The 144,179-nt window shown below is 42.5% G+C and overlaps 3 protein-coding genes across 3 annotated transcripts in view; 2 read left to right on the forward strand and 1 right to left on the reverse strand.

Moving 5' to 3' along the window:
• Nucleotides 1-26,892: 26,892 nt before the first annotated feature.
• Nucleotides 26,893-41,123, reverse strand: bcap31 (B cell receptor associated protein 31). Its single transcript, NM_203651.1, is given in 8 exon segments — nucleotides 26,893-27,427; nucleotides 29,132-29,232; nucleotides 30,249-30,369; nucleotides 30,668-30,803; nucleotides 35,123-35,267; nucleotides 37,039-37,139; nucleotides 38,462-38,573; nucleotides 41,047-41,123. Coding segments are annotated over 7 exon segments (735 nt in total). The 5' UTR covers nucleotides 38,554-38,573; nucleotides 41,047-41,123; the 3' UTR covers nucleotides 26,893-27,388.
• Nucleotides 41,124-46,994: 5,871 nt separating this feature from the next.
• On the forward strand, nucleotides 46,995-81,852 carry abcd1 (ATP binding cassette subfamily D member 1). The gene is made up of 10 exons (XM_002935513.4): nucleotides 46,995-48,514; nucleotides 61,335-61,515; nucleotides 62,466-62,608; nucleotides 62,706-62,874; nucleotides 64,845-64,939; nucleotides 66,455-66,600; nucleotides 67,985-68,130; nucleotides 70,187-70,271; nucleotides 71,568-71,693; nucleotides 76,355-81,852. Exons 1-10 carry the CDS (start codon nucleotides 47,600-47,602, stop codon nucleotides 76,581-76,583), a joined length of 2,235 nt encoding a protein of 744 aa, XP_002935559.1. The 5' UTR covers nucleotides 46,995-47,599; the 3' UTR covers nucleotides 76,584-81,852.
• A 9,484-nt stretch (nucleotides 81,853-91,336) lies between these two features.
• plxnb3 (plexin B3) overlaps nucleotides 91,337-144,179 on the forward strand; it is a 58,609-nt gene continuing 5,766 nt past the window's right edge. The window contains exons 1-28 of the mRNA XM_002935494.3: nucleotides 91,337-91,513; nucleotides 121,348-122,397; nucleotides 122,898-123,077; nucleotides 125,949-126,074; nucleotides 127,017-127,117; nucleotides 127,341-127,473; nucleotides 127,842-127,998; nucleotides 128,870-128,978; nucleotides 130,344-130,458; nucleotides 130,544-130,657; nucleotides 131,418-131,540; nucleotides 131,766-131,859; nucleotides 132,842-133,011; nucleotides 133,159-133,304; nucleotides 134,811-134,916; nucleotides 135,021-135,151; nucleotides 135,524-135,703; nucleotides 135,786-135,960; nucleotides 136,326-136,559; nucleotides 137,042-137,203; nucleotides 137,287-137,435; nucleotides 137,553-137,653; nucleotides 137,757-137,974; nucleotides 139,839-140,017; nucleotides 141,139-141,205; nucleotides 141,525-141,831; nucleotides 143,913-144,016; nucleotides 144,098-144,179. The exon at nucleotides 144,098-144,179 is cut by the window's right edge and continues 6 nt beyond it. Coding sequence (XP_002935540.2) covers nucleotides 91,352-91,513; nucleotides 121,348-122,397; nucleotides 122,898-123,077; nucleotides 125,949-126,074; nucleotides 127,017-127,117; nucleotides 127,341-127,473; nucleotides 127,842-127,998; nucleotides 128,870-128,978; nucleotides 130,344-130,458; nucleotides 130,544-130,657; nucleotides 131,418-131,540; nucleotides 131,766-131,859; nucleotides 132,842-133,011; nucleotides 133,159-133,304; nucleotides 134,811-134,916; nucleotides 135,021-135,151; nucleotides 135,524-135,703; nucleotides 135,786-135,960; nucleotides 136,326-136,559; nucleotides 137,042-137,203; nucleotides 137,287-137,435; nucleotides 137,553-137,653; nucleotides 137,757-137,974; nucleotides 139,839-140,017; nucleotides 141,139-141,205; nucleotides 141,525-141,831; nucleotides 143,913-144,016; nucleotides 144,098-144,179 — 4,975 coding nt within the window. The 5' untranslated portion in view covers nucleotides 91,337-91,351. The remainder of the gene's footprint in view (nucleotides 91,514-121,347; nucleotides 122,398-122,897; nucleotides 123,078-125,948; nucleotides 126,075-127,016; nucleotides 127,118-127,340; nucleotides 127,474-127,841; nucleotides 127,999-128,869; nucleotides 128,979-130,343; nucleotides 130,459-130,543; nucleotides 130,658-131,417; nucleotides 131,541-131,765; nucleotides 131,860-132,841; nucleotides 133,012-133,158; nucleotides 133,305-134,810; nucleotides 134,917-135,020; nucleotides 135,152-135,523; nucleotides 135,704-135,785; nucleotides 135,961-136,325; nucleotides 136,560-137,041; nucleotides 137,204-137,286; nucleotides 137,436-137,552; nucleotides 137,654-137,756; nucleotides 137,975-139,838; nucleotides 140,018-141,138; nucleotides 141,206-141,524; nucleotides 141,832-143,912; nucleotides 144,017-144,097) is intronic.

The raw sequence follows: 144,179 nt of genomic DNA on the forward strand, positions 1-144,179 counted from the left end.
CTGAAGTCACTTTTGGCCGAATCCCAAACTGAAGTTGGGATTTTGGTTAATCTCTACTGGTTCTTGCTTTATGCTATTTGCCTGTGACATGGCACTGCAATCATCAATGACTGCGGTAGGACCAGTGGCCCAGAAGTGGATTACCTCTATACAAACTATGTACAAATGGGTCACAGGCTTCCACACTCCCATGCAAACAAACAGAAAGGCCTTCCAGCAGTTCTACTGATAAGGCCTATGGCACACGGAACATATTCTCCTAAGCCTAACATTACTCAGGACAAATTAGGACATGTACTCAATTTGCCCAAAGCTCTGCCCATTTCACTTGAAGCACTTTTCCCTTTTGGGTCCCAGGATAACACCTGACTGCAGAAAGGTGCAAACAACTCCACAGGCTAGACTGTGTTGCTCACTGCATAATTGTACTATTTTGTCACTGGTGTGAATAAAGTCCCACATTTGATGACTCTGGCCCTCATACAGCTAAAGCAAGTCAAAATGGCAGTCTGAATAAAAGATTGGCAGGTCTGAATAGAGAGAAATTAATTGGGCAGGATTGGGAAATAGGACAACAACCTAATCAACCTTACCCCTCATTCCTGGTTGATATGCAGAAGTTACCAAGTTACCATAACCTGACCAGTGGGGAGTACAGGTATGGGATCCCTTATCCAGAAACCCATTATCCAGAAAGCTCTGAATTACGGAAAGGCCATCTCCCATAGACTCCATTTTAATCAAATAATTTAGAATTTTCAAACGGATTTCCTTTTTCTCTTTAATAATAAAACAGTACCTTGTAATTGATCATAAACTAAGATATAATTAATCCTTATTGGATACAAAACAATCCTATTGGGTTTTATTGATTTTATAGTAGACTTAAGGTATGGAGATCCAAATAACAGAAAGACCTCTTATCCAGAATACCCTTGGTCCCGAGCATTCTGGATAAGGGATCCTATACCTGTAACAGTGTTTAGGTTGCCGCACATACCATATGCTGTAGAGATGTTCTGTGCTGTGATTGGCTCTCTATGGCCTTTTCACAAATATGGGCTTAAAAGGCACAATATTTATATCATGCATTAGCATGATATAAATAGTGCCTATTAGGCCCATATTTTTTCCTGCTCCCTCTGTGGCTCGGCCATCAAAACAGTTGCATGTAATGGAAAAGAAAGGTATGTGTGTACTTTTAGTGGCTGGCATTTAGGGAAACCGTCCACAGCACTTACTGCAACACAGTCTCCCTTGTAATGCTCCATAACCAATCTGTGCGGTGGAATCGTTAGGGGACCCATTTTATCCTCCAAAATATCCAATGTCTCTAGAGCAATAATAAATAATTCCCACCTCAAATGTTTGTCTAGAATCCCCTGCACACCTGGGTTTCTGAGAGTTGTAGTTCAGCCACATGTGGGGGCCATATACCTTTTATTTAACCTTTTGGTTGGTTGTTTTTTTCTCTAGTTTTCATATTTCTAGAACTGCCTGTTTGTATTATACCATCCCCTGAGACCCATAGATGGATCAGTAAATGAAGCTATCATGAAATTCTGCATTGATGGGACTCCCGGAAGCAGACTCTAATCGTGTATGGACAATAATCCCCGTTGGGGTACATGGATATTAAGACACAAGGGACATACATATCTTATCTGCCCCTGTAATATCTGTTATTTACTGTTTCATAATTGAATTAACTTGTATTCCTTCCCCCCATGTCTATACAGGCATGGGCAGTATTTTGCTAAATAACTCTGTAGTCACAAGACTACAGCATCTGCCCAGGGAGGGGGTGCTGAGCAGGGACAAAAATAGGCAAGTGAGTCACGTAATAACCTGTGAGCATGTGTGACCCCACTGTAATGTATATTCCAAGCTGGGGGAGTAATATTCTCATAATCACATGAAGGCCTTCCTCTTATTATGTTACATAGTTACATAGGGCTGAAAAAAGACCAGGGTCCATCAAGTTCAACCCATCCAAGTAAACCCAGCACTCACAACCTATACTTACCTATGTATACACGCACATACATAAATCATATATACCAACCTCAATACTAACTGTAGATATTAGTATCACAATAGCGTAGGATACTATGCTTGTTCAAGAAATCACCCAGGCCCCTCTTATAGGCATTAACAGAATCTGCCATTACCACATCACTAGGAAGGGCATTCCCCAACCTCACTGCCCTCACCGTGAAAAACCACCTACGCTGCTTCAATTGGAAGCTCCGTTCCTCTAATCTAAAGGGGTGACCTCTGGTGCGTTGATCGTTTTTATGGGAAAAAAGAACATCCCCCATCTGCCTATAATCCCCTCTAATGTACTTGTACAGAGTAATCATGTCCCCTCGCAAGCGCCTTTTTTTCCAGAGAAAACAACCCCAACCTCGACAGTCTCACCTCATAGTTTAAATCTTCCATCCCCTTTACCAGTTTAGTTGCAGTCTCTGCACTTTCTCCAGCTCATTGATATCCTTCTTAAGGACTGGAGCCCAAAACTGCACCGCATACTCAAGGTGAGGCCTTACCAGGGACCTATAAAGGGGCAAAATTATGTTCTCATCCCTTGAGTCAATGCCCTTTTTTTATACAAGACAGCACTTTATTTGCTTTAGTAGCCACAGAATGACACTGCCTGGAATTAGACAACTTGTTATCTACAAAAATCCCCAGATCCTTCTCCATTAAGGAAACCCCCAACACACTACCATTTAGTGTATAACTTGCATTAAACTCAGCTCTAGCTGGCTGCTTCAATTTTCTCCCAACCAACTCTCCTGAGCTCAGTTCAAACAAAGCAGAACTTTTATCAAAGACAGTTGTGCCTGTGTGAGCCTGTATTCTTGATGAAATGTATGCTGAATAAGGGTCTGTGTATGGTAGGTTGTTTGCAGATTTAAATGTATCCAATTATGTATCAGAGGAGGAAAACAGGTGAAAGCTGCTATTTTCTTGATGGAAATGTGATGGTGCTGGCAAACGGAGGGGATATATGCAGTACAAATAATGCCATTTGGGTGGGGGAGGCATGCCCAACTGATATACATTGTAGGCAAATGTAAAGGAGAAGGAATATCATTTTGGCATTTTACTGCCAATAGCTTTGCCACATTAGTGCCACCTAGAACAATATATTTATTCTGCAGAAACCATTATCATACCTGAGTAAACAGCTTTAGAAGCTTTCTCCCTTTGCTTAAGATAGCAGCTGCCATTTTAGCTTGGCCTCAGTAGTTTCCTGCCTTACAGCTCTAGCTCAGATAGCTCAGATCACACATTCCTAAGGGAGGGGGGGAGGGAGTACTTAGCATTCTGGTGGGAGGGGGGGCAGGAGAGGGGAGAGAGGAGAGAACTGCACAGACTCTGGGCCCGGGAATTAAGGATATTTCTGAGAGAGGAAGTCAGACACTGGAACATCGTGTTTACAAAAAAGAGACAAGAAATCTAGAAAATATAGTAGTTTTCTTCTAGATTGAGGAAAGTATGTACATGATGTGCTGTAATCCAATGCAGTGTTGGACTGGCCCACGAGGATACCAGGAAAACTCTCGTGGGCCCAGGTGTCAGTGGGCCCCCCTGCTCCTGACCATTTGGCCTGGTCATTCTCTATTTCTGAATGGGAACAAAGAGGAGAAATAGATGGAATAATAGTTGTTAGCATGTAAATAAAAGATACTAGGAGAATAAAGAGGTTGGTTGAGGAACGGAGGAAAAATAGTTTGGAGAATGGGCCCCTGGGGTCCCAGTCCAACACTGATCCAATGTGTATAATAGGGCAGCACTAGTTTATATGTACCCATATCCATGATGCACCTGTGTCTCTGTGTCTTATGGGAATCCCCCTTAGCACTCTATAGAGGTTGAAGAAAAAAATTATAGATGAAAGAGAATTGACTAATGAGAATGCTGATTCCCAGCACTGTGTCAGGCATCTTGCTGGTACCTTACATATAGAGATAATTCTGTCATTTTCCCTTCATTATATGGCACAGGAATCAGACATGGGGATAAAGGGACAGACTTGTTCAGTGCTGGGAAACTGTGCTTATTTCTCCCAACTCCAATTGCAGGAACAGAGAACAGGGAGCCAGATTTACTCACATCAGCTGGGATTCTCATTGGAGGATTATTTTGCATATTAATGCAGCCACTGGCTTTGGAAATCTGGGAAATGTTTCATTAAACAATGCAAAAACACTAAAACCCACATTATATTACATGGCAACACAGGAACCAGTGCAGTCTGCATATTATGATTCTTATTATTAATCAGCTTCTATGGCAGATATTACCTGACTTGCTGTTTTGATAATTTACTATGTTCCCTAAGCTCAGCCTCCCAACAGCAGCCCAGAGTGAACTGAGCATGTGCAGGAGCCAAATCTAATAAAGGATTGTCTAACAAAGTAACAAGATGGCAGCCCCCTCTGGATAACTTTAAAAAAATAAATCATTACTTTAATTAGCAAATAAAGCATGCAAAAAAGCTATCAGGCAAGCTAAACTAGAGATGGAAAGGGATATTGCAGCTAGGAGTAAAAAGAATCCTAAATTATTTTTTAATTATGTGAATAGTAAAAAAATGAAGCAAGAAGGGGTGGGAACTTTATTATCACGGGGGGGGTAAGTTGGTTGATGAGAATGGGGAAAAAGCTGAAATTTTGAACTCTTATTTTTCATCTGTCTATACATCTGAGGAGCCAGATAATGAAGGCTTCCCTTGTAATATGCCCAGTTCTAGTAATTTAGCTACTGACGCATGGGTCACTCGGGAGGAAATTCAAAAGAGACTTGAACATGTAAAGGTAAACAAAGGTCCAGGACCGGATGGGATTCATCCCAGGGTATTAAATGAGCTGAGCGCTGTGATTGCCAAGCCTCTTCACATAATTTTTCAGGATTCGTTGAGGTCTGGCATGGTGCCGAGAGACTGGCGGATTGCTAATGTGGTGCCGCTATTTAAAGGAGAAGGAAAGGCTAAGTCACTTGGGGGTGCCAAAATGTTAGGGACCCCCAAGTGACTTAGATCGCTTACCTTTTACCCCGGGCTGGTGCCCCTGAACGGCAAGAACAGCACCAGCCCGGGGTAGCAGCGAGCGCTTCCTACTTCCTTTTCGCTTGCGCGCGCATGCGCAGAAGAGTGAAAAGCCAAACTTAAACAAGAAAGTCGGCTTTTCACTCTTCTGCGCATGCGCCGGCCGACGGATTTTGCCGGCAGAAGAAAAAGGAAGGAGGAAGCGCTTCCTACAGGTGCCCTGGGCTGGTGCTTTTTTCTCCTAACAGGGGCACCAGCCCAGGGTACAAGGTAAGCGATCTAAGTCACTTGGGGGTGCCTAACATTTTGGCACCCCCAAGTGACTTAGCCTTTCCTTCCCCTTTAAAAAGGGATCCCGTTCTCAGCCTGAAAACTATAGGCCTGTTAGTCTGACATCAGTAGTAGGAAAACTTTTGGAAGGGGTAATAAGGGATAGGGTACTTGAATACATTGCAGTTCACAATACTATTAGTTTGTGCCAGCATGGTTTTATGCGTAACAGATCTTGCCAGACTAATTTAGTCGCCTTTTATGAGGAGGTGAGCAGGAACCTTGATGCCGGAATGGCAGTTGATGTCATCTACTTGGACTTTGCTAAAGCGTTTGATACAGTACCTCACAGAAGGTTAATGATCAAATTGAGGAATATTGGCCTAGAACATAATATTTGTAATTGGATAGAGAATTGGCTGAAGGATAGAGTACAAAGAGTGGTGGTAAATGGAACATTTTCTAATTGGGCCAGTGTGGTTAGTGGAGTACCGCAGGGGTCAGTCCTTGGGCCTTTGCTTTTTAACTTGTTTATTAATGACCTGGAGGTGGGCATAGACAGTACTGTTTCTATTTTTGCTGATGACACTAAATTGTGCAAAACTATAAGTTCCATGCAGGATGCTGCCGCTTTGCAGAGCGATTTGACAAAATTAGAAAACTGGGCAGCAAACTGGAAAATAAGGTTCAATGTTGATAAGTGCAAAGTTATGCACTTTGGTAGAAATAATATAAACGCAAACTATCTACTGAATGGTAGTGTGTTGGGGGTATCCTTAATGGAGAAGGATCTAGGGGTTTTTGTTGATAACAAGTTGTCTGATTTCAGGCAGTGTCATTCTGTGGCTACTAAAGCAAATAAAGTGCTGTCTTGTATAAAAAAGGGCATTGACTCAAGGGATGAGAACATAATTTTGCCCCTTTATAGGTCCCTGGTAAGGCCTCACCTTGAGTATGCGGTGCAGTTTTGGGCTCCAGTCCTTAAGAAGGATATTAATGAGCTGGAGAGAGTGCAGAGACGTGCAACTAAACTGGTAAAGGGGATGGAAGATTTAAACTATGAGGTTAGACTGTCGAGGTTGGGGTTGTTTTCTCGGGAAAAGAGGCGCTTGCGAGGGGACATGATTACTCTGTACAAGTACATTAGAGGGGATTATAGGCAGTTGGGGGATGTTCTTTTTTCCCATAAAAACAATCAACGCACCAGAGGTCACCCCTTTAGATTAGAGGAACGGAGCTTCCATTTGAAGCAGCATAGGGGTTTTTTCACGGTGAGGGCAGTGAGGTTGGGGAATGCCCTTCCTAGTGATGTGGTAATGGCAGATTCTGTAAATGCCTTTAAGAGGGGCCTGGATGAGTTCTTGAACAATCAGAATATCCAAGGCTATTGTGATACTAATATCTACAGTTAGTACTAGTGGTTGTATTTAGACACGCAGAAACTTAGCGTGTCCTTTCCCCATTGTTCCACATGAGTTAAATGCGCTGGGGCGGGGGGGGGGGGGGTTGGTCGGTTGAGGTGGGCAGGGGGTGAACAATGCAGGGACTAAAACATGTGAACAGCACTGGGAATTACATGTTTAAACAATACAGGGGGATTACAGCCTGAATCTAAGGTGTGAACAATGCAGGGGGCCAGTTAATCTCAGTACTGATAACATTTAAAGTTTAGGGCTCTGGCACACGGGGAGTTTAGTTGCCCGCGACAAATCTCCCTGTTCACGGGCGACTAATCTCCCCGAAATGCCATCCCACCGGCGAAAATGTAAGTCACCGGTGGGATGGCATACGCAGCGGCACGTAAGTCGCCGCTGGGATGGCATTTCGGGGAGATTTGTCGCAGGCGACTAATCTCCCCGTGTGCCAGAGCCCTTACACAAAGGTAAGACATCAAAGCAGCTAGACAGGTGGGGGACCACACAGAGGGGGGTTGTGGGCCGCCAGTTGGACAGCACTGCCCTACTATAAGGGCAGTGCCTTGAGAGGAAACTTCTGCGATTTTGGGGAGATCACGGTGCTTTACATTCTCGCCGGTGGGATGGCATTTCGAGGAGATTAGTCACCCACGACAAGGGAGATTTGTCGTGGCGACTAGTCTCCCCATGTGCCAGAGCCCTAAAGCTACACAAGGGCACTGGTCAGCAACAGAAGCTTTACACAAAGGTATGACGACTGACTCACACCAAGATTTAAAAGCCCCATCAGTTCAGCAGTCGCATGGTAAAGGCTAAAACTGGAATCTAATGTCATCTTCCCAAAGACATGTTCCAAAAAATAACATTGGTGAATCACTTTCTATATTTTCCTGTTTTACCTTAAAATGTTTTGTTTTCATCCTTCTCATGTTTCCCAGGAGCAGCTGACTTTTTGGTACATGGCTGGACATCTCCTTTATCATGGCAGTTTAGGACTCGTGTATAATTATTGGCTTTGATGTAGCACTTGAAAGTTTATATTTTGGCCAAAGTTTGGTACTAACACCTCATTTTTGTAACAATTATTTTTAAAGACAAAAACTGTGTGCTGGCAGTCAGTTTACATCCCCTTAAATATGTTTATTAATGACTGGAAAGCAAGGTACTTGTGATTGCTGCCGAATCCAAGTCGGATAGATTTTATTGGGCAAGCTGGCAATAAGGGAGTTAAACAGACATCTTTTCATTTTGCTGATTGATCATATGACTGTGGTGTGAGGAGCCAGCTTGGAAATTGCCCGCCTGGAGAATCTTATTATAAACATGTTTGGAGGCTATGCATATGTATAAAAAATATGTATAAAATATTTCAGATATTGGGTCACTGTTATATCAGCAGCGTGAATCCTGCTCATGTCTCTGTTGATGTTCTTGTCCCATGAATGGGATTGACTGACCTTCGTTTGCTGTTTTCTGTGTCCAAGAGCTGAACTGAACGTACAGTGTTGTTTTACTACTCATGGAACATAACAGCACACTGTCTGGCTTGGTTACTCACTGCCCCCTGACTGACCGCTGGACGGGAAGCCATGGGCGCTGCTGGATTCCACTGTGTGATGAAACCCATCATTGCTCAGTAAACAAGGAGGATACTACTGCATTATAGAGATGCTTTCTTTAAAGGACAAGTAAATACAGTGCTGCACTCTGCAAAGTGCCAGGTTTAATTTTCCAAACCAGCCAAAGTCAGTTTCAAAACCATCCCAAAACTAACCAAAAGCCACTAGCCAGTAGCCCAATATGCAAAAACAAAATTCTGAAATAAAAGAATGTATTGGAAAACATGCCTTTTTAAAGCATAAAATCACTACCTAATGCCCTGTGCCCCCTCTCCAGTTACTGGGATGTTTCCCTGCTATCTGTGACCAGTCCATGAAGGTTATTGTAGTTTTGCTGCCAGATCCAGTTTACAGTAAAACAATAAAAGACATCTATATATATATATGCAGCAACATTCCTGCCTACCTCCCAACACTTATAAAAGGGTGTATTACTAACTGCCATGCATATTGTAGTGGCAAAAATTCTGGACATGCAACTTTGTGGCCACACCCTCGAAATACTACATGACACATCGTATCCCCCAATCATTTCACATTAAAGGGTCAACCATGATGAACCAAGGGCTGGGTGACAAAAATCAGGGCTATGTCATGTAAAGGGGGACAGGTGGGAAGTATAATACTACAGAAATGGATTCAGAATGTTGCATTAACCCCAGACATGATATACATATGGGTGTGATGAACTGCAACTCTCAGCAGTCCCAAGAGATCCTGAGAGTTATAGCTTAAGGATCAACTGGAGAAAGTAACAAATGGCAGCCCCCCACATCACTGTGCAAAGTAATAGTACAACCACAAACCATACAGAGCAGAAAGCAGGCTGTAGGGAAGACAGGTTGAGCCTGAAAGAGCAAAGAGGTATAGAAAAGGAAGTTTTTTTTCTATACTGTCCCATTGCATGCTGGATATTGTAGCTAATTCTTATATACAAACTACATTACCCAACATATACTGGGACAGGCACGCTAGGGGAAAAAAGGCTTTGGCTAGAGTCCAGACAAACCTGCCAAGACTCCAAAATCTGTACCTTGGCGGGTTTGTATTTTGGGAACCTGTCTGGGTTTTAAATTAGTAGCCCAGTTTGGCAGAAAACCCGCCAACCCTTCTTAGCATTAGGACAGCAGGACCTTTGGGTGCATGCACAGAAATTCTGCTGTTCTGCTTATTCTCCAATCACAGCAGAGATATTCCTCCCCCAGCTGCCTGATATAGCTGCAAGTATGTGCTGGGTATTTGTGCAACCATTGCATTAGCTGTGTTGTTTGCAGGTCATTGGGAAAGGGCATTAGGTCTTACTTTGGACTGGGATGGTAACAGTCAAAGCCTTTTATAGTCACTATCATGCACATCCCAAATTGCTTCAGATGCCAGTGCTCTAATCAGAGAGAGCCGTGCCAGGTAACATAGTCATGTGTACTCCCAGCCTTAGTATTACTGTTTATTTATAAAGAGAGAAATCGACTCTATGGCCAAGAAATTCTGGCAGCAGCTTCCGTTCCAAGATGTGTCCCAATACTGTTTCAGATTGCCCTCTTTAATTTTAAGGATTACAAAGATTGTAAGAAACGGGGTTAGATTGGTTGCCAAGGGGTCAGACAACCATGTCTGCTCTTGCTTCACAAGCAGTGTACAGATTAAATACTTACGGTAGATTTTAAGTTATTGGTAAATGTAATGGTGTGTATCTGCCTATCTGCCCCTTTCTGCACTAGTGGTTCTGAATGTTGCAGTGTTGCAGAAGTCAGCTCTCCAGCCAAGACTAACTTTTCAAAAGCCAGAACCATCCATGCAGGGCAGAGGTGTAAATTATCTTTTAGGCCCCCACCTGCCCACTGGGAAAAATCACGATGCAAAAAAGTTGCAGGTGACCCATGATTTCACATGCGCCACAAGTCACCAAAAGGCCCCCTACAAAGGACACAAACCCGGTCTGCGGTCAAAGGGCCTGCTTCCTCTGCAGTTACCCCACTGGTGCAGGGCACAGACAGATACAGGTTTCAATAGCAATTTAACCATTTACATTTTCAAGCAATGAATACTAGGAACTTACTTAGAATTACATTTTATTTCCCTGGGCAAAAGTATTATTTTTGAGGTTGACTTCCCCTTTAATATGCATGAGCAGCATCACCCTGTCACAAACAAGGGGCCATTTGGCTCTCGTGTAAAATAATATTTCAACATTTATATTTTGTTTCTCTACAGATCTGTGGGCAGGAGAATGATTCCTTCTTCTGCGGTGAAACAGCTCAAGGAAAATATATGCTATTTATAGGTAGGGGAATGTTCCATTTCTGCTTTTATAAACTAACAAGGGAGAATGGATATATAGATTTTCCTTTTATATATATAAATGCATGGAAGCTACCAGTGGTGTAACCATAAAGCAGATGGGGGAAATTGGGGCCCTTACCCTTGTTTCTGCCTTGTTGCAAGTGGGCAAGATAGTGGTGGCCCAAGCTGGCCGTCACAAGGGGGTAGGAGTAAGCAACAGAAAGGGTACTTGTTCACCCCCCTAGGAACAATACTCCTTGCCCCCTAGACACGATACCACCCCCCCGCCTACCCCTAGCTCTGGCAAGATTAGCACATAAGGTTTTCCAGAGACAACTTACATGTACAGTGACATCTAATGGGATGAAGAGTGGGTGGGTTGGAAGATAGTAGTGGTGGGAGGGCAGAAATGGAGGGGTTAAAGGCTGGGCTGAGTAGTGGAACTGTTGAGGGGGATGAGAAAAGGACAGTTATAATCACACAAATTTGCCCACGCTAGGTACAATTAAGGGTGTAGGTCAATTGTGGTGGCCCAAAAAAAGTTTTCACAGGAGGTCCCAGATGATCAGAGAGATTAGCCTTGCAGTCATGTAACTAGAACCAGGGCCTTCTGCAAAACATTGCTTTTATAAAGGAATTCTGAAGCTGTCAGTGCCCCTATACCTTTTGGGCCCTGCCATTAGTCACAGATAGGGTTGCCACTTCAAAGCTTTCATACCGGCTGCATAATAAATCCACATCCTGCTAATCAGCAATTAATTTTGATGCATGGCTGCACATAAATCAGTTCAGTCTGCAGAATGTATCTAAATGAAATGCCCCTGATTCCTTGTAGTGGTATATTTTATGAAAGGGGAGATGAATGGAAAGTACAAAGATAATGCCCAGGACTTTTGACCTGTAAACAACACATCAGCACTATCTTGTTTTTGTCATGTTATTCTGACACAGGCATGTGCCCGATTTGCCTTATTAGGGCAATGACACAAAGGGGCCTTTTCTTCGCCACCATTGAGTCTTGGCAATCATACCTCTTGTCAAAGTAAATAGAATGTCCTTGGGTTAAAGTACAGAGGAACAATTATTGATCATGGCAAGTGGCAATAATGGTAAGTGATTAATTCCCAGTGTTCTATCAGCCGGCCCTATATACTGTCAATAAGAAGTCATTCAGGGTGTAAGAAAGGCTTAGGGTGAAGTCACACGGAGTTACTATTAGCAGCTACTTGTCACAGCTACTAAAATATAAATTAAAGTTAGTGGAAAGACACATGTAGTCTAGGCATACCTGCTTGAGAACATAAAATTTTATTGATCATAAGAAAAGAAGATATTAAAACCGAATAAACCCTATACCTGTTCTAGGAATTTACCGGGTTGTTGCCAGTAGATCGTGAATACTGTTACTATATAACAAGTTGTCTAAGGCAGTGGTCCCCAACCTTTTTTGTGCCAAGGACCAGTGGCAAGCGGGTAAAATTTTCCATGAACTGGAGGGCTTTTATACGCGCATATTCAGCGCAACCAGGAACAGAGGCGGCCCACTACAAAGCAGCCCGCGGCCCGGCGGTTGGGGACCCCTGGTCTAAGGTACCAAAATCTGTTACCATGTAACTTCTTAAGACTAAAGTGTAAACAATCAAAAGGATATAAAGGGCAGTTGTGGGAAATTCGAATATTCAATGGTTTAATCATTCATTCACTTCGCACTCAAAGAAGGAAATAATGTGAGCAGTTTCGGTAAGTATATTTAACGGATGTTGTTTTTCTTTATGTAGCCAATGTGTCAGGTAAGTATTCAATTATTGATCAAAGAAAATTAACTCCATTCTACATGCTTAGCTTAGTGACAACCAAAGATTGCAATGTATGTGAATAAAACACTTTATTGCTCATGGGCTTTGTTTCTTGCAATTTGTTATGTATATTCCAGAACCTCCAGAGCGTTGTATGAAATGTGCAGATAGTGTTCCCTTTAATGTTCTTATTACTCAAGAGGGAAAATGGGCCCTCAAAAGATTATCACTGAAATCATGAAATAATGCTCTCAGCGTTAGAACTTCAGTCGTATCTACACGTATCCTAATTTAAACGCAGTCTCAAAAGGCTAAGTGCATGTGATAACTGTATTTATTTAGCTACCGATAAGAAGAGTTAATATTCTTTAAATAGAAGGCGGAACATCCATATAACCGCTATATAGGTTTAATAGCTAACTGAATTAAACTCGACTATCGGCATTCAGCGCTTTAATCATACGCTGATACTGATATCTTAATTCACGAGTTTACTTATTACCGTGTCGGTTATGTTAAACATCAATTAGGCACTACTAAATTTGGCATGAACATGAATTGGAAAAACCTATCAATTTTGCAAGCCACGTTCTAACTGCCCATCGAAAATTCGACACAAATACGAGTCATTTGGCTACTGTGCCTAAAGGTAGAGGTTAATTGATATTAATTCCAGCTAATTAGCTTTTACATATCATTTTCCAAGGTATTTGTAGGGGACCAGAGAACCCTGTCCCCTGTTTCTCAGTCTGTGACATCATCCAGCCTATCTACAGACTGGGGAAGGACCCAATTGGCTGGATGCCCCAGTGCAGGTCTGGGAGAGGTGTGCTTAAGGTTTGGAGCCAAAAATCTAGTTGAGAGATCCAGAGTGAGCAGCCAGTACAAACTGTTGTGAGTTCAGACTGCAAAGAGAGAAGTCTGCGGGGCTGCTGGTGATTACAAAGTCCTCTGTGGAATCTCTGTGTGTGTCTACTGGTGAGAACAGGTATTGTTCCTTTGCCTGCTACATGGGAGCAGCCACCTTTCCATAGGGGAAGGTACTCTGGGGCAGGTAGCGCTACCTGCAGGGACTTAAGAGCTCTTGGGGAAGGGACTGAACTGACAAAAAGGGTTGTGGTCTATCCAGATCCAAATTGGGACTGGGCACCTATAGAGACTGACTGTGCTAGCAGTGGATAGACTGCACAGGTTCCTCAGAGCAGGATAATCAGTTATCCATAAAGTTGTTTACTTCCATTTTCAACCATTATATAAAGTTTGATATTGCTGCAAAACTGTGTGTGATTATTTCTAGTGGAAGTCCCTTGAGGTGTGCTCCTCAGTGTCCACTAGGTGGAGGCACTGCGCTATTTCCCAGTTTCCAGTATCTTATAATTCCAAGAGGGCAAAATCTCCTGTACTAAGCAAGTAAAACAGCCAAATTAAGTGAGTGTGCCAAGAAAGGGTTACATATCCTTAAAGCAGCACCTACGTCCACATGAACCCTTCACGCCTATTGTTAGCAACCGGTTATTATTACCACTTGCAGACCGTCTGACACGTTGGTTGCTTCAAATAAAGGTAGGTGGCGAAGGATAACACCCGGAGTCTCCCAAATACTTTTATCTGGGCGCTACACCTGCCCCCACATCGACCCTTTTTTTTCACTTATCGGCACTCAGTGCCTTCACATCCAAATTAGTTACAAGCTTCTATGTTCATTATATGTACTTCTCCAATTATTCATGAACTTAAACAGTTTAGAGCTTAGAGAATTGTGCCTACATACCTCTTAGTAGGGTGCAACAACCACAACAGAAACCAGTTATTAGCTCCACTTTCCACAGAGCTTTGTTCCACAACTGCCCACATTATCATTTTCCACCCACAACCCCTTATTAAACTACTAATCAACTTGTTAACAGCCCTTAATGCCTTGTGCCTACTACCATGTCGAGAATACCTTGGCGCAAGATCATCTAGGTATAGGGTTAGAGCTACTAAAATAGACAATGCTGATCATTTACTCTCTACATTAGTAGTAGTTAGTAGGGGCAATTCTCAGTATTTTCTCTAGACATAATACATGAGAAATAGACAGTTGGCCTAATCATGGCCAGTGACCTAGTAATACCTGCTTATGTAGAACACCATGCTACAGTCCCAGATTTTTCCACCAGTACAATAGAATACCATTCACCTTGGGAAACTGGCAAATAGCTGGAATATCTCGGCAATGGTTAACCCTAATTATAGTAAGGTGCAGTAGGGAACTCCCCTGTGGAAAATTACTAACTGCAACGGCCTTCTTGCTATCTGCGCTAGAAGAAGGTCGATCGAGTAACTTCTAAAACTTTATTGCCTACAATCCACATTCTTTAGGTCACACAGGACAAATTCCCAATGGACATAAATTGGCAACCAGCACTTTGCTTCTGTAGGAGCCTCAGATGCTAAAGGTGGGCACTAGGTGCCCTGGGCTTGTGCTGATCTCACTCTGTGAGTACAGTGGGGCTTTCTGAACCTCTCTTTGAATCATAGTGACACTGACAGGACCTTTTCAGTGGTTATTCTGCAATATCAGTTACACATTAGAACATATTCCTGGATTTGGCACTTGTTTTGGTAAAAGAACAAGAAAAAAAGAAAAAGTGGTTACTAAAAGGCTAAATGTTTCTCCCACTTAAGTTGTCAGCCAACTGCTTTCCAGCTGGGGGAAACAATACCAAAACTGGTAGAGGAACAAACAGGCAGGGTTTTGTCTGGAGCTTCTTCATCCATAATGCCCAACAATATGCACAACCATATTTTGATATGAGTAAGCACATATACCAGAAAATATCCTGCTTGGGCCCCAGATTGGCATTTACATACTCAGACCCATAACTGTGCACAGAGGGGCATCATGGTTGGCAAAGGCTCTAAGCCTGTTTGGCCCTTAAAGTGGACCCGTCAGCCAGACAATAAAAGTCCTTTTCAAATTAAACATAAATACCAAATTCATTTTTATTTCCCAGCTGTCAATCATATATTGCGTGCCCCGCCTCTATGCCTTATTTTTCTATTCAGGTCCTCATTCAAACCACTCCCTGGTTGCTAAGGTAATATGGACCCTAGCAACCAGATAGCTGCTGAAACACCATACTCAAGTGCTTCTAAACAAAAATAGAAACAATTAAAAAAGAAGACCAATTGCACACTGTCGCAGAATATAGAATGTTATAGAATGCTCTTTTTTTTTTTTAGAAACTCAGCAGTTTTTTTTGTTATTTATTTTTTCTTATTTTAGAATTACTTGCTGTCCTTTAGGGAGTTTTAAATGGGAGCCACTAACCCAGCAGCAGTCAAGAACAGATTTCTCTGTGAGGCTACAATTTTATTGTTACTTTCTTTTTGCTTATTGTTCTGTGCAGGCCCTCTCCTATTTATATTCCCGCCTGTTGCCAATCCACTCACTGGTTGCTAGGGTAATTTAGACCCTGGCAACCAGTTATCTGCTAAATACCAAACTGGAGAGCTGCTGAACAAAAACCTGAAATACTGAAATACCATAGAAAGCAAAAAATGGGAAGCAGTTGCAATTTGTATCAGAATTTTACTGTCTGCTTTACATCATATTAAAGTTAAAGCCAAACATGTTTAGAAAAAAGACAAGTCTGCCACTTCCATCCACTCCATACTTACTGTGCCATGGAGAGAATGACAGCCACTGTGTCACTGACACAAGTCATCAAGTCATGGAGGTCTCTGCATCTGCCAGTGTGTGCCATAAGCTCAGTAGTGCCGCCATCTCTTCCTATTGTCGTAAGTGATGTTTTGTCTCCAAATCCTCCAAAGACAAAATTGCATGTGAATCTGATACCTGTAACATGGCACACTTGTACATCAGACGCCTTCTATGACCCAAAGCCATAATGGTTTGTATTCCTTGTTTAAACACAGAACAAAACAACTACATTTAACACTTGTGACAGAACCAAATGTACCTGTATATTAGTATTTATAAATGTTGGTTGGGGAAGCTGCCATAATGCTGGCCCCTTTAAGCTAAAATGAAGTTTCATTTACATATTTTTATTAAACAGCGTCCACATCAATGCAATCAGGCAGTGTGGCAGCACGGGGACCACAGATGACTGATGACATTTACTTGCCCTTGCTGCATTATGAAATGCTTGATGTGTTCTGCCAGTGGCTTATAGCTTTCCAAGAATGGCTCCTTGCAGTTAGTGGCAACCCTAGCAGTCAGCAGCACATAAACCATCAGCTGTGCCTTAAAGTGAACTATGCCCAAAATCTGTTTTCCTATGGGGCAGATTGTTTATGAGGTGAAAAAAAGATGACAAAATACATTGCGTAAAATCTGTGTCATTTTTGTTGGAATAAAATCTGCCATTCAGACAGTGAACTTCTCAATTTATTTTACACAGCTTTTTACACTGTTTTTGGGGGAATTTCATTTTACACAGCATAATATATAGGCCCCTAAGTGTTTGCCCTACACAGAGCTAAGCAAATTAGTGATCTGTTACCATTGGTGGCTCAGTAAAAGCATACTGTATCTTCTCTCTAACCACTAGATTTTCTGATCTGTATTTATGTTCCTTACTGGGGCTCATTTACTACAACACAGGTGCTAAATTGCATCACTAGCAACCAATTGGCAATTAACTGTGACCAGTATACTACAGGTTAAGGGCTCTGGCACACGGGGAGATTAGTCGCCCGTGACAAATCTCCCTGTTCGCGGACGGCTAATCTCCCCGAGTTGCCATCAGTTGCCATCCCACCGGACTTACATTGACGCCGGTGGGATGGCAATTCGGGGAGATTAGTCGCCCTTTTCCAGAGCCCTAAGAGTGAAAACACACAGAGCTACTAGTAGCAGCTACTTGTCATGGCTACAGAAATAGACAATGCTGATTATTTACTGATACAGTGGCTTGCAAAAGTATTCGGCCCCCTTGAACTTTTCCACATTTTGTCACATTACAGCCACAAACATGAATCAATTTTATTGGAATTCCACGTGAAAGACCAATACAAAGTGGTGTACACATGAGAAGTGGAAGGAAAATCATACATGATTCCAAACATTTTTTACAAATAAATAACTGCAAAGTGGGGTGTGCGTATTTATTCAGCCCCCTTTGGTCTGAGTGCAGTCAGTTGCCCATAGACATTGCCTGATGAGTGCTAATGACTAAATAGAGTGCACCTGTGTGTAATCTAATGTCAGTACAAATACAGATGCTCTGTGACGGCCTCAGAGGTTGTCTAAGAGAATATTGGGAGCAACAACACCATGAAGTCCAAAGAACACACCAGACAGGTCAGGGATAAAGTTATTGAGAAATTTAAAGCAGGCTTAGGCTACAAAAAGATTTCCAAAGCCTTGAACATCCCACGGAGCACTGTTCAAGCGATCATTCAGAAATGGAAGGAGTATGGCACAACTGTAACCCTACCAAGACAAGGCCGTCCACCTAAACTCACAGGCCGAACAAGGAGAGCGATGATCAGAAATGCAGCCAAGAGGCCCATGGTGGCTCTGGACGAGCTGCAGAGATCTACAGCTCAGGTGGGGGAATCTGTCAATAGGACAACTATTAGTCGTGCACTGCACAAAGTTGGCCTTTATGGAAGAGTGGCAAGAAGAAAGCCATTGTTAACAGAAAACCATAAGAAGTCCCGTTTGCAGTTTGCCACAAGCCATGTGGGGGACACAGCAAACATGTGGAAGAAGGTGCTCTGGTCAGATGAGACCAAAATGGAACTTTTTGGCCAAAATGCAAAACGCTATGTGTGGCGGAAAACTAACACTGCACATCACTCTGAACACACCATCCCCAATGTCAAATATGGTGGTGGCAGCATCATGGTCTGGGGGGGCTTCTCTTCAGCAGGGACAGGGAAGCTGGTCAGAGTTAATGGGAAGATGGATGGAGCCAAATACAGGGCAATCTTGGAAGAAAACCTCTTGGAGTCTGCAAAAGACTTGAGACTGGGGCGGAGGTTCACCTTCCAGCAGGACAACGTCCCTAAACATAAAGCCAGGGCAACAATGGAATGGTTTAAAACAAAACATATCCATGTGTTAGAATGGCCCAGTCAAAGTCCAGATCTAAATCCAATGGAGAATCTGTGGCAAGATCTGAAAACTGCTGTTCACAAACGCTGTCCATCTAATCTGACTGAGCTGGAGCTGTTTTGCAAAGAAGAATGGGCAAGGATTTCAGTCTGTAGATGTGCAAAGCTGGTAGAGACATACCCTTAAAGCCTGGCAGCTGGAATTGCAGCAAAAGGTGGGTTCTACAAAGTATTGACTCAGGGGGCTGAATAATTACGCACACCCCACTTTGCAGTTATTTATTTGTAAAAAATGTTTGGAATCATGTATGATTTTCGTTCCACTTCTCACGTGTACACCACTTTGTATTGGTCTTTCACGTGGAATTCCAATAAAATTGATTCATGTTTGTGGCTGTAATGTGACAAAATGTGGAAAAGTTCAAGGGGGCCGAATACTTTTGCAAGCCACTGTAACTGTGTCTACTTTTAGCAGAGGCAATTCTCAGTATTGTCTATGGCAGGGTATTTTCTGGCATTTAGTAGCCATGACAAGTAGCTTCTACTAAGTAGCTCTGTGTGTCTTCACCCTAAGAATTGAATGCAAAGATCTTATTGGCTGCCTGTGCAATTCGGTACCTCTGTTAAAGCTGTTTTGCCATTTGAATCAATTTTTTCCTCAGCTTTTAACTAATCAGTATCCAAGCAATATCACAAGATTTTCCTTTTCTGACAAAGTACATTTTCAGCCTACAGTAGCTTTTTGGCCGAAATAAAAATCAGGTGGTACTGTTGTTCCTTATTCATTATATATATATATATATTTTTTTTTTTTCTTGACAGCACCCACCATTCCCAGAACACACACGGGGTGCTCACAAAAAATAAATCCATATATGCCCAGTTGAAAGCACTCACAGCTCAATGTAATTCAAAAAAATTAGATTTAATTACCTATAGTTTATCATGTCATTTTATGAATTTATATTTCTTAATCACTATTGATAACCACTTTTTATTCACTTTTTTAATCCCTGTTTAACAAGAAGATATATGAATTTGGTATAAAAATTTGTGATTTTGTTACCCTTTAAATGGGAGGGAACGAGTTGAGGTATATTACCATTTGAGATTTGTTATGTTAAATGATTGGTTGTGCTTAATATTTAAACACTGTAAACACTTCTGTTTATCATCCTGACGACGATCCCTGGTGGATCGAGTGTGGAGCAATAACATTTTTCCAATTTTTCGAGTTGCATTGAGCTGTGAGTGCTTTCAACTGGCCATATATATACAGTATATACTGTGCATATATACATACATATATATATTTTACTTTTTATTTTTTTTAGGTTTGGTTTAAAAAACTGCTAAAATTGGGAATGAATGTAAACTGTAAATGGGTTTAGAGGTGAATGGGTGGTGGCATGCAGAAGGTCACTTAAGTAACCCTTTCAGGTGTCATGTAGTGTTTTCACTGACCTCCACTATTCATGAACAAGGCAATGTTTTACAGCTCTCAGGGGCTTTTTTTATACATTTACTCAATTACTTAGTGCCAGTCAAGGTTGTGGCATCCATTAATGTTTTTATTCACTGAAGGCATTTACAGTGTTACTGCTCTCTGTCATTCTATAGCTTCATTACTCAGGTCCAGGTTGGGAGACCGTGAGGTGATTTGTGTTGAAAATATTGGCATTTGTAAGTGAACAGATGAAGTGTTAATGACACAACCCCTTAAAATATTGGATACAGTTCGGATATGAAATGGTCTAAATTTGAATCTGCCAATATGGCATATGGCTTTGTTTGGCACACTGTAAAATCCATTTTAACTGCTTCTGACACAATCAGTTGACTTTTGCAGACCTTCTGCAGACTCTTCCCAAGCAAGACCTATCGCCTGAGGGCTCGGCTTTCTTTCCAGTGTATCAAAGGTTGTGGTGGATTGTGATAGATTTTGAAGGTGATTTCCTACTTGAACCTCTTCCCCATCTTTATATCCATGATTCAGATGAAATTGTAAATGTAGATTATTCCTACTTGCTGCTATATTTTATAGACTTTGTAAGAATGGGCAAATACACTTTGGTTGTCGTTTTGTATGATAACAACATAGTCATTTCGTACTAAAATATGTGGTATATTGTGGACGCCTCACTCCCTGCAATTCCTGCTCATTAGGTGAGGTCTATGTGCACAAAAGCCCCCAAGGATAAAATAGGCCAACAGAACCTTATATTTTTAGAAAGTATGGATTCTAAAGAATTTCAAACGGGTAAATAGATATTTTTACATTTGCCATTGCTTCAAAATGTATATCTGAAAAATGTATTAATATCTATTCTTTTTAGTGCCCCTAACAGTAAGATATCCCCATAAAAATTGCATTTGAGCTGTTTTTGCAGCTCCCCATTTGCCATTTCCCCTAAGTGGCAAGTTCCACAGAAAGTTATGCAGAAAGGTATTCGGGTTGTAAATGACTTCTGTCTACCAACTTGTGGTGCACAGGAGGGGCCAGCATCAGCCCTAGTCCCTGAATGTTATCTCTATTCCTGGAGGTTTAGCCTAACTCCTACACGTGATTCAGCTAGCTCAGAACCTGTGACATTTAACATGCCAATATGACAGGCTGCACGTACACTGCCAGGTGAATTCTACCCTCCAGCGCCATGTCCTGTAACGTCTTCTGCAGTTCAACATTCCCCCAAATGCATGGGTGTCACTGTGAAGCACTTGAAAATGACAGAAAGATTTTTAAACAGCAATGAGAGGGTGAGATTTACAACAAGTGTGTAATCACTCAGCTATGTATCAGCTACATGCAGCAAAGTACTCTACACACTATAGTCACCAATACAGGACCTCAAGTCCAGACTGGGATTCAAAATAGGCCATGGATTTCCAACTATACAGTGGCCCAAACAGCCCTTCACCAGCCCAATAAGTAGAAACTACAGATTGCCAGTCCAGGCCTACAGGAGCTATATAGGGTTCTGTAGCCACTCAAATATGATGACAGCAACATCTGTAGCACTGACTAGGACAGCATTTAACTGGCTTACACAAATTGTGGCTGCACATACACAGGTATGGGACCTGTTATCTAGAATGCTCAGGTATTTGGGGTATTCCAGATAAGGGATTTTTCCGTAATTTGGATCTCCATGCTTTGCTAAAAAATCATTTAAAGGAGAAGGAAAAGTAAAACCTAATTAAGCTTTATCAGAAAGGTCTATGTAAATACAGCCATAAGCACTCACATAAAAGCTGCACTGAGTCCTCTATCAAAATAAACACAGGATTTTCTTGTCTCCTTTTTTGTAAACATGTTCTATGGTATCAGAAATGCTTCATTCTCTGGGCTGGAGTCTCTCTCCTCTCTCCCTTTTCCTGCTCCTCCCTCCCATAAGAATTAATAAAACTCATTCCCCCCTCCCATAGGAATGTGGGATCTGAATAACCAATGGCTAAAGCTGTGGCAGGAAGCTTCCATGACCAAGTTAAAATGGCAGCTGCTATCTTAAACAAAGAGACAAAGCTTCTAGTACTCTTTACTCAGGTATGGTAAAGCTTTTTGCAGAATAAATATAGCGTTCTAGGTGGCACTAATGTGGCAAATTTATTGGCAGTAAAATGTCAAAATGACTTTCCTTCTCCTTTAAATATTAAAATAAACCCAGTAGGATTGTTTGCCTCTAGGAAGGATTAATAATATCTTAGTTGGGATCAAGTACAAGGTACTGTTTTATTATTACAGAGAAAAGGGAATCATTTAACCATTAAATAAACCCAATAGGGCTGTTCTGCCCCAATAAGGGGTAATTATATCTTAGTTGGGATCAAGTACAGGTACTGTTTTATTATTACAGAGAAAAGGGAATCATTTAACCATTAAATAAACCCAATAGGGCTGTTCTGCCCCAATAAGGGGTAATTATATCTTAGTTGGGATCAAGTACAGGTACTGTTTTATTATTACATAGAAAAGGGAAAAATTTAACCATTAAATAAACCCAATAGGGCTGTTCTGCCCCAATAAGGGGTAATTATATCTTAGTTGGGATCAAGTACAGGTACTGTTTAATGGTTGCAGAGAAAAAGGAAATTATTTTTTAAAATTAGAATTATTTTCTAATAATGGAGTCTATGGGAGATGGCCTTCCCATAATTCGGACCTTTCTGGATGGTTTCCAGATAACAGGTTTCTGGATAACAGATTCCATACTTTACCATGGTTCAGTGGCAGCGAGAAACAATGATGGCAGCATATCAAGAACATGATTAAGGTGACTGTCTCATCCATTCATGTGTAACAAGTCAATGAGACACACAATAGGAAGTCATTGCTACACGTGCTGTACTGATAAAGGAAGGACCGGTGTCACCCAAGCCTAGTACAGCTTTACCCCAAGCCCAGAACAGCTCTCTGTAATCAAAACTCTAAAGTATCTAGTAAAACCGTAAAGTAAGACTGCACTGCTGTATTTTAGCCTGAAGTACACAGGCACCAAGCTCCCAGCCTCCCACCCACACATGGTATTAATTTCACCACAAGCTCTATTTGACTGTAACTAAATAAAAGCACCCAATGCATTTTGTTCCTATCTGCTAATCATAAGTGAGTCAGAAACAGGCTCCTTTAGCTTGTAGCTTCCAACAAACCTCCAGATCTTCCTTTATTGCAGTTTAGGCATTGTGGGTAATGTAATAAAAGGTGCAAAGTCAAGTAACAGAAGCAAAAAGGGAAGGGCGCGCTCTTTAGTGGATTAAAAATGAAATATTTTATTAAAAAGATAAATATTGCACTTATATTGTTTTGTTATAACAGACTCATCAGAACGTGTTACAGAATGCTAAGCCCAATGCGTTTTGTCCAGGTCCGGACTTCCTCAGGGTTGTGAAAGCTTGCATACTTACATTAGAGATTTCCATGTTTAAATAGCTACAAAAAGACACCAATCCACTGTACACGAATGGAAGATATTTTTTGTTTGCCTGCCTTTGAGCGCCCCCCATTTACATATATCACGCAAAGTCTAGTAACCCATGGCTACCAGCCAAATGTTTGGTGACCAGTTAATTCTAGCTACCGATTGGTTACTTAGGGCATAGCTGAATGAAAGGTATCCTTTGACAGCCAAGCTCTTGCAGATAGACAGCCATCATCTGACCCCTCAGCTGGCAGGGGCCTTATTGAGTTGTAGTTACACAACAGCTGTGCCCATGCATTTATAGAACATGGCAGCCCTGCCCCCCAGCTCTTGCATAAATACAAATAACAAAGAGAGATATGGGCCATGCATGTTTGTAGCTTCATTCTTTCTTTAACTGATTCTGGGAAAGAAAAGAAATAAAATAACCGTATAGCTGCAGAGCTGGGTCAGTGGAAAATTACAGTACCCGAGGCTAAGAATGCTCACAGGTGTTGCGTATCTCAGTGAGACTGCTTTTGGATAAGGACAGACTCACTCTTGGACTTGGGTAGGGCTGTGGGGAAGGTTAGAGAATCTGTGACAAGCAAGTAAAAGGTGTAGTTTGCCTCTAAGTGAATTGGTCTTTTTTATTTTTTCTAAAGTTCTTTTAATTTATTGCTTTTTCCCTCTGACTCTTTCCAGCTTTCAAATGGGGTTCACTGAACACAACAGCCAAAAAAACTATTGTTATTGTTACTTTCCATTCTGTATCTCTTCTGATTCAAAGCACTCCCTGGTTTCTGGGGTAATTTAGACCATAGCAACCAGATGAAATGCTAAAATTCTGTTGAACAAGAAGCAAAATAATTTAAACGGCCAAGAATAAAAAATGAAGACCAATTGCAAATTGTCTCAGAATATCACTTTCTACATCATGCTAAAAGTTTTAAGGTGAACAAGCCCTGTAACTAGGTATGAGTCCAATGCAGCATGTGCCTAAATCTAAATTAGTAGCTGAACCAAGTGCTAGTAATGGTCAGGGGTGTTTTGGGGGTCCATTGCCCCCTCAGGTAAATAAACTGCCAGTAAGGGACGGTATTGGGACAGTTTTGGGAGCCAGTTTTGCTATTCTGTGGCCCAATCTGGATGTCCCCCATTCACTCAAGTGAAAATAAGCAAGGGCGTAAATGTTTAACATGCTAGCTACCCATATAAATGCTCACTTAAATAGATGCTTGGGATAGTTGCTTGATCAGGTTTCATATCCTAATTTGGGCTCAGCGAAGAATATGTCTGGATCCAGCTCTGTTCTTCCCCATTAAGAAGCAATGGAGCATGGGAGAGTGTTACAGAGCTGGGGCTGTACAGAGTGGCAGTCAGGTTACTACAAAACAGGGATGTTGGGCAGCCCTGAAGCTCATCTTGCTTGGGTCAGCCACTGAAGGTCATGGAGAACAGACACCATGTTAGTTGTCAATACCTTAGAGTCACGGATCTGTTCCTTAAATGTATGCGCTCTTCCAAACAGTAGCGATGTGGTATAACCCCCAAACAAAAGCATCCTTTCTCAATAACACTGAGAAATGCCTCCCACATCAAATCAGCCACATTCCTTGCAGTTCTGTTGGAACATTATTAGTGGGATTTGCTTTAATTCAGACACAAGGGCAGGGAGATTGGGCACTGAGGTTGGGGTTCTATTTCATCCCACAGAGGTTAAGGGCAGGGCTCAGTGCAGGGCAGTCAAGTCCTACCAATCCCATCCTGGCAAACTCATACGGTACAGATCTCTCTATGTGCGGGGATCACAGAATTGTAATTTCTGATTCCAGATGTGACTGCCATGTAGTTGCATGCATTTCCACTCATTCACACTCCAATGGCAGTGACCTTTACACCACTCCATCTGACTCTTGGCTTTGCAAAACTGTTGACAGATGTGTGCGTTACTGGCCCTCTTACTGAGGATGTGCAATTCTAAAAGTGGTCTTTGGATTCTTTTAGCCACCAGGGAAATATCAAACTGCTAAGTTTATTTACTGGATATGGGACAACCAATATGCTTGGTCAGATTGGGCATAAACTACAGCTTCTGCCACATGGAAGCTAACATCAGCCATGAATTTCCATTCTTTTGCCTTTCCCCGACTCCCTTTATTGCAAAGGAGATAAGCACAGGGAAGGGTAAGACCTCTGTCACAGGTGCCAGTAGCCCATGAAGTGCCCTAGCCTGACCCATCACAGATGCCACTGTCAAGTATCTTTGCCCCTTGCACAGCACTATGGAAGCCCTTAAAGCTGAATATGCCTAGGTAACTGAGAACAATGGCAGTGTCCTATTCACATTCTGTGGCAGACTTCCTATTTCACAATGCTCTTGGGCAAGTATGGGTTGCATTCTGTCCAAAATAGCTAGTTAGCTATTACCTATAAATGATCTCAACCAGAGTCAGCTTGTGTGGCCCACTGGTCTGTCACCTGTTTCTAAGTGCCCTATGCCTTATACTCCATGCCCATGTGCCTGTCCAACACCAACATGGATGTTCTTTGCAAGAAAGTACCCATAGCCTATTAAGATGGGCCACAAAGTCAGAAGTTGTAACAGAAGTTGACTGTCTTCAGCCTGCATCCTCCAAATCCCACAATCCCCTGCACGTGATGTCAATAAGGAAAGGAACATTACAGTGCAATGCACTGTGGGTTATGTAGTCCCTGCATGCTGTCTGTAAGCTGTAGAGAAGCTGTTACAATTTGTAACATCAATGTTTTAGTCCCTCCTCACCTGCCAGGATTTCAACTGATGCAGAAAGAGAAGAATTGTTTTGCTGCTGGAATTCAACTTTTTAAAGCAACAGATTACAGTGATAGGTATATTAGGGGTTTCTGTGTTGTGTAGGGTCTATTACAAATTTAAGAGCCAGAGTTCCCCTTTAAAGTGGGTGGGGCTGTCATTTCAAACCTGTTCTCATACAGTACTTTACAAGGGGTGGAGGGGTAAAAAGCCTCTCAGAGAGAACTTTAAGAACTTTACTATAACAGTTGCAAATGTAATTCTTTTATTGCACTGCCTGACACACTCTGTACTAGTGATTTGTCCCCAACTCCGGCTCCAAGAGCAGAAATGAAAGTTACCTGTGGTGCCACTTTGGTTGGTTCTCTTCTTTAGGATGCCTACTCCAGGGCTTGGATAGCCGGGTATCCTAATAGTGGGGTGGTCCCTTGCCAGAGACTTGAGGTACATTCTAAATAAGCACAAATCCCTTGAGACAAAAGTCTGTAGAGCTGACTAGCTAGTGACTATTCATGCATTGTGCTGTTAGTGTATGCTATTGCTATTTCATGTCAATTTTAGAGAGCTATATATTATATACATATCATGGTAAATCACCAATTTAAGTTAGAGAGGCACCTGGAAAGTCAGAACCAGCAGCACAGAGAACACAAAGGAAGAAAAGCAGTTCTGATATAAATAACATAGAAATATCCTTTGTTTAAACCAGGTTTATTGACTCCCTTGCTGCTGGTGGAGGGCTAGACATGCAAATCAAGGAACGCTAATTGCACTCAAATCACAATTCTGTAGCTGAAACCCTGAAAAAATAATTGAATCTTCCCTCTTTAGCTTAAACCACTCATGTATCCTTAGAATACAAGGAATACACTGTACCCATGAAAGAAAAGAAGTGTTATTGGGGGGGGGGGGGGGCTGTAAGCGACTTGGCTGGGGGTCCATGTTACAGTCTGTCTATGATGAGGGAGCAGAAAGCAGACAGATAGCATTAGGGAGAGGATAGAAGAAAAGGCCAATCAGAGTGCTGTTGCCGTTAGCTGGAAATAGAATACATGTTTAAAAAATGACTGCCAAGAGCCCATCTGGAAAAAGTGCTTTCTGCCACTGCCATGCACTCTGTAGTAACCGCTCCATGGAAAGAACACAACAGGACACTGCTGGGGATGCTTTTGGGGGGTATCCATGGCTGACTCAGTCGTCTTTCTTGTCCTTTGGTCCATCTGACTGTGCCTGTGGGGAAATGCACGGATAACAGTAATTTAGCCTGGGGCTTCAAAGGGATTGGACAAATATGTTAACATAATGGCTATGTGGCTCTCTCCTATACATTTCCCTATCATTTTCTCGGTAACTTCTTTGTAATAGCAATGTGCCAAAACCTTAGCGGGAAGGGGGGGGTCACTCAGCCAATACAAATAACCCTCCCTCTGCCTAACTGCACCTCCTATTTAGATGTGGTAGATGTGATAGAAGTGCCCCTGTATGAACCTAATGTAATCAGTCAGTTGCAGTAGCAACCAATCACCAGCCAGCATATCCTGGTCACCTATTTGAAAGCAAATGTCAGTGGCTGCTACTTTGATTACATAACCCCCAAATTATTATGTTCACTCAGTACTGGATGACTGGGCTAAAGTTGGGGTAAGCAGCAACCCTAGAGTGTATGGCAGACGGAACATAATTGGAAGTCCATTCCATGTTGCACAGAACGCCCAAGTCTGTAACTTGAGAAATGTGACTCCCGTATTCATGAGAACTGTGTGAAAGGGGAAGGGACATGCAGGCAGGGCAGCCTTTAAAGGTGACACCGAGCAGGTGCCCTTGTTTATCACTCACTGTACTGGCAGCACTAATAACATAACTCTGGGGTATGAGTAATAACACCGGGCACAAGCTGGGTCAGTGGGGTATTACTCTAATGGATACAGGATGTCAGCACAGATAGTTCTTTGGTTTTGCATGGTGAGTGCATGAAGGTTCTGTTATACATTAAGCTTGGAATCAATCCCACAAGGCTCAGCAAAGTCAAGAACTTACCTGAAAGTGCTCTGCATGGGTCTGGCTGACAGGGCTATGAAACAAGGCATTTATATAGAGTTCTGCTTAGCAGTCCCCTGTGGCTAAATAAACCCATTTCTATAACTCATCCCTTGCTAAGCTTCATTCTCTCTCGCTCTCCAGCAAACTTCAGGTTTCACATAGGAACTTGCTCCCCTTGGTCTCTCTCGCTGCTGTACAAATATTGATGATCCCTTTTACTTGCCAGCATCCAAAATATGTGGCCCAGTAAAGCCTAATCCATGGCCATGTGGAGTGGTGCGTTCCACAGGGAGAGAGAAAGGGAATTGGGTTGTAAATAATTGCTGCCTGCCAACTTGTATTGACATCAGCCATAACTCCTGAATGTTATCTCTATTCCTGGCCAGTTAGCCTGACTCCTACACGTGATTCACCCATGAGATTAACATGCCAACATGACAGGCTGCACGTACGCTGCCAGTGAATTGTACTCCAAGATCCATGTCCTGTAACTTCTCCTGCAGTTCAACATTCCCTTAAATCAGGGATTTCTTACTCATGAGCCACAGTCAAATGTAAAAAGACTTGAAGAGAAACACATGCATCATAAAAGTTCATGGAGGTGCCAAATAAGGGCTAATACTGGCTATTAAGCTGGCCATACACACAATTTTATCGTACGAAACAAGGTTTTGTACGATATTCGGTGCGTGTATGATTGACCGACAAGACAGATATCGCAAAAGCCTTGCATACGGTTGTCTGCGTTTAGTGCTGAATCGTCAGATAGGGGTAGAATATTGTTTCCACCTCCATATCTGACGATTCAGCCCTGAATGTCAACTGAGGGTAGGAACAAAGCGCTACAGCGTGTGTATAGGAGCCGGAACAAATTGTGTCAGTGCAGAGAATTACCTGCAGTCTAGAATGCTCTTCCAGCAGCCGGTCATACTCCTTGGTTAGGCCTTCGCACTGCTTCTTGATTGCCACAACCTCACTCTCGGACTTGTGCAGGGCTGAGGAGAAGATTAGAGAATCCATATCATAAAGCCAAACCCATAAGGGGCCTCAAGAATTACGACCCATTAGGAAAACATGCTCAGCTAGCTTTTGTGAACTGGTTCTAGAATGAGTTTACTGGTTCTGGTGCAACAAACATTTTTGGCTTAAATTAACAATAGATTAGCACCCACCATGTGCTTGTTAAGCATGAAACAGATCCATATGCTGACCAGGTGCACTCAAACCACCCTGCAGGAACATGAGGGACAAGGAAGCACTGGATGTGACAATGTATCCAGCAAAATGTTCTGCTGGACCCACAAGTAAATCTTCATGAATCCTATTCATTCCTTAAATTCAATTCAATATTAAACCTGCACTGACTCCCCTGTGGGCACATAAATAGACCCTGGAGATAGGTAAACCATCAGGTTCCATGTCCTAATTTGGGATTAGTGCATTTCATACACAATGATTGAACTTCTCTCCCCTTTAATAGCAAAGGAGCATAGGAGACTGTCACTGATCTGGGGCTGTAAATAGTGGCAGGGTGGCTCTAACTCAAGTTACTACACAGCAGAGATTTCTCCGATGTTGGGCAACTCCAGAGCTCATCTTGCTTATGCCACTAAAGGTCATGGAGAAGAGACATCATGATATCCAGGCAGGACATGTGAGCTGGTGTTCCTGAATTATCTCCTTCCTCGCTGAATCTACGCCAACACCAATGGCTTCCCCAAAACACAACTTCGAGGAATCTCCTGCACCCCCACAAACCCTTCAGCCTGTAATTGTGCAAGGTGCATGGCATGCCATCCTGCAGAACTGCCATAAAGAGTGATAAAGGCCTGTTCTTGTAGAATGGTCCTTTGTGCAATGGGCCTTTTCAACTTGAGTTAGCATTCTGTGGCTCTATAAGTGAATAAACTGATGAGCAGAAACATAACAGAAGCTAATGCTGGCAAAGAAACAGTCTGTGTATTCTCAGTCCTGGATAGCAACGGCAATACACACTGGCACCCAGACTTACTTTTCCTTGCTGACCCCAGCTCCTCCTTAAGTTTGCGCACTTCTTCTTTAAGCTTCTTGTTATCCTCCTCAGCATTGTTATCGGGCAGGTCGCTCACCTCCACGCCTAAAGACTTCAGTTCCTGTAGCAAAAGCATGGGGCTTATAATCAGAACTGCCATACTGCTTGCTCTCTAAACCCTAATAACAAACAGCAGCATGCTTGCTAGAGTAAGAGATCAGTATAAAAATTAAACTGAGTAAAATTGATAGACTGTGCAAAATAAAAAAAAAAAAAAGGTTTTCAATATAGTTAGGCAAAATTGTAATCTATAAAAGGCTGGCATGAAGGAATGTTAACATAATAGCCAGAACACTACTTTGCACTACAGCTAAAGGGCACAGCTTCAGTGGTGTCAGGCATAAAGGCACAGGCCATACCTTCTTTAACTTGTCATTTTCCTCCATGTACTTCTTGGCTGCATCACTGGCGCTTTCTGCCTGCTTCCTGAAGGCCTCATTAGATGCCAAGAGAGTAGCCTGTTTGGAGATCAGCATGACCAGCCGCCTCAGAAGGCTGCAGAAAAAAAAGAGAGAGGACTTAGTAGGGTATTGAAAGAGATTTCCCACAATTAAAAGACATGGGCAAATTGGGAGACCTCTTGTGAGGATGCAGCGTAAGGCTTTATTAAATGGACAGACGCCTGAACTCAGTAAGTGCCAAAATGCTCATTTACTACATCACGCAACCCAACCCGTTAAGCTGTCCCTTTCAGGAGACCTCCAAAGGTTGTGTCAGTTGAATATAAATCCATGAGCCATGTGACATCTAAAGTTTGTGCCCTCAGCAAATAGCTAGGAATTCTCATGTTTCTCCCTCACCCCAAAAGTTTTTTTTTGTTTTACTAATACTTTAAATAATGGTGTTGCACTGGGATCACACTTATAAAATTAGAAAGCTGATTAATCATTCTGCACCTACCCTATCCACCAACACAGCATTTATCATCCTCTGCATGTATAGAGACCAGCAGAGGGCGCTGTTGCAGAGATAATGCTTAGCCTGATATCACTAATGGAGATTTGCTGCAGTGTTCGATTTGTATACAACCCTCTGCTGGCCTTTATACATGCTGCTGCCAGTGTCTCAGCACTTTGGGCCCCCATGCAATTTAGGATGGCTTCTATGATCCCCCCCACAATAAAACATAAGCAGTTACACACCTTGACGTACTTATTTTTTTCACATTTTCATAACACTGCAAATACAGACAGCCATGCTTCCCACAGACACAATCATTCTAGTACTGCTACACAAATAAACATGCATGCCCAAACTAACACAGCCGCCACTTATACCAGAAGGCAATCAATGCCACCACTACAACAGGCAGCCTACACCTACAGCGTGGATATATGGTAACAGACAGGCAGATGGCAATGCTAATACAATACCTATATATATCACTCCTGTAGTACCTATCCTCAACACTATGTACCATTACTCAAATTTGTTCTCATAACCAATTTCTCGACACTATTTAGAAAAAAAATCTACAAAACATCTCATTCAACGATTCCTACAAATTGACCGTCTTTTTTTTCTCTTTTTGACCGCATTTTTATTGAATGGATTTAATAATGGACTATGAGCTTTTATGATGCACGGGTGACACCTGTTGGTGAGATTTACGATTACATTTTTAAATATGAATATTGTATGGAATTTCAATTACCACACTGTGTATAGGATTTTATTCACATGAAGTACACATTTTAGTATTTATATAATAATTTATTATAATAATTTGTGCTGATATATGCACAGATAACTCATGCTGGTATATGCACTTATGATGGTCAGGGATCGGCCCGTTTGAAATTGCACATTCACGTCACGATTGGATGATTGTATAATCGATGGGGATTGGACACATTTTTCCACTGTTTGTCTCGAGAGTGTATTTAAGATTGGTTTGAACATTGTAATTTTAACCTAACCTATTGAGGACCGAAACGTCGGATTTTTTTATGTTCGCGATAATTTTTTAAAAGGGTGTGCAGGTCGTGAAACTTTTTTGCTATATATATATATATATATATATATATATATATATATATATATATATATATATATATATATATATATATATATATATATATATATATATATTGCTCAAAAAAATAAAGGGAACACTTAAACAACACAATGTAACTCCAAGTCAATCACACTTCTGTGAAATCAAACTGTCTACTTAGGTAGCAACACTGATTGACAATCAATTTCACATGCTGTTGTGCAAATGGAATAGACAACAGGTGGAAATTATAGGCAAATTGCAAGACATCCCCAATAAAGGAGTGATTCTGCAGGTGGTGACCACAGACCACTTCTCAGTTCCAATGCTTTCTGGCTGATGTTTTAGACACATTTGAATGCTGACGGTGCTTTCACTCTAGTGGTAGCATGAGACTACAACCCACACAAATGGCTCAGGTAGTGCAGCTCATCCAGGATGGCACATCAATGCGAGCTGTGGCAAGAAGGTTTGCTGTGTCTGTCAGCGTAGTGTCCAGCGCATGGAGGCGCTACCAGGAGACAGGCCAGTACGTCAGGAGATGTGGAGGAGGCCGTAGGAGGGCAACAACCCAGCAGCAGGACCGCTACCTCTGCCTTTGTGCAAGGAGGAACAGGAGGAGCACTGCCAGAGCCCTGCAAAATGACCCTCTAGCGGGCCACAAATGTGCATGTGTCTGCTCAAACGGTCAGAAACAGACTCCACGAGGGTGGTATGAGGGCCCGACGTCCACGGGTGGGGGTTTTGCTTACAGCCCAACACCGTGCAGGACGTTTGGCATTTGCCAGAGAACACCAAGATTGGCAAATTCGCCACTGGCACCCTGTGCTCTTCACAGATGAAAGCAGGTTCACACTGAGCACATGTGACAGACGTAACAGAGTCTGGAAACGCCATGGAGAATGTTCTGCTGCCTGCAACATCCTCCAGTATGACCGGTTTTGCAGTAGGTCAGTAATGGTGTGGGGTGGCATTTCTTTGGGGGGCCGCACAGCCCTCCATGTGCTCGCCAGAGGTAGCCTGACAGCCATTAGGTACCGAGATGAGATCCGGTTGGCCCTGGGTTCCTCCTAATGCAAGACAATGCTAGACCTCATGTGGCTGGAGTGTGTCAGCAGTTCCTGCAAGACGAAGGCATTGATGCTATGGACTGGCCTGCCTGTTCCCCAGACCTGAATCCAATTGAGCACATCTGGGACATCATGTCTCGCTCCATCCACCAACGCCACGTTGCACCACAGACTGTCCAGGAGTTGGTGGATGCTTAGTCCAGGTCTTGGATGAGATCCCTCAGGAGACCATCTGCCACCTCATCAGGAGCATGCCCAGGCGTTGTAGGGAGGTCATACAGGCACGTAGAGGCCACACACACACTACTGAGCCTCATTTTGACTTGTTTTAAGGACATTACATCAAAGTTGTATCAACCTGTAGTGCTTTTTTCCACTTTAATTTTGAGTGTGACTCCAAATCCAGACCTCCATGGGTTGATAAATTTCCATTGATCATTTTTGTGTGATTTTGTTGTCAGCACATTCAACTATGTAAAGAACGAAGTATTTAATAAGAATATTTCATTCATTCAGATCTAGGATGTCTTATTTTTGTGTTCCCTTTATTTTTTTGAGCAGTGTATATATTTATTAATATAGTGTAATATGTGCCAACTGCAGGGTAAAGAACACAGAGCTAGGGCCCTCAAGGATTAATATCCTAAATTTGCACCCTATGCATCTTGTACTTGCACCTAGCTCTTGGGCTTAGGTTAGTGCTGAACTCTAAAGAGCAAGGAAGCCTAGTAAAGAGAAAGCAAGTGTAGGTATGCCAATGCTCTGTGCGACCACAGGGGTCCCTGATTTGTTGCTAAGCTATGTGGCTGTACTGCCCATGTGCTGATCCCGTCCAGGCAGGCACAAGGATACGCACCTGAATGCGTAGATATCCATAGGTAGCAACGCAGGCATGCACTTTTTATTATGACCATTAGAGATGCAGTTTAAAGTCTATGGAAAACAGGTAAAGCAATATGGTATCTTTTCACTTAAATGTATAATTTAAAATAGTGAGAACGCAAAATACAACAATGTAATTAAAGGGATATAGATATGGAAATATTATGAAAAACAGTTTTTTGTCTTGTTTTTGTCAATTATGTATTGCTGAAAACAAGCTGACTGTACAAATGGGTGCCAATTGGAGTCTACATGTTTAAACTGTGCAAGGCGACTGCACATCTAGACTGTTTTTAGTGTGTGAGGGAGATACATGGAAAGCAATCCAATACTTTTGTGTATTAAGTGTCAGTGCAGCAGTCTTGTGTGAGTACTCGATATGCTAGAAAGGGCAGTGATTGGTTTTCCTTTTATTTGACTTGGCCAATGACTACCCTTTCTAGCATATTGAGTACTCACACGAGACTGCTGCACAGAGACTAAATACACAAAAGTATTGGATTGTTTTTCATGTAAAATGAACTCAATAAGAAGTTTTGTTTTCGGATTCCCTTTTATTTGACTTGGCCACACTTCTTATTGAGTTCATTTTCCCTTATAGACCATAATCCCCATAGCAGCCAGGGCAATATCTGGTAATCTGGCTTCACACTTTACAACCAAACACGCAGGGTCATTGGCTCCTAATACAACTGCCCCTAGTGTGTGTGTGTGCACCTGTGAAAGGGACCTTAAACTGTAAGCTCCACCTGGGCAGAGGCTGATGAGAATGATGAATAATCTTTGTACTGCGCTTAAGAATATGTTGGCACTATGTAAATAAAGGCTAATAAGAAGGATAATACAACACGGCACATATTACTCACAAGGACAGGAGCAGGGAGAAGCCAGCGATATACAGATTGCGCTGAGCTCTGAAGAGTTTCATGTGGATGTGCTCTACGGCCACCGGGTTATTCTTAAGATCCACCTGCTCCCCGACTCCATATTTCTGAATTTCCCGGAAGGCATCTGTGAGAGAGATCTGGAGGTTTATCATGGATACCACAAACTGAGCAATTATAAGAAGGGGCACACGACTGGTGGGCTCCACTGCATGTTCAACCGTGCTCCTTTCTGTACTTATTTGTGCCAGAACATTAGAAAAACTTGGAGAATTTTAAACAAACATCACATTCCTGTGTTTTTCAAACCCAGCAATACTGAGACAAAAGTTGGTGAACCCTAAAGACCCTACACCAAAGAACATGAAAAGCAATGTGGTCTTGTTCATAAATGACTTAGGAGAGGGTATTATAAGCAAGGTATCAGTGTTTGCAGATGACACAAAACTCTGCAGACCAGTCAATTCTATCCAGGATGTGGCATCCTTGCAGCAGGATCTTGACCAACTGGCAATATGGGCAGCTAAGTGGCAGATGAGATTTAATGTGGATAAATGTAGGGTCATGCACCTGGCATGTAAAAATATGCAAGCCACTTATACCCTTAATGGGACTGCACTAGGTAAATCCATAATGGAGAAGGACCTTGGAGTCCTTGTAGATAATAAACTTGGCTGTAGCAAGCAGTGCATCTGCAAGGGCAAAAAAGGTTTTGAGCTGTATTAAAAGGGGTATAGATTCACAGGAGGAGGGTGTTATTCTTCCCCTTTACAGAGCACTGGCAAGGCCCCATCTTGATTATGCTGTTCAGTTTTGGTCTCCAGTGCTCAAACGGGACATTATTGAATTAGAGAGGGTCCAGAGAAGGGCAACTAAGCTGGTAAAGGGTATGGAAAGTCTCAGTTAAGAAGAAAGACTGGTCAAGCTGGGTCTGTTTACACTGGAGAAGAGGCGCTTAAGAGGTGACATGATAACTATGTATAAATATATAAGGGTATCATATAATAACCTCTCAAATGCTTTATTTACCAGTAGGCACGAGGGCACCCACTCCGTCTAGAAGAAGGGAGGTTCCATTTAAATATTCGGAAAGGATTTTTTACTGTGAGAGCTGTGAAGTTGTGGAATTCCCTCCTAAAATCAGTTGTACTTGCTGATACAATATATAGCTTTAAGAAGGGGCTGGATGGCTTCTTAGCAAGTGAGGGAATACAGGGTTATGGGAGATGGCTCTTAGTACAAGTTGATCCAGGGACAGGTCTGATTGCCATCTTGCAGTCAGGAAGGAATTTTTTCCCTCTGTGGCAAATTAGAGAGGCTTCAGATGGGGTTTTTTGCCTTCCTCTGGATCAACTAGAAGTTAGGCAGGTTATATATAGGCATTATGGTTGAACATGATGGATGTACATCTTCATCAGAGTCCTGCAATGTTATTTACACATGGAGGGGTACATTGCTTTGTACTATGCTTTGGAGTTGGGGAATTGACATCTCAGTCAAATGGTTTTATGCCTTTAAGACAAATTTATTTGACTAAAACACGCAATTAAACTTACTTGAGCTCACTTATTGCAGTACAAGGTTTTGAAGGCTGACTAACCCTTTCTGTGGCTTCTAGAAACCCACCCATACTGGGTTAATAAATGAAGGTATTTGGGCTGCCCAAAAAGCTTAATTTTAGCAAACAGGCAGACGCGGAGTGTTGCACCACTCCATGTGCAGCAAGTGGATAGATTTACCCTTAGGCTGATCTCGGCCTGCAGAAAAACTGAGGCAGAGAATCAGCACTTTTCCTGCACCTGGAATCATTGTGTCAGCTCAGGTGTAGGTACATGCAGTAGCTCCAAAATGCAAACTCATGTTTCTTGCTCCACTGTAACTACATGCAGTGTACTTACCTAGTAATAACAGCACCAGAATCGCTATCAGGACAAGGAAGAATGTGTTCCCATACGTCACTAATAACTGGACCAGGCGGGACTTAAAGATTTTCTGCCATCTGTAGAGCCAAAAGAGGAAATAAATGCTCATAGCCGCTTTTGTGAGTGTGTCTCTGAACAGTACTTTATCATGGGGTCACAGTCACGAGCAACTCTAACCAAACATGAAATCGCTCTGTTTGCGAAGTTGCTTTCTGCTGTAAACAAACATTAATTGGCCCAGAAAGTGGAATCCTACTGCACAGTTTTAACATGGTTATTAAAAGAAAATTTTACCTGTGTTAAAGGAACAGTAACACCAAAAAATGAAAATGCATGTATCTATGAAAAGTAATTAATCTATTATGTACAGTTGCCGTGCACTGGTGAAAGGTTTGCATTTGCTGCAGAAACCATTCTATAGTTTATATAAACTAAGCTGCTATGTGTGCCTGAAAAATAAATGCCTGAAACTTGAGTGCAGTCATATCCCACCCACCACCTAAAGTCACTACCTGCGCCGACTTAAGGTCCCCATACACTATAAGATCCGCTCGCTAGGCGATGTCGCCAAGCGAGCGGATCTTTACCCGATATCCCCACCTACGGGTGGGCGGTATCGGGTAGCAACTTGCTTTAAAAAAAAAATAATCCGATCGTTTGGCCCTGGGGCAGTCGGTTCGGGGACCGCATCAACGAGCCGATGCGGTCCCCGATCCGACTGGATTTTCTAACCTGGCCGATCGATATCTGGCGAATTTCAGGCCAGATATCGGTCGGCCAGGCCGCTCGTTTCTTCCCATACACGGGCCGATTAGCTGCCGAATCGGTCCAAGGGACTGATATCGGCAGCTTCTATCGGCCCGTGTATGGGGGCCTTTAGGGTCAAATGGCAAATGGATTTTTGGTACTTTGCAAACCTGGTTAGCTAATGGCTATGACAGACTGGATGCCTTATCGCCTAGGCTCCTGAAAATACCTGCTCCTCCAGTCTGATTTGAATCACCATACGTAAAAAAACATGCTGCAATCCCAGGTAATCTTGCAAAAATGCAACAGAAGGCATGATTACCTGGGATCTCAGTTTTACATGCAGTGATTTCAGTGCCATTGGCAGTCACTATTTATTTATTGGGCTTGTGAGACTGCTTGGGTCAATGTGTAATGGAAATACAAGAGACTATTATTAAGCCCAGTTTGGAAGAGTACCCTTTTCTCTGAAGTACATAATATTTCGTTACCCAGGAAGTGTCTAACCCACTGGGTACATACATATGTACTTAGAACAGGCTTTGGGCAACCTTATACATTGCTAAATGCCACACACACACAGCATATTACAGAAGACTAAACTGTGACACATACAAACTGACAACAGCAGTGGAATTAAGACACTTCCTACCTTGTGGGGGAAATGAAAGGAATGCACAACAGCAACACCAGAAAGACTTCCACATACAGAAAGGTTGCCACGGCTGTCCACTGCAGACTCATGATGTATCAGCTGGCAGAACCTACAATAGAAGAAAGCCAATCAGATCAGTATTGCACTGGTGTTGCACTGTCATCAGGCACAGGCAGCTGACGTGAGTGTTCAGAATTCCCTGCTGCTTGCACAACAGTGCTCTTAGGAGCAGACATAATGGAATTTGCTTAGTTCCTCTTGAAATTCGGTCCCAGTGATGACTCTTATCTGCCTGTGGTTATGAAATAAGAGGGAAAGGTTAAATCCTTAGAATATGCCAGGGCATATAAAATAAGGATGAGTACAGCTTTTGCTGGAGAAGTTTGTACCATTGGAATGTTCTGCTTTGGTTACACATGGAGGTAACCCTCAGATCTCCAGCATGCAAGGGAAGTGCAGTTCAGCAACAGATGCAGACTAGTTCTATATCTGGCACAGATGTAAGGTGAGACAACGAATACACAGCATTACTGTAACCAGTTCACTAGTGGTACTAGCATTGCATATTCCATTTTTATTTTAGGCCGCAGATGTAAACGATCAGAGCTTTGTATCACTTCCAGTGGCCCAGCATGACGCTGTCATGATGACAGCAAGAGGGCTGAAAACCTGTACTGTTACTAACAGGGGGCTTGACCAGCTTGACAGGAATTTGTAGATTGTAAGCTCTTTTTGGCAAGGCTCTCTCTTCACCTCTTGTATCATTTATTGATTGCTTTATATAGTACTCTGTATGTCCAATGTATGAAACCCACTTATTGTACAGCGCGGCGGAATATTTTGGTGCTTTATAAATAAATGTTAATAATAATAATGCATCAACACAAATTTAACAGAGACATAAAACCACAACACCCATTGCTCAGCTATAGGTGGCCCAATGAATAGGGCTGCTATAGAATTTATTGTGTATGCCAGTGCTACAGAAAAAAGTTACAGTGCCAATTTTGCCAGCTTAACTTCTAGGAGCTGACTTACACCTAACTGTGTAGTGACCCCGCCATTAGCATTATGCTGTGTAGATACCCAGTAGGCATGTTTATACAGTTCCCCGAAGCACATGGCTATTGCTAATGCATTCCGAGATGCAAAAAAGATTAAAAAAAAAAAAGTGAAACTGTGAGGCCTAGAGATTTATAAAGGCGTTAAATACTAACATTTTCAGTATCTTTGCCACAGTGGTTAAACTTCTAAAGTCCCTACTTCCATTGGCCTGTCTATGCCACTATCTGCAGCGTACCTAGCTTAGTTTTAGCAATGAATGAGGCATATTTGTACATGTTATAACCAGTGCAAGGCCAAACTTGCCCAAAGCACAGGAGGGCAGGACTGGTGCAGGAGGGTTAAGGGAATCAAATGGTTGGTTTATAAAAAGCTTGGCCCACATTGATAGTTGAGTTTCTAGTTTGGAGATACCTTTAAGTTACCTCTAACTAAGATTGCTGATATTTAATATTTAAAGGGCAAGCAAATAACTAAGAACAGCTTAAAACTAGTATGAGGTAGAAAGCTAGTATTCTACTGACTGACCACTACAATTACATAGTAAGTTGGGTTGAAAAAAGACATATGTCCATCAAGTTCAACCATTACAGAATCAGTTACAGCAGAGATTAATCAAATGGTTAGTTGACCTTGTCTGTCAGGCTACAATGTTGCTGTATCTTTTTATTCCTTATCTTTCTATTCTCATTCAAGTCTCTCATCTAAGGGCTCTGGCACACGGGGAGATTAGTCGCCCGCGATAAAACTCCCTGTTCGCAGGCGACTAATCTCCCCGAGTTGCTGCCAGTTGCCATCCCACCGGCGACAATGTAAGTCGCCGGTGGGATGGCACACGCAGCGGCTTGATTTCGGGATATCGCAGAAGTTGCCTGGTTCTTATGGTAAATTGTACCCTAGCAACCAGATAGCTGCTTTAATTCAGAACAAGAGAACATGTCGCAATGGGGAAACCATTGCCATGAGGGGTTGGAGTAGTGAGCAATATGTGGGGCACCTGTAGGGGTCTTTCAGCCAAGTGCATTAATACTTGACAAAGCCAATTCTACACAAATTGCAATACCAATGGCTAGTGACTGCTGGCGGCAACCTACTGACACCAGTAGTGGAACTGGCTGGTCCTACACGTACTTTGGTGTTACTTTTGCTTGGAACTGCCAGTTGGAAAAAAGCTTATATAGGAGTGTATATTTACCATAACTCTAGTTATTATTATTATTGTTACTAACACATTTATATACCCCCAGCAACATACACCTATCCACACAAGCCAGAAACCCTTGCTGCAGCTTGTCTAAACATCGGGAAGTACCTACCTTACCAATGGGGTCTAATTTGCACTTAGTGGGCAGTAACCCATGGCGACCAAGAACATTGATTTTCATCGTTCTATCTGCAGTGGTCCGAAAAAAACTAGAGGCTGACTGGTTTGTACTGCTCAGGGGCAGATTTGCCCCAGTCAGGTGGCGCCTCATACAGAATAATAACAAGAGCTATAACAACAGAAAGCCCACAAATACCTCACACTGCCTTCTGTTCCTCTTGCCACTTGTAAGACTTCCACACGCATTCACTCCCCCTTCCCTTCCGCTTTCCGGTGACGTAGCTACAGCGTCCAACGAGACCGAGGCTTAAATTTGCAGACTGTATCTGTGTAAAACCTGTTGTTATTTTAAACAAAGTTAATTTATTAGAAAGAGAGAAAAAAATTCTAAGTCCGCCTCCTTTCATTCCCGTTGGCCCACGATTTAGTTGGGCGTGGCTTGTGTTCTCTGTGACAGGGATTGTGGTTGAGGTGACTCAATCTCTAACTTGTTAAGTGCCCGCCGAGGATTTCAAGGGCTAAGCCTCACAATAAATTGGGCAAGATGAAACAAGGGGTGCTTTGACATATATAACACCTGACAAATGATATTGAAGCCTAGTTATAGCACCTATTGACTATGGTTAAATATTGACCGGGTGAAGGTTCTTAGAGAATATACAGATCCCTATGGACTGATAAGGCGGATCATGTGATAGCCTTTCTTTTGTGGCTTTACTCTAATAAAATTTATCTCCCTCGGTCACCTTTAACACAGAAGAAAATGAACTTTTGGAGTGTTCTGCAGCCTCGCATATTTGAAATAATATATTGAAAAGGAGGATAGCAGGCATAAAATACACAATAATAGAGACCTATGGCAAAATCAGTAGCATATTGGCAGTAGGGTTCCACCTGGCCGGTATTTTACCAGCCTGGCCCAAAAAAAATGATGCTTAATGCTAATGGTATAAATAAGAAAGAAATTACCTTATTTTCCATAGGCTTTAGCCTTGACTAGGATTGCCACCTGGCAGGTAAAAATGAATTTTAGTACCAATGTTAGTAATGGTGCAAAAAGCTAAAAAAAAAATAGAGGAAGAATGGCATTTTCTTTCAGATAAAGTGATAACCAAAGCCTTGCCATGCAGCTATTTAATCTTAGGCTGACCACAAGCTTTCTTATTCCAGTGCAGTATTTAGGTCCGGTGCCACCCTAGGTACTGGACCTGACTGTGCCCCTCAGAAGGCATGTCTTGCACATGGCTACATGGTACGTTACTTGCATTGTGATGTTACATTCAGGGGAAAATTCTTGCTGACCCCCCAGCTCCTCTGCTGGATATCTACTGGATTTTCTGCTGTATTTTTTTTAAATTTATCAGTTATTTAGGTACTCAAGGGTCACCCCACTAAGGGCAGTGGCACACAGGGAGATTAGTTGCCCCACGACAAATCTTCATTGTCCCGGGCGACTAATCTCCCCACAATGCCCTCCTACCGGCTGGAATGTAAATCGCCGGTGGGATGGCATTCGCGTCGCTGCGATGTCCCGAAGTTGCCCGAAGACTTAAGGTGGCTACACACGTGGCGATCGTCAAATCCGCCACTAACCTTCAGGGCAGAAACAGCAGATAAGGAGGTAGAAACAATAGGATTTCTACCTCCTTCTGCCGATTCAGCCCTGAAGGCAGATTTTGATCAGGCGCCTTCTATGGCGCCCGATCAAAATCTTTTAACCTGCCCGATCGGCGAGTCGACCCATATCAGCAGCCTCCTGTGATATCGGTCGACTCGCCGACTTGCCATACACGCACCGAATATTGTACGAAATGGGGTTTCGTACGATATTATCAGTGCGTGTATGGCCAGCTTTAGGGACATCACAGCGACATGTATGCCATTGTGTATGGCATTGCGGGGAGATTAGTTGCACGTGACAACACAAATTTGTTACATGGCGACTAATCTCCCCGTCTGCCACCACCCTAAGGATGCCGCCCTAGGCAAAGGCCCTCAGATGACTATATATAAATAGGGGCCTGGTTATAAACCCATTACAAGGAGCCAAAAGGGCCATGACAATCCAGGAGTACTGCATGATTTTGCTGGACAGTAAATAGCACTTTCCATAGAGATGACTGTTTACTTATAGCTTCAACAGAGAGCCACAGTAAATTTGCACCAGTGTAGGTATTCCGTAGTGGTAAGCAAAATGAAGCAGGACAATTTTTTGGTATTGAGACTCATCTTAAAAAGTCAGCTTCCCCTTAAATTGCACTAGCACCTACATTCATCTCCAAAACACTGAACCTCAAAAAAGCCAAGAACAATGTTGTTACTTAGGAAGAAATAAGTCACAGTGGGTCAAATATCACTTTAAATGGTCTCTTTGATATCCTGCTTGCTATAAAAGGAATAAGCATGAAAAATAGGATTTAGGAATAGGGACTAAATAGAAAGATAAGGAATAAAAAGTAAAGGTATAAAGCTGTACACAGGCAGATTTCAGCTGCTGATTTGGGTCCTTCAGACAGATTTGGCAGCTTATCTGCCCGTGTATGGGCACCCCCAAAGGGCCTACCAGACCGATATCTGGCCTTAAATTGGGAAGATCTTGAAAGGGCAGATTTGATTTTCCGTTGGATCATGACTACATTTGCTCGTTGATGTTGTCCTCATTCCGACAGTGCCTATGCCCACCATTTTTTGGCCCATTGATATGCCCCACCTTAGGTGGGCATATCGGGAGAAGATCTGTTTGTTTGGTGAGGTTGCCAATGAACAGATTACAACGTGTATGACCACCTGCTGCACAGCACTGCTCAACCAAACTTTACTTTGCTGTTGCTTGACTACAAATCCCATAATAATGTAACATATAATGAAGGTTGAGGCATGCTGGGAGCTGTAGTCCAGCAACATCAGGGTTGTATTTTTAAAGCAATATTGCGCAATTAAACTTTTCCGCAAATCTCCAGGGCCAGCGGCTGCAATAAAATGCAAGAAATCATCCAATTAGATTCCCAGCTGATCTGTTTAAACCTGGATCCCTGTTCTTTGTTCCTGCAATTAGAATTGGGAGCATTAAGCACAGTTTCATATCACTGAACAAGTCTCTCCTTTATCCCCATGTCTGACATAATGATTTCTATATGTAAGATAACAGTGGGATGTCTGACATAGTGCTGGTAATCAGTGTTCTCATTGGTCTCTTCTCTTGGACTTATAATGAGATTTTTGATCAGTAGAATTTTTATTGGTGAATTTTCTTGCATCTATAATAAGTTTTTTGGCAACTTCTATAGCAAAAGCAGGGGGTGCAGTGGGACAGTGTTATTGTTGGGTTTACATCCCCTGTAACTACAATCAAGTGCCTGTTGATTTTGCTTTTTATTCCTTATACAGAACAAATTCTGTGAAAAAAATGTCCTTAGTCCTTTCCTGTATAGTAAATAATGCATATGGGTGTAACTTTGTATTTTGCAAAATAGATGCATGTACTGAAAAAAATGAGAGCTGGTTTGTGAATGAGATTTTTCCTGGTGAACCCTCTTAGTGCAGTGGCAGACGGGGAGATTAGTTGCCCCGCGACAAATCTTTGTTGCCGCGGGCGACTAATCTCCCGCAATGCCATCCCACCAGCAAGAATGTAAATCACTGGTGGAATGGCATACACGTCACTACGATTTGCCAAAGTCTCCCGAAGTTTCCTCTCAAGGTAACTTCGGCAAATGTAGGTTATATATGCCTGCTCTCATGAAATGTAAAACTGCCACCAGAATGCATACATAGGTAGTAATGATAGAGAATAAAATAACTTTAATAAAAGTTAAAAAAATAAGTTTTTCCTCTATATACCACCTACTTGTACCCATGATGCAATGTTACACTATATCAGATATCACACACTGTTCTAGGTATGACTAAACACTCTTGATTCTAATGACAACAGATTCTACAACTCTTAGGGGTAGGTTAGAAGGTATAGGGACCCAGTAAAGCACTGACTAATGCAGCTTCAATGAATGTTGAAGAAAATGCCTTATTCCTAAATTTGACAGGGATCCTAAAATGAAATTGTTGTGGGTCCTGATCATATGTAATCATACTTGCATTGATTGTCGTTATTTTTTTCATGTCCTTTAAGATGTGGTTGATCTTAAGATCTGTCTCATCCATCTTGAGTAAATGCTTCCACCTAGCAATGAGTATTAACTAAGACAACTGGTCTGTATAAAGTTGGAATAAATTCCAAGAAGTCATGCATGAAGCCGAAAACAATGTATCCTCATTATGCTTGTTATTTACATTTGCCACCTCCTGAAGAATGATTGTATTTTTCTACATCTACTTATGATGTAAGGCAGCAGATGGAGCCACAGTATTATCCTCTCTAAAACACAACAACTTGAACTTGTGATCTGATGAAAAACCCAACAGACAGATATATTTACACAGTGCAGATGAAGCATGTGAGATAATGTGCAGCCCTGGTAGGTAGAACAATAGAGAGTATTTGTTCAGCTTCTGTTCCTCTGCACAGTTAAGGGCCATCTGTCATGGCCCTTAAGGGCTCTGGCACACGGGGAGATTAGTCGCCCACGACAAATCTCCCTGTTCGCGGGCGACTAATCTCCCCGAGTTGCCATCCCACCGGCGACAATGTAAGTCGCCAGTGGGATGGCACACGCGGCGGCGCGATTTCGGCAAATCGCCAAAAAAGCCTCGCGAGGCAACCACCGATTTGCCGAAATCGCCTGCGCAGCGTGTGCTATCCCAACGGCGACTTACATTGTAGCCGGTGGGATGGCAATTCGGGGAGATTAGTCGCCCGCGAACAGGGAGATTTGTCGCGGGTGACTAATCTCCCCGTGTGCCAGAGCCCTAAGCAGGCAATATAAAGTATGTATCTGTTACCCTGATATTGAGCAGTTAGAAAGGTGGTAGAAAAGATAGTAGATTGATAGTTCAGGCAGGGCTGCCTTAGGATGAGTGACTATATTGGGCCCATGCCCACGGGCAAGCCTGGATTTGTGGCTAGGTCACAAAGGCCCAGGCCTAGGGCGGCATAAATTTAGGGGCGGCATGCCGCCCAGCCACATATAAAATTAGCTCCCATACGGAGCACTAGGGATGGGACTTTTTAAAAAATGCCTCGACTAATCGGCCAGTGCGTCTTCGCCCTTAGACATGAAAAAAGGTGATCTGAGGCTTCTGATCTCTTTCCTGAGCAGAGCAACATCAAAACACTTCTCTATTTTCCTTCTTAATGTGCCTTTCGCCCATCTCTCCAACTGTACAATCACTGACCAGCAGGTGGCACTGTTGTCACCAAATTCATTATACTGGTATTTGTTAAACAGCTCTGAAACAAAATAAAAAGTTAATAAAAAAAAGTGCTTAGAAAATCACCCTTGGCGATTTTACATATTTTTAATGTTTACTTATCCTTTAAAGTCGTATAGGGCTTGAAGTGAGGGGCTGTCATGCCTGACTGATCTGCCCAATTTCAGGCCAGATGTTGGTTGGGGAGGCCCATCGGTGGTGCCCATACACAGGCAGATAAGCTTCCAAATCGGTGTAAAGGGCCCGTGTATGACCATCTTTACAGCAGCCCTTCTGGTATTTGTCTGCCAGAACCCACAGATTGCCAGTCTGGGTCTGCTTAAACAGGAGTATTTCCTTTTGCATGTCACCTTCTTATCAAATAAAGGGGGGGTTGGGGCAAATGTTGAGGAAGTGCACCCTGCAACTACCCTGACTGACTGTATTTGTTTATAAAAATCATTTTATTAACTTGCACTGGGAATGGTCTGATTATTGGTTAAGACAATGACAGAGCAGCGTCCCTGCAAAATAAACTATTTTCAGTGCCTATTGGGCTGCAAAAAAAAATGACTGCTGGTAGCCCACTACAATTTTGTATATATGGATAATCACTGTTTAATTTAACCATCGTGTAATGCGACTCGATGTGTGGCTCACAGCGAGAAATAAAAAGGTGACTAAATATTTGCCAGCGATAACTAACGCAATCACGGCACCTACAATGGGCCTTCTGCTTTTAGTTTGAAAATAAAGTTAATTCATATACAGAGAAAAAAGCGCATGTTTCCAGCTTCTGGTTGTCCCCGCCTTTCCTTCTTCCCTATTGGTCTACGCCGCTGTCAGCTATCTGGATGGGCGCGGCCTGCCACCGGCAGAAGCTACCCCGTTACAAGATGTGAGTGACGGTGACAGCGGGCTCTTGGAGTTCCTACAGGGAAGTGACAGTCGCGGCCCTAGATTCAGCACTTACAGGGTTATCGAGGGGCGACAGGGGACAGGTAGCCGGCGGGTCACAGCCAGGGCAGGGTTCTAGCCGTTCCAGCATGGAAGCCACCTGTGTAGTAGTTTAACTCTATAGGTTCTTGTGGGTTCTGTATATATCATTATTCTACCCCCCCCCAGGAAGTGTTAGTACCTGTAGGGCTGACACACACGTGTTATTGTCCCATTTCCTGTAGTGGAGCCAGCATTGGCATTGTATATATTATACATATATTGATATAGACCTGTAGAGATGTTGCATTTGCATTAAGGGCAAGATAAACTTTAATGTCTTTGTAGCAACCAGATCCAAGCATTAATAGCTCAATAGGAACTATACAGGATGTGTATTGTTATATATACAGATAATTGTGTTGTCTGAACCAGGTAGTGGTGGTAGGGCAGGTAAATATATAGATATAAATACACTTTGGGTAACAGGCAAACACTGTCCAATCATGATTCAGGTTTGCCCATCCCCTGTCACCCGCTCTGCTGTGTTGAAACGCGTGGTGGCGCTGGCACTGGCAGCCTATGGGGCCCGGAGGATTTACCCACTGTTGAGGCACCTCTGCCTCCAGCTACAAAAGCATCCCAAGGCTAATGGGCTACCGGGAAGCACAGAGGCATCATCATCATCTTCTTCTCTAAATTCATATGAGCGAACTTCGGTAAACAGAGCCTTTTTCCGCAGGTTGGTCCGCCTCTTGCGTCTGCTGTTCCCTAAGCTGGCATGCAAAGAATTTGGGCTGTTGATATTACATTCGGCTGCCCTCATCTCTAGGACGTTTCTTTCAGTGTATGTGGCCCAATTGGATGGGCGTTTGACCAGGGCTATTGTAAAGAAACGACCGGCCAGTTTTGTGTGGCAGCTTCTCAAGTGGCTTCTCATTGCTCTTCCAGCAACCTTCATCAACAGTGCCATTCGCTACCTTGAGGGCCAGCTGAGCTTGGCTTTCCGTACCCGTTTGGTTGCCCATGCTTATCAGTTATATTTTGGCCAACAAACCTATTATAGAGTCAGTAACATGGATGGACGACTACGCAATCCTGACCAGTCACTGACGGAGGATGTAGTGGCCTTTGCCAACTCAGTGGCCCATTTGTACTCTAACTTGACGAAGCCTGTGCTGGATGTGGTGGTGACAACATACACGTTGCTCAGTACAGCCAAGTCGAAGGGAGCTAACACGGCCTGGCCATCTACTATCGCTGGACTTGTCGTCATCATCACAGCTAAAGTGCTCAGAAGCTGTTCTCCAAAGTTCGGCAAGCTGGTAGCCGAGGAGGCCCGCCGGAAAGGAGAGCTTCGCTATATGCATTCAAGGGTGGTTGCCAATTCAGAAGAGATAGCTTTTTATGGGGGCCACAAGGTAAGATGAACATCACCTTAATGGTCATACATGTCAACTAACCCCATGTCATTAGGGTGATAATGATCCAGTCCAGGTTCCTCATACATCTCTCAATGGTAACATGAAATAAGGTCTCAAACATTCCCAGAGTGGATCATTTTAGCCCTAATGGCAGGCTTAGTTGCATCACTGTGTCATGGGTGTTTAAAATGTATATACAGTCATGTTTATGTAAAGTAATGTATTTTACGTACTGAAACCTAAGTTTTCTTGAGCCCCTAATCATGCAGGTCAAGATATATATTGCGGAGAATACTGGTAGCGTCAGGTGTAATTGTGACAAACACAATGGCTTGTCCTCAGAAATGGCCATAGCTGCTTGTAGCGTGTTCTAAGAGATCTTGAACACTTGATTTCAGTTCTTCTGGGTCGGTACTGGTCATCTTTCTCCATGTTGTAGGATCATTACATCTTGTACCATGGATACTTTGTGTGCTGGACAATATGGAAATGATGATGTCCTAGAGCAGTGCTGTCCAACTGGCAGCCTGCAACCTCTGTGTGGCCCCCCACCTATCTGGCTGCTATGATAAATGGTATCAGTATTGAGATTAACTGGCCCCCTGCATTATTCACACCTTAGATTCAAGTTGTAATTCCCCTGCATTGTTTAAACATGTAATCCCCTGTGTTATTCACACCTTTTAATCTCTGTATTGTTCACCCACTGCAATGTTCACACCTCAGGCTCAGACTGTAAACACCCACATTGTTCTCCACTTCACACCTCAGACTGTAGGAACAGTGCCAGCATTGTGTCACTGTATGTACTGTGTATGGCACACACAGGCTGCATAGGGCAGGCAGAGTATGGCACATACAGGCAGCATAAGGCAGGCAGAGTATGGCACACACAGGCAACATAGGGCAGGCAGAGTTTGACACACACAGGCAACATAGGGCAGGCAGAGTATGGCACAAACAGGCAGCATTGGGCAGGCAGAGTATGGCACACACAGGCAGCATAGGGCAGGCAAAGTATGGCACACAGCAGGGTAGGGCAGGTAGGTTATGGCACACACGGACAGCATAGGGCAGGCAGAGTATGGCACACATGGGCAGCATAGGGCAGGCAGAGTATCACACACACAGGCAGCATAAGGCAGGCAGAGAACTGTCTGTGTGTGTGCCATACTCTGCTTGCCCTATGCTGCCTGTGGGAGGTGAACCTGGCAGGGGTTTGTTCTGAGAGTTAGTTAGCAGTTGGAAATAGCCATTAAATGGCCTCTAAGGTATGTAATTATGTGCTGGGGGTTGCTGTGCTATCCAAAGGGGAGGAGGAGGTATATAGATTTAAGGGTGTGTCTTAATATGACCTAATATAATTCTTTCACATATGAATGATGGTTGATATCCCCGCAGTGAGCACCAAGCATTTGGGTTTTTGCTGCGCTACCACCATTAACGTGGGCTTGGTCTTGTGATAATATGGGTGTGGTTTGGTGGGTGCAGTTTAAAAAATTGGAGTGGTCAAAACTGGCTTCTATTAGCAGCCCTCCACTATGTATGCTAGAGAAATTCCTTTCCTCGGCACGACAGAAGTTGGACAGCACTGTCCTAGAGTATAGTGTGTGGACTTTTTGGCATGCTTCAGTCTGGAGGGCCACATGTGATGCCAAGGTTTCTACTGTAAAGCCCTACTCTTGGTTATTAAATATCTTCTGCCTGTAGATATTTTGCACACAGAAAATCTCTATTTAGTTGTTTCAGTGTTGTCAAGCAGAAAGATCATATTCAGAAGCTGCTTTGGACTGGCAGTTAGGCATCTATTGTTGCTTGATTTGTTTAATTAAATTGGTACCAGGCAACTGTATGGTGTTCCTTAGGGCTCTACAAATGTACAATGCTGTGTAGAGGAGCTTGAGAACTTCTGTGGTAACTATACAGTTAGGCAAGAATGTACAGGTAGTATGACAATGATGTTTTTGGGTCTGAGTTAAAACTGTCATGGTTGGAAAGCAGAATATCAGGAGGGAGTGAGCAGTCGCAGGTGGTGACACCAGGATCTGGACCGAGATTCAAAATAGACCCTAGCATTTCATGTACAGAAACAGCCCCCAACAGGCCCTATAAATAATGACTGTCTATGGCATCTTACAACCCCTCTAACATCTGCCAGAATCCACAGATTTCCAGTCAGGGCCTGGTGCCTCCAGGTGATGCAAATTCCATCCTTGGCATCGTCTCCATCCAGTTTCCCACCAAGCTCATCCCTGGTATGTCTCCTGCACTCTGTCAGCTAAAATTTACTTTGAAACTTATTGTTGCGCTAACTTGCGTTAGGGTCACAATTCTTTGAGGAATAGCCATGCCAGCTTTTAGCTAGACATGCTGCAAGTAAGGGAGTATCTACCACGTGGTGGTCGTGGTCTATTTTCTGATCTTAAAATGGTTGTTTGACCTAAAATTATACTTTGTTTCATTCAGAGAATGCTGAGTGCTTGGGTACTAAGATTAGCAAGCAGCCAGTAGCTTGGAAACCAGAATGGTAGAAGGATAGGAGAGGGCTTCTTAAAATCTTAGTAAGATAAGCAATGGTAGTGTAGAGTCACAGACCATTAGTTGTTTCAGTAGTGGGGCACGGGTTTGGGCTGGTGGCATATGCCCAGGACCCTTCCCACCCATGCCATGAATGCACTCCTCCTAGCTTTCAAACATCAAGAGAGACTGGCAGTTCTACATGACAGAAAAAAAATAGTTGTGGGCAAAGGGCCTGCAATAGTCCCCCATTTGTTTTCCTGACAGCAAATGATTAGATTAACTTGTGTGGCCTACCACTTGCATGACCATATCAGGTCCCACAAGTGCAACTAGCCACATATGATTAGCTTTATTCTTGCAAATGCCTTTTATTTCTCAGCCCAGATAAAGCTCACCATAATATCATGCAGCTACCCCCAAGGTGGTACACTGACTTAATATATAACCAAGTACAAAAGGAACTGGTCTATTATTAATTTAACATTTCTTTGTGTTCACTTCTCTTTTTTACAGGGACATTTTGGCAGTTCTGTTTACTGATGTAATATGGCTCTACGGTTTTTGTTTAGTGGTTCCACCTCCCCCTGTTCATTTTTGGCAGATTTTGCTCTATGCTTTGCATTAATGCTCAGTGGGCTCCAATAGCATAGAACAATAATGTAGAAGAAAAATAGCCAAATAGGTGGAAATGTGTGTTGCCTAGAAGAGGTGGTGGTGGATTTTTAAAGAGGGGTAGAAGAAACAGGGTAGGGTCTGCCCTTCTGAAATTTCCATATTCCTGTTGCCACATTGTCCACCACTGCCTTCTCTAGGCAGGAGATGGTGGAGCTACTTTTTCTTCATGGGGCAGTGATCAACATCCAACAGACAGCATTAAGTGCATTTGGCTACCAAGGCGGACAGTGTGGGTACTGTGTAGGTACAGAACTACTCTCAGTGGAGCCAGAACAGTCGTCTTGAACTTGGATGGGGGCACTGGCCAAGTTTGTAGACCTTCAGCCCCCAGCACTATAAAAACTGATGTTATCATAACAATGATGGTTGAAGCCTGGACAGCTGATAGGATGTGACTGCTCTTTTGTTGTACGTCATAGACCACTTGATTGTACCAACACACTGTGCTGCTAACGTTAAAAGCCACATTGCATGTTAGGACGGTGCAACTGTGCATAATTGGCCACTCTCCATACTATCCTTCTGCTTTTTCACCTTTTTATTCCTCTGCACGACAGGCCAAGGTTAAAACAACTGCACTTCACCAAGGGCAAATTCCACATTTCAGATACTTTGTTTTTTCTATCCAACGTGTTTATGAAAACTGCAGACAGCCAGCGCTTCAGATCTTTCAACTTGGTGACATTTTTGGGATTACAGTTATGTGTAAGTTTTGGGGAGAGGCAGCAGGTTGAAGAGCTGTAACTGTGAAATGGCCTGGTGTTATGGAGAATATGCCTAATGTTTGCCAATCCAAACAGGATTTCCATCACCCCCCCCAAGGTTTCTTTATACAGAGACATACCAAAGTGTACATCTATCTAATCTACTAATCACAGTACTGGAAGACAGTACTAATCACAGTTCTGCAAGAAAAACTCATGGTATGGTGGGCTTTTAATAACATCTCTAACTGGCTGGCTTGGGGGCTTTTTGTGACCTTCAGACTAATTAGTATTCTTTATTATAGTATGAATAATGTGTAATGTGCAACAATAAAATGAACTGGTGAAGGGGTCCCGCATACTTCACCTGTTATAGTCTTGAGCCTCTCTTATCCAGGTATGAAGGAAGGCCATGTTGTAACTAGGGTCCTGCACCCTTCCCCAGCGTTATATGTAAAAATGGTAGAGGAGGGTCTGGTATGAGGGTCGTGTTACTTGAGAGGTTGGTCTGGAATATGGATTACAGGCCATGGGGGTTTGGCACAGGGGGGCAAGATCAAGGCCCTTTACAGGGCCCCCTCTATTTCCCAGCTAGTTACTACACAAGTGGGGCCATAGCCCAAAACACATAAGGAATGGGGTCCACAAGGGCTTACTAAATAAAAGTGCCATTTTTTTAATGGATTGCCTTTTGTGTATCTTTTCATAATTATGCTTTTGTTCCTCCTCCCCAACCACCTCTTTCTAATAGTGGCCATACACATTACAATTATGATCTTTTCTGCAACCATTGGTTGCAGGGAAGATTGTTTGTACCCTCCACTAACATTTAGAGCTGAATAATCATCTATGCAGGTAGAAACAAAAGAATTCAACCCCATCTGATGATTTAGCTCTAAACACTCGCTGGTGCTCTTTCAAAATTTTCTGGCCAGCCCAATCAATAAGATGACCGATGTCTAAGGGTTTTACCATTATCGGTCACCTCATCTCCCACCGTACATGTACCAATTATCGTGCAAAGTGAGTCCCCTGGAAACCCCAGGGCTTGGGATGTATTTAGAGGAGGTCTCTTTGACACAGCAGTGATAATGAAATCCCTCTGTTGTCAGTTTTCTTTGCAAACAGAGCAATGCCAGAATAGGAGACATTTATGACATTTATGAGCAGCGATGGGCTGCATTTCTTAGTAATGTAAGGGAAAAGCATACATCCTCTTTGTGACATGGACTATTTCAGTACAGCTTATGTAGAAAAGGTGCAAAAACACTGCCTCAGCTTCTGGTAGTGAATATAAATGCTTTTTTTTCCCCAACGTACCTGATTCCACAGGTTAAATAAACGTGTGCTAATTAGGATCAGTGATCCCCAACCAGTGGCTCGGGGGCAACATGTTGCTCACCAACCCCTTGGATGTTGCTCTCAGTGCACCCAAACCAGGTAGTTACTTTTGAATTCCTGGCTTGGTTGCAAGTTTTGGTTGAATAAAAACAAGATTTACTACTAAATAAACCCTCTCCTGTAAGCTAATGGTAGCTAGTGTACATAGAGGCTACCTAATAGCCAATCTTAGCCCTTATTTGGCACCTCAAGGAACTTTTATGATGCTTGTGTTGCTCTTCAAGTCTTTTTACATTTGACTGTTGCTCACAAGTAAGAAAGGTTGGGGACCCCTGCTTTAGACTCACAGCATCATGCAGCCCCTCCCTCACATTGTTCTATTGTAAAGTGATGGATTCTAGGACTTTGAATTTCCAGATATTCTGTGCAGAGGATCTCAGAGGGATTGTTGGGATAGGTAATTGCTAACTGACATTCTTGTGTTGCTCCGATCTGTAATGAGGAAGTGGAGATCCCAGGGTGTAAGCCATTGCATGGCTCTAACAAGTTCCTAGTTATTAGGCTCCCTACTATCTGTAGTGGCTTATGGCTATAGTTAGTCAGGAATTTAACGGCAAAGTGGCCATCAAGACTGTCTCTTGACCTAGAACCTATCCTCCCCATTTGAAAGGCACAGGAGTCGACATGGCTACATCAGGGCACATAGCAGGTGCCCCACCTAGGTAAAATTGAGGCCCAAATGCATGGGGGTCTATATAGTCAAGCCCCAGCCTCTAGCGATATATAAAGTAAAGGAGCATAAAGCATATTCCTACTCACGGACTCTCTGTGGGGCACTGTTTTAGCAGTTTTTAAGAGCAATTTAGTTGTTTCCCTCCAACCCCATTTAATAGCCAAAGGTGGACGGCTGCTTGTTGGACATCCAGTTTTGTAACTAGAGATACATGGACTCTGTGCAGGATTTTTAACCCCTTCTCCCTCTGGATTGATCCCACGGGGAGTGCTGGCTCAGATGCAATTGCACTCTAGGTAGTTACACCGGTGGGGACATGCCTAGAGTCTCCATCAGCATACACTGGCTGACAATATACACTATCAGACTCCATATGGCTGAATGGAGGCTTTTGTTCTGCCAGTTTGGGCTGTCGCTACTCTTCACTTCCCCACCTACCAATGAGAATTTCCAACAGGTCCAATCCCCCTAGTGCATGTTCTGCTGTACAAATACGTATAATTGAACCTATTGTAGTGTGTACAGGAAGCTTTATAAGCCAATGTGACAGGTAGGTGCACTTGCAGGCCTAATGTAAGTTGTAGGATGGCAGTGACTGCAAGTGCTGATACCGGCCAAGCTTTGTTGCCCATAGATTTCAACACAGGTGAGGGTTGGGTCGCACCATACAGATTATCAGGACCTGTTTCTGTTGTACAACATGACACATTCCAGATCCATACAAAGGGCTGTGGGAATATACCCTTGGTGTTAGGTTACTTGGAATAACCTGTTACATGTCCAGAAGAACCAGTTCTAAAGCCCGCTCATGTACTCTGCTCTTGCTGCTGGTGCCTGACCTAATGTTGGTGCAGACGTTTACTTTCGTTTTGCAAAATAAAAAAATTAAGGAAAAAATAGTTTCTGGGTGGTTCCCCTTTAATGGTGTCTTTAAATATAGAAGCCAGTTGTATGATAATTACAGTTTGGGAAGCAGACTATGCTGATCAGCCGGTTTCCCATCTCTGCTATAGGTGGAGCTAGGGTGCTGACATGAGACTCTGGCTAAATATACACTAATTTGGTAATAGTGGAGCTAAAAATGGGCTATAAAACGATCCGTGCAACAATGCATGGTATTTGTGAGTTTGCATGACAGCATGGTTATTGTACCAGTTACAGAGTAGTTGTCACCCTTGGCAGAAGGCTTTGCATGTTTCTACCGGAGAATGTAGTACATTGCGCAGGGTGCCAGCTGAGCGCTTCTGCACTCACCCACTACTTTTGGTGAAATTTAATATACATATAATCTGCACAAGCAGATCTGCTCATATTCCTTACATGTTTTGCCCAAAGCTATGAACGTTATTAAAATGGGCAACAGACCTGGAATAACATAAACCTTTGTACTAATTGTTTCCCTTTCTGCCCAGTTGGCTGCAAACTAGATGGAGAGGCTTAGAATGAAGGCCCTACACCTAAAGATCCACTTGTTTGGCAAGGTCACCATAGAAGCAGATCTTTGCCCTATATGGCCACCTATTTGCTGGGTCCTATTGGGCACATCCAATGATTTGGCCCTTAGGCCAGTAGAGGACTGCATTAATGAGCCCTTTATAGCTGGCCATTGTTCATCCATAAATGTGTCAGAGAGAAAGTCGGAAAGGGGGGGGTTCACCATTAAGTTAACTTTTAGTATGTTATAGAATGCCCTATTCCTAGCAACTTTGCATTTGGTTTGATTTATTTTGCATAGTTTTTGAATTATTTGCCTTTCTCTTCTGCCTCTTTCCAGCTTTCAAAAAACAATTGCTTTGTAAGGCTACAATTTTAACAGGTATTATTGTTACTTTCTATGCAAGCGCTCTACTATTTATATTCCCATCTCTCGTTTAAGCCACTGCTTGGTTGGTAGAGTAAATAAGACCCTAACTACCAGATAGCTGCTAAAATACCCCAAAGGTGGGCATACACCAAATGAGTGGATCTTGCCACCAATTAACAATGAGCTGATGAAGTCCCTGATCATATAGGAAAATCAAGCCTGGCCAGTTTTATGGGTGTTGAGGATGCCTGTTGGGGGTCCCCATACATGGGCAGATATGCTGCCGAATTGGTCTGAAGGACCTGAATCAGCTGCTGAAATCTGACCATGTATGGGGACTTTTACTTTGAGAGATAAGCCTAAGGCAAGGTCACACGGGGCGTTTTTACATTGCGTTTTTAGAAACACAGGGCGCTTGCATGCTGAAATCAGCCACATGCTGCGAGTGTTTGTGGTTTGCAGTAGAAACGCCAATACGTTGAGGAAACTCCATACCTTGGAACTCTATGGTATCCACAGGTTTGGAAATACATTTTGCTGAAATACACTGTGTATTTTCAATATGCGAGATGTATTGCGCACATACGTATTTGCGGAGTTGTATTCTGGTGATGTAATTACGTAGCTTAACGCAATGCAACTTAAATAACACCTTGTGTGACTTTGCCCTAAAGGAGCCAGATCTGTCCCTGTTTGGCCAGCTTTAGCCTGCTCACCCAGAAACAGCAATGGGACTGACATGTTCCATTCTCACAATGTCCTGCCCAAATCCCATGACCTAAATGGGGGAAAGGGAGACCGAAATCAGCACAGCATTGGATCTGAACCCAGGCCAAGGGGCCGTGGCTCCTTCAGGGATTTGCCACTGTTTGTTTTTCCATTCAGCTGCTGCAATGGCTGCAATTGTTTGGCATTAAGCATAATTGTCAGACTTAGGGTTTTGTACAGTTTTCTTATGGGTTTTATGCTGACGCAATTTTTTAGATAGATACTGCCCAAGGTTACACAATGCTCTCCAAACTGTTTGCTGAAAGCCCTGTAAAACCTGTGCATAAAGTGTCTGCAAAATATACTAGTGATCCCGTATAGATGAAACAGGGTGTGAGACACACAGTAAATAAGATGACTGTTTGATGTATTTTCCACCAGTATTAAAGGAGCTATACACATAGCACCAGGCTAAATGTCTGGTTTTGCAGTGAGTAGTGCTGTTGTTAGCGGCTTAGGAAAAGACAGATAAAGGAGTTCTGGGAATAAATGGAGGTAGAGTAGGAAAGACCTTCCATTCCGTATTCCAGTTAGTATTTTCAGTTGGCCAGCTGTAGGTGAGCAGCAAATAAAAGGGCTGTGGGATTACACAGTAGTTGGTGCTGAGTTAAGTGTTGGGGGTTGATGTAGACTCAGAGAGATGGGTTTACTCTCAGAGCAGGGTACAGGGCAGGAAGGCTGGGTGCCACCTGCCACTGCAAGGAGTAGAGGGAGCCGTGACCACATGAAGCCACCCAGAGAAGTGATGAAGTCAAAGAGAAATTTTTCTCAGAGCAGGGTACAGGACAGGAAGGTTGCCGAACTGTCTGAGGAACTCCCAGAGGGGCTGGGGGGTGCTGCCTGCCACTGCAAAGAGCAGAGGGAGCCGTGACCACATGTTGGAGTGCTGGAACAATGGGGCTTGGTGAGAAGCCTAAAGGTCCCCATACACGGGCCGACTATAGCTGCCGATATCGGTCCCTTGGACCGATTCGGCAGCTAATCGGCCCGTGTGTGGGGAGAGCAGAGCGGCCTGGCCGACCGATATCTGGCCTGAAATTGGCCAGATCTCGATCGCCAGGTTAGAAAATCCGGTCGGATCGGGGACAGCATCGGCTCGTTGATGCGGTCCCCGATCCGACTGCCCCATTGCTGCCCCAGGGCCAAACGATCGGATTATTTTTTTTTTTACCTAAATGCTCCCCGATATCGCCCACCCGTAGGTGGGGATATAGGGGGAAGATCCGCTCGCTTGGCGACGTCGCCAAGCGAGCGGATCTGCTCGTGTATGGCCACCTTAAGGGGTATATTTATCATGCAATCAGCAATTAGATTTCAACAGTTAGAAAACCAAAGCAAAGCTTCTATGAGCAACATCACCAGTAATGTTTTACTCCACTTTTTGAACAGCATGATAAATATACCCCTAAGTGTGCCAGAGGCTGGTGAGCTGGTATCCCAGGAGGGGAGAGACAGCAGGGCCCAGTGAGTAGCCCAGAGTGTTCACGAGTGTGAGAGTCACTATGGATGTGTAAAAGCCACTGGGGACAGGGCCGCCAGTTGTCCAGGGCCGGGGCAATCTTCACCTTTTATCTATTCTGGGCCCTGTCATCTTATTCAAATATTCGTGCCCCGTGCGTACGTGTGACGTCAGTACGCACGGGGTGCAACCTTATAAAAAGGGCCTGTCTCACGGAGGACCCCGAAGTGGCCGGAGCCGCCAAAGAAGAAGCCCCACCAAAGAAGACCAGCAATTGGGGGCACTGTGTATATGGGGGAACTGTGTATGGGGGTAATTGGGGGCACTGTGTATGGGGGCAATTGGGGGTACTGTTTTCGGGGGGCACTGTGTATGAGGACCCTGGCCAGCATAGTGTTAGGGGGGCGGGGTGCTAAAGAATTCCACCCCAGCCGCCCTCCTAGCTGCATACAGGCAGGCAGAAGACGCCAGTGGGGGCAAAGAGTCGGTGGGCGGGGGAACACTAGTACACCACTGACTTATTATATTGTTATGCTGTGCAGTAAGGTGTTCATTATTCCCTATATATATCTTATATCTGGTTCTTAGTGATGTCATTAGTAAGTTGTTAGTGATGTCACTTGTATCATATGCCTAGCTCAAAATTATGTATTATAAAAAAATATCAAACCCCCTGTTGTAAATTATGAGGTTATTAGAAGTCACTAGGCCTGTGTGACATCTTCTAATAACTCTTTGTTTTACAATAGGGCCTATATTATTCCCTATATCACAGCCAAGGAGACCTGTAAACTGTGTCCTTATAAACACTGCTGATGACATTTATGTCACATGAAATGAGTGTTTCAACCTTTGTAACCTAAAGGGTTACCAAAATCATACATCATTATCCCATGACCTGCATAAAAGCCCTTAGCCTGTGACTTCTCCCCTTTATATGGTCAGATCATTTCCTTGATGACATATAGAAGGAAGCATATCATTCAAATAACAATAAAGATGAAGACCAACTGCAATTTGTCATAGCCTGTCTGCAACTATTTCACTGCTGCTGGAGTCAGACTAGCTTGTAATTCCCTGTGGAAAGTGCAGGAAGCTGTTACTGTTGTTTTTTTTTTCACAACTAGTATTCTATACAGTTTCCCATGCCTCTGTGGTTGCTCAAGACTAGTATTGCTCCCTTGTTCTATAGACAGGTTACCTAAAGGGCTAAGATGTGTATTATAAGTAAGCTGAATGGCAGGGAGTATGGTGGCGCCTCTGGAGTGAGGTTACTGTAGGGCATTGCTCTCTGCTGCTGCTGTTCCTCTGGCTTTGGTTACCAGAATGCTACAAGCACAGGCATAAGCCGATGCATTTAACCCATTGTGCCTCCGGCTGGCTGCAGATGAGTACACATATACAGCTCCCCAGTCCCAAATATTCTCTCCCACAATCCAATCTTGGGATTGTGGGAGATGTAGTTCAGTTACACGAAGAGAGCCACAGTTTCAAATCAAATGATATACATATATATTTGTTTATTTTTTCTCAGACCCAAATTTTCCTGTCATTAATGCAGCACTCACAGTGCCGTTGCCGGGCTTAGCCAGGACCAGGGTACACACAGGCTAATGCCATGCAGTGACACTGGCAGCCTATTGTTTGTTGCACTGTGTAATCCCCATGTGACTGAGTGTGTCATGCTTCTCTTAGCTGTGTTTGCTGAGCTGGCGGATAGGTCTGACATTCTGTATTGGACGCATTGCTATTTTTTTCATGAGCTCAAAAATGATTTTGTTTGAGGGCTTTGTGTCCAGAGACGTACGTGCGTGGGTCAGAATAAGTACCAAATTCTAGGGGTAAATTATGATTGGTGGAACAGGTTGCCAGGTTCGCACTGTGCTTTTCCCATGAGTACATCCCTGTCTGTGTTTAGCAGCACTGTATTCATGAGGGACAGGCTTAGGTATACAGGCCCTGTGCTATGACAGTCTGTAAGGATAGGGCTGCCTGGCACCAGTAAAAGGCCTCAGACGCTAGAGCCTGCAATTCTAGTTCCTGTACTGCCATGCATTCTCAGATCACAGATAACCCAGTTTAAATGCTGATGTGGTCATTGGTCATCCCCCCGCCCTCCAATAATGTATTCTATTTATCAAGGCCAGAAGTAGGCACAAAGGACACCTGCCTAGAGTGCAATGGTGGGTACATCTCCTTTCTACCTCTAGTTCAGGCTCGCTTTTGATTGTCACCTCTGAGGGGAGATGTGGCTGGCCGGGTTGCCTAGGGCAGCTTGGCCCACCTCTGTTATTTATGGATCACTTTCAACTGTGCAGACCTTCAGGAACCTAAAATTTTGTTCTAGTCACTCCTATTTACACAGCCAGTGGGGGGGGGGGTTGGCATGTACCTCTTCTACCCCAAGTTTGGCCCTGGGTAAAGGAAATGTAGCTTCTTAAGGATCTTTGTGTCTGCTCAGTACAAGCACAACCCGCATCATGACAGGATCAAGCAAGCACATGCATGCCTTGGGCACCTCCATGACGAGGCTGGACATTGTACATTACTAAGAACATAGGTTTCTCAACTGTGAGCTGGCCCCTCTGCATAGCCCAAGATTTGCTATCCTGGAGAGGGTATGCTGTATGCCCTACTGTAAAATTAATGGCTATGAGAAGCCATCAAGGAGAGGAGTTTCAGAACCTGCAGGCCAGTGTTTTTATATGGGTCATGGCCATTAACCCTGTTTGTACCAGAGTTTTAATGGAATGGGTAAAGGTAGTGTATGTTTTAATTAACCCCTGCCCTTTCCCTGTGTGCTCCTTGTGCAGGTAGAAATGTCCCTCCTGAGGAAATGCTATGAAGATCTGTCCTCGCAGATAAACATTATCCTTCTGGAGCGACTGTGGTATGTGATGCTGGAACAGTTTCTAATGAAGTATGTCTGGAGTGCATCAGGTTTGGTGATGGTCGCTGTGCCCATCATTACAGCTACAGGCTATGCTGACAGCGGTGAGTACATGCCCATTGCAGCAATGTACTGTTCTGGATCAGAAAGTCATGATGCCAGTTGGGAAACATGCGTGTCAGGGTTGTTATAAACAAGAACTTCTAGCAATTGCAGTTCACTACTGTGTGCAGTTTTAGTAAAGGCCCCCCCCCTGTTGGACAAACCAACGCTATTCCTTTTATGGTAGCAATTCCACTCCCAATATTCAGCTTTGGACTGGGGTGTCAGTGGCTGCAACCCCAAGGGACCTCCTTGCCACCTCAAGGGCCCCCCTTTCCTGTTCATGCTACATTGCAGTTTACCCTTTACCTCCTATTTCCTCTTTCACTTGTGGCTGCAATTGGGCAAGAGTAGGTGGCCCTGGACTGGGGAGAGTCTGCAGCATAGGTGAGTGGGCCTGGGTATGTTTTGCTGGTGTCCTGCCATGCCAGTCTAACCCTGACTGGGTTTTTCTATTTTTAACTTGATTATAATGTCCTGTACAGAACAGAGAAAAAAAACTCTTGCTTGGCGTGCATCTATTAGTGCCAGAGACAGAAGTGCATCCAGTGCCGAAAGTTGGACATCATCAGTAAAGGGCACTTACTCTGGCCAAATTTCAACACAAACAGGTCTTGTACAGTTCACCCAAGGCTGATGATCAGAGGCCTCAAATAATGAGACTCCCATTCTAATTTGAACCTGGTATCTGAATAATATGCCAAGTGGGATGAGCATTGCCAGGAACAGTCCCGTGTTGATTCTGACCACATATAATATGTGGCAGTTAGCCCGGGCTACGTACTGTTTAAAAGTAGTAACCCTTGTCAGAATGTACAGTTTTCAGTAAAATATTAAAGCAATATTACAGAACTGTCTGGGTGGGCAGCTACACAGTTATGGAGCTGCCATGCTGTTTTCTCTTTTAATTCTCCAGTCCCTTGGGTCTTTTATGTTATATTTTGTTCCTCAGATTCAGAGGAGGTGAAAAAAGCTGCCATGGAGATGAAAGAAGAGGAACTGGTGAGCGAGAGAGCCGAAGCCTTTACCACAGCTAGAAACCTGCTGACGGCATCTGCTGACGCCATTGAGAGAGTCATGTCGTCCTACAAAGAGGTGGGGTTTGGGGTATCTTCCTGCCTAATAATACAGTATAGGACTCAGATGTTCTGAATAGCCATGTTTTTTATCTGGAAATTTATACCTGTGACAGGTGACTGAGCTAGCTGGATACACGGCAAGGGTGCACGACATGTTCGAGGTATTTGAAGACGTGCAGAAAGGCATCTACAAACGGCCCGGAGAGCTGGAAGAAGCTGAGTCCAAGAACAGGGGCGTCATTCAACATGGAATTCGTATGGAAGGGCCACTCGAGATCAAAGGTATGCCAGGAATGGCTGGCACAGCTCTCTTCTTGTCTTTCGGATAATAAAGCAACCATGTACCAATGTTTAATATACAAGGTTTCCTTATGTCAAGGTGTGTTGCTTTTCCTGAGTTAGTAGAATAATGGGTAAGTGGTAGAAACTGGTGAACAGAACTGATCCAAATATGCAGTCTGCTGGATCACTTATCATATAATAAATAAGGAATAATGGGTTTAGCTGGGCATACTCAGGATGGCGCCAAACAAGTCTGACTTGGACACCTATGCAATCCCTTAATACATTTTTAATCACGTGGCCCTTTGTTATATATCCTGATTCATTTAGATGTTAGCACACTGTATTCCTCTACCTGTACTGCTGCACCAAGAGTAAAGAAGCAAGTCAGTATTAAGTTTTTCTAAGTAGATACCCTCATTGAAGCACTTAAAAGTCTATGCATATTTGTACTTCCTTAAAGGCTTTTCCAAATACTCCTATTTAAATTCCAAGCAGTATTTACCTTGATCTAGAGGCAGTGCAGGTGTGCCAGCGCCTATCCCAGAGAATGGCTGAGCACATAACACTTTGCTTAGCTGGTCTCTACCCTAACTCAAAGGGAGTTCACATAACTACACACACTATATGGACAAAAGTATCCATACACCCACCTATTACCAAACCAAGGGTATCTATATAGTTACCCCCTTTTGCCTCTGTAGCAGCCTCTGCTCTTCATGGAAAGGTTTCGCTAGATGTTGGAACTTTATTGGTGCGATTTGCTTCCATTCAGACACGAGAGCAGTTAGGTTGGGATGTTGGAAATCAGGCCCGACTCACAATCAGGGCTCCAATTCATACTATAGGGCAAACTTTTCTACCCATTACATTAACATTTATTTATAAAGCGCCAACATATTCCGCAGCGCTGTACAATAAGTGGGTTACATACATTGGACATACAGAGTAACATATAAAGCAATCAGTTACCGATACAATAGGTGAAGAGGGCCCTGCCCAGAAGAGCTTACAATCTACAAGGAGGAAGGGTTGAGACACAAGGTGTGGGAAGAGCAACATTTAAATATAAAAAAGTTGAGTAGCAACGCAAGCATGAAAAAAAGCTCTTACGGAGTGCCCAATAAAGGCTGTGATTCTGTAATTCATAATTTGGTAGCACATTGTGGACTGGCAGCCTACAGAAGGCTGTTTGGCAGTACACCTCCATTTCAGAAGTGCTTTAGTTATAAGCACCTTTTATGGTTACACTGGGAGCAACATCAAAGGGGCTGGTGAGCAAAATGTTGCTTGCAAAACACAGGTGGAGGATCACTGAGTAGGAGTTCATTAGGGCTGAGGTCAGGGCTCCATGAAGCCAGTCAAGTTCTTACACTTCCATCCCAGCAAACCCATTCTGTGCAGATCTTTGTGCATGTCCTGGGACAGGAAAGAACCCTCGCCAAACTGTTGTTACAAATAGAAAACATGGAACTGTCAATAATGTCATTGTACACTGTAGCCTTGAGGTTTGCTTTTGCTGGAAACAGGCCTTTATTCCTACTCCACCAAGCGATACCATCAGCCTCACACATTTCCACATTTTCCAAAGAAGCCCCTTTAGTGTGGCACGGATAAGTGAAAGGCCCCTTTACAAAGTATGCACTAGATGCCATCCATTTTACCCAGTGTGGTAAAATGTGTGGATTCTGGCAAATGCCAAAGGGCCTACTGTAAGATGCCATAGACAGTCACTATTTATTGGGCTGTGGCAAGTGCTGTTTTGGCCTCTGTGTATGCGAAATGCCAGTGTCTATTTTTAATCCCACTCCAGGTCTATTTTGTGCCCTGCATTTATTCATCAGTATGGTGCAAAGAGCAAGTACAGAGACACATGCATTGGTGCAATGCATTACTTGCTTCAGTAAATAAGCACTTGAAAAGGCATGGTATTGTGCCGGGTAGGTCTAACTTTCTCTTGTGTCTCCCAGGGAAAGTTGTGGATGTGGAAAATGGGATCATATGTGAGAATATCCCAATCGTCACTCCTACAGGAGATGTGGTTGTAGAGCGTCTAAATATTCAGGTGGGTGGCTTAAAAATTAAACAACGGTTTCTATGCTGTTCACTAAACCTGTCAGCCATCATAGAGCATTCAGTTCATTTTACATCTTGGGAATTTATTAGTGGATCAGGCCATCAGTTTGCCCTTATGTGAGAGCCAATAAGCAAACAATTATCTCTGCAAAGGCCAAGTCAGCTGCTTGTATCAGCTCGTACATGGGCCACCGTAGTAAATGAGTCTGGCTAGTGTGCGATGCACCCCATCATCTTAATTTTAACTGATCTTTTCTCTTATCACTTCGAGCTGATAATCTCACCTTTCTCTCTGCACTTTAATCTTGATTTGGAGCTTTGTCACAAGCGGGTCACGGGGAGACTTTGTATTGTCAGAACAGTCTGATAATTACGAGCCGTAGTACAAGTAAAAATTGATAATGAGAAGACAAAGTCAAATGTCCAAGGACTTGCATGTGTTGGCAGAGATTGACTGTACTACAGGGTATCTCCCTCCTTATCTGTGCCCTGATACAGCAGTCATCCTGGGGCAATGGCAGAGAGTTGCACCAGCTGCCTCCTCCTCCTCTGCAGTGCTCTCACTTGGCCTGCTATATGAGTATTGAGTATATTATTAAACACATTAACTCTCAGTAGTAGGTGACCCAAGGCACGTCCCAGGCCTTTAGTTCAGCTACTTCTCAAAGGAAAATGAAAGACTCTGTGCTCTGTGTTCTGAGCTGCCATTGTAGAGTTCAGCACTAGTGTTGTTTAGGCCCAGACTTGCAGTCTGTGGATTCTGGCAAATGCCATAGACAGTCGCTATTTATTAGGCCGGAGGGGGGTGGGGGGTTGGCCCTCTATGTACAATAAATGCAAGGGCCTAGTTTGAAACCCAGTCCAGATATGATGGTGCTGAATTAACCAGGAAAAGATAGGATCAGGGTTGGCACTATATAGAATATTTTTGCTTACAGTTGCTGCAAAATTCTCAGCCGAGAAACTCCTCACCTTCCTTTTTAGAGCAATCCCTAATCTCTTATCGGATTACCACACTGGGTTTCTAAATGGAAAGGGGTGGCCAAATGCAAATGTAGAACCCACCGCCCGTGAGGCAGATGGCCTCTGTAGAATAAAACATGGCCTTTCCTTTTCAAAGTGTACATCCCCTGCCTCTGTTGCCAGAATTTGTTTATATGGTGTTCGCTGCACCCTCACACTCTGCTAGGGAGGAATTTACCAACATTAAATCAAGGTGGTCACACACTGCCCTATAAAAACTGCAGAACCCTTACATAGGGCCTTCGCGACTGATATCTGGTATATGGGCCATGTTATACAACCCCGCTGGACAAGGATCACATCCCTACAGGTCTCTCCTTGCCTGGTGGTCAAAGAACCAGATTATACAAATCTTGGCCGGTGCTTTTAGTCACAACCTGCTAGTTTGTTGCCGTGTTGCATTACAAATATTACCCCCCTTGTATAGTTGTGTGCTTCACTAAGGGCACCTATAATATTGTGTGTTATTCTCCCCTGCCAGGTAGAGGAAGGAATGCATCTTCTGATCACCGGACCCAACGGCTGTGGAAAAAGCTCTCTGTTCAGGATTTTGGGTGGTCTCTGGCCTGCGTACAAAGGTGTCTTGTATAAACCCCCTCCACAGCATATGTTCTATATTCCACAAAGGTAAAAGGCATAACAGAACAGCTATTCCTCTAGCCTTACACTTTCAGTTAAAGGGCTTATAGCATGTATTTATGAAATCTTATATTATTATAAGGAAGGTCTGGGCCAAAATACTTTATTTACATGTCAAGTTTCCCATTTGCAAATTGTTTATTACAGTCTAATATGGATTGTGAAATGGATCAGCTCTAGATCCATTCGTTATCCCACCCGGTGGGAGCAGGAAGTACTGTAGCACCATCTGCTGGTGGAAATTGTGTAAATCCATTTCCATCGCAGCTCCTTTGCAGCTTTCATACAATTATAGTTGATTTGCCAGATTTCTGATACAAAGGGGTGGTCCACCTGTAAGTTATGTTATAGAATGGCCAGTTCTTAGAAACGTTTCAATTATCGTATTGTTTTTTATTGTTTCTAAATTATCTGCCCTGAAAGCCCCAAAATATTGCTCTCTGAGGCTACAAATTCATTGTAATTTTTACTTATCTTTCTATTCAGACCTACTCCCATTTATATTCCAGTTTTGTATTCAAACCACTGCCTGGTTGCTAGGTTAATTTGGACCTAACTTGGACTGGGTAATATGGCTGATAAAATCCCAAACTGGAGAGTTGCTGAGTAAAAAGCTAAAAAATTCAAAAACCACAAATAATGAAAAATGAAGACCAATTGCACCACCTTAAAGGAACAGTAACACCAAAAAATATGAAAGTGTTTTAATGGAAAAACAAAGGTAAAAACTAATTAAGCTTTATCAGAAAGGTCTATGTAAATACAGCCATAAGCACTCACAGAAATGCTGCACTGAGTCCTCTGTCAAAAGATTTGTTGTGTCCGTATTCCTGTGCCAGAGACACGCAGCTCTCTCCCCTCTCCTACTCCCCCCTCCCTCAAGAATGCTAAGAACTCACTCCCCCCCCCTTAGGAATGTGGATCTGGGCCAATCAGAAGGAAGCTTCCTCATAGCCTTACAAACTGAGCATGTACACCAGTCTGGGCCTTGGTGCAGGAGCGAGGCATCTTTACATAGCTCAGCGTTTTTTACTCCTGTTTGGCTTCTGATCATCTGAACAGGTGAAATATGGGGCAGGCATTCAAGTCTGAAAAATAGAAGAAAAGGCATAGGTTACATTGTAGAACACAAATAAGTCCTGTAAAATACAATGGTGTTCTATCTGTTATCTGCTAAGTCACCTGTGTCCTTTCTCCTTATTTCCAGCTTAAATGGCTGCCCCCATGTACATTATCGGCACAATTATGCATCTAAATGTGGCAACTCATTGCTTGCTATACTCTTATTGTAACTGTGTAAGGGATATGGCAGCTCTCTTCCATATGTATTAGTGCAAATGAAGAAGGAATGTTCTGTTGTTTTGTATTTCAGGCCATACATGTCGGTGGGAACGCTGCGGGATCAGGTTATTTACCCAGACACAGCTGAGGACATGAGGCGGAAAAGCTTTACTGACAAAAACCTGGAGGCCATTCTTAACATAGTAAATCTGATTTATTTGGTGCAAAGAGAAGGAGGTCAGTATTTCTCAGAATTAGCCACAGCCCCAGGGAATAGCACATAGCATGTTAAAGGATAAGTAAACCTTTAAAATGAATATACAATTGATGAGAGTGCTAGTCTAAGCACTTTTGCAATATACATTTATAATTTTTTTTTTAAAATTCAAAGATATTAAAAGGGATGTGTACTGTTAATTTGAATGAACTTAATTGCATTTTTTGATGTAACAACATCAGCCCTATTTTTTTTTCCTGACAATTTCATCACAACTACATCATGGTCCAAAACAGACCAGCGTGTGCTGCTGTTGTAACAAAATTCATTTAGATTAGCAGTGTACATTCCTCTTAATATCTTTGAATCTTGAAAAAAATTATAATGAATGTAAATTGCAAAAGTGCTTAAAATAGTAATTGTACATTGACGTATTTTAAAGTTTACTTACCCTTCACGCAGCCTGTCTGATTGCCAGATCTGCACTCATAGATAAGCTAGAGGCCAGACTGAAATTGGCCATACACAAGATAAAGCACATCTTTGGTCACACAAGTTAGGCCAACAAAAGTCATACCCCTTCACTTCTCTTTTTTGGCACAACAGACATATGTATTTACAGCAGTATTTCGCCACCATCTTGTATTCTGTTCTGTACATGCATGAGCCAAGGGTGGCACAGGGAATGCCTGGCAAAGCAGAAGGGCTTTCATTTAACCAACCCCTGAACCAGATCATGGATTCAGTACATCCCTTATTTCCAACATGGTCCCAAATATATCTATAATGGCTTAAAGGGGACCTGTCACCCTAAGAAATAACTCCAAATTATTTTCTATATTGTTAGTTGAGCAAAATAAACATTACTTACTCTATATAAATAATATAAATCTTGTTTAATTCCGTCATGAATTACTCAATCAAAGCAAGCAGGCAGGCACCATTTTGTGGACACTGTTATGAAGACAAGCTTTGTATCATGCCAAAATCTTGTTTCTGTGCCAGAATGGGGGACCTGATGGCCATGCCCATGCACTGGCTACACAATAAGATAAGGAGGAGGGAGGGGAAAGTGAGATGTGCAGTGACATCTAGGTAGTGCTGAACGGAAAGCTAAAATTATAGTCTGCCCCTCCTCTATGCCTAAGGCATAGAGGCGGGGCAAGCAATATATGATTGACAGCTGGGATTTTTAAATGCCTTTATAATGGGTTTGGATGTGTTAATATAAAAATGAATTTGGGTTTCATGTTTAATTTGAAAAGGACTTTTATTACACAGCTTTTTATGTCTGGGTGACAGGTCCACTTTAAGGTGGCCATACATGGGGCAATTCTAATTACCGATATCGGTCCTTTAGACGAACAACTGGCCTCCCTGACTGATGTCTGGCCTAAAATCGTCCAGATCTTGATCGGGCTGGTTTGATTATTCCATTGGATCGGGGACTGCATTGGCTCCTTGATGTGGCCTCCAAACCAACTGCACCTATACACGCCATTCTAGCTCAGTTTAGCCTGATATCAGGAGAAGATCTGACTGTGTATGGCCACCTTTAGCTTAAGGCCTTTACATCAGCTTGAGAAGGTCAGGGAGGGACAAAAGCCTAACATAGTGTAGGGGCATGGCAGGACTGGCAATCTGTGGATTCTGGCAAATGTCAGAGGAGATGCTGTAAGATGCCATAGACAGTTACTGTTTAGTGGGCTTGTGGGTGGCTGTTTGGGCCTCTGTGTACTTCGAATGCTAGGGCCTATTATGAATCCCAATCCAGGCCTGAGTAGGGGCCCTATGAAACTAACAATAGAAGGCATGGAGTGTAGTGCTCCTGATTAGAGCCAGTTTCGATGCAACCCCACAGTAGGCACATGGGTGCACATTGTAGAAATGAATGGCGACATATAAGATTGCACATTTTCCAGGAAAACAGTACTAATTATAGACCCCAGGCATCAGTGGCTTCTAATGTGTCATACTTGTTTATGCATGCTCCATTACACAGCCGCTAACAAGAAATGGATCTTTCTAATAACAATCCTTGTACCTGCTGTGACTGGTTTCTGTGTTTGTGCCCAGGCTGGGACTCCGTCAGCGACTGGAAGGATGTGCTGTCCGGCGGGGAGAAGCAGAGAGTCGGCATGGCTCGCATGTTTTATCACAAGTAAGATATGCATTCCAATCACAAAAGCCAGGTTCTGTTTAACCACGGCCAATGCAATTCTAAAGGGGAAGAGTAAACTTGAATACACAAGAAAAAACCCCAAAAGTGATTAAAACAAGGGTATGTGCCATTTTAGGAGGTGTTTAATTCATAAGATGGTCAGTATTACTGTAATTAGAGCCACTGGTTTTGCTCTTTTGCAGCATTTGGAAATCCCTGACAATAATCAGCCATATATATCCTATCTTTATTTTAATGATCTTAAACTGCTTTGTGACTAATTTCCCAAACAAAAATTGCCCCTAATGTCAAATGAGATGCAGCCCAGTCTTCTTTCAGCTTTTGTTTTATCGGGTATGGCATCGGGACTGCAAAATAAGTTCCCTTGGGGCTCAGAAGAAATCAAAGTAAATTCCCCCATAAATCACAGTACTTTCCAGTTCAACCCTGCCCCCCAAACCAGTACTGTGTCCCTACAGTAGTAATGCAGCAGTGATACTGAGGGTGTCACATAATCGTGCTGGGATCAGAGACCAGTGGAACATGGGGTAGAGGAAAGGAGGATACACAGTTGCTTACCTAAGGAAACCCCATATTTAAAATTGCTCAGTATGACACAAATGGGCCCAAAATGTTACAATTGTATGGGGCCCACATTTTATAATGGCTTTCTGATGGCAGCCCTAATTAGGTGAGCACTTTCTCCATATTTACTTTTACTTTACTCCCCGCCTAAATTTTCAATTAAGTCACAGATATACACTTTTCCCCAGACTCCAGAGGGTGCAAAATGTATAAATGTTTCATTTATTTACCGTATGTTTCATTTATTTCAGATTTCAATCCTGCTTAATGTAACATTTTTTCCCCCTACAACTCACACAGTTTGGCATTTGGGTATTCCACATTGGGGATCGATGATCAGTGAATCCCCTGACCCTAATGTGCTGATTTCTGTAAAACAGATTTACGAACCCCCTACTGTTGGAACTGGGTTCGGTGCATCCCTAAATAAAGGGCACTAAGTTTGCCCATGAGCAGGAACCCCGTAGCAACCAATCAGTAGGAAGCATTTTGTTGTTTAAAATTAAACATCTTTTTGGCTTCTATGTGTTGCTGCTCCTGGGCTACTTAGCAAAAATTATTACATATGGGACAATAAGCTGCTTGGTGAGCACTTAAATCTAGCAAGCAGACATTTCAAATATGGTTGCAGGCACAACAATGCAATGGGAACGGCATGGGGATGGGGATTTGTGCTGATCCTTGCAATTTACATCTATGTATCCCCCGCAGGCCCAAATATGCCCTTCTGGATGAATGCACGAGTGCAGTGAGCATAGATGTAGAAGGAAAGATCTTCCAGGCTGCAAAGGATGCTGGAATAGCTCTGCTGTCAATCACTCACAGGCCTTCCCTTTGGTAAGAACTTTGTCTGTATCTATATTCAGGATGGGACCTGTTATCCAGAATGCTCTGGGGTTTTCTGGATAAGGGGTCTTTCTGTAATTCAGATCTCTGTACCTTAAGTCTACTAAAAAATCATTTAAACATTAAATAAACCCATAGGGTTTCAGTAGGTGCAAAAAACTGCCTCCATGCAGGTTTATTGGAGTAATCAGTGAGAAGGATACAGACGTTTCCGGAACCTCTGGTTCCCTTTTTCAATGTAGCATTCCCTAACACCCACCCCAGGTGAACAGAATTTAAACTACAAGGTGCAAGTCCATGATCATACGAAATCTCGCGAGATCTCGGGCTGTTAGTGATGTCAGTCATAGGTCATTTGATAAGGATCGCAGACAAAGCCACGACCTGTTAACCCTTTCACTGCCAGCCGTTTTGGACCAAAGTGGAACTTCTACTGCCAGACAGTTTTTGAACATTTTGCACTGTTTCACTTTAGGGGCCTTTCCTCAGGGGGACTTTTAGTTTACCCAGGAAAACAATATATTGTTTTTTTCAGGACAACCTAAGCTTTCAAAATATGGTAGAATTTTTGGTCATTTCAGCTCCAGCAAAAGCAACACATTTACATCATTAAAGCTAGTAAAAAGTACCCCAGAAAGCCATATATTTTTGGAAAGTACACATTCCCCCGAATCTAAAATGGGTACCCATGTCTTTCTACTCCAAAGTGCCATGAAAGAGGATAAGTTCTGCATATATTTGCTAAGTAGTCCAGTATGTTTTCCACTGGGGATTTAGAATTTGGGACAGGAGACATTGTCCATAGGGCCCTGGCTACATGTTTAAGTTGGTAGTAGTGAAGCCATGAATTTGAAGTTACCAGCCCTGATCTGATCAAAGGGTTTAAATATTCCATCTACAAACAAATCATCAACAAATTGTAGTCCTTGAGATTGCCAAAAGTTTTGCAAGTCTGGATTTTTAAAGTACAGCAACTTGCCATTTTCCCATAATGGGGTATTTGGGGAGACTGCCTGGTGCTGTATGAGTGCTAATGTGGCTTCCCACACCCAAAATAAGTTCCCAATAATTGGAAGAGGGCATGCAAAATTATCTAGTGTTTCTAAGAATACCTGAGGAGGTACTCCTTCTCGATCCCAGCAGGTGCCAAGGATATTATAGGATGCATCCATTTTATGACGTCTCATCCATGCTAGTATGTGTTGCAACTTAGATGCCAGATAGTAAGATCTCTGGTCTGGGAGAGCCACACCGCCTTGAAGACTGGTGAGTTGTGGTAAGAAAATCATTTTACATATAGCCACCCTGCCCAGTGGTGTTAAGGCAAGCGCTTTCCATATTTTCATCTGATGAGAGATTTTTGTTAGGATGGGATACGAGTTGTTTCTGAGATATTGCCTATGGTCTTTAGAAAAGGAAATGCCCAGGTATTGAAAATCATCAACGGCACTCAAGAGCTTAAATACGGGCATAGACCCTTGAGTGCCGTTGTTATCTACCTATCCGGAATCTGTGGGGAGGGTGCCGATCCCTTTGAACACTGTGCACCGAGCGTTGAATGGTCGGAGAGCTGAGGGAGTGCGGGTGAAGGTACATTTTTGCATTATTGAAAATCATCAACCCACTGAAGGGACTGATTAGGCGATTGATAGTGTGGGGACGCAGTATTGAGTGGAAATATGAGATTTGCACCAGTTTATGAGTAAGCCTTAAAATCTCCCAAATGTCTGTCTGCGGGAGCTTTTCCAGAGATTCTGCTGGGTCTGCTAAGAACAACATGTCATCAGCGTATAGCGCAATTTTCTCCTCACAAGGCACTGTTTTAGTATTACAGAGACAAAGGAAATCATTTTAAACAATTAGAATTATTTGCTTATAATTAGGTCTATGTATAAAGTATAACCCCTTTCTTTTTACACTGGTTGAACTTAAGAGAAGTATGAAATCTGATGACAACCATGGCGAGCAGGCCATGTGACCTTGGGCCCCGTTGTGATTACGACACAGACTTCCTTTTTTTTGTTATGCATGCCACAGTGCTATGGGCAGAAGTAATTGTGGCTGCTGTTGCATATGTGAGACAGGGCACGTGTGGTTCCCAGTTAGTTCCCTGTCTGTGTCACTCACAGGGGGAATGCATACTGGACCTATAATGGTACAAAGAAGGAAAGTGGGCTTTAAAGGAGAAGGAAAAATAAAGTCACTGGAGGGTGACAAAATGTTAGGTGATTGTATTTGCTTAGTCTATACCACGGGTTGGTGCTCCTGTTAAGAGAAAACTTCACCAGCCCAGGGTAGCTGAGAGAAAGTGAGTCTTCTTTCTTTGCGATCCTGGGACTGACGCATGCGCAGTAGAGTGAAAATGGCAGCTCTCTTGTTAAAGTTCTGCTTACACATGTGCAAGCAGTGCAAAGAAGGAAGACGATCGCAACTACCCCGGGCTGGTGCAGTTTTCTTTTAACAGGAGCACCATCCCAGGGTACAAGGTAAGCAATTACAATCACGGGGGGGTACCAAAATGTTAGGTACCCCCCCATTGATTGTTACCTTTTCCTTTACCTTGTATATATTCTAAGCAACTTAGGTTAATATAGGTTAATGACACATTTTTTTTAAAACAGTAAACTTGTCTAGAATTACATCTTCTTTCATTGTGCAAAAAAGAATGTGCATGGAGTTCCCCTTTATGGGAAGAATGCCTTAACCTAAGCAAGCAATACAGTAGCTCCCATTTAAATTTATAAATAATCAGATAACTATTCAATGCTCACACATACTCGTAGTTTGCTGTCTATTCAGGGAAATGTAAATGGCAGCGAGTCTAACTTTTAATGTTGAAGTTGACATCAGTGATGACATACGCTAATTACTATGAAAGCCTAGGAAATGCCCATTCACTTAAAGGGGTGGTTCACCTTGTAGTAAGTATGATGCAGACAGTGATATTCTGAGACAAATTGCAACTGGTCTCTGTTTTTTAGTTTTTGTGGTTTTCAGTTATATAGCTTTTTGTTCAACAGCTCTGCACTTTGGTATTTTAGCAGCTATCTGGTTGCTAAGGTCCTACCCTAGTGATTTACGTGAGAGACTGGAATATGAAAAGGTGAAAGAGTGGATAGAAAGATAAAGAATAAAAAGTAACTAACAATAAAATTGTAGCCTCAGAGAGCAATAGATTTGTGTGTGCTGGGGTCAGTGACCTACCTATTTGAAAGCTAGAAAGAGGCAGAAAAGGAAGGCACATAAAAAAACTATAATAAATAAACAATAAAGACCAATTGCAAAGTTGCTAGGAAATAGGACATTCTATAACATACTAAATGTCAACTTAAAGGTGAAACCACCCCTTTAAGCCTGTAATAACGACAAAATTAGTACTACATGCAGAGAAAGAAAAATTTGCATGTGGTAAATATGAGAAGGGCAGTGACAAACAACAGGGTTTAATGTTTAAGGCTCCAGATAGACCTCTGACTGATATCTGGCCTAAAATTGTCCAGATGCTGATCGGACAGGTTTGATTTGCCAGAACCCACAGACAGTCCGTGCCTACATTGTGCCACTCCTGATGCTGCCACCCTAGATACCAGCCCACCGGTTACTATAGAGAACATATGGCCTGGTCAGTAAGTTCTGTTTGTGCCAGTGCCTGTCGCCAACGTTTGGTGAGAAACGTTTTATAAAAAAGTAGTTCCCTGGGAACAGAGATAGATGTGGCCTTGCCTGTTGCTAGGAGAGCCCCCCAGTGAGAGCTCACACTGCAATTTTAGGCATTAGCGGGAGCCCCTTACCATTGTCCCTGCTTGTGAAAGAGTTTGTGTATTGCTTTTCATAGATGGGTTTATGCAGTACAAGAGTCTCATCCTTAATGAACTAAGTCAGTGTTCTGAGGCCTCATATTGTTCTTTATTTATTAGGTAGAAAAAAATGTCAGTTAACCTCTTTGTTACCAGATCAGCCCCACAGATTCTTCTGATAGCAACAGGGTTAAGGGAGACAATTCCCTAAATAAGAGGAACGCTGCCAGCCTCAACTATGTGACCTCCGGCTTGCCTTTTCTGCCATGGCCCTGGTCCCCCCTTTCTTGTCACAGATGGGGGAACTGGCTGGCTTCCAGTCCTTAGCTCCATGATGAGGCTTTGCACACAATGGGCCCTTGTACTCCCCTCCTCTGCAGTCTGGCCACTGACATTCAGCAAACAGACAAGGCCACAATAAGAAAGAGGGAGATAAGGAAATTTCGGCAGTCGCTTCCTCTCCGCTCTTGTTCAGAATGTAGCTGGCACGCATTGTCCGACCCTCTCTGGGCGGCTTTGACATCACTGTGTCAAAGGGGGAGCTCCATTTGCAATATAAAGGGAAACTATACCCCCATTATAAGTAGGGTTCATCTGCATCTGTAAAGGCCATGACTCTTCTGTTGATTAATTATTTATTGCCCATGACTTTTGGTAGCTTGTTCAGGCATTGTCAGTAGTAAGGTTTCCATTGTCCATTGTATCATTTTCTCCACTGGGTAATAGACGTGTGTGATTTATATTAAAACTGCTTATCAGCTTGGGGTTTACAGTTGCCCTTCTATACCATCTGGCCCCGACAGCAATATCTGCTTTCTCTGTAGTTACTTCTCTGCCCTTCGATTTCTCCCACAGGAAGTACCACACCCATCTGCTGCAGTTCGACGGCGAAGGCGGCTGGAAATTTGAGAAACTGGACACAGCAGCCCGTCTCTCGCTCACGGAGGAGAAGCAGCGGCTGGAACAGCAGCTGGCAGGAGTTCCCAAGATGCAACAGCGACTGGGCGAACTCTGCCAGCTCCTGGGGGAGGATACCGAAGTGGCTGACACGGAAGGAAATGTTGACTCTGAACAGGATGAGTAAGGACACCGCTCACTTACAGAGTTAGTGGGTTACACTGTTGAGCCCGCTTTTTAGTGGGTACAACCGATAACCCATTAGCTGTAGTGAAATCACACCTTAAAGGAGGCTGTAGGGTTCAGTGTATAATGCTGACTCCATAATAGTGCCACTGTGATGTGAGAACCCGTATAGAAGAAGTAAATACATGCACTTTTTTGCCCAGTGTGACTTCTGCTGACTGAATGTGTTCTTGCTGTTGCTGGGTCATCGCTGTGTGGGCAGCCATCTCCTCATGATTGTGGCACACCTTAGGTATTAGCCCAGCTAATGTGAAAGAACTGCTCTTGCCATGTGTACAGGTCCCTCTGTGACACTTACACAGCTGCTTTGCTGCAGGTAAAGGGTAGTAACCAGGTCCAGACAGGGATTCAAAATAGACCCTGGCATTCCAAGTAGACAGAGGCCCAAACAGCCCCCACTAGCCCAATAAATAGTGACTGTCTATGGCATCTTACAGCAGCCCCCAGCCTGAATTCACAGGTTGCCAGTCTAGCCATGGTCATGACCCTCTCACTGCCAAGGCCAGCTTCCCTTCCATAAAGCTCTTGGATGATCCAGATGGGCAGTAGCAGATCTAGTGTTGCTCATGCACATATAGAGTACTGGTTTCATTTATATTCCAGGAACATCACATAAAAATTCACCTTCTGTTCTGATTAGTCAGGTGATATATATATATATATATAAGTCCAAAATGGGGAGCACACCATCAAAAATGCAATACCTAGGTGCCAGAGCTAAAAATTAGACAAGTAGAGAAATGTCGGCACTCACAGGATTTCCACATAGGGACAAACAAAATGATATGGCTTTTAAATGCAAACGGTGAAGTTTATTCTTACCAACGTCAGGGAAACGAAAGTCCGATATAAATATATAGAAAAACAATGTAAATATGTGAAAAATGCTGATGCACACCAGGAAGATTTCATCAAAAAAAGATACTTATTTTGGTCCTCACCCGGGACGTTTATCAAGATGATAAAGGTCCTGGGTGAGGACCGAAACATTGATCTAAATTTACATATATATAAATATGAACACATGGTTTTATTCACACAATTACAGCTATGCCTGAGGCTGCTGCCATACTGATTGTCTCGACTGTTTGATTGATTGTTCCATAGACCATATGTACATATTTCTTTCTTCCCTGGAGCTCTGTACCCACACACAGCAAAAAAGCTGCCAACTTGGCTAGTAGCTGAGTTATCACATAGCAAAACCCATGTTGACTACAGTATGATATGTAGCTGAGAGCTTTAAATCTGATATGTCACCTTTGTGTCATTCCCAAAATGATGTGCAAAATGAATTACCTGCAACACACCTTTCATGCTTACAGGCAAATAAATATGATTTTATTCCTGGCAGCTGGATTGGGTTTAGTATGCTAGCACGGCTGCTGATTTCCATGCCCTGAAGCAACATACAAGAGAGTGGGACTTTTGCAGGAAGCAAATAAGGTAGAACGTGGGGCACCGACAGGTTCACAGCAGCCCAAACAGACCCCCCACAGGACCACAAATAGTGACTGTCTGTGGCATCTTACAGCAGCCCCTACATCCAGCTTGGGCCTGCCTATGGTACCCACCCACTACAGCATAGTGGGCTAGTGTTCTGTATTGTGTGTGCGCCAGTTCCTCAGGGGGAAATTTGTTACCTGGTTACATCCTTCTACTTACTCTAATGTATGCACTGTGGTTTCCAAGAGGGTGGCAATTATTAATTTCTAATTTTCAAAGTCTGTGGGTAACTGCATGCATTTCAGGAACAAGGGCACCCCCCAGCTGCTGTTAATAACTCCCAGAATTCTATTCCCTATGCCTGAAATGTGCACAAACCAACTAACAAACAACATTACCCTGGTCCCGTCTGTCAGTAAGCTAAACTTTGCAATTCTAGCCATTTCTACCTTAAATTGAGTACAAGTACAGGTATGGGACCTGTTATCCAGAATGCTTGGATAAGGATTAATTATATATTAGCTGGGATCAGGTGCAAGGTACTGTTTCATTATTTAATAGAAGAAAATAATTTTTTAAATTTTAATTATTTGATTAAAATGGAGCAGAAGATGGCCTTTCTGTAATTTGGAGATTTCAGGCCTGGGCTCAGGTTTATAATGGCCCTGGCATTTCAACTACAAAGAGGCCCAAACAGCCCCCCACCAGCCAAATAAACAGTGACTGTCTATGGCATTTTACAGCAGCCCCTCTGGCATTTGCCAGAACCCACAGATTTCCAGGCCTGCCCCAGTGTCACCATATTAAATAAAGAATTATATATAGCTATATATTAAAAGAAAAAGGCAATTTTAGCCCCATCTCTCATTTCTTTTACTCTTCATAAGGGAGGAATAAGTTTCTCAGCTGTAGAAGGCAAGTAGAAACCTGTTTCCGTATGTAGAAAGTTCTAACTCTTGTCTTTGCAGGCAGAGAATTAATAAGCCTTTGTATAAATCATTTCTCTGCCAAAAAAAATGGGAGCAGAAGGGGAGTTTGCTTTATTTTCTGAAAGTAACACAAAGGCTTCTTTGATGAGCTGCATCAGGGTTATATCGGAATATACAGGGGAAATCATTTATTGTCATCCAGGCTATATATTGTCTATATAAATATAGACAATATTGGAGAAATACACCCCAGGCTGGGCTGAGAGTGCGACCCTGTAATGTCCTTGCTGATGCTGTTGAAAGACTCATGGTGATTGGATTCACCCCCAAATATCATGGCTTTCTTATTAACACCAGCCTATGGGGAATACTGCAGGGTCTTCTCTGTAACATTTAGGGGCATATTTATTATAGTGTTAAGCCAACATCACCAGTGATGTTGCCCATAGCAACCTCTTTGCTTTTGTCTTTTTTAACTTGTGACCGTTCTGATTGGTTGCTTTGGGCAATAGCACTGCTGATGTTGGCCTACACACTATAATAAATATGCCCCTTAATGTTGAGTAAAATGATCAATTTGCCAAAGCAGATGTTAGTAACTAGAATATGAGATCCAAAGGGCTGGCTGACTGAGCAAGCAGAATAATATAGATGAAAGGACAGTGCTCCCTGTACTTCTAGCAGAAATAAATGGAGTGATTACCAGTGGGTAAATCAGCACAGAAACGGCAATGAAAAGTGGATCAGTAAATGAAAAGAATCCTTTCCAGCAACACATGCATTATGTACTCTTTATACGTCTATAGATTGGCAGCAGGGAATATTTGTTTTCTTTTGTGTAATTAGTGAGCTGTGCTGCCTGACCAAATATCAGGGCAGGGGGCCATTCTGACTAATCATCCTGTGACCCAGTCAGATAGCAGATGATGGGACATATTTCAAAGTGTATCTGCCAATGACCCATGTGGGCAAGTACAGCCATAGCTCCGCTTCACTCATTATTCAAGTTGTTGACCAGCAATATAGGAAGCTGTCCATACTATGTATATGGACACTCATACAGTATAGATCCTATCAGCACACAGATAACAAAGAGTATACACTAGACTAGAATATGGCCACCTACAGGGTAATGACACAAAGGGTGCAGGAAATTATAATCTCCCCTTGGATGACAAAGCACCCAAAATATCTCTCTGTGGCAGTGAATGGGAATCAGCCCGTGTGTCACCAATCTGAGTGACTAAGGATTACATATTGGTTTCAGTTAGATATGGTGATGATAATATTTCTGCCACAGTGGGCACAAGCATTCCATTCCTGTTAGGAACACAGTGGTTTAGATAAGGCATACTGTAGGTGATTGCAGGCCAGTTGGAGAGCTAGGTAGATAGTTGTTAGCAAAACCTGAAAAGTTGCAGATAGATTAACCTTAGGGTTTTGGCCGGCAGACCGTGTCATATTACATAACAGTGTTGTTGTTGACACCCAGGTAATATACACCACTCGCTGCCTACATTTCTCAGATTTCACCCACAGGCCCCATACAGGTGTGGCTGCAGGCAGGCAGCTTTTGTGTTTGTGTTAAAACATTCATAGAGAACCAGATGCCATTCCTACATACAATGCTGGAACACTTTTGAGTCTAGTATCATTATATGTGCAGCAGCATCAAACATTGACACATTCTAAGACATTACCCAGCCTGCAATTTTATTTCAGAAGTAAGAACCAGCACTGCAGAAATGCACCAATACAGCTTTCCATTGCAGTTGTACTTACAAATAATGTTAAAGGGCAAAGAAAACTTGACTTTTGCATAGGCTTAGACTTGTGTGTGTGTGCCATAGACTGCGATAAAATGCAGCCTTTTGGGAAGGGGTTAAGTCCAACAATTGATCACTTAGAGGCCCAACTCACAAACAAAGGGCTTCTTTATCACTCAAACTCACATCCTACCCTAAATCCTTATAGCTACGACAATTGCATGCTTCTATGTAAGTTCACAAGGAAGAAGAAATCCTGACTGATCCACTATTTCAATATACAGCATATATATTATATATAATGTGCGTATGCACAACTGATATCTTTCCCCAAGGCTTTAGGGTGGTTAAATAATGCTGTTAATACACACCATTTGTGCTATGAAAAATGCAATCTGTTAGCTCTTTTTGTCTTCTTTACTAGCTATTTTTATGTTTTTTATTGTTATACTATAAGAAAAAGAGCAGGGTTGGGTTACCTGCTGCCTTGCCAGACAAGGAAATAGGTTACAGAGCATTGCCCATTGCCTTTTTTCAGAGCTTGCTCATGAAGTGCTTTAGACAGCAACTGAAATGGCGTCATAGAAAGCGGTTGACCCAGAAAATCAGCATATTCTCCACCACTGTTTTTATGAGGTAGAAAAGCCCTTGAACCTGAGAGTGCAGCCTTCCATTTGCATTAATGGAATCCACCTCCCTTTAAAGGCCAGACTTAGGTTTGGCCTTGTCCACTGGCTGAAAACCAAGAGTTAATAACCCCTTATCCCTTGAGCTGTTAGTTTTGCATTTCAAGATGAAATATCCTGTATCAGAGTTAAGAGGGGGGCATCCCATATCTGCTACTGCCCATGAAACCATAATGTCTGGCTCAATACCCTCCTCCCTGAGAGAGGGTTTCACCATTGGACCTGTGGCCAGATCTCCAGCATATCATGCTTTGTAATAACCGACTATGCAATGTAATTTTTGTCAGCAGTGTAAGCCAATCATAAAATGTGCCTTATCGTGGTTTTAAAGACCAAATGTCTCTGATAGTGGAATATAAATAAATATTTACATTTCAAATTCACATTGGTCTGACTTTGGTTTCCTTAGTACCTATCAAGGTACTACCTGCTTCTACATTGATTGCCGCATGCGTAGGACGGATGGGCCATCTGGACATGCTCCAATTGTCAGGACCTAATTTGAGCCCTATGTGGACCCGTCATGGAAGGACTGCATTAGTGTGTAGACAAGGCCCTTAGCCGATGGAAATTGAAACCTGCCCAATAGATATCTGCCCATCAATCCCGAGAGCCGCAAACATGGTCAGCTCTAGGTCAATGACATGGGTGATTTTGATGCCTGTAATAAAGTGTGAATAACAGGATGACCAAAGTTCCCTGTCATTGCTGGCAATGTGACCTACCAATGGTAAGTTAATTATGTTACAAGATTTGCAATACATATTACTGTCATTGACTACTTAATCTCTTATTTTGTCCCATTTCTGAAGGCTTGGTTTCCCCTTAGCCAGACGGTCCTTAGCTCTCAGGCTGGTGTGGCAGGAGCCTCGGTGGCAAGACAGGGCATGTACAGCAGTGCATGAAAGTGGAAGCGCAGCTAACCAGTTCTTTGTCTGACAGCTGTTTCCTTCCCTTTATGCAATGCATTGCTCTCCTGTATCTTGAATTTTAACACAATGAGGCTATAGCTGGATTTTTATTCTCTTAAGGTGGCCATACACGGGCAGATTTCAGCTGCTGATTTGGGTCCTTCAGACTGCGTTGGCCTATTGATGCAGTCCTCAACCGGACAGCCCATATACCCACCGTTTTAACTTGTTTGGCCCTAGGGCCAACAGGAAGCTGGTATGGTAAAGAGAGACTGAGAGGTCTAAGGGTTGAGGCAGGCAGAACCGGTTTAGGCTGAGGGTCACAGGTGAAGGAGGCCGTAACAGGTCCAGTTAATGCCTAAGCAGGAAAGAGCAGTCTAAAGAAGTAAGCTAGGTTACAATACTTGGCAACCAATACTGATCCATAGGCTCAGTGTATCTCTACTGATCTGTTGCAGAAGGTGGTAAAAAAAAATGTATAAACTAAGGGGGCAATTTATCACAGGTCAAATTATTTTTTTCCCTCTTCATTCTGAGGCTTTTAAATATTTATACATTTTAATTTGCCGTTTTTCAACAAAAGAAAATGGAGGAGATCCGTTCAAGCCAATGGCCACATTAGCGTTTCTTTGCATGGCAGAACATGTCACCCGAATGCGTGAGAAAATTTTTATCTGGTCATTCAATGCAGGTGCTGGTGCAGGATTGGATAGGTGGTGGTTTTTGTATTGCCAGACCTGTAACCCCTCAAGCTCCTGAGAATTACTCTGGCTGTGATCTTCTGGCAGGCACATTCCTCCATGATATCACTGAACGGTTCAGGTTGAAGTAAAAGTAAGGGTCCATGGGTCAGGTGGGCATGGGATCTCTAGGGGCAGGTTAGGGTCATAGTTTTGTGACCTGCACGTCACCTAATGCTCCTTTCAGAACTTTTGCAATTTATATTAATTTTCTATTTGTTGCAGTTTTAGACTGCTAATACCTGGTTTTTTACTTACTAGCTCTCTCTGAAAGTCAAAGTCTCAGCAAGTGAACTTGAGTGAACTGACAATGCAGACAGGGCCACTTACCCTCTAACACTGATATGCAGCTGTTGAGCTGAACGCCCATTATCAGCAGTGTAAAACTACAAATATGTAAAAAAAAAATGACTATAAATAGATATTTTACAAATCAGTTCCTTTTTTTAGATGCTGAATTTTACTTTACTCTCAGGAAATACTGGAGAAAAATGCTACTTTAGTTTTTCATTTCTGTTTTTGCAGAACGTGGTTTGGTGCTGTGCTGCTGATCCATGTGTAGATCTGTGGCCCTTGTTTAAGAGCTGGCTTGCCAATCTATTCCCAGCTCTGTATCCATGCCCTACCCTTCTTTGTGTTTTGTTTCCAGTGAATAATGGAACCATAAGCAAACAGTATGAGCCAATGGAACATGGAGCAAACACCGCCATGGCTCAGCCTGCAGGATCAGCAGTTCACAAGAGCTGGTACTAGCATGATCATGCAGAGCTGATAGGCACAGAATGATTGTGCCATTGTGTGATTCCAGTCTTAAATTCGGCTTTCTTCCTGTGCACCCCATTCTGGCACTTTCCGTCAGTTAAATCCTTGTTAGCCTAGTGTACAAGGCACTGTCTGAACATGCCCAAAAGGCCTTGCAGGAGATAAGCACAGAGAAAACCCATGAAAGATGTGCCCTATCCTTTAGCTCTCTCTAACTATATCCTCTAACCAGGTTCCCACTATGTTCTATGGCTCCTTTTAGTGCCCTTGTAATTGCTTCTCCCGCTATTGGCGTCAGTCCCTAGTCCACCTGTACAAACACTGTTCCTAAATCAGAAGTGGGGTAATAAATCATATGGCTGCTGCAAGTCCTGCTTTGTACAGGTGTTAAAGGTGTCTTTTGTCCAAGCTGCCTTGTAAATATACAGCAAAATTAAAAAGCATTGATTATTGTAAGCTTTCCTGCTTTTTAAGACCATCAGGTGGTGCTAGTCTAGTAGGGTCTATTGATAATGTCATTATAAAGAGCATCAAAATATCTGAGAAGATCAGTTTAGAGTTTGGAAGATTGTTTGTTCTCACCCAGCTCAGCTGTCCTGTGTCCTGTGTCAGGTGATGATGTACTAAGTCCAGAGGCGTAGGGGTTGGAACCCCCCCCCACCACCACCCTTGCCCTGGGTGCCAAGCCTCCATTGCCTGGCATTACACCAAGGTGTTTGTAACCCTGGAATCGATTATACACACTGCAAATTACTAAATGGTGAATGCATAGTCTGAAATCCACATTGTTAGGGATTTAGGGAAAGGACACACATTTAAACATATATTTTACAAGGTTTTTTTTATTAATATTGACAATACCAAACAGCGGCAGATTTCAAAACTGGGTGCACAGAGGCCACCCCCTTTCCCTATCCCGGGTTAGCACGCAAGGTCATCCTTTTAGCTCACACATGGAGCACTGGCGACAGGACGCACAGGAACCTCCAGTGCATCTAGACCCTAGTGCTCCATATGTGAGCAAAGTCTAGGGGCAGTTGGGCAGCATGTCACCCCTAATTTTGTACCCTAGGCCCAGGCCTTTGCGGCCTTGCCCCAAATCTGGGCCTGTTACCAAACATGCCAGTGGCCAAGAACCCTTCCTGGACAAGGCATAGATCTTCCAGCTGACCAATTTGATTATAAGGCCCCACTGCTAAATATTTTCATGGCCAACAAGAAACTTTTGAGAACAGTTTTAGACACACTGAGGGACTGTATAAGTCAGGGTCCCTGAAAACTCTTAGGCTATTGATATACTGCACCTTACTATTACATTCTGTGGCTACTAAAGCAAATAAAGTGCTGTCTTGTATAAAAAAATGCATTGACTTAAGGATTGAAAACATAATTTTGCCCCTTTATAGGTCCCTGGTAAGGCCTCACCGTGAGTATGCGGTGCAGTTTTGGGCTCCAGTCCTTAAGAAGGATATTAATGAGCTGGAGAGAGTGCAGAGACTGCAACTAAACTGGTAAAGGGGATGGAAGATTTAAGCTATGAGGTTAGACTGTCAGGGTTGGGGTTGTTTGCAATATTTACTGATATATATATATTCAAGTTTGGTAAGATTGAAACTATTTGTTGGTGAAGTATTTATTTTGGGGTATAGTTTTCCTTTCATTTAATCTAAACTTTGAACATGCTGTATGAGATATAACTGGCCAACTTTATGTAATATGTTAGACAGCACTGCCTTAAACCAACACTAAACATTAATGAGTAAAAGGAAGGATCGGGGCAGGTGGCAGACCCTGTAGCTGTCTGGGGAGCCAAGAACTATAGAAGGTACCTAGGCACTGGTTTTCAAACTGTGGGGCTGGCCCTCCTAGGAAAGCTCACAGGGGAGAATCGTCTACAGGTCAGTAAGGTAGAGCTTTTGGGGTGACTGTGTATTGGTTCTCAGTCTAACATAAATTCCTGTAAGCTTGAAAGCTGGTTATCAAGAGATTGTCCTTACTATTGGTGGACCTATACAGCAGTGATTCGTTGCCCCAGCATCCTTTTTTAGGAACCAAGGGGATGCATGGCCAACGTAACCGTGTCCTGCTTTATAAGAACACTGATGCTGGCTCCCCCTTGCACATTATCTGTAGTCTTTCCCAGGGTGTGTAAAGGTAAATGGCACACATGGCCTGCACAGATAATAGCAGTATTTTCCTCTTCTGCATGAAATGTTTGCTCATTGCATTGTTACCCATCCCTGTAAGAGTGCTATTCACACAGTCTTGGCAAACAGTCTGAGGAGCCCACATTCTTCTTCATTTCTGTGTTTCCATTGTAAACTGTTATGGATTCTATAGCCCCCCTCTCATCCCTTGATCATCTAAAGTCAGTGCTGTCCGTCTTCTGTGATGCCGAGGGCCGGAATTTCTCTAGCATACATGGTGGAGGGCCGCTAACGGAAACCAGTTTTGACCACTCCCCTTTTTTAAACCACACCCACTTAAACCCACACCTATTTTATCACAATGGTGGTAGTACAGCAAAATCCCAAATGCTTGGTCCTTACTGTGGGGATATCAACCGTCATTCATATGTGAAAGAATTATATTATGTCATATTAAGATATAACCTTAAATCCATATGCCTCCTCCCTTGTGGATAGCACAGCAACCCCCAGCACATAATTACACACCTTAGGGACCATTTCATGGCTATTTCCAACTGCTAACAAACTCCCAGAACAAACCCCTGCCAGGTTCACCTCCCACAGGCAGCATAGGGCAGGCAAAGTATGGCACATATAGGCAGCACTCTGCTTGCCCCATGCTGCCTGTGTGTGCCATACTCTGCCTGCCCTACCCTGCCTGTGTGTGCCATACCCTCCCTGCCCTATGCTGCCAGTGCGTGTCATACTCTGCCTGCCCTACCTGTTTGTGCCATACCCTCCCTGCCCTATGCTGCCTATGTGCCATAATCTGCCTATCCTATGCTGCCTGTGTGTGCCATACACACAGGCATCATAGGCCAGGCAGTACATACAATGTCTGAGGTGTGAACAGGGGAACAATGTGGGTGATTACATCCTGAGGTGTGAACACTGCAGGGGGTGAACAACACAGGGGATTAAATTTTTAAACAATACAGGGGGATTACAGCCTGAATCTGAGGTGAGAACAATGCAGGGGGCCAGTTAATCTCAGTACTGATACCATTTAAATCTTACTCAAAGGTAAGCCATCAAAGCAGCCAGACAGGTGGGGGGGCCACACAGAGGGGGGTCGCGGGCCGCCAGTTGGACAGCACTGATCTAAGTGTTAGAAGTAATAGATGCTCAGTAAAGTGGATATATTGTATCTCCAGGGGGCTTGGCACAGGCCTGGTCTGGCAAGCTGTGGGTTCTGGCAAATACCAGAGGGGCTCACCATTTATTGGGGTGGTGGGGGGCTGTTTGGGCCTATTTTAAATCCCAGTCTGAGCCTGCCTATAAGTGGCATGGTTATTATCATACGGCTAAGGGATGTTAATGTTGGTGCCCAGGCATGACACTACCTGGAATTTGTTACTTGTTATCTACAAAACCCCCAACACACTACCATTTAAGGGCAGATTTACTAATGCTCCGAGCGTATTTTAGCCGACTTTTTCTATGCTTGCAAAACTTTTTCGCTCTGCAAAGTGGCAGCATCCTCTGCATGGAACTTATAGTTTTGCACAATTCAGCAAAAATAGAAACAGTACTCTCTATGCCCACCTCCAGGTCATTAATAAACAAGTTAAAAAGCAAAGGACCAAGGACTGACCCCTGCGGTACTCCACTAACCACACTGGTCCAATTAGAAAATGTTCCATTTACCACCACTCTGTGTAATCTATCCTTCAGCCAGTTCTCTATCCAATTACAAATATTATGTTCTAAGCCAATATTCCTTAATTTTATCAATAACTTTTTGTGCGGTACTGTATCAAATGCTTTAGCAAAGTCCAAGTAGATGACATCAACTGCCATTCCAGCATCGAGGTTCCTACTCACCTCCTCATAAAAGGCGACTAAATTAGTCTGGCAAGATCTGTTACGCATAAAACCATGCTGGCACAAACTCACAGTATTGTGATTTGCAATGTATTCAAGTACCCTATCCCTTATTACCCCTTCCAAAAGCTTTCCTACCACTGATGTCAGACTAACAGGCCTATAGTTCTCAAGTTGAGAACGGAATCTCTTTTTAAATAACGGCACCACATTAGCAATTCGCCAGTCTCTCTTCACCATGCCAGACCTCTATGAATCCTGTTCTCTATTACCCAATGGCAAATACTACTGAAAAAAGTATATTTTTATGACAGTTTTTTTAGATGAAGCAGGGTATTACACATGGGCTGTTTTTGCAATATATTTTTTTAGAGGCCAACATTGTTCGGGGGTATAGTTTTCCTTTAAAATAATTATGTCATACAATGAAGTCCGTGAAGCTTTTGAGCAGATTGGGGGGCCATAATAATCCTTTGGTGGGCCACATCCAGCCCACAGGGACAGCCCTGGTTGAAGGTATCCATGGAAATGGAATGTTTAGAAACAACACCACTTTTGGGCAGATTCAAATTCTGTTTTAGAATCACCATTTGTGCATAACGGAGGAATTTACTAGTTACTTTTTCTTTTTAGCCTCTTCAGTACATGATAACAAAGGCATTAGGCACGTTATTCTTATATGTTAAAGCAATTTTGGAAAGCTGTGGGTTGCAGCTGGATTAGGTATTTATCTAGACTTGATGCTACCCAGCCTTTATCACACCCACTTATTATTGTAGGAAGGTATAATCTACAAGTTTATTGAAGTAGATGTTGAGAAATCGACTCCCAGATGAACACAGAGATCAACATATAGAGCTGGATAGTATCAGGGCAGATTATCCAAGCCAAAACCACATTATACTGTAAACTGGCTGATAAAACAACATTGCGATGGTTGGCAATCTTCTGGAACTGTGAGTGGGTGGTTATATGGAAGTCTGCCTTGCAACGAGACCAGCAGTTCAGACACATGATTCAGGATTTTATAGATACAGGGATTGGTCACTCACTAGGGCCTATATCTGCCTGTTACGGTTTCTTTTTTTGAAAAAAAAGGCAAAATTAGTAAAAATATTTTGGCACATTTATAAATATTATATGGAACTCCTGCATTTTGCACTAGCATAGAAGCAATACAGGAAGCTTGGCATTACATATGGGGAGTACAGTTTCCCAAAAAAGGCTGAATATTCTAGTCTCAAGGCTGATGCCACATGGCGGGTGTGGTGGATCATGGGGTAATAAAGGGCAGATTAAAGGTGGCCACACATATAGCAATTTTCGATCTTTCCTGCGACCATTGATCTCACCCTCCATAGACGTTCAGGGCTGAATAGTCAGATATGGAGGTAGAAACAATAGGAATTCTACCTCCTTCTACCGATTCAGCCCTGAACGTAGATTTTGCTCAATCGGCGATCAAAATGTTTTAACCCGCCGGATCGACGAGTTGACCGAAATCTGCAGCCTTTTGAGATATAGGTCTCGTTGAGCAGCCATACCCGCACCGAATATCGTACGAAACAATGTTTCAATCATCAATTATCGTGCGTGTATGGCCAGCGTAAGGATGTGACTGTGCATGGCCAGGGCACTTTTTCCACTGGGGCCCTAAGCACCATTCTTTTTGTTGCTAGGACCCATGACCCAGGTAGCCCAGGTGATCAAATGTATGTATGTATGTGTGTATAACTTTATTTATAAAGAGCCACAAGGGTACGCAGCGCTGTACAGTCTTACAGAATACAAAATTACACACAGGGAGGACGAATGATATAATAAATAAATACAATAAATACATATATGTATATATATATATAAGTGCCATGTGGTATGAGACACAGTAGGAAGGAGGTCCCTGCCCCGTAGAGCTTAAAATCTGAGTGGTTGGGTAACATACAGGCACAAACTGGAAGGTAAGAGTGCACCAGGTATGGGCATTTGCCCTTAAGCGCAGGACTGGGCAAGATAATGTCTTAGTGCTCCAGAAGGTAACAGCTGAGTTTTATCTTAAAGAGAGTTAGTGAGTGTTCCCTACAGAGGGATTCAGGGATAGAGTTCCAGAGGTAAGGAGCAGCGAGATAGAAAGGTTTAAGACGAGAGAGCGCAGTGGGTGTGGATGGTGTAAAGAGACGGAGGCTCTGAGAGGAGCGGAGGAGACGACCAGGAACATGCAGGGAGACCAGTGAAGAAATGTAGTGAGGAGCAGAGGAGTGAAGGGCTTTGAATGTTAGCAGAAGGATTTTGTAAGCTATCCTTTGCTTGACAGGCAGCCATGCTAGTGAGCTTAATTGAGGCTGAACAGGTTCCCTCTTCGGATAGAGCAGGGGGATCCTGGCAGCAGAGTTTAAGATTGATTGCAGGGGAGAGAGGTGGGAGTCTGGGAGGCCGCTTAGTAGGAGAGAAATTATCTAAAACTAGGATCCTCATAAGGTGGGGCAGGCCTGGACTGGCAATCTGTGGATTCTGGCAAATGCCAGAGGGGCTTCTGTAAGATACCATAGACCAGGGGTCCCCAACCTTTCTTACTCGTGAGCCACAGTTGAATGTAAAAAGACTTGGAGAGCAAAATAAGCATCATAACAGTTCATGGAGGTGTCAAAAAAGGCTAAGATTGGCTGTTAGGTAGCCTCTATGTACACTATCAGTATACAGGAGGTTTTATTTGGTAGTAAATCTTGTTTTTATTCAGCCAAAACTTGCCACCAAGTCCGGAATTCAACCGAGCCACCGGTTGGGGTTCACTGCCATAGTCACTATTTATTAAGCTTGTAGGGACTATTTGGGCCTCTGTGTACTTGAAATACCAGGGTCTACTTTGAATCCCAGCCTGGACCTGGGGGGGCAGCTCCTGAACTGAACACATTGGGACACAGTTGGACTACCTTCCTTAGGCATAAGCCCAGTATCAGACTGGGGACCCAGGGGCCTTTCCTCTCCCAACCTCTTTATTCTCATTGTATCTTTTATTTACATGCTAGCATCTATTCTTCCATCAATTTCTCCTCTTTGTTCCCATGCAGAATTAAGGAATGACCATCAAACAGGCCAAATGGTCAGGAGCAGGAGGGCCCACTTACACCTGGGCCCACTGGGAGTTTTCCTGGTATCCAGGTGGGCCAGTCCTACACTGCATAAGCCAACCTACCACTAATGCCTTCCCTCTCAATTCTGTTAAGGTTTTCTACTGTCAGCATCATAGGGGTTTGGAAATTTAACAAAACTGGAAGCTGTACAGCAGCACTAGTCCTCTCCAGGGGCCATAACAATTGCTGAAGAGCAAATAAGGGAGAGTAAAATACATTAAATAATATCACGAAAAGCAAAACCCAATGTAAAGCCAGGGAACACAAAAAATGGGCAGGTAGGGTGCATTTCCAAGAGTAAACAGTAGGGGACAGTAGAGATAGGAGTATGGATAATAGCGTTGTGCAAATTAGTTGGTGGGTTGGACCTACAGGTTTCCCATGCCGAGTCGCAGCCTGTTGTTCTCCTTGGGAGACTTCTAGGGAAGTTGCTCTTTTTCACTTCTGTGGAACAGACGCTGATCTATGTACAGAGGGACAACAGAAACAGGTAAGAGGAGAAAAAGGGGGGCCCTTTGGATCTATTTTGCCCACCCTATCACTCTGCCCTAGGTACTTTCATTGCCTTTTAGTCTCCCACCCCCTCTTGCATTGTGAGTCTGTGTTACTACCTCTCCCTTCTACCTCTTGCTTCTGTGAGGTTCAGATATAGGTAACCGATCAGATTGCAACAATCTAAAGTGATCTGATCTCATTCTTTCCTCACATTTATTCCTGTGGGAATTTAGGCAGGTTAGAGATCTGCTTGTAGCAATGCAAAAGCACACGGAGCTGCAGTCTATGCAAGGTAAGAGTATGCCATTTGTCCGATCCAGCCAGCCAACTTGAGGTCCAATAGATATTATATGTATATATATTAAATGTATTGATACAACAGCCGAGGCAATGCTCTAAGCAATGCTCTGCATGGATATAGATTATTACCCCTCCTACTCCCTGCACTGCTCACCTGAGTCCTTGCTAACCCCCTTAAGGCAGAGAGACACAATGCACAACCTTGCCTCTTGTTTGTACTGGGAGGCGTTTAATGTCGGAGGTTAAACTACTGCACCCAAGCTTCCAAATATATATACACTACAAATATTCAGTGGTTTTAAAGGGGTAATTCACCTTTAAATTAACATTTAGTTTAATATAGTGAGTGCTATTCTGAGATAATCTGCAATTGGTCTTCTTTATTATTATTTGCTGTTTTTAAATGATTTAGCTTTTTGTTCAGCAGCTCTTCAGTTTGGAATTTCAGCAGCTGTTTGGTTGCTAGGGTCTGATTTTGCATAGCAACCATGCAGTGGATTGAAAGAGAGACAGACACATGTACAGAGGAGGGCCTAAATATAACATACTAAATATAGGGCCTAAATATAACCACCCCTTTAAAGAGAAGAGTAAATGAATGTGCAGTTGACACTGTATCCCATTCAGATCTTTCAGATCTCTAATTTGTTAAAATGAAGCAGAAATTAGTTTTCCGAACCAACTGGCTTCTGCTTCATGGTTTTAGGAGTCAGAACCAGCAGTGCAGACATTATGAAAAGGCCAGAAAAATACTGCTTGGAATTACAATTCTAAAGAACTATACAACCATTGAATGTTGTTAATGAATGTATATGGGAAAGGAGCTTAGAATAATATATTTTCTTTGATTGTGACTAATACAGGACCTTTTGGGCTGTGGGGAGGCAGGTTGGCCCGTGGATGGCCTTATGTATAGGCTTGATTGCTGTTTTGGTTTTGGGAAGGGTATTTTGTCCTCATGCTGCTGATTGCCTGCTGGCCTCCTTGAGATTTTACTTGTCTTCCTCCATTATAAACAAATAATATCTGTATTTGTGTCTTAAATCACTGTGGAATGTTTGGTTAAGTGCTTTTATGTAGGAAAGTGCCTGTAGAGTGGGGGATGTAAGCAGGACAGGCAGTCAAGTACTATAGTTTCTACAACCATAGAGGAAGCAGACCCCATGATCCAGGTCCCCCACCACTGCAGGGTCTGCTTCCTCCAAAGCAACCTTTTTTACTTGTGAGCCACACTCAAATGTAAAAAGTGTTGGGGAGCCACACAAGCATTCAAAAATGTATTTGGGGATGCCAAATAAGGGCTGTGATTGGCTATTTGGTAGCCCCATATGGACTGCTAGCCTGCAGAAGTTTGACTTGGAGTAAAACTGCGTTTCTGTGCTTCCAGAACTTGTCTCCAAGCCAAAAATATTAAAATGGTCACCCACTTTGAGGCCACTGAGAGTAACATCAAAAAGGGTGGTGAGCAACATGTTGCTCCTGAGCCACTGGTTGAGGATCACTTCTCTATAGTTACGCCACTGCATACTTTTAAAGTTGGCATGGAAGGCAGCGAATTGGTGGACAGAGACTAAGCAACATGTGCCATAGCCTTAGGGCTAACACACATGTGCTTGTTCATCTGTGTTTGTCTGCTGCAGTGGATGACAACACATCCCATATTCCTTAGCCTAAAACATTTCATGCCCCATAGCCTTAGGTTAAGGGCGCATGGAGCCATGCCTCGTCTTCTGTTCACCTGTATTGTCCCACAGGCAGAGAAATGCAGATGCGCTCCCATCGGCTCCTTTATTTCTGTGTAGGCCTGCGTGCAGAGCGAATATTGGCATGAAAGTATGCACTGGTGGGTAGAAGCCCAGGCACAGCTCTGTGTGTCTCAGAGTTACACAGCGCTTTGCAGCCAGTCTATTTCAACTACTGGAAAAGCACCAGTGACACCCTAGTAGATATTCACTTATGGGAAACACAGATAGGAGCACTTTTACTGTACCAGTATGCTCTATATTTTCATGCTGAATAGTGCTCACTCCTGTTCACATCATAGAGAGCCGCGGCGAGGCAGTCCCGATTGCTTGTCTGCTGCATGTGCATTGGCTGAAAATCATTCATTAGGAGATGACTTGGGAAAATAAAACTTAGTAAAGCCAAGGAAATAACACTTTGCCAACAATGGAGATTCTGTGTCTTTGGCAAGGGGGGGGGGGGATAAAAACCTGGGTTTAAAGGGGTGGTTTAAGTAAACCCTAGCAACCATATAGCTGCTAAAATTCCAAACTGGTGAGTTGTTGAATATAAATCTAAATAATTCAAAAACAACACATAATACAACAAAGAAGACAAATTGTTTCAGAATAGCCCTCTCTACGGCATACTAAAAGTTCATTTGAAGGTAAACAACCCCGTTAAAGCACATCTTATAGCCATGTCTTTTTGTTACTGGGTTTTGTTCTGATATATTTCTTTGACCTCCGCAATGAAGGTGCAAGGAAAAATGTTTGTGGGACAATATAGTATTATTGAAGGAAGTACATTATTGTATGAGCAGGTAAGGGGGAGTCTGTTTATCTGGGCTGTTTCCTGTTGTCTTGACATTCAGAGATTACAGCTTCCACACAGCGAAGTACACAGGAAAATGATTACGGCAACCCCCAGCCTAGCGGGAAAACAACAAATAATGTAGAATACCTTATTTGTATTTCTGTGCTCAGGTTGGTTTTATTGTCATGTATTCTATACACATACTTCCTTGCACATACATGGGCAAATATCGGTCCTTTTGGCCCTCATATAGGGGTCAAAAAGACTACTGCTACCAATCCATGTCTGCTTGCAGTAGTTATATATATCTGTACATCTGGTGGGCAGAAATTCTGGCTGGCCGAAGACCCCACAGATATGATATCATATATGATATTTGTGACTGCCCACACTACAACATACCCATCCCCAGGTGATCTAAATGGGTATGGGGTCAAAATAGCAGATTTTTCAGGATCTTAACCCAAAATTTGTTCCCCATGCTGCGTCCTTAAGTAGAATGTCCAACTACAATTGGCAGTAATAATTAAAACAAGACTTTAATTTGGGTCCACTAGGAACTGTGTTGTTTGTCCTGCCCTAGTCTCTCTCTTTTTCAAAGAACCCTTAATCCTAAACTTGTGCCAGCAGCCCTGTTAGCTTAAGTAATGTGCCCATGGTCACGCTGTATTTTTAGCTATTGCACTTTGGGTAATGCTTGGCATTGGCGTTAGAGCTGTAGTGCTTGAAATGTATCTGGAAATGTTTTATTGACTTGCCATTTTTGTGTCTATTGACAAAGTCCTGATAATTGTTTGCTTTTGGCACAACATCCAAAAAGCATTGACCCCTTGGCTGTGGTCAGTATCAGTGGTCATGTTTATTGTGTGAATGATTCACCCCCTGGTGGTATTTATCTGTAGTACTGATTAAATTGATTTTGCAGGAGGGAGCATGGGGGCAAAGAAAGTAGGTTTAAAGGAACAGTAACTTTAAAAAATTAAAGCGTTTTAAAGTAATTAAAATATAATGTGCTTATACACTTTCATTTTTTTGGTGTTACTGTTCCTTTAAGATACTGTTCCATGGGTTTTTTTTTATGGAAAATACCAGTATGCAATCACCAATGTATATACATAACTGCAGATATAAAAAAATATTGATTCTGTTGTTGGTTAAATAAAGCAGTAATATGTCCTTATACCTTTCTATTTAATGAATAAGATTGCAGTAACTGTTTATAGGGAATATATGAAACGATGATTGAATATTGAGTGACTGGCTATGCATATGGATAATAACTACAGGTATAGGATCTATTACCCAGAATGCATGGGACCTGGGATTTTCCAGTTAAGGAGTCTTTTTAAAATTTGGATCCCCATGCCTTAAGTCAAACTTTAAATAATCCCAGTGGGGTTTGAATCCCAGTTGGGATCAATTGCAAGGTACTGTTTTATCATTACAGAGAAAAAGAAAATTAACATTTTGAATTTTATATATATATATATATATATATAATGTATAATGAAGCAGTAGAATTCTTAATGAATCGCATAAGTCAGTGTAGGAACTGGTCAAAAGGGATGACTTTGACGTAGTTGGCCAGCTTGAAGTATATTGCAATATATGGACAAACAATCCCTGTTTTGCTTAAAGGGAAGGGCATTTCTTAGTAGCTTAAATGCACCGAATGTCTTCATGTTCTATATATTGATAATGGGTGAGTGCAGAGGATCTCTTGTTGTTGTTTCTATATATATATATATATATATATATATATAATTTCAATCCAAATAGTGTCAGCACTCCAAGGCTCAATATTCCACGGGGTGCACAGCCAAAATATGAGTATACAAAAAATAATAATCGTCCGTAGCCGGCACACCCTTCAATACTTTATCAAAAATTTATTGAAAACATATTGTTTTTTTAAAAACCAGCATTTCGGTCCTCATTAGGACCTATCCTTGAGAAAGGTTCTAATGAGTGAGGACCGAAACGTTGGTTTTTAAAAAAACAATATGTTTTCAATAAATTTTTGATAAAGTATTGAAGGGTGTGCCGGCTACGGACGATTATTATTTTTTATATATATATATATATATATATATATATATATATATATATATATATATATATATATATATATATATAAAAAGGTACCCCGCACTCACAGGACTTATAAGAAAATAAACAATTTTTATTGGTCAAAAAACTAACGTTTTTTCTCAAAGTGATTCTGTGTCAAACAAATCCCCTCACAGAATCACTTTGAGAAAGGCTGCTGTGCCAGCCGAAACGTTAGTTTTTTTACCAATAAAAATTGTTTATTTTCTTATAAGTCCTGTGAGTGCGGGGTACCTTTTTGTATTATCTTTATTATAATTCTGCACCCAGGCATCCTTACCTCTGATACGTGAGTGCCTGATTTCCTTGGACTTTATATATATATATATATATATATATATATATATATATATATATATATATATATATATATATATATATATATATAATGAGTCTATGGGAGATGGCCTTCCCATAATTTGGAGCTTTCTGGATAACAGGATTGATCTAATCTTGTGTTGGTTTGACCTCTGTGATCAACCAGAAGTGACAAGAATCTGCTGCCCCAAGGGTCATGTAAATGTGCCAGTGACCAGTTAATAAGGATGAAATAGGCCAGGCTTACGGAGCATATTGGCATGTGTATAACCAGCTGTAAGTAGTTTTGTTTCCCCTCTCTGCTGTCATGCTGTTGAGGAAATGTACACTGTTTGAGTGCCGGATCCAGAGACCAAAGCAAACACAGGGGAGGGTGCAAGCACAGTGGCAATGAATAGATACCAGCTATCAGAAGGAAGGATTCAAGGCTGGCAGGAAAGGGGAAATGGGACTAATAGGTTATGTAACGGAATTGTTGCTTATCACTGTCACATGGTTGCTGACATTTGTAGCCATTTCTGTTCTTTGCTGGAGTTTGTTGGAGTTTATAGAATGCTAGGATGCTTTTATGAATTGCTGTTATGTGTTTGAGCAGCAGTGCATGGCTAGACAGAGTAGCAGAGAAGCTGAACAAGCGTTTTATTGAGTAGGAGACATAGACATTTGTGAAGCCATACAGTAGGAGACATTGGAGCCAGACAGTAGGAGCAGAGATATGTGGCCTTAGGAAGTGTTATACAGTAAGACAGGAGCTATAGGAGTTGTAATAAAAAGGGTTACAAGGAGCAATAGGGATGAAAACAGTGGGATTATATGGGCAATACAAGGAGGTATTGTGTAGGGCACAGCTGTACAACTGGGATCCAACTGGTGGCCCTCGAAAGGATTTTTATGGCCCCCTGTTTGGTCTTGGGCTCTGTAGAATTATAGTATAACATCACAATTTTATGATAATCTGGCCCTTGAACACACTGTATGAAATATGTAATAAGTTAGACCAGTGCTGTCCAACTTCTGTTGTACCGAGGGCCGGAATTTTTCCGACCTACGTGGTGGAGGGCCGATAATGGAAGCCAGTTTTGACCACTCCCCTTTTTGAAACCGCACCCACTTGAAACCACACCTATGTTATCACATGACCATACCCATATTAATGGTTGTAGTACAGCAAAAACCTGCCATACTCTGCCTGCCCTACCCTGCCTGTGTGTGCCATACTCTGCCTTCCCTACCCTGCCTGTGTGTGCCATACTCTGCCTTCCCTACCCTGCCTGTGTGTGCCATACTCTGCCTTTCCTACCCTGCCTGTGTGTGCCATACTCTGCCTTCCCTACCCTGCCTGTGTGCCATACTTGGCTGGTTTGTGCCATACTTGGCCTGTGTGTGCTATACTCTGCCTGCCCTACCCTGCCTGTGTGTGCCATACTCTGCCTTCCCTACCCTGCCTGTGTGTGCCATACTTTCACTGTGTTTGCAATTCTTGGTTGGTTTGTGCCATACTCTGCCTTCCCTACCCTGCCTGTGTGTGCCATACTCTGCTTGCCCTATGATGCCTGTGTGTATGGCACACACAGGCAGCATACAGTGACACAATGCTGGCACTGCTCCTACAGTCTGCACAATAACTATATATTAAAAAACTTTTTAATTGCAGTACCACCTCAGTATATGTTCTTTTTGTAGTGTGCAGGGATTATTTGTGGGTTTCTACTGCTCCTGAGGTGTGAACAGGGGAACAATGGGGGTGATTACAGCCTGAGCCTGAGGTGTGAACACTGCAGGGGGTGAACAATGCAGAGATTAAAAGGTGTGAACAACACAGGGAATTACATATTTAAACAATACAGCCTGATTACAGCCTGAATCTGAGGTGAGAACCATGCAGGGGGGGCAGTTAATCACAGTACTGATACCATTCAAAGCTTACACAAGAGTAAGCCATCAAAGCAGCCAGACAGGTGGGGGGCCACACAGAGGGGGGTTGCGGGCCGCATGCGGCCCGCGGGCCGCCAGTTGGACAGCACTGAGTTAGACTACACTGGTAGGGTATATGGGGCGAAAGTATCAACCATAAGGAGCAGTTGTAGGGAGGGTCATATGAATGAATAAGACTACTTATGGGAAGAGGTAATAAAGAGCAGTAGAAGGGGTTATAGTGTAGGCTATATAAAGCAAAAGGAGTAGTTATAAAAATTGTTTGTATGGAGCAATAGTAGAATTTTAAATTAGGAGCAATAGTAGTAGTTATAGGGAAGGATTATATGGATAAATTGGAGTAGTTATTTATATAGCAATAAATAGAACAATAGTAGTAGGTATAGTATGGTGTTATAAGTTTTGTTATAGGGTGGGGGTTATGTGGAGCAAAAGGAACATGTATATGGTGGGACTGTATGGAGCTATAGGAATAGTTTTAAGTAGGAGGTTATGTGGAGCAATATGTTATAGGGAAGGGTTATATAAAGCAATATTAGTAGATATTGGGAGGGATCACATGGATCAATAAGGAGAGTCTGACCACAAATAAAGACTATAGTATAAGGGTGAGTAGAATGAATCAGTTGAGTAGGGAGACATTAGTATGCAGCAATAGAGGAAAGGATAGTAAGAAACTTTTTGCAGCAGAAAAGTTTACTAATAAAGAGCTAGGTAGTGCCATTTTGTAGGATGGTAACAACTGAATCCCAGCTATCTCATCTCCTTCCATTATCCTGACATGGTTCATTTTCCGCCTGCGTTCACACATGCACTGTGCCACCTGTCACATTGTTCCGGGCTGTCACATCCAGCCTGTCACTTATCAAAATGAAGCTTGTCATATCCCAGACACATCCAGTATGTGAGGCCCTTTCATGTTAAGCTTGCCCGGGTCACAACAAATCCTCTACACGGACTGAAGATTTGTGCCTCGCTGGCTGGGTGTTTGGGCTCCAGGCTTCGCCACTCCCTGTTTATCCCAAAGTCTCAGCTCCCAGTGTAATGTCCATTTTTATACATATAGCGGCAAGGGATACTGCTATAACATGATATCATACCCTTTAATGCTTCATATTGATTTGGAATTTTGGGCTGCATAGAATCTGGTGATTGTGTGTGTGTGTGTGTGTGTATATATATATATATGTATATGTATATATATATATATATGTATAGTTTCCAAAGTTAATGGCCTTGTTTGTATTGCCTTAACTGAGCTTTCTGAAATATAAAGATCAGATCCAGGGACTGGTCCGATTGCCATCTTGGAGTCAGGAAGGCAAATTAGAGAGGCTTCTGATGGGGTCTTTTCCCCCTCTGATTCTGATTCCCTTTTCTCTGTAATAATAAAACAGTACCTTGTAATTGATCCCAACTAAGATAAATAATCCTTATTGGATGCAAAACAATCCTATTGGGTTTAATTAATGTTTTATTAATTATTTAGTAGACTTAAGGTATGGAGATCCAAATTATGGAAAGACCCCTTATCCGGAATACCCCTGGTCCCGCGCATTCTGGATAACGAGTCCTATACCTCCCTGCCGCGCCGCGCCGACGCAAGTGCGCACCCATTTAAACTCCTATACGAAGCAGTGGGGAGAAGTCCCCATTGCTCCGTATGGCCATTAAATGTTAAAATTTAGTTGAGGCAGGGCGGCATGCTGCCCCTAAAATTGTGCCGCCCTAGGCCCGGGCCTCGCCACAAATCCGGGCCTCTTAACAAAGAAGTAGGGTAGAAATGCCGAAAGTTTATTTTTATAAGAGTGTTTTATAAGAATAACAAACATCGCTTACGGACAGAGCATTTGTTAAGTGAAAATTTGCAAACATGCATTGTGAAGTACAATATTTTAGCGATAAGGATACAAATGGTGGAAAAAAATGAACATAACGTGAGGTTCTTACCAAGTTATTTTGCAGGCCTTACAGAGTAATTTCAGTTTATTATAGATACAATGGCAATAAGCTATTGATACAGTGACTCCTGGGAGGGATACGTGCAGTTCTTCTGTTTTCATGGGATATGGTTTAGATAAATTGGTTTGTTTCTAGCAAAAGTGGCTTACTCTTTAGTGTTTCCACATCATACCACCCTGTGTTATAAAAGGTGTAGAATGTTAAGTATCTGATTGGCTATGGGAGAGTGTTAATGTTTGTGGTCCAAACTGAGAATGGTTTCCAACTAGGGATGCACCGAATACAGGATTCGGGCTTTTTCAGCAAAATTCAGATTCAGCTGAATCCTTGGTCCTGGCTGAACTGAATCCGAATTGTTAATATCATGTGGCTTTTTGTCACATAAACACGTTAGTTGAGGTTTTTTTTGCCGTGCGGCCATTTTAACCCCTTGAGTGCTTGCTTTGCATATGCAAATTAGGATTCAGATTCATTTCGGTATTCACAAAGGTTTCGGGGTTCGGCAGAATCCCAAAATAGCGGATTCGGTATACCCAACCAAGCCATATGGAAGATGTATTATAACTTCTGTTTCACAAGTGTGATAGATGGGGTTTCTATAGAAAGCCATTGGCCTTTTGGGCCGCCGCTGTTTTGTTAAATTGTGGGATAAAATGTATATTGTTGAATAAAGTCCAGTCAATCTTTCATTGGAGATGTTTACTGACCATGTGCATCCTATAGGAGATCACTTGCCGCCAGAAAATTTGAACCTTAGGGCATAACTAAATATCATGTAACAAATTTGCCTTAGTGGTTAAGCATGAGTTAAATATGAGTTATGAAGCAATTGTAGGGTAATTTCTTTGTATCTGCTGGCTGGTATAGCTGGTATGTAATAGCTTCATTATATGTGTATGTAAACATTATGATTTGAGGTTCTGTATCAGCCCAAGGCAACTCAGCCTTCATCAGGGAAGATATGTGCCTCCAAAAACTCTTTATTATCATAGTCTCTTTTCTCTACATACTATACTCTATTCTTCCATCTATCAAGCTTCCTTGTTCCCATACAGAAATAGGGTATGACTATGAAATAGGCTAAACAGTTAGAAGCAAGAGGGCCCACTGACACCTGGGCCTACGTGAGTTTATCGGGTATCCTGGTGGGCCAGTCCGACACTGGCCCTGTAGCATCATCCTCTATGACAGAGAAACCTCATTTTTAGCTTGATAAGCAATGACCCCTAAGCTTTGCTTCTCCAAAGCTGCCCTGTGCACATTGAGCATGTGCAGTGTCACTAACACACCTAACAAAATCCAAGATGGAGAGCTCCTGTGACATTCTGTGAATCATTACTGCTATAGAGGTACTGAATAGTGATGTGCGGGCTGGCCCGATACCTGCAGGTTAACAGCACTTGCGGGTCACAGCGGTTCGGGTAGAGCTCTTCCGTTCGCCCTCCCCGCCCGCAACTTAACGCTGCCGGCTTCCTCTTCCAGGTTGTGAATTTATAGGAATTTATAGACAAAGCTAATCATTTACTGACAATTGTCTCTACGTGTGTTTTAGCAGGGGCAATTCTCAGTATTGTCTATAGCAGGGTATTTTCTGATGTTTAGTAGCTGTGACAAGTAGCTGCTACTTAGTAGCTTTGTGTGTCTTCACCATTAGACATTAAGCTTATGTAAAATACAGCATTTCTAGCCATATTTATTTTTAGTGTTAATTTCCCCTTTAAGATACACTGGGCTATATTTAAAGTAAATAACACAAGGCAGCAGCCGTTATTGACACAGCAGGCACAGTGTGGGTTTTTCCCACATTACAAAAGCTGTCCCTAGTAATGCAATGGAAACTACTCCATGTTAGTTTTACAGTTTTAAAAGGGGAGAGAAAATAAATGAATGAACAAGCTCTGCTTATAAATAGGTTATGTTTTTCTGTAAGGAGGCTCTTGGGATTTCTGTGCTACCCCTCCCCCCACAAACACCTGCAGAACACGTCAGTTTGGGATTGGGAGGCTCACACCTGTCTTGTAGACACCTCCGGCTTTCCTGCCGTGATTGCTTTTGAAAGGCCGCTGTGTGTAGAATTATAGAGAAGCCAGACAATATTACATGGTGTCTCTGTAGACACTGCACCAGCAGGTTTAGGGACATCTAATTATCACAGATTGTTTGGGAAGTGGGTTCTTGTACAAAACAGAGTTGAGTAGTCAGGCCATGTGGCTAACAGGTAGGTGCAGGAATACACCGTTATCCTATGCCAGTCGAAGGGAAGCCTGCATCTGAATTCTGAATTTCTACATTCTCAATGCTAAGGGAATAATGTATTGCCAATTTTGGAAACTTTGGAGTCAGCAAGGTGCTTTGTAAACTCTGAAGCGATCCTGACAACAATGGGTACATTATTATTTAAAATACATAAGTTTCAGTTCATCATGTTACACAATGACGACACTAAGCGACGATTATAATGGACTACATTGCTTAGCAGCAGTACATATAATATATAGCATGAAATAATCCATGGCCGGCACACCCTTAAAATTCAAAAACATTTTTTTATTGAAAACTCATTGTTTAAAAACCAACGTTTCGGTCCTCATTAGGACCTTTATCATCCTTGATAAAGGTCCTAATGAGGACCGAAACGTTGGTTTTTAAACAATGAGTTTTCAATAAAAAATTTTTTTTTGAATTTTAAGGGTGTGCCGGCCATGGATTATTTCATGCTAAATACTCAGATTTTGGCTGTGCACCCCACAGAATACTAAAGCCTTGGAGTGCAGACACCATCAGGACTGATATATATATATATATATATATATATATATATATATATATATACATACACACAGTGGCTTGCAAAAGTATTCGGCCCCCTTGAACTTTTCTACATTTTGTCACATTACAGCCACAAACATGAATCAATTTTATTGGAATTCCACGTGAAAGACCAATACAAAGTGGTGTACACGTGAGAAGTGGAAGGAAAATCATACATGGTGTTGTTGCTCCCAATATTCTCTTAGGCTGATGCCACACCAGGCGTAGGGCTGATTCTTTCGGCAAGCGGAAAAACGCTTGCCGAAAATTCAGCCCTACGCCTGCTACTTGTGCCTGCACCCGAATGAATGAGATACGCTCGGGTGCAGGCACATGTAGTCGATATACGCATGAAAACGCGTGAGAATGCAAAGTCTCGCGTTTTCATGCGTATATCGGCTACATGTGCCTGCACCCGAGCGTATCTCATTCATTCGGGTGCAGGCACAAGTAGCAGGCGTAGGGCTGAATTTTCGGCAAGCGTTTTTCCGCTTGCCGAAAAAATCAGACCTACGCCTGGTGTGGCATCAGCCTTAGACAACCTCTGAGGCCGTCACAGAGCAGCTGTATTTGTACTGACATTAGATTACACACAGGTGCTCTCTATTTAGTCATTCGCACTCATCAGGCAATGTCTATGGGCAACTGACTGCACTCAGACCAAAGGGGGCTGAATAATTACGCACACCCCACTTTGCAGTTATTTATTTGTAAAAAATGTTTGGAATCATGTATGATTTTCCTTCCACTTCTCACGTGTACACCACTTTGTATTGGTCTTTCACGTGGAATTCCAATAAAATTGATTCATGTTTGTGGCTGTAATGTAGAAAATGTAGAAAAAATGTAGAAAAGTTCAAGGGGGCCGAATACTTTTGCAAGCCACTGTGTGTATGTATATATGTATATATATGTATATATATATGTGTATATATATGTATATATATATATATATATATATATATATATATATATATACACACACACCACAGGAGAATGCAGAGTGAAATGCCCCTAGAAGTCACCTTAAATTCCGTCTGCAGCTTTTTGCCATTATTTGTCATGAAACTACTTGATGGCTTCTAATAAGTTTTACAATACGGAGTTTAATATTGCCTATGTATGAAAGCGTTTCCCAACCTAAAGGTGGCCACATACAAGCCATTAAAAGCTTACGGCTTGTCCCCTTCAGATCATGTTGCCAGTTTATTTGGCATTGTATGGGGCATCCAGCTAATATTTGTTTAAAAATGGCATTGCATAAGTACTGCCTCAATGCATAGATGCGGTCTCACCCAACAGTACTCCCTAGGGTCCTATTGTCATCTGATCATTGATTTGGGGACATAACTATCGGATTATATCAATTTAAGTAAAGATCTGCTTGTTTGACACCCTTGTCATATGAGCTGGTCCTACAGTGCATGCCTGGCTTAAGGCTTTCCAACTATGGCTCTATTACAACTCCCAGTGTCCACTGAAAGCTGCAAGCTTGTAAGGAGATAGTGGCAACTTAAGTTGACTAAGGGCTGAAGGCAACAGGCTGACAATGACTCCCCTAATTTATGTAAATGTCTCCGTGTAATGACATTTTTATTATAACACATACAAGGACATGGGGACATCCCTAAAAAAGTTCTTTACAGGAGATGGATGGGCAAGCTGCACAGTATATCTGTCTGCTCATTATACAGTCATGGCCAAAATTGTTGGCACCCCAGAAATTTCTCCAGAAAATCATGTATTTCTCACAGAAAAGTATTGCAGTAACACGTTTTGCTATACACATGTTTATTCCCTTTGTGTGTATTGGAACAGAACAAAAAATTGCAGTGTTACTGCAATACTTTTCTGTTAGAAATACTTGATTTTCTGGAAAAATTTCTGGGGTGCCAACAATTGTGGCCATGACTGTATATATATATACTAAGGCGATTACTGGCTGTGGATGATATCTCTCTAGCCCATCCCCATAGTGATTTAAGTGGCTTGTTCCCGGTGTCTCCCCCATCTCTCCTCTCCTTCTCACCATTTTAAGATAATTATGGGAATTAAGTAATGAATTGATACATGTGAATCTTAACATGAATTGGACTATATCCTTAATTGTTTGGTGTATTTATTGCAAGTAATTCACTCTGATTAACCATTAGAGTCATGAATTGTTCCACTGTGATTTAGGATAGTCAGGTGGTTTTTTACTAATTTATTGATCTATTTATTGAGTGGTGTAATTTACTCTTTTTTAAGGTTATAAAATAAAAGTTATATTTTAAGGCGAAAACACAAAAATTCCTCTTTGTTATTTGGTTTATCCGTTGGGTGGAAAACACCTTGTGTACGCCACAAGTTACTTATACGTAAATTTGAGAGCACACTTCTTTTCTTTTTTCTGCATGACTGTATATATATTATATATCTGAGGTAAAAAAGTTAATAGGGGAAAAAAAAGAAAGCTTTTAAGAAATATAAGTCAGAGGGGACAGTAGCTGCGTTTAATGAATATAAACACTGTAACAAGTGTTGTAAAACAGCAATCCGGAAGTCTAAGATAGAAAATGAGGAGCGCATCGTGGCAGAGGCCAAGACTAACCCCAAAAAGTTTTTTAAGTATATTAATAGTAAAAAGATGAAGGTTGAGGGTGTGGCCCCATTGAGTTATAGTAACAATATGGTTACAGCGGATACAGAAAAGGCAGATGTGCTTAACCAGTTCTTTTCTTCTGTGTATACAGTAGAGGAGCCAGAGGGCCAAGTCCCACCCAATAGCTGCACTGTTGCCTCAGCTCCAACTACACAGTGGTTGGCACAGGATATGGTGCTTAAAGGGTTACACAAGATAAGTGTGAACAAAGCACCTGGGCTAGATGGAATACACCCTCGGGTACTGAGAGAGCTAGGGTCAGAATTGCAGTGGCCCTTGTTTCTGATATTCTCAGACTCGCTTTCATCAGGTATGGTACCTAGGGATTGGAAGAAGGCGAATGTCATTCCTATATTTAAAAAGGGAGTAAGATCTCAGCCTGGCAATTATAGGCCTGTGACATCCGTGGTGGGCAACCTATTTGAAGGCTTGTTAAGGGATCACATACAAAATTATGTACTGGAGAATGGAATTATGAGCAGTAATCAGCATGGCTTTATGAAGGACAGGTCATGTCAGACCAATTTAATTGCTTTTTATGATGAGGTAAGTAAGAAGCTGGACAGTGGGGATGCAGTAGATATAATCTATTTGGATTTTGCCAAAGCATTTGATACCGTTCCCCACAAACGACTGCTTTCTAAAATAAGGTCTATTGGTCTTAGTGAGGTCGTTTGCACATGGATAGAAAACTGGCTACAGGATCGGGTACAGAGGGTGGTTGTTAATGGTACATTCTCTAATTGGAGTAAGGTTCTCAGTGGGGTCCCTCAGGGTTCTGTACTGGGTCCAATTTTGTTTAACTTGTTCATAAATGACTTAGGGGAGGGTATTATAAGTAATGTATCAGTGTTTGCAGATGACACAAAACTCTGCAGACCAGTCAATTCTATCCAGGATGTGGCATCCTTGCAGCAAGATCTTGACCAACTGGCAATCTGGGCGGCTAAGTGGCAGATGAGAGTTAATGTGGATAAATGTAAGGTCATGCACCTAGGATGTAAAAATATGCAGCCACTTATACCCTTAATAGGACTGCACTAGGCAAATCAATAATGGAGAAGGACCTTGGAGTCCTTGTAGATAATAAACTTGGCTGTAGCAAGCAATGCCAGGCAGCAGCTGCAAGGGCAAACAAGGTTTTGAGCTGTATTAAAAGCATACCTCCCAACATTTCATTAAGAGAAAGGGGGACAAAAATATGTGGCGCGGCAAAAATGTTTGGCCACGCCTGCTTTGTGACCACGCCCTCACATGTCACACCCACTTTACATGCCCCAGATGTGCCAGTATAATCACTAAATAAAAAGAATAAAGGACACATTAACTTCAAAGGTGCCAGTATAACTAAATTAAATTGATAAAGGGCATATTAACCCCAGACATGCCAGTAAAATTACTAAATGAAACTGATAAAGGGCATATCAACTTCAGACATGCCAACAGTTCTGTGCATTTTCCAAAGTTATAAACAGGGCAAATTCCAGTGGTACATAAATCTATGTTATTTCCTTCCATTCTTAATCAGTTGAAAGCAAAACAATATTAATGTACCACTAGAATTTCTAGCCATATTAACAAGGCCAGTCTAAGGTTCCCAAACTTATAAGGGCCCCCTTTAAATGTCTGCTATATGTTATGAACGGATGAGCGATACCTCTGTCTTCTATTCTCCTGCATGCTGTGCTCTGCCAGAGATTCCTAGGAGTCAGAGATATATGTTAGGGGTGGAAAGGTGAAACTGTCCAGCACACAAATAAAGGCAGCAGCCTCTTCTGCCTGATAAAAGACAGAGCGCACTCTTAGCCCCTGATCTGGTGAACATCTAGAAGTTAGGCAGGTTATATATAGGCATTATGGTTGAACATGATGGACGTACGTCTTTTTTCAACCTAACTTACTATGTGGCTGATCAGCCTATGTTCGGCCACCATAACCTATTAAGATGCTGAGGTTTGTACAAATGCTGGATTTGAGTGCTAGCAGCTACTGGAAGGCAAATGGGAGTGCAAGGAGTAGGATTTGTTGCCAAAAAGTGCAGGGTTTCTAAGCAGTACTGACACTTTTCCATATATGATAGCTATGTGACAGTGCTTCTTGAAATGTACTTTAAATTGAAAACTATAATTTCTTAAGCTGGCCATACACATTAAGATTTTTAAAAGATGTTTTCGTTATTGTAGGACCAAGCTTATCCTGAAACGATTTAACCATCAGCGAAAATGACCATTTCAAGCTATATCGTCTAGTTGAAGCTAGGAAAACTACCTGCTTGGTCCTGCAAGCAGTTGGACAATGGACAACTTTTAATTGTTAATGATGAGAATTTTCAAACCTGCCTGATAAAAATTCTGACGGATATCAGATGAAAGATTGCCAGATGTACGATTGTTCGGTGCATAGCAACCTTAAAATAATTTGAAGTTTTTTTCAGATCATGCTGAGTTTATTCGTTATGTAGAGAAGAATCGCTATGTGTATGGCCAGCTTTAGTCAACCAAATCAAGGATTCTGAAACTACTATTTGGCCGCCGGGTAACCCATTCCATTGGCATTTGTATTAAATACTGTACTACTAACTTATCAGATATCGCTATAACCTGCTTGCTGGGCAAGCAGTGGGATAAAGGCAAGTCGTGTTATGTTCCGAAGTCTGGCTGCTTCCCAGAGAATGAAGAGGAAGTGCCTGCTTCCCAGCAGGGTGTGTTTTGCTCCTTTATAAATGCTTTAACTCAACTCAGCTCATTAAAATTTCTGCTCTGGAGTAGGCCAACTTTTAAAGTCATATTGTTGTTTAATTAAGGCACATAGTGTTTTGGGACATTCAGGTGTAATTTCTGAAAAGCTTGAATTGTTGGAAAAGGGTAGTTTTCCTTTGCTGGCATGACTTCCTGTTCAGTAATTATGGGGGACAGCACCCTCTATATGCAGGGCACCCACCCTTGTGTGTTTATTGCAGAAAAGATGTAATATTTCAGGGGTTGCCCCCTACTTCCCCTACCAGCCTTATGTACTTAAGGCCCCCATACACGGGCCGATTTTTACTGTCAGACGACCGATTCCCGAACGATCCGATACTATCGTTAAGTTATCGTATAGTTGATGGTGTGCGAACGATTTTGTCAAAAAAAAAAATTTTAGTCATTTAACGATAAAATCTGCCAGTTGGTGTGAGTGTCAGACATTTGTCTTTGAACGATTGTTCTCTGTGCATGTCATGATTGCCAGCAGCGGAAGTCAACGAACATAAATAAATAAATACCGCTTCCGCCACGACATTGGATCGTACGTAGATGTACGATCGTACGTATTTTCCGATAATGATACGAGAAATCTTTTGCAAATTCTCGTTGCCCGTGGATGGCATATCGTATGGAAACCCGATCGCCATACGATCGTTTGTCGATATAATCGTTCGTCGCACAACGAGTGAAATCGCCTCGTGTATGGGGACCTTTAGACATGGCCTTATTGGTTGACTGTTCTGTGGTCTCAATGGTTTAGGGCCAGGGTGTCGCCCCCTTTAGTGTCAATTAAGCTGGCCATACATGGGGTCTGCCCCCTGCAGGCCCCTTTCAAACCAAGCCAGCAGCTAATAAATGGTGTATGGGACCCTTGAGAAGCGTGTTCAACTGATATCTGGCTAAAAATTGGCCAGATATGTATTTGGCAGTAAGGCCTATGGTTTCTACTTGGCTGGAATTTCACAGCAATGGCCCAGTAGCCCAGCAGGATGCTGGGAGTTTCACAGGGCTGATGATTAAAGTATTAATGCCCCTTCTGAGAAAGTACTGCAGGGAATCCAATAGCTAAAGAGAGAAGGGATAGAGACAGAGATAATATGTGTTTTTGTAGGAAGCTATGTGAAGAATACTCAGCACTGGGAGGATTAGCCTTCCCCTTAATTTTAGCTCCATTTAAGCTGTGATTATAAGGATTACTCAGCAGATCCCTGTCTCTAATATGATTGTTTGTTTTACAGTATTATTTAGAGAAGCCTGTAATTCCCTGCCCTTTCCCTGAAAGTAAAAAATTCTTCTGAGCTGTGAGATGTTCCCAGAGGAGCAAATGTATTGCTCCAAAACTTGTCACTTTCGACTGTCCACTTCTTTGAAGTAGGGATGCACTGATTTGTAGTGTCATACCCACTGTGACCTACAGCACTTATATTTGCCTACTTGTGTCTGTAAGTTACCCTCCCATATAGATTGTAAGCTCTACGGGGCAGGGACCTCCATCCTCTTGTGTCTTTGAGTCTTATCTTATTGCAACTGTATCTTTTATTTAGTTGTGTTTATTGTAATACTTTGTATTTATCTATTATCTTAATAACCCCCTGTTTGTATTAATGTATTCTACTGTACAGCACTGTGTACATCAGTAGCGCTTTATAAATAAAGATAATACAATACAATCTAAGATTCAGTTTGGGATTTGGCCAAGATTCAGGCTTTTTCAGCAGGATTCGGACTTGGCCAAATCCAAGTTTTTTGTCACATAAAGACACAAGTTGAAAAATGTTCATGCGTGCTGTGCGCCTGGTTCACTTTAACCCTTCCATGGCCTTATTTGCATATATAAATTAGGATTTGGGTCAGTTTTCATCCAAATATTTCACAAAGGATTCCCGAGAAAGTGGATTCGGAGCATCCCTACTTTGAAGTCACATGACTTTTAAGGTTCAGTTTGGCCAAACACTAAAGGGTTGATTCACTAAGGTGCGTTAAAACGAGCGCTATTTATAGCATGTGTTAAAAATTTGTCTTATTTTTCGCGTCAACGCATGATTCACTAAAAGGATACTTACATTAATTTATACGCGATGCTGTTTGCGTTATTTAAGTCACAAAGTCTATTTTCGCATGGTATTTGAACTTAATTAACGCAGCACGTACAAACTGTTGCCGCGCAGGAAAAACCGCACGCCATATTAGCCATACACGCCATTACTTTTGGAAAACTACTTTTCTAAAAAATACCATTTCCCTGCAAACTGGCGGCTGCATCACTCTAGGGCCAACACAGACTTGAATAAATCCCACTGCAAAGTCCATATTGTGTTGCCAAAAGCTCATGAACTGTACTTTTCTATAATTACCGCCTGCCCCAACTAGGTGTTAATTTTCGCACAGACTAATGCGATATTTAGCGCATCTAAGTGTTTGTGAATCATGCGTTAGTATTATTTCTGCGTGAGAATTAACGCAATACGGTAAAAGTACCGCATTCGGTTGCGCACTATTTAACGCACGCGATATGCGACTTAACGCATGCGATAATACTTTAGCAAATCGAGTGTTTTTTTTCGCGTCAATTTTAATGCAAAAAAGCATGCGATAACACTTATCGCACTTTAGTGAATCAACCCTTAAGGGTCTAAATTTGTATTTGTAAAGTGCTGGGATTCAGCTGAATCTCCAACAGAATTCTGTATTTGGTGCATTCCTAGTGAAAAGTCACAAAGAGTTATTTCACAGTCTGGGAAGTTTATCACAGTGCTAAGTCCTGCAAATCAGCAAGAAAAAAAATGATAAATACAGAAAAATTTTAGTATGCTTGCGTTTTTTTCTGACCTTAGGGCAAAATGCGAGGGTACAATCATAAACAAGGGAAAATAAGCCATGTTGACCTACTGTATCGGTCTGCATTTGAATGTAATTTATATGTTTGATATATACACCCTTCTATTCTATTGTACAGAGCTACATATATAACTATATATATTTTAATTGACAATATTTTTCTGACAACTTTTTTTCACGGGTGACAGAATGTGAAAACAAAGGAGTTTTCTCTAAACCTTTGCTTAATCTTTCCCTTAGAGGTGACTGGATGGCAGGGCCAGAACTAGGGGTAAGCAGAAGAGGCAGCTGCTTAGGGCGCAACAATTGAGGGGTGCCTGCCTACCCCTAGTGCTACTTTGTCATTGCCTCCGCCGCTTGTCATTAGCGGCGGAGGCAATGACCGATCTAATGGCACCGCCCCTCCTCCTGTGCTTTGGCGCACATGCGCCGTTTGGGGGGGCGGGGAGATGGGCGGAGTTGGCCGACCGGGTTGCCTAGGGCGCCCGGTCGGCTTGGCCCGCCCCTGCTGGATGGAGGTGTTGGGCATGCTTTTATAGCATTGAGAATGTGGCCTGCCGCATGCTTTGATAGCATTGAGAATGTGGCCTGTTGGGCATGCTTTGATAGCATTGAGAATGTGGCCTGTTGGGCATGCTTTGATAGCATTGAGAATGTGGCCTGTTGGGCATGCTTTGATAGCATTGAGAATGTGGCCTACTGGTCATGGCATGATGGCATTGGGAAAATGGTCTCTAGAACATGGCAAGAATTGTCAATACCCCTAGTAAAGATAGCTCCTTAAGGTGACCATACACTGGCAGATTTATGCTGCCAATGAGTGGATCTTAACATGTATGGCCACTTTTAGGCTTTCTTACAAAAATAGATAGAGATACCATAGATCTGTGCCACTATCTATTCCTCCATAGCAGTGCTGTCCAACTTCTGTTGTACTGAGGGCCGGAATTTTTCCGACCTACGTGGTGGAGGGCCGATAATGGAAGCCAGTTTTGACCACTCCCCTTTTTGAAACCGCACCCACTTGAAACCACACCCATGTTATCACATGACCATACCCATATTAATGGTTGTAGTACAGCAAAAACCTGCCATACTCTGCCTGCCCTACCCTGCCTGTGTGTGCCATACTCTGCCTTCCCTACCCTGCCTGTGTGTGCCATACTCTGCCTTCCCTACCCTGCCTGTGTGCCATACTTTCACTGTGTGTGCCATTCTTGACTGGTTTGTGCCATACTTGGCCTGTGTGTGTCATACTCTGCCTGCCCTACCCTGCCTGTGTGTGCCATACTCTGCCTTCCCTACCCTGCCTGCGTGTGCCATACTTTCATTGTGTTTGCCATTCTTGGCTGGTTTGTGCCATACTTGGCCTGTGTGTGCCATACTCTGCCTTCCCTACCCTGCCTGTGTGTGGCATACTCTGCTTGCCCTATGATGCCTGTGTGTATGGCACACACAGGCAGCCTACAGTGACACAATGCTGGCACTGCTCCTACAGTCTGCACAATAACTATATATTAAAAAACTTTTTAATTAAAGTACCACCTCAGTATATGTTCTTTTTGTAGTGTGCAGGGATTATTTGTGGGTTTCTACTGCTCCTGAGGTGTGAACAGGGGAACAATGTGGGTGATTAGAGCCTGAGCCTGAGGTGTGAACACTGCAGGGGGTGAACAATGCAGAGATTAAAAGGTGTGAACAACACAGGGGATTACATATTTAAACAATACAGGGGGATTACAGCCTGAATCTGAGGTGAGAACCATGCAGGGGGGGCAGTTAATCACAGTACTGATACCATTTAAAGCTTACACAAGAGTAAGCCATCAAAGCAGCCAGACAGGTGGAGGGCCACACAGAGGGGGGTCGCGAGCCGCCAGTTGGACAGCACTGCTCTATAGTAAGCACAATTCTGCTTAAGTTAATTTGAGTTGAGAAAAGGTCCATCCTAAAAGTCAGCCTCATTGTGCTCAGAGAGAAAACAAGATTTATTGTGTACATAGTGTACTCAATTTCTTCATTGTTACAAAGAGATGTTTCTTGGTCCCAAAAGGTGTATAGACACTTTTTTTCTAAAGGCAAAACCCGTGTATGAGATTGCTATGCATTTTGACATTGTAAGTTGAGTATGGCATAGCATTGGCACCAAGGTACAGACCCTTAAGAAGGTATGTGGAAGATTAAAAGCATACTAGTTTTGTGTTTCTATGGTTTATAGAAGAGTTTAAGGCCTGGTTAGAATCCTGGAGCAGGTTGTGTAGCAACTGGAGATATTAACAAAGATATTATTGGTTTAGTTTACAAAACAAGGGTCTGGGTTAGGCTAATGTCAATAGAAATGACATCCAAAGGGTGGCAAGAAGAAGGTTGGATTTATGTTTATGCTAGATCACATTACAGTATAGGCACCCATTGGCATTGGGATATTATTGCCACCTGACTGGTATGTTTGCTAGATGCCAATGTTGTTAATAGGGGAAAAAAAAACATAAAAATACAAGAAGGCCAGTATTTTTTCCAAAAAAGGTGGCAACTCTCCCTAGGGACTTTGAACCCTGGGCAACTGCCTGGATAGACCATGGTAATTCACTGCTGAGCATATAGACATGGCCACATCGATTTTGTTTTTTTGTGATCTGCTGATGGCCAAGGGTAGTCCAGGCAAGATCACTCCCATAATTAAGTAAAATAGTGGGAAAGCACATTACTTAAAAGGGCTCTGTCCTGTTTTGAATATGTGCAACCATTGTTTATAACTAACCAAATGAATTTAAATGAAATAAATTCTCTGTTTATTATGTGTGTATTTTGTGAATGTAATATATATATATATATGGGTACCTCATTTATGGCTGGAGGCACCTGAAGACCAAAAGGTAGACAGGCTATATGAGGATTCCTGCGTGGTTTTGAAACTGTTCCAGTGCCTCTGTGTAGTATTTCCACTAAGTAAAAATATGCATTAAAAGAAACACACAGGCAGTATGAAGAAAATGTATCAGATGTAGAAGTTGCATATGAAGAGAAGCAGGGAAATGACAAAATTAAACTGATTGGACTGGGGAGCAATGGTGTGTGAATGATGCTGGAATGAATGGGGAGGCCCTGGTGACTTGCTCGCTCGACATCTTAGTTATTTTCATGCACAGAGGGAAATGTCCCATTTTTTGTTCCCTTTGAGACCTTATCGAAGTCCCTGGGACAAAGAGGGTCTTTCAGAGCCCTAGCACTAAGGCATAATAGTGGGAGGGGGAGGTCAGGGTTTGTGCCAGGCATGATAATTGCCTCAGTGTGTGGGGAAGCCTGCCCCCCTCACCACTTCTCTCTAATAATTCACACACTTAATTCAATGTTGATTAACCCACCCCACTCAAAATATTTCTATTGGCCACAAGCATTTCATATCTGGACCCCATCTGTTTCTACCTGAGGATTGTGGATGTGAGATACCATGTCTTCCTCCTATAATGTTCTTTTACGCTAATAACTCCCATAAGTTGCAGGCCTTGCCTTTTTCTTGTGCTTGTCTGTTTATCTCTCAGGGCTTCTGCTCACCAGTGCTTGCTGTGGGAATGGTTTCTCTCTTACCCAGTGAGGTCATTTTGGCAGAGCAGTGGGTGCAGTGTTTACAGGAGCTGCCAGTCTCTGCCTCCTACCAGTGAGAAAAGCTGGCACAGGCAGGCTATGTCCAGTTAGGAGAGTTGCTGGGTGAAAGGGTGGCTGTGCTGGGAATTTTCATGAGAGACTCACTGTGGCTAAATTCACAACACACTAGAATGTCCGAACTAGTCATGGGACATGCTTTTCAGTAGTTGGAAAAGAAGTGGGCTGACTTCTCAATAGGAAGGGAATGGGGGCTTGCTGCTTAGTAGGGAGGTTAATGAGTGCTTGCCACTCAGGAGGGTAAGGGGTTCTTGTCACTCAGTACAGAGGTTGAGGGGTGCTTGCCACTTAGTAAGGAGGTTGAGGTGTTCTTGCCACCTATTAGGGAGGCTGATGAGTGCTTGCCACTCAGTATTGAGGTTGATGGGTGCTTGCCACTTAGTAGGGGAATGAGGGGGTTCTTCATAAACAAACAAAAGACCTTTTTTCGCACACCCTCAGCTCTCCAAAAAACGTCACCGTTCGGTGCACACTGCTGGAGGGATCGGCACCCTCCCAAATATTCCAAATAGAAACAACAGCACTGGCACTCAGGAGCTGCATACGGGACTAGCCCTTTAGGTATCTTTATTACGGAAATGCAACGTTTCGGGGCAAAAGCAACCCCTTTGTTGCATTTCTGTAATAAAGATACCTAAAGGCTCCTGAGTGCCAGTGCTGTTGTTTCTAATGAGGGGGTTCTTGCCACTTAGTAGGAGTGTGAGGAGTTCTTGCCACCCAGTAGGAAGGTTAAGGATCTTTTGCCACACAGGGAGGTTGAAGGTGCTTGCTGCTTTGTAGGGAGAGTGAGGGGTTCTTGCCACTCAGTAGAGAGGGTGAGGAAGGTTTGCCAGGCAGTAAGGAGAATAGGGTAAGTGTGTCAGTTTCTAGGTGGCAGAGGCATAAATAGAAGTTACTGTATTCCACAGCAAAATTATATGAATCTTTGGGAATAAGGCATGTTATAATTTTATTTCATTTTAATCATTTATAGATGCTGCTTACCAGTCAGACGCCCACTGGGCCCCATATACCAATGCTATACCTAAGCTGTGCATGTTTCTGTGCGCACACAACAAATTGTGATGCGTACAAAGAATTTTACATGAAACTACATAATTTTGGATTTATTCTGACCCCCCCCCCCCCTACTTCTCCAGGCTGGTTTAAAAGTGCACACAAAACACATTTTTTTTTTTGCACAAGCCCAATAAAAAATAAGAGGAGATATTGCTCATGTGCCTCCCAGCAGTTTCAGGGTCTGCTTCCTCTGTAGTTGTGGCCCTGGTAGGTAGAGTTGGAGGGCAGGCCACTTAATATGGGAAGTAAGGTGGGCTTGGCACAGTAGGGGGAGTTGTTTAATAGGAGCTTATAGGAATAGGTCATATTGGTTAGTGTGGAGAAGTTAAAATTGCTGCTCAGTAGTCTGTGATTGCCACTCTCAACCCTAATTGAGGCACATAACTGGTTCTACAGCAAGTTTGGGCACATGGTGCTAAATTGCCAAATTAATTTGGATCCCTTGAGAAAAATCAAAGTTAATATATTGGCTTTTGTTTGGGGTCCAGGGAAGAGAGAGAGAGAGGCTCTAGCTTGTGTGTTAGAGCTGCTCAGATGTCATACACAAGTGTGGCACTGTTTGTGCATGGCTATGTGCGTGTCAGCCATTGTCTGTGCCTGTGCAGCTAAGTAGGGGCGTTGTTATGCTATGGAATCACAGTCTGTGTGGGGTTGACAGTGGAGTCATTTATAATAATATGTCATCATCTGGCACTCTCAAGCCGGCTCTTGTTTCTCTCTGCTCCTCCCTTTCTTATTCGGTGTGGGGCATCCCCTTGGGAAAGTTACTGTCTATGGAGGGTGCCTGTGTGATCACTGTGACAGAAGACTTTTGCACTGATGGCAGGGGCAGATAATGGGTTAAGCATTTAGGCTTGGGTCTGTAAGAGGGGATGTCACCGTTCTTTCCTTGTAGCAGATGCAGTTGGAGTAGGGAGGTCAGGCACACAAAGAGATGCCCAATCCTGAAGCTATTTGCTGTTTTCCGCTCCATCTATTCATGTGCCAGACCCCCTTGGGGATCCCTACATCCCACACAGGCACATCTGTCTATTGTTCCTCTGCTTAAGGGCTTCTATTAGTGTTGAGTTCTCATCCACTAGAAGTGCCTGCATGTGAGTACCTCTGCCTTTGTGTATGTCTTTTCATGTTTGTCCTGACCACTTCAGAGCCTGTCTCTGCGCTAATCTTGTCACCTGCTAAGTAGACTCTAAATTGTGTGTGTGTGTGTAATTAATGTATTAATTAATGGTGGGTAGGAACTCATAATACCTGTTTAATTAAATAGGCTAGCCATTGTTAAAGATTGTATGATTTATATATGAACATTTTCTTTTTTAGAAGTGCAAATAATTATATACACTCTGTGTGTGTTTAGTTTGTAGAATCTTATCTAGTATAAATAAATTTGAAGCAACTGGACTTGTTTAGTCCAGTTTACTCTGCCTTCCCTATGCTAAACTTGTTTTACTAAACAAGTCCAGTTGCTTCAAATTTATTTATACTAGATATACCATGACCTGGATGAATGAAAATCTTCATAGACATATTTGTAGAATCTTGCATTATTCGCTTTTGCTATATGGACCAGGTGTGCCTTCAGCTGTCACAAACTCCCATCTTCCTCTGTCATAATGGGTTATGGGTTAGGCTTAGTTTGGACCAATCTCAGTACATGGGCTACTGTCTCCAGTACCTTCCTACTGTGGGCAGTAAGTATCTGAATGAGTACGGAACAGGTCCCTGTAGGGGCACTATAGTTGGTTTCCAGTTGTCCGTAATGTGAAGCGACTGTAGGAAATTTCATGCATTTTGTCACTTTAAGTCTCCGCTTCCATGTTCTAGGGGTTGTACCTTGATTGATATATAGAGGGACAAATACTGAATTTAGGATTAGAAAATTATAAAATATAAGAAAGCATTTTAACAATGTGAATAAGACAAATGCTTGTTCCTGTTCTTCCCATATAAAGACAGCCATATCTGCCTTAGCTATAATTATACTGCAAATAAAATAGTAATATTCTATTGAATAATAACTATTCATGACAGTGCCTTGTGTAGAGGTCAGTGGTCCCTTTTGTAGTCATTGCCATAAGCACTTAGTGTGATTGCCAAAGGGGTGTGCCCACAAGAGAAATGAATCGCTTTCGTTTCATCAGTGTTTGGCGTGGCGTTGCCGACATCAAAGGGACATGAGGATGAGAAGTGTATAGGTTTATAAAGTGAGGGTTTCTATGTTTATGTTGCTCATTGCAAGTTGAAACAATGTCACAGTATTTTCCTCTGCAATGAAACAATATACAAGTTCCAGTTTGATATTCTGCCCTCCTCTTCCTCTCCTTGTTCCCTCCTTCTCAGATTTTCTTCCAAGAGATATCTACGACCAGCTTCTCCTTTTGCTCTTTCTCCTTCTCTTTCCCCTTTTATTACCCCCCCCCCCCCCCCGGTTGAAACAATTTATGCTACAATATTGTTAATAATTTTATATATTATATATATCTATATATATATATATATATATATGGAACAACAATGCTGTTCTTATACAACAATAAAGATCTTGTTGATGGTGAAATACAAAAAAAGAAACAATATACAAGTGTTAGCACTAAGATTAAATTAAAGAGCAACTTTATTTTTAGAAGCACCTTTTTTTGGTATGATATAATCTAACCCACTCTTAGCAGTTTTACTTGTTTTCTGCATTTTTTGTTTCTTTTATTGCACTATATGCTATGACCTTTCACGGCGTCTAATGCAGGAGAATGCAGAGGCATGGCTAGTTTTAAGGCAAGTAAACCAGGCCTGGACTGGCAAAATCTGTCCCTGCCACAGACCCCCTGGGCCGCCATCACCTGAATAAATCACAAGCTCGGGGCATCCTCAGCCCACCATTCATGGGAAAGACGCAGGTTTTTTGTGATCTATTCTGAACTGCAGAACCCGTGTCTAAAGCTGGCCATACACTGAAAGATCTGCTTGTTTGGCAAGGTCGCTGAATGAGCGGATCTTTCCCTAATATGCCCACCTTGAGTTGGCCAATATCAGGTTGATCCGAACATTTGGCCCTCGGGTCAGACAATCTGATCACATTGACAAGATGCAGGCCGTCAGGACGAGGGCTGCACCAACAAGCCGAATTGCTCCTTACCCCAGCTGGATTTTGAAACGTGCCAGATCTACAGATTTCAGCCAGATATTGGTTTTAGGCCCATTGGAGGGACCCATACACAGGGCGCTAAGCTCCTGGCAGCTTTTATTGGCCTGTGTATGGCCATCTTAAGGGTGCAGCCTGTGGGGCAGGATGCAAAGGAAACAAAATGGTGCTTTGTTTCCATTTTCACACCCTGCCTTGTGCTTTGCAAACTAGGCACAGTATTTACATAAGCTTCCTATTTATAAACTGACCAGCCTTTTTATAAAAGACATTTTTAATACAACTGTATCAGCTATGTATTATTATTCAGAGCATGAATGCTTTTGTTATCCTTGCCTACAAATAAATATTTATTCAGGGGTGCAGCCGGTTGATCTAACCTTCTTTTTAGTATACCTTGTGCAAATCGGATGTATCCTATCAATTGGGTGTAGACGCATTTTTGAGGTGTTGGGTTAACTTGCTTATTTATCTTTTGTGATCGACAGACAAATCTCTTACTAAAGAGGTAGTGGCTAAGCTGCCATGTGGCATAGTTCCATGTGCTAGGACCCTGGATCTGATACACTTTGCCATATGAAAGCCACCTTATTGCTTACTCTAGAACAGTGCTGTCCAACTTCTGTGGTACCGAGGGCTGGAATTTTTCCGGCCTACATGATGAAGTTTGACCACTCCCCCTTTTTAGACCACACCCACTTGAAACCACACCTGTGTTATCACGTGACCATACCCATATTAATGGTGGTAGTACAGCAAAAACCATACTGCCATTCTCTGCCTGTGTTTGCCATACTCTGCCTGCCCTATGCTGCCTGTGTGTGCCATACTCTGCCTTCCCTATGCTGCCTGTGTGTATGGCACACATAGGCAGCATAGGACAGGCAGAGTATACAGCAACACAAACTGGCACTGCTCCTACAGTAACTATATATTAAAAAACTTTTTAATTGCAGTACCACCTCAGTATATGTTCTTTTTATAGTGTGCAGGGTTTATTTGTGGGTTTCTACAGCTCCTACAGTCCATTTGAGGTGTGAACATTGGAACACTGTGGGTGATAACAGCCTAAATCTGAGGTGTGAACAATGCAGGGGGGCAGTTAATCTTAGTACTGATACCATTTAAAGCTTACACAAAGGTAAGCAGTCACAGCAGCCAGACAGGTGGGGGGCCACACAGAGGGGGGCATGCGGCCCGCAGGCCGCCAGTTGGACAGCTTTGCTCTAGAACATTCTTCTAGTAGCTTATGAGGGCCTTAGGGCCTTTCCCCATTTTAGCCCCCCAATTATTTGCCCTCTTGTCACTTTTGACCTCTGGGGATGGGCCCTACCAATAAGAAGAATTTAAAAAATGGCCTGCGGATTCATGATCACGCCTCTGATTATTTAAAGCCCATTAAGCCCAAAACCTAACTTTCTCCACCTACCTTGTATAACTAAAAAGTAAACATTGTATGAAAATAACATTAAAGGGGAGTTTGAACCAAAAGCTCAAATTTGTCTTTGGCTTGTCATTGTCTTCACTGCCCTGAAGTTGGAGGAAAGTGATTAAAGGGCAAAAGAGAGATTAATGAAAAAGTTAAAAACAGACTCTAAAGCTGGCAGCCTGGTACTTGACAACATACTGAGAGCACCAAGATATACCAAAGGGAATTTGGGGGAGGGGAGTAAATTTTCTTTGTGTCAAGCTAACTAATATATTTCTTTCTTTTTCACTTTATTTTCACCTTTTCTCTTTTCTTTCTGATCTACTTTCCTCCCTGGCAGCTCACCGTTATGCTGGGCCTGGCTCCATTTCTGCTCTCTTTCCTATGCAACTGTCTTCCTGTTTCCTCTGTCCCATCTTTTCTCAGGCCCAATGTCACCTTCAACCACATGGCACGTGATCCCACTTCAGGCTTCATCTACATTGGGGCCGTCAACTGGATTTTCCAACTCTCCTCTGATTTACAACTTCTCCTTGAGGACTCCACAGGCCCAAGAGAAGACAGCCCAGAGTGCCTTCCATTTAAGGATCTTAAGGACTGTCGTCAAGCCACTCTGACTCCCAACACTAACAAGTTGCTGGCGGTCAACACTCATGGTGGCGAACTAATAACCTGTGGTCAAGTCTTTCAAGGCATCTGTGAGAAAAGGAGGTTAAGTAACATCTCTGACATTATATTTCAGACAATAGATCCAGGGGACAATCAATTTGTAGCTGCCAATGACCCCAAAGTTACAACAGTGGGAATAGTGGAAGGGCCATCAGAAAATCATCAACTTTTGTTTGTCGGACGGGGGCTGACGGCCAGGTTGTCAAGTGGAATACCCCCTATAACAATAAGGCAGCTAGAAAAGACCCCTGTATTCTCTAACGAGGGTCTTGGGAAACTAGTAGTGGGGGACTTTTCAGATTACAACAATACCTTTGTGGGTATTTTCTCCAATAATGGTCATGTCTACTTTTTGTTTTTCCGGCGAGGTTCAAAGTCCCAAATGGATTACAATACCTACCTAGGCAGTGTTTGCACTGGGGATGTCCACCTCTACTCTTACGTTGAGGTGCCTCTTGTGTGCCAAGGAGGCTACAACCTGGCACAAGCTGCTTATCTGGAGACAGGGAACAGGGAACTCTTTGTAGTCTTTGCAGCCAGTCAAGGTCCAACCCCAAATCCCAGTAGTAGGACAGCTCTCTGCTCTTACAAAATGGTGGACATAGAGTCGAGGATAGAGAATGCTCGAGAGATGTGCTACACAAATGCCGGCATGGGAAATGACAAGGAAGAAGCTGTAATTGAGTATGGAGTCAATTCTAAGTGTGGAAAGCTTTCCAAGGTATGTGATTGGTTTTAAATTTAATTTTTTTGTCCTCAAACCTCCTATTCTATTGCAATGTTTGGCTGATTTGCAAGCACCCAAATACATCAAGACTAGGACTAGGATGTCACCAGTGATATCTCAGTTGTTTCTCTGCTGGTGCCTGCAGCCCATACCTGCATCAGGCAACATTGAGTGTCAAACTGTGACCCCAGCCAAAGTGGCCTTGCAAATCCCCAGCCAATATAGCTGAAGGTCAGCTGAATATCCATCATAAAGTCGAATTCTGTCTTAAAACTCTTATCCCAAACAGGGATTTTCTTGCCTTTCCTCCACATGTCTTGTACCTGCCTTCTTTGGGCTACCCAGCTTGTACACTGGGCACTAACACTGCTGGGACCTTACCTATGACTGGACAAAGTCAATAACAAATATAGGGGGGCACAGAAAGCTAGAGCTTAGTTAGCACAGGCGTTGTTTTACATTTTTACATAACTACATTTTTTTTTCTAAATCAGGATACCCCTCAGTTGTTCCAGTGTGGTGGGGAGCACACCCCAAGCCCTATAGCCAGTCGAGTTCCAGTTGAAGCCACGCCACTGCTTAAGGATCTTTCCAGTCTCACTGCTGTGGCAGCATTGGCAGAAGACACTTATACCATCGCCTTTCTGGGAGATGCTGCTGGAAATATTCACAAAGTGAGTTGGCCGGAGGGGGGCGGGTGCCATAATATACAATATAATACATTCAACAATTTTTTTTTTTTGCATTTAAAGTGGGTAGCACAAGGGTGTTTCACCAGCCTAGACAGTAATATACCAGCATGGGACAATGCCAGTATTACAAATTTACATTACTAGTAAATTTGTAATCCCTAGAGCAGGGATCCCCAACCTTTTCTACCTGTGAGCCACATTCAAATGGAAAGGTGTTGGGGAGCAACACATGCATAAAAAAAATTCCTGGGGGTGCTAATTGGCTATTTGGTAGCCTCTATGTGGACTGGCAGCCTACAGAAGGCTCTGTTTGGTAGTACAGGTATAGGACCCATTATCCAGAATGCTCGGGACCAAGGGTATGCCAGATAAGGGGTCTTTCCGTAATTTGGATCTCAACACCTTAAGTCTACTAAAAAATCAATAAAACATTAATTAAACCCAATAGGATTGTTTTGCATCCAATAAGGATTATTTATATCTTAGTTGGGATCAATTACAAGGTACCGTTTTATTTCTACATAGAAAAAGGAAATCAGTTTTACAATTCGGAATTATTTGATTATAATGGAGTCTATGGGAGACAGGCTTTCCGTAATTCGGAGCTTTCTGGATAATGGGTTTCCGGATAAGGGGTCCGATACCTGTACCCTGTTTTATGCAATTAAAACTTGACTCCTAACCAGAAAAGTATAAATAAGCACATGCTTTGAGGCCACTGGGAGCAACATTCAAGAAGTTGGTGAGCAACATGTTTTAAGCCACTGGTTGGGGATCACTGTCCTAGAGGTTCCTTCTCCTTCCCAGTCTAACTCTCCCTGGCCTCCCTCTAACAACCAACTCTAAGGGGCTGATTTACTAATCCACGAATCCGAATCCCGAATGGGAAAAAATCGGATTGGAAACTAACATTTTGCTACTTTTTCGTATTTTTTGCGATTTTTTTCGTCACCGTTGCGACTTTTTCGTAGCTGTTACGACTTGCGCGAATTGTCGCGACTTTTTCATAGCCATTATGACTTTTGTGAATTGTCGCGACTTTTGCATAGCCATTATGACTTTCGTGAATTGTTGCAACTTTTTCATAGCGATTATGACTTTCGTGAATTGTCACGACTTTTGCATAGCCATTACGACTTCCGCGAATTGTCGCAACTTTTTTGTATTGAGCGCTCGAAAAATTTGCGCAATTCGCGAAAAAGTCGCAAAATACCGATCATTATGAAAAAAACGCATTCGGATGCTTTTCGGACGTTCGTGGATTAGTAAATGTGCCCCTATGATTTCCCTTCTCATCCAGTTTCCACCTTATTGGGCCAGTCTCTACTCCTCTTCTGCATCAAAGCTCCTTCCCTCCTAGCTCCACCCCTGTCCTCTACATTATCACCCAGCCCCTTCTCTGCACTGCCTGGTATTGCCACCGGCAAAAGGTGAGGGAGTGGAGCAGAACAAATCAGTGTCTCAGAAGTGTAACAAAATGTTTTTTCCAATGGCTTTTTTCCAATTTTTTTAATTCAAAAACAAGCAACTTAGAAAAACATTCACAAAATAATTACAAAACAAAAGCAAATATTCTATCTTAAATATAAACAAAAATCCATAAATATAAACAGAATGTGCAACAATAAACTTAAAACGTATCATATATTTACATGCATTTAACTCTGCACATACAGTATTTTCTCTCAATACTAAGCCCACCCCAACCCTAAGGACGGAAAGAAAGAGGCGCAGGTTACTTACCTAAAACAGCATGAGCCCAATCATAAAAATCTCTTAGGAATTAAAAAATCTGAAGGGAGTGAGAGAGACCAGCCCCACACTAGAGGCGCCAATCAGAAAGGGCCAGGTGAATAAAGGGTTTCCAATGGCAAGCCCCGTTGTGCACAGTGATAAGCATTTGCCATCAGTGGTCTGGCACTTATGCAGTATTTTTAATTATCTTTAACCTTGTTATAAAAATGGGGCTTTACTTGAATCATGAAGAAATGACCTGTCCATTGTTTATTGTTCTTTGTTTATTGTTATCTCATATATAATTAATGCTCTAAAGTTTTGTTTGATAATGGCATAATTTAGGCAATGGGTTCTAGAGCGCTCCCATGAAAGGAGAACCTCTAGCCCCCTAATGTACAAATACATACTACTTATTATATATCTCGGTTGTTCTTATCATGATCCACCAAAATATTTTGTTATGCTTTGCCAGCTTGCTTTAACTTTAAATGCCTATGACAGATTACAGTCTGTCCTTTTTTCTATTTGATTTGAATAAATATTTATTGAATTAAAAAATGGGGCTTTACTGCCTTTACTAGTTCATTTATACAATTCAGATGAATGGAGTAGCCTTGCTGTTGCTTTAAAGGAGAAGGAAAGGCTAAGTCACTTGGGGGTGCCAAAATGTTAGGCACCCCCAAGTGACTTTAGTCGCTTACCTTTTACCCCGGGCTGCTGCCCCTGTACGGAGAGAACAGCACCAGCCCGGGGTAGCAGCGAGCGCTTCCTTCCTTTTCGCTTGCGCGCGCATGCGCAGTAGAGTGAAAAGCCGAACTTAAACAAGAAAGTCGGCTTTTCACTCTACTGTGCATGCGCCGGCCGACGGATTTCGCCGGCAGAAGAAAAAGGAAGGAGGAAGCGCTGGGCTGGTGCTTTTTTCTCCTAACCGGGGCACCAGCCCGGGGTACAAGGTAAGTGATTAAAGTCACTTGGGGGTGCCTAACATTTTGGCACCCCCAAGTGACTTAGCCTTTTCTTCCCCTTTAAATAGTATTACTGGGCCTAGAAAGCCTATTGCACAAAGGTTGTAGAGCTATACTATAGGTTTGTGCATATGTGTGTCTTTTGTTTCAGGTATTTGTGTCCTCGGATACCGGAGCCGTATACAGTACAGTGACATCTTTACTAGGGTCTCCCGTCAACCCTGACCTCATTCTAGATGGCGTTGCAAAGCAACTCTACATTATGACAGAATCAAAGGTGAAATATTTTAAATTGAATATTTTATGTATGCAAGGCATTTGTATGTTCCCCCAGACAGGTCCAGTTAGTTTGTGAGTTTCCTTCACACATAGGGTGGAAGGGACCCAAAATGTGTTTTTTTTTTGGAGGGGGGGAAGCTAGGGCATTTAAATTATACTGAATAATAATGTATGATCAGTCCACATAGACAGTGCTCTCCTTTACCATATAAAGGCCAGCTGCTGTAGGTGGGTTTATACAGGTCATGACAATATGCTTAATAAGACTGCACAATAGGCAGGGAGGTATAGTATAGCTTTTATTACATGGACTAAAGGTCCATGTAATTTTGCTGATATTAGTTGCCTCGTCAACCCACCATACACGCACCAAATATCGTACAAAACCTTGTTTCATAGGATAATATAGGTGTGTGTATTGGCACCATAAACGTTTAATGAACACAGACCAAGAGGAGTAAGGAGGCTGTGTTTAGGCTGTGAGCTGGACCAGGCCTCATGCTTTCATACTGGTCTCAACCATCACTTCTCAGGGTTGTCTGTATTGCACTGAATCATAAATCACAGCTTGAAGTCTTCAGAGAGTTCTGGTGATGATAGTATAACAATGGCTGGTCTGTAATTATTGCTGTGAAACTTGCTTGTTTGCATTTCCTAGTGCAAACCATTGGTCCCTCCCAGTTATTCCCATTGCAGTTGGAGAGTCCTGGTTTTTTGATGGTGGTATTCACAGTGCCCCACGTGCTTGTAGCCCTGACTAGCCCAATTATTCTTATTTTTTGCTTTATTGGTTCACACAATTATTTGATACAATAACTCCATTGTTCTTTCTCATCTCTCTCTTATTATATGATTATAACTTGAATGTTATTAAATATATCTGCTGCTTGCTGTTCCAATTTAGAACAGGGCTCTCATTCCTCCCTTTCTCTCCACCCAGGTCACCAAGATGCCTGTTGCTGAATGTTCCACGTTTTCTTCCTGTGACTCCTGTTTGGCGGCTAGGGACCCTTTTTGTGGCTGGTGTGTCCTGCAAGGAAGGTAGGTTTTAAAGGCCAGCCTTGGTATGTTACATGCCATAAAAGGATCTGTTGGAAAAAAAGCCAGGTATTAACTTTCAAATGAGTTGGGACCTGCCAGGGAGAATCCTAGTAACTCACAGGGTGAAATATAATGCAAAATCAGTTCTTATTAGCAATGGGGAGGATGCAGAGCCCCGGGCTCATACTTTAATTGTGCGGCCAATTATTCTGTTGCTGTTCAGGTGCATGGCAAAACAGCAGTGCGTGGACTACACCGAGGAGAACCACTATTTGTGGAGCTACGATAAAGAGGCAACATGTTTAGCGATTGAAGACATCACTCCAGCCAACCAGAGTCGAACTCAGCAGAGACTGGTAGGTTGAGTATGTAGCGGTATAGCTGAATAGTGGGGTTGGCAATAGCTAAGTGGTGTTTATGTGTGGATGATGGTGGCTGTCTGGGGGTTTTCCTCGAGGGTGACCTTAGAAGGTTTCTATATGAATAACTATGGGGTATATATTTGTAAATGGTGGCTCTGTGGCATTTCTATTTAGATGACAGCAGCTTTGTGGTGCTTCTTTGTGGATAATGGGAGCGAAGTCTGTCATTTCCACCGGCCATATGATATTGCTGTAAGGATGAGTGGTTCTATGGTCTTTCTCTTTAGCTATAGCTGTTTATAGGCAAATAGAATTGATGACTCATTTTATACTTTATCTATTCCTGTATTTCTTTACTGCAGGTCACACTGACAGTGCCTGGGTTGCCTTCTGTGGAAGAACAGAGCAGCTGGAAATGCCTATTTGATGACATATCTAATGAAGCTATTGTGCATGGCAGCCATGTCACCTGCTGGACACCCTTGCCAAATGTGCTGCCCCCCAATCAGCCAGGGAAAGGTGTGTAAGACACAGTAAGCAAGGTTACACCATAGAACAGTTATTTAACCCCCCCCCCCACCACCACCACCTTACCCAGTGGCTTGTGAGCAAAATGTTACCAACACCTTGGGCATTGTTCCCAGTGGCCACAAAGCAGGTGTTTACCTTTAAACTCCTGGCTTGGACGTATGTTTGGGTTGCACAAAAAACAGGTATACTGCCAAACAGAACCTCCTGTAGGCTGCCAGTCAATATAGGGCCTTCCAAATAGCCAATCATAGCCCTTATTTGGCACCCCTAAGAACATTTTTTAAGCTTGTGTTGCTCTGTGGGAGAGGGCCTCTTCTTATTTCCTCTGTTACTGAGAACTGTCCTAAAAATATACAGAGTAATGTAATAAAATGTGCATTTTTTTTCCAGGTTTGGTAACCTGGCAGTCCGTCAAAAGCATTATCTTCCTGTTGCTATGGGTTACTATAACACTATAGTTTTTATGTCTATTGTTTTATTACCTCAGTAGTCTTTGTGCCATTAAATATTATGTAAGGTTTTGTAAAGTAGAGAAGTTTGAAGACATTATAGTCACAGGGGCTTTGTAACATAGAAATGGATGGCCATATGGCACTAATTTGGTCAATGGACCAGAGTAGGAAAAGGGTACAAGTTGTGAATATACCTCTATTAAACTTAACCAGTGTGGGCAATTTTTTTTTAAATAGAATGAGCTTGCCCATAAGAAAGTAGAAATGTGTAAACATATGCTGAGGGGGGGATAAGTTTTCCTGCTTACCATCTGGCCGCATAAAAATTCATGGGGTAAACATTCTCCTGGCCCCTGATTCTGATACCTACATGTTTAATGTGCCATATATGTCTGTTTCTCTTTCAGATCACGTGGTAATGCGGCTAGCTCTTCTATTCGAGAACATCACCATAGCAGAGATGAATTTTTCATTCTATGACTGTGAGGCTGTAATGAAATTGGTTGTTAATGCCCCGTAAGTTATTTTTACTATGGAATATATACCCTTTATATAAGTAGACTTTATCTAACATGCATTTTCCCTATTTACTGTTTTTTTTTCCATGTAAACATATGAGTTGGAGCCACTTTATTGCTTGACCCTGTAGATGTTCTTTATAGACATCAATGCACTTACATGTCTACTAGTTATACTATTTATATTCCATTAGCGGTGCGTCAAATCCACTTTTTCGTCTGAACCCTGGATCCTTCGTGAGAAATTTGGCCGGATACTGAACTGAACCGAATCCTAATTTGCACAAAAAAATTTTTAACTTCTGTATTTACATGTCAAGCCACATCATTTTAAGGATTCAGTTTGCCAGGAGCATGGATTTGGCCAAATCTTGCCAAAAAAGGCTGAATCCTGGATTTGGTGCATCCCTAGTCTCCATACATATATGTCAGTATGATCTGATTGGCTGTTTTCAAAAACCTGTGTGAAGCCACTGAGCCACTGAGCTACGTCAGTCCTGTAATTTTCTATTCAGAGAAGGGAAGTGAGGTGTGCAAGAGTAACTGACGCCCCCAGGGAATACCAGCATATACAAGAGCTTGTTTCAGTAAATGGATTTTGCAACTAAGTCACACACAGTGTTCCATTCACATGTTCTCAATGGATGGGACCATGGTCTGGGTTTGCACAGAGTCACTATAAGTGAAGCTGTGGGGCAAACTATTTGCAGATCAGGCCCGGACTGGCAATCCATGGATTCGGGGCTGCTGTAAGACGCCATAGGCAGTCACTAATTTTTCGGCTGGTGGGGTCAGTTTGGACCTTGTGCACTGGAAATGCCCGAGCCTGTTTTGAATCTCAATCTGGGCCTGATGCAAATAAACCCAACGTGTGTTTTAGGGGAAATTTATGCCAAGGTAGCAATATTTTGAATATATATACACCTTGTTATTAGATGAGGAAGCTGATCCTCACATTCGGTTGCATTCGGACTCCTGTGAAACACTGCTTCTCACTACTCTGATCATTTCATTATTAACTAGCAGCGCAAAACAGAGCCAACTAAACCAGATAATAACCACAAAAATGGAAACTAGAGAAATAAATAGGGAATGTTTTATTCCTGGCACATCTCATGCTCATTGAAAGCACTAGTCATTGATGCGGGTACAGGATCCCTTACCTGGAAATCCATTATCTAGAAAGCTCAGAATTACAGGAAGGTCCTCACCCATGCACTCGATTATAACCAATTTCTAATTAGGTCATTCTATAACATGTGCAATCGACTGTTCCAAACTTACGATGCATTTGCAGATTTTGTGATTTTCAACTAAATAGATATTTAAAGTAAATGTTTAATGAAATGATTTGTGCCTGTAGGTGTGCCGGATGTGTAAATAGCCAGTGGGAATGCCACTGGTGCGTGAATGATTATCGCTGCATTCATGATACACAAAACTGCAGCCAAGACCAAGTGATCATATTCAACCAAAGAGTAAGAAGTAGCTGGCGCGCACATAAACACATTATAGATGTGGTAACTTTATAATATGTACACTTACCCATCTCTTTGATTCCAGCTGGGTGGTCCTGATGCTTGCCCAAGAATAGAGAGTGTTGATGGGTCGACATTGATCCCTGTTGGGGTTGAGAGAGAACTGGATCTTATTGGACGTAATTTACAACTACTTAAGGTGGGTTAACAGCAATGGCTTTACTTTTACATAAACCAAAGCCATGGACAAAAGGGTGTTATGTACAGGCTAATTGCTCTTCAGATCAGTGGTCTTCAACCAGTGGCTCCCAAGCAACATATTTCTCACCAAGGCTTTGAATGTTGCTCCCAGTGGCCTCAAAGAAGGTGCTTATTTTTGTATTTCTGGCTTGGAGGCAAGTTTTAGTTGCATAAGGACCAGGTGTACTGCAAAACAGAGCCTCCTGTCCACATAGGGGCTGCCAAATAGCCATTCACAGCCCTTATTTGGCACCCCAGGTATATTTTGTCATGCTTTCATGTTGCTTCCCAATTCTTTTTACATTTGATTGTGGCTCATGGGTAAGAAAGTTTTGGGACCCCTGTCTTAGATAAACTGAATATCATCCATTACCCCCAACAACCACAGTCCCCCAGTAACTAAATTAAAATTGAAATGTTAGAATGTTTGATCGGCTTTTCAGAGGAAATAGGACATGGAATTTACTTTCCTGTTCCTTTAACAAATAATTATGTGGTGTGATTTGAATGGCCTGTTTATTAACTTTAAATTGCCACATTGTAGCTCCAATAGGCCCTCTAATTTTCTGGGTTCCACAGCAGTCACAGGGTCTGCTTTTTGCATGCTTTTGAAGACTCATCCCTAGCAAGTAATACTTGGCTGTGAAGGAGCTATGCCTGAGACTTGTGTCTCCAAATTTTGCCATGTCGGTCAGTCAATTGTTCTGTCTTTCCTGCAGGAGGAGGTTCTAGGTTATAGCTGTGTGATTGATGCCCATGGCACCACAACAACGCTGCCTGCACAAATTGAGAATGTGACTGGAGAAAAAGATGTTTTTCAAGTGCACTGCCAGACACACAAGGTGGGTAGGGAATAGCATAGTACTGTATAGATGGACAAGGCTGTAACATTGTGAATCGGAATATGCCAAATCCTTGATTCAGTTTGGGATTTGGCAAAGTGTGAGTGCCTGGCTCGACCTAATCCATACCTTTTGAATAACCATTATTGAGCAAGTGACCATTTTATGTTATAGTGGATAATCTGGATAATAATATATTCAAAATATTTTATATCATATTTATAGTTTGAGTATTCATTACGTACGCTGGAGCATCAGGTTACCATTTATGTTATGACGGGCGATGGCCATCGAGTGGATGATAAAGAAGACATTCAGGGTATGTCCACTTGCTTTATTCTCAAAGGGGCTCTCTGTCTCTGTTTCTGTTGCTCTGCATACATTTGTCATAGTACCAAGTCACTTTATTTGACTCCTCCTTTCCCACAGTGGCTCTGTATAACTCTTTCTTCCCCTTGGTGGCATTGTATGACTCTTCCTTTCCCATAGTGGCTCTGTATGACTCTTCCCTTTCCCATAGTGGCTCTGTATGACTTTTCCTTTCCCATAGTGGCTCTGTATGACTCTTCCTTTCCCATAGTGGCTCTGTATGACTCTTCCCTTTCCCATAGTGGCTCTGTATGACTCTTCCTTTCCCATAGTGGCTCTGTATGACTCTTCCTTTCCCATAGTAGCTCTGTATGACTCTTCATTTCCCCATAGTGGCATTGTATGACTTTTCCTTTCCCATAGTGGCTCTGTATGACTCTTCCTTTCCCATAGGGGCTCTGTATGACTCTTCCTTTCCCATAGGGGCTCTGTATGACTCTTCCTTTCCCATAGTGGCTCTGTATGACTCTTCCTTTCCCATAGTGGCTCTGTATGACTCTTCCTTTCCCATAGTGGCTCTGTATGACTCTTCCTTTCCCATAGTGGCTCTGTATGACTCTTCCCTTTCCCATAGTGGCTCTGTATGACTCTTCCTTTCCCATAGTAGCTCTGTATGACTCTTCCTTTCCCATAGTGGCTCTGTATGACTCTTCCTTTCCCATAGTGGCTCTGTATGACTCTTCCTTTCCCATAGTGGCTCTGTATGACTCTTCCCTTTCCATAGTGGCTCTGTATGACTCTTCATTTCCCATAGTGGCATTGTATGACTCTTCCTTTCCCATAGTGGCTCTGTATGACTCTTCCTTTCCCATAGTGACTCTGTATGACTCTTACTTTCCCATATTGGTTCTATATGACTCTTCCCATAATGGGCCTATATAACTCTTCTTTCTTATGGTGGTTCTGTATACCTTCTTTTTTTCTGTTTTTAGTGGTTTTGTACAACTGCTCAGTTGGACAGTCTGACTGCAGTCGCTGTCAAGCCTTGCATAATCAGTACAACTGTGTGTGGTGCACCAAGATGGAAGGTGAAGCCTGTCTGCATGAGAGTGAGTGCCAGCATAGCGCCATGGACACGTGTCCCACACCGACGATCTATTCGGTAAATAAAGTTCTACAATTAAAATGGACAAGCTGCTTTTGTTAATGTAATAATTCTGATGGTGGGAAAAGTATGTTTTTAGGCAGTTAATTTGTTTTATAAATGAATGTCCATATCTTTTTTTTTTATTTTTTTTATTTTGCCCAGTTTTCTCCAATGACCGGTATCATTCAGGGTGGGACCACAATCACTATCACCGGAGCCAACATGGGACAGAAAGCAGAAGATGTGTCCGTCAAAGTGGCCAGCCACCCTTGTACCCTGTTGCCGGATCTTTACATTATTTCGAATAGGTTAGTATTAAAATTCTCTCATCTCCTACTTTGAACTTAATCTTCATTTGTTACATATAGGAAGTATACAGGTTGTACAAATGGCGACTTGCAGTCATGTTATAATGAAAATAATGACAAATGTCAGGACTTGTGAACTTGTTAGGCTACTTGTTAAGTTTGTGTGTCAGTGTTACCACACATGCACAGTGAGCTCTGGGGTGGTGTAGAGAAGCTAAGCTTAGGGGTATAGGAAATCATCAATAAGAAATTGAGGTTCATCTATCATAGAAGCTGATGCTTATGGGCAGTGACAGCAGCCCATAGCATGTACTATGAATCGGCAGAATAGAAGATTAGGGACATCTTCAGAGACCAAGACATTCCCTGCTTCTTAAGCAGGTACAGAAGCCAAGGAACAGCATTTTTAACATAATCATTTATAGAGCTGTAGTCATCAAATGAGTTCTTAACGAGTTCATAAAAAGTACTTGCTTTTGCTATACCCAGGAAATAGTTTAGTCTTTCTTTGCATAGTCTACCTACCACACACCATGCATACCTGATTCCCCTGTGACAGCTGCATAGCTGGTTCTGTTTGGTATATCATATACATGCGGCTGCTGTAATTATTTAAAAAAAAACTCCAGTAGTCACCTATTGCCCCTGTTGGATATCTTTGTTATTTCTGATATACCAAATAGCAGCTGTTCATATGGGCTAGGCCACAGTTCATAATCCCCAACCGTGGTAACTGTCGCTTACAAGAAGGGCAGATGACCATTGGGGCTTATTTATAAACACTGGGTAATTTTGCTCCTGGGTAGTAACCCATAGCAACCAAACAAACAATGATTAGCTTTTTTTCAGCCAGCTGAAAGTTGAGAATGTTTTATGGCAGTGTTCCCCAACCAGTGGCTCATGAGCAACATTTTGCTCCCCAACCCCTTGGATGTTGCTCCCAGTGGTCTCAAAGTAGGTGCTTATTTTTGAATTTCTGGTGAGGAAACAAGTTTTGGTTGCATTAAAACCAGGTATAATGACAAACAGAGCCTCCTGTAGGCTGCCAGTCCACAAAAGGGCTATTAAGTAGCCAATTAAAGCTCTTATTGCTACTCCGAGGAACCTTTTTCATGTTTGTGTTGCTCCCCAACACACTTTCCATTTAAATGTGGCTCACGTGTATAAAAGGTTGGGGATCCCTGTTTTATGGTTTACAGTCTCCAGTATGACTGAAAATAGCCAGTTTGTCCAGTATGTATGCACAAATTAATAGGACTGGACAATTAAAGTTCTCTTTGAATGGATTTTATTAGATTTACCAATAAAACCCTCTGTAACCATAAACCACGCTTCCAGATCGTTAGGTTAAACGGCTAAAAGATCTGTGGAATTTGGCCACTGTGACCACAATTGTGGTTCAACCAGCTGGACAAGCGTGTAGTGCAGTGTCCTCTCAGATCTCTTATATCTTAGTTCAGTAGCAGCTCATATAACAGAGGCTTAAATATAATTTCTTTCTTGTAGAATTGTTTGCACTCTGTCTGCCAGCAATGCTGAAGAGTCTGGGCCTGTAGAGGTTTATGTGGACGCACTGCAACCAGGGGTTTCAGTAGAGCATTTCACTTACCAGGTGTGTACAGTGGCAAATGGCTGCCTTGTGGCCTGCACTTGGCCATTATTGACTCTTTGTTTATTAACTAGAAAAATCTTCGTTACAATTCCTACTCCCAACAGGATCCTGTGCTGCAATCACTGCATCCCCTGCAAGGGCCCATAGCTGGTGGAACGCTGATAACCATCACTGGTTCCAAGCTCTTAACAGGAGATCTGATTAACATTACCGTGGGAGATATTCCCTGTAAAATGTAAGTAGGTGAATTTTTTAGTCAGGTCTTAAAATGTATTACAGTATTTTCAAACCACCAAAAACGTATACAGTACAATTCAGGCCAGAAATGCAACTTGACTCAGAGGGGACCCACAAACATATCACGTAGTGGCCTAACAAATCTTTTAAAAGAAGGACTTCAGAGTCCTGAATGCCACCCCTGTTTTATTCATAAGCCATTCTTAGAATCTTGTCAGTAAAACTCTTCCCTCTAGAAATTCCTTCTTTATGGCCAAGTCCTCTACTTATGGAGACTGATAACTCAAATTTTATTGATTTCATTTTGTTCCTCTTTGTCACTGTCAGTTGTTGGCTGCAATGTTTTTCTTTTTTTCGTCCCCCTTTCTAGACCAAATGGTGGAGTAGCAGAAGGGGAGATACACTGTGTCACAGGTGCCAGTTCAGTCCTAGAGGAGCTGCCAGTTAGTGTGTTTTATGGAAGTGCAAAACGAATCTTGGAAGACACAAAATACAGCTATACAGAGAACCCAACCATCTCATTGGTGTACCCCTCTAGATGCTTCTATGGGTAGGAGAACAGGAGATGAGGATTTGAACCAATGGCCTTTTTAGCAAAGCTCACATCTTAACTTCCCTTTCTTTTTTCTTAGAGGTGGGCGAGTTATCTGGGTGGAAGGTACAAACTTGGATGTGGTGAAGACCCCAGTCATGACTGTCTTGGCCAAGCTATCTTCCAAAGAGCTTGGAGAGGACGATGGTAGTGCTAGAAGGAAAAGGAGAAAGAGGTGGGGGAGGAGAGCACTAGATCATGAAGGCATAAAAGAGGTTGGTTATGTTGTTGACAAGTGCCTATTACATGTCTTCATGCTGCATTGTAAATAAAAATTGTTGGCTCAGATGTAGGATGTTAGAGCAGTTATACACCTGAATTGTACCAACCCTATGGCTCATCAGGTTTCATGGCATGTTGCTACTAGTCATTATTTCTTATTGATGTCCCTTGCATGGTGTAATGCTTACATATATCTGCATATGCTACAAATCATTGGATGAAGTGATGTCCAGATGTCATAGGATGAAATGGTGTCCAGATAGAGCCAGACCTTTCAAGTTAACAACAGCCTTTGGTTATAATATCAACTCATATTTGTGTATAATCCATCTCAACTCATTCTTTTGTCCCTTTTCAGTTTAGTGGGCCATGCTCCCTCAATTCCTCCTCACTTCTGAAGTGTTTCTCCCCAAGCATCAGTGAAACTTTTGAACTTGTGGATGTGCTGTTTATCCTGGACAACTTAAGGATACCATTCAGTAGCACTAGGGAGAACTTTACTTATATCAAAAACCCAACATTCAAACCTTTGAACAGAGAAAGTCCAAGCAAACCATATAATCTGAAACCTGGGAACGTTCTTGATATTGAGGTATAAATTCTTGCCGGTTATCTGTTTCTTTAATTTGTCTATCCTAAACTAAAGGTGGCCATACACGAGCAGATCCGCTCGCTTGGCGATGTCGCCAAGCGAGCGGATCTTCCCCCGATATCCCCACCTACGGGTGGGCGATATCGGGGAGCATTTAGGTAAAAAAAAAATAATAATATTATGTGGGCGGCAATGGGGCAGTCGGATCGGGGACCGCATCAACGAGCCGATGCGGTCCCCGATCCGACCGGATTTTCTAACCTGGCCGATCGAGATCTGGCCAATTTCAGGCCAGATATCGGTCGGCCAGGCCGCTCTGCTCTCCCCATACACGGGCCGATTAGCTGCCGAATCGGTCCAAGGGACCGATATCGGCAGCTATAGTCGGCCCGTGTATGGGGACCTTTACTGTACTTTCTTGTTTTACCAGTTTTTTTTCCTATGGTTTCCACCAACTTAAACCATTTTACTTTCATTGTTAGGGGGAAGGACTAGATTATGGGATTAGTAAACAAGAAGTTGGTGCAACAATAGGAAATGGCATCTGTATTGTAAAAACTCTGACCCACAATCATCTGTATTGCGAGCCTCCACCCGAATCACCACAACCATTGGACTTGAGCACATCTCTGCCTGAGTTTGTGGTAAGTTCTTGGATGAACAGGGGTGATTGTTGGTGACTTTGTCGAGTCAGAGTCCAAAGTATTTTTTATTGTTTTTTCATCAGGTGCATATGGGAAACCTTCAATTCAATCTTGGACAAGTGAAATATGATGTAGATGGACAAACTGCTTTTCCTAAGGAAGCCAAAATTGGATTGGCAGTTGTAGCCACTCTTCTTGTCCCTATTGTGCTAATAATCATTTATATGTACAGGTAAGTTGACACATCTGGTGAAAACCTTGTTGGTGAAAAAGGTATTTCTCTTAGGGCTGATGGGAAAAAAATGTTGTGTATTGTGTAGTCACCTTTACCCCTTGGTAATATTTCCAGAAGGCAAAGTAAGATGGCCATGAGAGACTACAAGAAAGTCCTTGTCCAACTTGAGAACCTGGAGACCCGTGTAGGAGATCAGTGTCGAAAGGAATTTACTGGTATATGCCTGCTTACTTCAGTTTCATTTTCTTTGTCTGTTTGTCTTTAGAAATGTTTATTCCTTGTGACTGCCTATCATGGTGTCGCTCGCTCTTCTTTCAGATTTAATGACTGAAATGATGGATCTCAGCAGTGAACTTGAAGGTTCTGGAATTCCCTTTCTGGATTATAAAACATATGTTGAAAGGATCTTCTTCCCTGTAAACATTGATTCCCCAATCCCAAAAAGCTTGGATGTTCCAGCAGGGAGAAGGAGCACTGTAGAACAAGGCCTTACACAGCTGTCCAACCTCCTCAATAACAAGCTTTTCCTTACCAAGGTACAAGAGTACTACCAGTTCACTGTTTGGATGTGGACATATGTTTTCTTCAACCTTTTTTTCCCACTTTCAGGGCCGGTCCTAGGCCGATTACACCTATTGCGCCCAATCGGGCCCTGCGCCAATTGGGGCCCCGCGCTCCATTGAAAAAGAGTAGCTTTAACTCCCCCCTCTCTCCCTCCCTTCCACCCGCACGGACTTCTAGTTACTTTTACCTCTTATCTCATCAACACGAGAAGAGAACTCCTTCACAGGGGGGCTGTGCTGCAATGCGATTGGACACAGGGCATGAACTTTGAACCTCTGCGCTCACTGTGCTAAGGCAGACATGCAGGCACAGCCCCCTGTGAAGGAGTTCTTCTCTCGTGTTGATGAAATAACATTTTTTTTTTTTTTTAAATAACTCAGAGGGGAATAAATGAGCCCCGGAGCTTAAATGTCTGTGGGTGTAAGGGAGGGGGGAGTGAAATCCTCTCAAGGCAACTTCCACGATTTTCTTGAAATCGCGGCGCCGCGTATGCCATCCCACCGACGATTTACATTTTCGCTGGTGGGATGGCATTTCGGGGAGATTAGTCGCCTGTGACAAGGGAGATTTGTCACGGGCGGCTAATCTCCCCGTGTGCCAGAGCCCTCGGTGCAGTGCGGGGCCCCTTATTTGGCATTTTCATCTGATGGATGGATCTATAAGTGGGTAAGGACAATGGCACATGTAGCACCATTTCTACCTTAACTGCAGGAAAATGGGGGAGTAGGAATTTTCCAGTGATTATGCTATATTGCTGCTTATAGTGCCTTGTATGAGCCATTTCTCATTCTCCTTGATTAAAAGCAGCACAATTCAGCAGGAACAGCCCCCTAAGTTTGCTCATAGTCTGTACAGAGAGATACCATAAAACTATGGCAGCATAGGGATTCCCCTGTACTAAGCACAATTCAGCAGGAACAGCCCCCTAAGTTTGCTCCATATGACAGCCACATGAACGCTGCTCAGTGCTGCTCTGTTCTGCTAGTGTTGGGTGAGTCTGGGAATGGGAGTACACTGAAGGGCAAATTGCATTCTTTCCATGGGCATGGCAAAAAAAAAAACTTTGCAGCGCTACGCACGCCAAACGTTTTTGTACCTATTTAAACTTTTAAAATGTTGGGAGTTGTGCCTGTATTAAGCACAATTCAGCATGAACAGCCTGAAAAACTATAAAACTATGGCAACATAGGGAATCCTCTGCACTAAGCATAATTCACAATGTACTAAGGAGGCCCCACAAAAATAGTTCCAATTGGGCCCTGCAGTTGGTAAGACCGGCCGTGCCCACTTGTGTAAATAAAAGGATTATAGGCTTGGGTTTTTGGTAAGCTCTCTTTTGGTAAGTCACCTGCCCAATCTCTGTGCATCAATTATCTTCACCTTAAACTGCAAGTGTCGCCCACATTTCAACCCGGACACTGCTAACGCAGGTCCTAAGTACCCAAATCACTCTGCCGACATAATTTACTAATGAGTGCTATGCTCAAAAATTCCACGCCTAGGCCTAGACACAATTTGAGAGGGAGTGATCTTACGGGTTAGGGAGAGACAGGACTGCAAAAAAAGGAGCAAGTGGCATGGGTGATCAGGGGGGTGATGGTGCACACAAGAGCAATGTAGTGTTAACAAGCAGAATTGTGGAGAAGTGGTAGTCAGTGCCAGGCCAAGTAGGATCAACTACTGCTTGTCATAGATCTGATTAATTTGTCTTTTGTATAGATGTAAATTTCATAGATATAGAATACATTATCACTTGTTTCCTATAAAAACACTGTATTGTGGGCAAATTATGCCTGTTTGCTTTTTGCCTCTGACTCTGGCATTGTTTTTTGTTAGCTAATAGAAACCCTAGATGCCCAGCTCACACTTTCCCAGCGGGACCGATGCCATGCTGCTTCTCTGCTCACTGTGGCGCTGCACGGAAAATTGGAGTATCTTACAGATGTCATGAAAACGCTGCTGGCTAATCTGATAGACCAGTGTGTGGCCAAGAACCCAAAGCTCTTGTTTCGCAGGTTAGTATATCAAATCAATTATACTCTGATTATAGAATACGTTGTACATGGCAGACTTGTATGAGTAGAGATTTTTATTTGACCCCTCACTGATTTTGTAAGTTTGTCCAATGACAAAGAAATGAAAAGTCTCAGAACAGTATCATTTCAATGGTAGGTTTATTTTAACAGTGGCAGATAGCACATCAAAAGGAAAATCGAAAAAATAACTTTAAATAAAAGATAGCAACTGATTTGCATTTCATTGAGTGAAATAAGTTTTTGAACCCCTACCAACCATTAAGAGTTCTGGCTCCCACAGAGTGGTTAGACACTTCTACTCAATTAGTCAACCTCATTAAGGACACCTGTCTTAACTAGTCACCTGTATAAAAGACACCTGTCCACAGAATCATCAAATAATTATTTCCTCCACTGTACGTACGTACGTACATACATACATACATACATACATACATACATACATACATACATACACATATATATATATATATATATATATATATCTCAAAGTAAGGAGTCACTGGCACTCACGTGAAGATTCACAAAAAGATGCCTGGGTGCAGCAATCAAAACCAGGGAAACATCGATGAAAAGGAAGCCGCTCTCACAGGACTTATGTTCAAAAACGTATGTAGTTTATTCAACTGGTGAACTGACGTTTCGGCTGAACCTCAGCCTTTCTCAAAGTTGACTTTGAGAAAGGCTGAGGTTCAGCCGAAACGTCAGTTCACCAGTTGAATAAACTACATACGTTTTTGAACATAAGTCCTGTGAGAGCGGCTTCCTTTTCATCGATATATATATATATATATATATATATATATATATATATATATACTTGTTTTATGTTTTTCTTGAACTTATTGTGTGTGTGTGTGTGTGTGTGTGTGTGTGTGTGTATGTATATATACATATACACACACATATATATATATATATATATTTAAAAATGAAGAATATAGTGCTGTACACACAGGGACTTAAAAAAGAACAAAAAATCTTTATTAATCCAAATCCATTTTTTGTTCTTTTTTAAGTCCCTCTGTGTGCGGCACTCTGTTCTTCATTTACATACAATTTCTGGCCTTTCTTTTATATAATTTTTTTTTTTTTTTCAGGACAGAGACTATAGTTGAGAAACTTCTAACCAACTGGATGTCTATCTGTCTCCAGACAGACCTGCGGGTGAGTTTGTATGAACTTCTCCCACTTTTTTCCAGCTACATAGTTAGAAGAAGAACATATTGTAACAGTCAGAGATGTCCATGCATGCTTAAAGTTGCCCGTATGCATGAAGCAAAGCGGGATTTGTTCCAAATGAGACCTCTATTCTCTTTGTGCATGTTCGTATAGTTTCTGCAACAAAATGATCCAGCAGCTGTGATTTTGGAAATATGAGCCTGTTTACTGAAAACACATGGGCAGCCAACCTGAGTAAGTAATTGTAGTAGGAGCTTTACACTTTTTAAACTGTTTTTTTTTTTTGTTTGTTTGTTTTTTACAGGAAGCAGCTGCAGAGCCTCTGTACATGTTATATTGTGCCATTAAGTACCAAGTGGATAAAGGTCCAGTGGATGCAGTGACGGGCAAGGCAAAGCGTACCCTAAATGACTGTCACTTGTTACGGGAGGACATAGACTACCACCCCATGACGCTTACGGTGATAGTGAAGAGTGGGCGAGAGACCCACCATGTGCCTGTGAGAGTGCTTGATACAGACACAATCACCCAGGTCAAACAAAAGATCCTGAACCAAGTGTACAAAGGAACCCCATTTTCACAGAGGCCGGCAGCTACCACTCTAGACTTAGGTATGGAAACCTCTCATGACTACCATGACTCCAGCTTTTTTTGGTTATTTAAAAGTCAATTCAAAAGTCAATGTCAAGCTTCAGTAGGTCATGTGACCCATAATCTTTTCAAATGATTGTATTTTGATGTTATTTAGAGTTTATCACTAGGGTAGGATGTGACAACTTCAAAGTAGTGTTTTAGGTAATGGTAACATTTAAGCAATGTTACCATTAAAAAATATAGCCTGTTTAATAAATACACACCCTAATTATATATATTCGTATTACATTTTAGCAAAACCCTCAGCTGAGAAAGTGATTTCAATCTTTCAATGGTAATCGCCAATATTTAAGGCTGTCGACTGTTCTCCTGTATTTTTTGCCTCCACCATTGTCTGTCTCTGCCCTACACGAAACCAACCAAATTAGTCATGCATAGCCTGTAATATATATCCTTGCTAACAGTGCTTTGTAAGGTTTTACTGTGCTTAGTCACATGATTTTTTAAAACTGCCCTTTGTATTTTAAAAAAAAATGATATACCACTTCCACAAAAGTCAGCTCTGAGTTCCATAATTTGTAAAAAAAAAAAACTTTCAACCTGATGCTTTGTCATGGTCCTGTGACTTTTTAACGTGACTTCTAATATTCTTAAAGGGACCTGTCACCAAAAATAAAAAGCTGTATAATAAGAGTCATTTTCAAATTAAACACAAAAACCCAAATTCTTTTTTTTATAATTAAAACATCCATACCTTAAATGTAATTTAAAAATCTCAGCAGTCAGTCATATAAAATAAAAAAATAAAGATATACATACATATACTGCCTGCCTCACCTCTATGCCTTAGACAGATAATTACTCTTACTTTCCATTCTGCCCTTCTCCGCTCCTTACATTCCCCCTCCCTCCTCATCATCTATGTATCCTGTGCATGAGTATGTGCATCAGGCCCCCCATTCTGGTGCAGAAACAAGATTTTGGCATGATGCAAAGCTTGTCTTAAAGGAAAAGTAAGGCTGATGCCACACGCGGCGTAGGGATGATTTTTTCGGCAAGCGGAAAAACGCTTGCCGAAAAATCAGCCCTACGCCTGCTACTTGTGCCTGCACCTGAATGAATGGGATACGCTCGGGTGCAGGCACATGTAGCCGATATACGCATGAAAACGCGAGAGAATGCAAAAATCAGCCCTACGCCTCGTGTGGCATTAGCCTAACACTAAAAATTAACTAACTAAAAAATCTATTCTACCCTCCCCCAATAATTGCCCTATCCTGAAAACCAATTTTTTCATACGTCCTGGGGGACACAGGAACCATGGGGTTAAATCCCCTCCCATCAGGAGGCAGGACACTTTTACAGAGCTGAATCCTCCTCCCTATATAATGCCCTTCTCCCACCAGGAACTCAGTTTTTAATGTGTCCTCGCAAAATCAGACGCAAGGTACTACAAGCTGTAGTATCGTAAAAAAGTTGCTTTAGTAATACCTGAGTTATCTGTTTTCTCCCTCCCTGTTAGGGGACTCTTTGGTATGTCCCCATGGTTCCTGTGTCCCCCACCCCCAGGACGTATGAGAGAAAGGGATTTCTTTACTTACCGTAAAATCCTTTTCTCTCTAGTCCTATGGGGGACACAGGACCTCCCTTCCCAGAAAACAAGGGAGATGATCTTGTTCTTCTCAGCCAAGTTTAATATGGTTATGTTATGGTTAGCATTTTGCTCAGTTCTTGTTATATAACTGAGTTCCTGGTGGGAGAAGGGCATTATATAGGGAGGAGGATTCAGCTCTGTAAAAGTGTCCTGCCTCCTGATGGGAGGGGATTTAACCCCATGGTTCCTGTGTCCCCCATAGGACTAGAGAGAAAAGGATTTTACGGTAAGTAAAGAAATCCCTTTTTTAGTGTTACTTTTCCTTTAATAAGACTTCACAAAATGGCACCTGTCCGTTTGATGTGATTGTGTAATTTAAAATCTAATGGAACAGGATTAATATAATTTATGTAACGTAAGTAAAGTTTGTTTTGCATGACAAAGCCCGTAAATAAGAATTTGGAATTATTTGAGTGAAAGATCACATTCCCTTGTTTTCTACAGAGTGGCGTTCTGGAAACGCTGGCCATTTGACTTTGTCTGACGAGGACCTGACATCGTTAATTCAGGATCAGTGGAAGAGGTTGAACACACTGCACCATTACAAAGTGAGATTGTGGACTGACTTTATTTGAAAGCAGCAGTGATACTTCTGCCTGAGCCTCACGTAGGTTCTTTCTTCCTTTCAGGTTCCTGATAATGCAACAGTGGCTCTCATTCCAAGGTTGCACAATAACCAGTGTGAGACTCCAAGCAACAGTTTCATTGGTG

Source organism: Xenopus tropicalis, chromosome 8, assembly GCF_000004195.4.
Source record: "Xenopus tropicalis strain Nigerian chromosome 8, UCB_Xtro_10.0, whole genome shotgun sequence".
NCBI lineage: Eukaryota > Metazoa > Chordata > Amphibia > Anura > Pipidae > Xenopus > Xenopus tropicalis.

Coding starts and splice junctions, on each gene's coding strand:
- abcd1 (XM_002935513.4), top strand. CDS start 47,600: ATGATTCAGGTTTGCCCATCCCCTGTCACCCGCTCTGCTGTGTTGAAA. Junction 48,515..61,334: donor CTTTTTATGGGGGCCACAAG/GTAAGATGAACA, acceptor CTCCTTGTGCAG/GTAGAAATGTCCCTCCTGAG. Junction 61,516..62,465: donor TACAGGCTATGCTGACAGCG/GTGAGTACATGC, acceptor TTTGTTCCTCAG/ATTCAGAGGAGGTGAAAAAA.